Here is a 144,179-nt window from a genome sequence, read left to right as displayed (position 1 = left end):
GCTGGTGCTATACTGAGGTTACTTAGTAATATGGTATTGTTAGAAAGACATGAATTGCAAGAATATAAATGGTAATTTATAGATTACCACTGAAATTAGATTATTAATTTAATTTGTGCAATACATCCAGTTTTAAACAATAAAACATACTATGTGACTATTAAATAAGAAAATAAATAGAACAAAGCCGTTAGAGTCAGAGAAGATGAGAATAAATTTGGGCACCTTCAGACTTTACGACTACTACTGTAGTAGGCAGAATTATGTCCTTCAAATATTTTAATCCCCACAATCTGTGAATATGTTATATTACATGGCAGTGGGTAATTGAAGTTGGGATGGAATTAAAGTTATTAATCAGCTGACCTTCAGGACCTAGTCCTAGATTATATGGGTGTGTCCAATGTGATCACGAAGGACCTTCAATGTGGATGAAGGGGTTAGAAGAGTCAGTGTCAGAATGATCTGTAAAACACACTCAACTAGCCATTGCTTGTTTTGAAGATGGAAGAGAGACTTGAGCCAAGGAAAGTGGGTGGGTTCTAGAAGCTGTAAAAGACAAAAAAGAGAGTATTGTCTAGAGCATCCAGATTACATAGCCCTGTTGACACCTTGCCTTTAGCCCAGGAAGACCTGTTTCAGACTTACGGCCTTCAGAACTGCAGCATGTAATATGTTGTTCTAGGCCACTAATGTGGTAAATTTTTATAGAAGCCATAAAAACTAAGAGAAACACCATGTCTGCCTTTTGCACCATCGCATCCCCAGCATTTAGCACACTATCAGTACTCAGCATTTGTTAGTTGAAAGAAGAGCTGAATAAACTCATTTAATTTTGAAAGTATCACTTTGTCTTTAAGACTCAGTTGATTCACCTCTCAAATTGAATGAACCCACATGAACTTTGAAATGTACCCTCCCCACACACAATAGTTTTATAATCCCTCCTATTTTATTGACATCACTTTGAATTTTAAAGACAAAAATTTGAAAAAAAAATGCAGTGTGGTCTTTGGAAGTTATACCACAGTATTTGTTGTTGTCTTTGAGGAATCGTTATATAGGTACACTTAGGTAAACATATTCACTAAAGAATATTGTGAGCTACATGGAGACATAATCGGGATATACTCTGTAGTTCAACCTGTGTGTGCCAAAGGGCTTCCCAACAGCAGTCCCTCTAAAGCTCCAAAGATAATCATAGTGATACATGGCTACCATACCACCTGTAAGAACATTTCCCACAAAACTCCAGTTTTCATTAGTGATATTATTAAAGGAATTATATCCACAGAACACATTAAGCTGTAGCAAATATGGTAGGTGCCAGCAATCTTCTTACCATGTCCAAGGAGCTGTCTTAATGAATCAACTTGATTCATAACCACATAGTGTGCTTTGGTGTTCAATAGCCTTTATCCTAGGCAGTTCAGAGGTATTAATTTTGTTACCTGATGAACAAAACTGTAAAATAGGCTACACATTATGACCCAAGTGGTAGTTTGGGTCACATAAGGGTCAGTTTTCACCAGAGTACTGTGTTACTTTTCCCCAGATTGTCCAGGTAGGTACTTTAAGGCAAAAACCATTAGTTAGCATGAGTACGGTTTCCCTTAAGTGGAGCAAACATAACTGATGGCTTCTCCCAACATCAGTAATTAGCACCACATGTAGGATATAGCTAAGAATCTTAATCCATCATTTTGGGATGGTCTCTTGGGAATGATTTTACTTCATCCTCTTATGAAATAATAGCCTACTCCCTTCTTATTTAAATTGAATTTCTTCTGTTTCCATTTGTTACCCATATCCTTCGTCCTTAGATGAGACTATCCGGCTTGACCTTATTGTTTACTCTTAAGGCATACAGTGATACCAGTGTGGCCATAGCTTCCCATTTGCTCCATTCCAGTGAAGGTGTGATAGGATTGCTCAAGTGAAGAATTGAGACTGCCCCTGACTCTTGATAATGGAGCTGCTCTCACTTTAATAGCCCTAATCTGGTTACTTATGATGAAGTTCAGCAGCCTCTATTTGTCACATGGTCACATGAGTGTCTAGAGTACGTGATTCATCTTACTTCCTAAGGAGGCAATCATCAGTATATTGTAATAAATTATTTTTGAAGATTATCAAATTGGAATTCTGTAGTGCCAGATTATAGTAGTATGTTGGTAACTTCAAATATACTCAAGGCAAAACTATAAATGTATACTGAATATTATTCCATGAAAGTGCAAATTGTGACTTAGTAGAGTCTGAGATAGAAAATAAAAATAAGACATTTGCCAAGCCTGTTATAGTATATCAACAACATTTAACCTGTTGCACTTTCTTGAACAGTTTTTCCATACAAAGTATGGATGAAGCAATCAAGAGAACCACCTTGTTTTATCTTTGAAATCTGCTATGGATTGAAATGTGCCACTCCCCCCAATCATTCATATGTCAAGGTTCTAACTCCCAATGTGACTATATTTAGATTTAGGACCTATAAGGAGGTAATAAAGGTTAAGTGGGTCATAAGAGTTGGGCCCTTAATCTAATAGGGCTTGTGTCCTTATAAGAAAGGGAAGAGATAAAATAATCTCTCTCTTTTGAGGTGTATACAGAGGATTATTCTCCATAAGGTGGGTAGGCTTCAATCAGTTGAAAGACTTAACAGAACAAAAACTGAACAAGAAGAAATTCTTGCAGAAGAGTTCTATAACTCCCTGGATCTCTAGCCTGCTGGCTTATCCTGTAGATTTTGAACTTACCAAGCATCCAAAATTGCATGAGTCAATTCCTTAAAATAAATCTTTCTTTATCTCTATACACACATCCTATTAGGTCTATTTCTCTGGAGAGCCTGGCTAACACACCCTACAAAATAATACACTATTTGGCAGCATTTACAATTAGTGCTGTGCCCTCCTGATCATCTAGTTTTAGACTCCATGCTAGTAGAGATTTATCAGGCATCTGCTAGTTTCTCTGTAGACCAGAGAAACTAGCTTCTTATCAGAATAAGAAGCTTCTTATCAGAATACACTATGGATTTCAGGATCTCCTGATCATGGCCCCAGCTATTGATACTTGGGATGCTTAAAAGTTGTAGTTGAGTTCCTTTGCAAGTGATTATATTCTCTCCCCATGTGGCCATGGCATGGTCCTAGTTCCCTCTTACAGAAATATAGTTTTCAGCCTGAATACTAATAACAGCCATGGAATAATAGTGTTTGCTACTTTTTCTTCTGCTTGGCATTCTCTGATTATCATCTCTAAGGTAATTCCTCTGGGTCTAAATTCATTTATTCCTTATTCCACTGGTAAGACTTGTGTGCTGTGATATCTTTAAGACTTTAGCCACTTCATACCAAGGATGTATAGGGGGCTATTTATGGCATCAAATTAACATCATGTTGACAAACTCATCTGTTTCCTTGCCAAATAGTGCCTTAGCCATTTTAATTCATGAGCCTGAAAGATAATCCTTCAGCTGCCACTGATTTTTTTTTTTTTTTTTTTTTTTTTTTTTTTTTTTTACAACAAAGGCTCAAATGTCAAAGCAGAGCATGGTGATAGATCTTTTTCAACTCAAAACTTTAGTAATGATTCAAAACGTAAAGGCAAGTACCAGACACAAATTAAACAGTCTTTTCTTAGAGGAGTGTAAAACTATCAGTTACAGTTTCCAAGTTTCTCTCTTCTGCATTAAGTTTCAAATCAAAGGGCATGTTTTGTGCAACACATGTGAAAATACTATTTACAAAGTCATTTCTCTTTTGTAACCTCTTCATTTTATACTGTGCTAATACTGTGCTAATAAAGGAAAAGGATATGTGAACCCTCCATAAACACATACATTCCTATTTAAAGGCAATAAGCAATCTAGAAAGGCTAGATGGATCCTGATAAAAATATTCCAGAATAGGGACCTTGGTATCTTTTTTCTAGCAAACATGATTAACCGGTTTATAAGAAGGTCTGATCATCAGCACCTTTACATGTGGTCTCCTCTAACGACTCATTCCTCAGGGGAATTTGGTGTGGAAAGTACAAGTTACATCCCTGCTGTTAATGTCTTCCTTCCCAACAGGGCACATTCTGATTGACCTTTGTGGCAGCAGAAGGAAATAGACAAGAAAATTCACCAATAATAACAACTTATTTTCTTTAAGATTCACCGACAACTATTTAGAGAACATTATTTACACTTGTAAAGTTTCCATTTAAAAAAGTAAAAAAAACTGGGGCACCTGGGTGGCTCAGTCAGGTAAGCGTCTGACTCTTGGTTTTGCCCAGGTCATGATCTCAGGGGCTGTGAAATCAAGCCCCATTTCAGGCTCTACTCTAACAGCACAGAGTCTGCTTTGGATTCTCTCTCTGTCTTTCTCTCTGACCCTCCTCTGCTCGTGCACACACGCACTCTCTGTCTGTCTCTCAAATGAATAAACATAAAAAATCCAAAAACTGTGTAACTTAATTTTTGAATCTTAATTTATGGAAAGATTTTAGTTCTTCCATGTGGAGGATGTTTAGGGAGAATTGTTGTTTACAGGTATAATTTAGAAAGCTGATAGAAATTGACATGATTTAATCAAGCTAACAATATTGTATAGCCATTTTTTTTAGAACATGGATATCAGAATCGTATGTGAAATTTTTTGCATATTTGTTAAAATATGTGGCAAAATGTAAGATGTTTAAAACTGTTAGTAATTTGGGATGTGGTAATTTGTAGAGAGGGCTAGTTATTCTGAAATATTAAAAATATATGTATAATGATTTAAAAATTAATTGCTCAATCTTAAGTAAAAAAAGTGCAAATAAGTAGTACAAATCTTTTACCCTTTTGCATGGTTATAAAATTCTGAGAGTCATATGCCACAAATAGATCCCCCTACATTTTTAAAAGTATAAAAAATTGAATATCTCAAGTTAACACTAAAAACTACATTATTTTATGATGCTTTAAAAAATTGTAAAGAACTAATGACTCATCATGTTGTATTCTTGTATTTGCTTATTAAATATTTAAGATACTCAGGAGATATTAATTTTTGACACTAATCTCCAAAATGAAAATAAAGTACATTTCAAATACTTACAATTCTGATAAGATTTTCTATTTAAGTTATTTTGCAAAAAAAAAAAAAAAATGTATTTTTGTTTGTTTTGCCATGAGTCAAAGCAAAGTCAGCACTCCTTACAAATTACTGTTATCATTCTCTAGAATAAAAACAGACATTAAAGAATTAATTTAAAAAATCATGAAAAACCCTGGAAACATAATGCTACAAATAGAAGACTTGATTAATTTCAAGTATTGCTTCAGAATGAACTAATAAACCAAAAATATGTTTCAAAGAAAGTGTATACATGTTCTTTGGTGGCAAGCCGAGTAGATGGATATCAAAGGCACAAATACACACATTTATACACATAAGCTCTTCTTTTACTCTCACACACCCACACACAATGAACTGGATTATTGAGTCTAAATCATTCCCCAAAATACTAGCCAGTTGGATAATGACATTTTGTGGGGGAAAAAATTGAGTGCAGACTGCATATGAGACTGGAAGTCAAAAAATATATGCTATGTATATTACGTAGAAAATTTATCTAATTTATATATTTTTTATACATTTTGCATATTTTTTTAACGTTTATTCATTTTTGAGAGACAGAGAGAGACAGAGCATGAGCAGAGAAGGGGCAGAGAGAGAGGGAGACACAGAATCTGAAGCAGGCTCCAGGTTCTGAGCTGTCATCACAGAGCCTGATGCGGGGCTGGAACTCACAAACTGCAAGATCATGACCTGAGCCCAAGTCAGACGCTCAACTGACTGAGCCACCCAGGCGCCCCATCTTTTTACATTTTGAATGCCACAAAAGTTATGAAGCATTTTGCTCCCTCCAGCTCACTTTAGTCAATAAAAAGAACCAACATTTAATGAGAAGTTTTATGTTAAACACTGTGCCAACTTTTTTATAAGTGTATTCTTATTTCTTATGACAAGTCAATGGCATTATTATTGCTTTCCTCCATTATATTTTTCAGAGGAGAAAATTGCTCAAAAGTGATTAAATAGCACACTGTTCATAAATGGAAGACTAGGATTTGAATATAATACTTAAGCTACTACATTGCATTGCCTCTTAAGCAGAAAGGAGGTGCTAATCTGTTTCAATCTGTATGTTGGGTTTTATAAATATTCCTGCAGTGGACATGGGGGTGCAGATATCTTTTTGAGTTATCATTTTCATTTTATTCAGATAAATACCCAGAAGTGGAATTGTGGGATCATATGGTAGTTCTATTTTTAACTTTTTGAGGACCCTCCATATTGTTTTCCATAGTGTTTGCATCAATTTACTTTCCCATCAACAGGGCACAAAGGTTCCCTTTTGTCCACATTTTTGCCAACACTTGTAATTTGTTGTCTTTTTTATAATAGCCATTCTAACATGTGTGATGTAATATCTCATTGTGGTTTTGATTTGTATTTTCCTGATGATTAGTGATATTGAGGACCCATTGTCTATCTGTATGTCTTTTTTGGAAAAATGTCTATTCAGGTCCTCTACCCATTTTTAAATTTGATTGTGGTTTTTTGTTTTGTTTTGTTTTGTTTTTGCTATTGAGTTGTATGAGTTCTTTATACAGTTTGATGTTAACTTCCTATCAGTTATATTATTTGCAAATATTTTCTCCCATTCTGTAGGTGGCCTTTTCATTTTGTTGATGACTTTCTTTTCAGTGCAGTAGTGTTTTAGTTTAATGTACCCACACTTGTTTATTTTCACTTCTATTGTCTTTGCTTTTGTGTCAAATCCAAAAAATCATCTTCAAGACCAGTGTCAAGGAGCTTACTCCCTATATTTTCCTCTAACAGTTAAATAGCATTTTGGTCTTACATTCAAATCGTTAATCCACTTTGAATTAATTTTTTATATGGTGTTTGATAGTGGTCCAGTTGTATTCTTTTGCTCACGGCTTTCTAGTTTTCCTAACCCCATTTATTGAAGAGACTGTCCTTTCCCCATTGTATATTCTTGGCTCTTTTGTCATAAATTAATTTACCATATATGCATTGGTATATGTCTGGACTCTCTATTCTAGTCTATTAATTTGTGTGTCTGGTTTTGTTTTTGTTTTGTTTTCCTTTGTTTTGTTTTACCAACACCGTAACGATTTTGTTACTAGAGCTTTATAATACAATTTAAAATCAGAAAGCATGATACCCCTAGCTTTGTTCTTCTTTTCTAAGATTGCTTTGGGGTCTTTTGTTGTTCAATACAATTTTTTAGGATTGTTTGTTCTTTGAAAGTGCCATTGAGACTTTGTTAGGGATTACATTGAATCTGTAGCTTGCTTTGGGTAGTATGGACATTTTAACAATGTCCATGAACACAGAATATCTTTCCATTTATTTTTTCTTCTTCAATTTCTTTTATTAGTGTCCTTTAGTTTTCTTTGTAGAGGTCTTTTACATCCTTGGTCAAATGGATTCCTATGTATTGTATTCTTTTTGATTCATTTGTAACTGTACTTTCCTTAATTTCTCTGATAGTTTATTAGTATATATAGAAACACAACAGATTTTTGCATACTAATTTTGTATCCTGCAATGTTACTTAATGTTTTTAGTTTTTTTTAAATTTTTTTTAATGTTTGTTTTAATTTATTTTTGAGACAGAGCGTGAGTGGGGGAGGGGCAGGGAGAGAGGGAGACACAGAATCCAAAGCAGGATCTAACACTGAGCTGTCAGCATAGAACCTGACGTAGGACTCCAACTCACGAACTGCAAGATCATGACCTGAGCCTAAGTCGGATGCTCAACTGACTGAGACACCCAGGTGCCCCATAATGTTTTTTGTTCTAATAGTTTTTGGTTTTTGTTTTTTTGGTGGACCCTAGGTTTTTTTGTATATAATATCATCTGTAAGGAGACAATTTTACTTCTTTCTGATTTGAATGCCTTTTATTCTTATTTTTGACTAATTGCTCTAAGTAGGACTTTTAATATTATGTTGAATAAAATTAGCAGTAGTTGGCATCCTTGATTTATTCCTGAATGGAGATGAAAAGCTTTCATCTCTTCGCTGTTGAGTATGATGTTAGCTGTGGGCTTGTCATATATGGCTTTTATTATGTTCCCTCTATCCCCCGTTTCTTGAGAGGTTTATTTTTTATCATAAATGGATGCTGAATTTTGTCAAATGCTTTTTCTTTGTCTATTGAAATCATAATATGATTTTTATCCTTCACCTGGATTGATTTATGGATTGAGTTGCAGGTGTATATTTCCTTAACTTTTGAAGGATAATTTTAATAAATACATAATGCTAGGTTTTTGGGTGTTCTTTTTTTCTTTGAATAATTTGGTATTTCACTTTACTCTTTATTTGCTTAGTTTCTGATAAGAAGTCTGCTGTTGTTCATATCTTTTTTTCTATATAGATTAGCTTTTTAATCTTTTTTTCTTTCAGGAGTTTCTACTTTTCCTAGTTTCGTGCAGTTTGAATCTGCTATTCCTAGATGCGAAGTGTTTGTTTTTGTGCTTGTTTTTGTTTTTTTGGTATTTACACTGCTTGGTGTTCTCTAACCCTCAAGGATTTATGGTTTGGTGTCTGTTAATAATTTCTGAAACTTCTTGACTATTTCACTTAAAATGTTTCTTCTACTCTGTTCTCTTTATTTTCCTTCTGGTGATAATCAAACTTGATTACAATTTTGTTACACTTTTGAAGTTTTTCCACAGTTCTTGGATTTTATGGTGTGTGTGTGTGTGTGTGTGTGTGTGTGTGTGTGTGTGCGTGTGTGCTATTTCTCTTTCATTTTTGCTTAGAACTTTCTACTTACTATATTCAAGAGTACTGATTTTTTCCCTCAGTCATTACTAGTTACTAAGAAACCCATCAAAGGCATTCTTCATTTGTCTTATAGTGTTTTATATCTTTAGAATTTCCTTGACATTCTTTCTTAGAATTTTCATCTCTCTGTTTATATCACCCTTCTGATCTTGTATGTTGTTTACTTTTCCTTTAGATCCCTTAACCTGTTAATTGTTGTTATTTTAAATTCCCTCTCTAAAAATTTTAAAATATGCTTCATATCTGAGTCTGGTTCAGATGATTTAAATGGTCTGTTCATCTGTGTTTTTTCTTGCCATTTGCATGCCTTGTAGTTTTTTGTTGAAAGCAGACATGATGTATTGGGTAACTGGAACTGAATTAAATAGACCTTCATTGTGAGGTTTTGTGTTAGTCTGGCTAGAATTTGGGCTGTTTAATGTTTTCCATAACTATAAGTGCCAGAGGCTTCACATTTCTCCATTGTCTTTGTTTTTGTCTCTCCTGTTGTTTTTAGCTTCTTTAACAACTGCTCCTCAGAGAAACTTGGTGTTTTCAGCTCTTTTAATTATAATTCACTGGCATTTTTCTGGAGAGGTAAGGTGTGGGTGAAAAGTATTGTTCTATAATTTTACCATATATATATATATATATATATATATATATATATATATATATACATATATATATATATATATATATATATATATATATATACACACATATATACGTATGTGGCTATGTTCTGGGCTACAACCATCACCAGGAGTTCTTACACAACCCTGCTACTTCCCACCTTCTCATGCGAATCCCACCCATTTGGGAGACAGAAAGCCCAAAGGGGAATCTTGCACAGTTTTTTAATCTCTCTCCCCCACTCCCAGAGCCATAAGGGGATCTTTCTTGGCTCTTTACCATTAGAACTTGGTGGCACAAAACTCATGAGGGATTCAGGTGTATGGGCATGGAATTAATACTGTAGGTAGCAGGAGTTTCTCATTCTCAGCTGGTCAAGGCTAAACCTCCAACAATTGCACAAAGTTATCATTTGACTCTTCCTATCAGTTTGCAGTTTCAGGCGGCTTCTGTTCCAACTAGGCAGATCTTGGCTGTGACTCTGAATTTACCTGTTTCTCCATTTTAAGGGAATGGTGATTTGTCTTGTGACTTCAATTCTGGGAAAGGTTTAAGAAAAGCCACCGGTATTGACTTTGTTTTGTGCTTTTTTTTTCTTTTCTTTTTGTCATAAATATGATGGTGATGACTTTCAAGTTTTCTATATATCAAAGCTAAAGTCCTTGTATTATTTAATTTTTTTTTTACTGTGGAAGGATTTTAAACAAATATTAAAAAAATAACATTTAAGTTATATAGTGTGAAAATAAAAGTAATGTCCTTGTAGCCACCCGGCATTTTAAGAGATATGGTGATACGAGTGTTGAAGTTTTGGGTATGCACTTCCTTCAAGTTCATAGATGCAGCTACTTTAATCATCAGTAACCACTATACTCAACTTGAATATTCTATCGTTCCCTTGTTTTTTTCATACTTTTACTACATGTATACATATTCCTAGCAATATATTGGTGGGTCTTATCAGGATAACATGTACTTATATCTATAGATAAACTTTTGTTCTTAAGAAATTTTAATATTTTCTGCTTACTGACCTTGAGTGCTACTATTGAACTGTTATGTAAAACCCAGTGTTACAGAACACACTGTAGTAAACATAAAAGTTACATTTAGTAAGTTCTGAAAATGTCAAAAATTGCTTTTAATTAGCACTGTGGAATATTAGATTCACAGCATGGATTCTTGAAAAAATAATTGTGGCCTAATTTAAAAAAAATAGATTAACAGAATCACAAATGAATTGTCATGATTTTTTTCTGTCTTCTAGGATATTGATATATCAAGTTTTCTTAATTTTAAAATTATATGTTTATATCCCAATATGTAACTAATTAGGAGACTGAATGATACTTTCTTTGTCACAAATGCATTTTATTTCATAAATAACTTTCTTTACTTTGTACCATTTTAATAGTTTGATCTTTAATTTTGACCAAACTCCCTCTGATCACAAGTTGTTTATATTTTACTCTCAAATTCTTTTTAAACCCATTTTACTCTTTAAAAAAATTTTTTAATGTTTAGTTACTTTTTGAGAGAGAAAGAGAGAGAGAAACAGAGCGTGAGTGGGGGAGGGGCAGAGAGAGATAGGGAGACACAGAATCTGAAGCAGGCTCCAGGCTCTGAGCTGTCAGCACAGAGCCCGACACGGAGCTCGAACCCATGAACTGTGAGATCATGACCTGAGCCGATGTCGGGGGCTTAACCGACTGAACCACCCAGGTGCCCCAAAACCTATTTTAATCTTTAATAGAAGCACTAATGTCTCATTCCCTCCTGTTTCACTCATCTGCTTTTTTGGACAATTACTTTTGATTCTCTGACCTTCCCTTACTCCATTGTTTGTTTATTTCCAGCACTGAATGCTTAATTCAAGCTCCCAACCTCTCTTGCCTCATTTCTTGATAGCTTCCTAAAGGATCTCCCTGCCTACACTATTAACTCCTAAATCCATTGCTTCCCTAGAGCCAAAGTGGTTGTCCTCCAAACTGAAATTAAAAAAGAAGTCTAATCTATGATTTAAACCTTCTACAACTTTCCCAACACACTTAAAACACATAACCTTATATTACTTTGCCATTACTTACTTCTCTGACTGCATCTCTTTCCAATACTTCTTTACCACTATAATACGGACCCATTAGCAGTACATTTCTGGTCCTTGATGAAGCCAATATAATTCCTACTTTAAAGCCTTTAAAGTACCATTTATATTTGCCTGAAGGAGTTCTTCCTTTTAAATCTCTCAATGCTAAAAAAAGAAAATAAAAATCTCACAGTGCTGACACCAATTCCACAGGGTTCTCCAAGGACTCGATCTAAAGTAGCTACTCAACCACTATTTACATTGCAATCACATTCACTTACTTTAAGTCTGTGGAAAGCACATGCCACTATTTGATATTTTCCTTGATTATTTCAAAAGTTATATACTTATTTATTGTTTATTCTCCCCCTGGAATATAACCTCCAAAAGTATAGAGACATTTTCTATTTTGTTCCATGTTCTATTCCCAGAAGTTTTGACAGTTGTTCAATGAATTTTGTTGACTGAATATTGAATAACGTAATTCTTTAGTAACAGTTGTTTTAAATAAAGTTCTTCCAGAGCAGATGCTGAAACTACAATTTGAGTGGAAGAGGTGTTTTTTAGAGATGATCCCAGGATAAACTATTTAAAAATAGCGAAGTCAGAGGGAAAGAGGAAGAAGCCAATACAGAAAGTAGTGTTAAGGAGGAGAGCCTGGGTGACTCAGTTGGTTGAGAGTTTGACTCTTGATTTCAGCTCAGGTCATCATCTCACAGTTGTGAGACTGAACCCTGAATCGGACTCCACACTGGCCATGGCACCTGCTTGACATTCTCTCTCCCTCTCTCTCTCTCCCTTTGCCCCTCCCCCTGCTCATGCTCTCTCTCTCTCTCTCTCAAAAAAAATGTAGTGTTAAGGGAAATAATAGTCCTCCATTTAGTCCCTCAGTGATGTTCATGTCCTGATCTTGGAAACCTGTGATTATGTCAGTTCACATGGAAAAAAGGAACTTTTCAGATGTGATTAAGGATCTTGAAATGGGAAGATTATCCTGAATCATCTGGGTAGATCCAATATATTACAAGGTGTTAGGAATATTAGAGTATTAAAATCAAAGAAACAATGGGGCACCTGTGTGGCTCAGTTTGTTAAGAGTCCAACTTCGGGTCAAGTCACAATCTCACAGTTCATGAATTCGAGCCCCTTGTTGGGCTGTCTGCTGTCAGTGCTGAGCCCACTTTGGATCCTCTGCCCCCCCCCCCCACGCTTCCCTCTCTTGTGCTGTCTCTCTCTCTCAAAAATAAACATTAATCAAAAATATATCAGAAGATGCAACCCTATTGGCTTTGAAGATTGAAGAAGGAAACACCTGTTAAGAAATGCTGGTGGCCTCTAGAAGCTGGAAAAGACAAGGAAACAGGTTAATCCCTAGAGCCTCAAGAAGAATGCATTCCTGCTGACATCTTTATTTTAGCCCATCGAGAACTATTCTGGACTTTGAATCCCAAGGTTGTAACATAATAAATCTGTGCTGTCTTAAGTCACTATTTTGGCGTAATTTGTCAAAGCATCAATAGGAAACTAAAACAGGTAGCTTAAAGAGAATGTTACCATTTTGGCAAATGAAGCTTAATAATGCTGTGGACTGGAAATTGTGTAGAACTTCTTTTAGAATTGTCTCACTGGAGAGGTGAGAAGGTGGTGAACGTATCCAACAACGATTTTTAATCTCTGGTCATTCTTTAGGCATGACAGTTGGCAGCACCACCCTGCATAGAAAACATGTTCTCACAAACAGAGAAAGCTCTCAGGAGCAATCAGAAGCCTCACTAAGTGGTGCCTTGGTGGCTCAGTCAGTTAAGCATCCCACTCTTGATTTCAGCTCAGATCATGATCTCATAGTTTGTGATATCGAGCCCTGCATGGGGTTCACACTGACAGCAAGGAGCCTGCTTAGGATTCTCTCTCTCCCTCTCTGCCTCTCCCCTCCCAGTCCACCCCCCCCCCCAGCTCACACAGTCTCTCTGTCTCTCAAAATAAATAAATAAACTTAAAAAAAAAAAAAGAGAAAGAAGCTTGGATGGAATGCATGGCAAGAATGAGTGTAAAGGGAATGGGGAACCAAGGTATTTGGTAAAATAATCTTGACTTTTTATACTTGCACTTTCCTGCCATCTTTAGTGTTAATATTTATTATGGTAACTTAAATTTAACTAACACTTTTTGCCAAACACTAGATCAGGATAAGACAGCATGAAGCCATAATCTTATTCCTTAGTCAGTTTCATTTTAGTATGAAACAGGAACAATTTACGGAGTCCACAATGAAGGTTAAAATGCAAATATACCTAAGGTGACCTAGTGGCATATAAGACAATTATTGGATCCAGATAATGTTGTAAGAGGTGATCAAGATGACTAAAGTTAATATGGAAGCAAAGTATATAAGGATGTGGTAGAGGATGTATTCTAAGCGTAGGGTATATTATGTATGAATGTATGCCTCAAAAAGAAAAAGCTTTTTAAAATTTTGTATATACATATATATATTTATATATATCATATATACAAATTTATAATATATATGATTTATATATGTTAAATATTATGTATTTATATACATTAATATATATAAATTTATAATATGTATGTATTATAAATTTATAATATGTATATGTGTGTGTGTGTATATATATACATATATATATACCAGAATCATTGAAGTACTAGGCCCACTCCTCACAATTTTTTCTGTATGTGTATATATATATATATATATACACACACACACACACACACGCACATATACATATGCATATATATATACACATATACATATATGTATATATACACACATATACATATATACATATACATATATATAGATAGATAGATAGATATAGATATATATACAGGAAAAAAAATGGTGAGGAGTGGGCCTAATACTTCAATGATGCTGGTAAGTGGATTCAAGGACCAATTTAAAATGATACTTTAAATTTTTTTTTCATGTTTATTTATTTATTTATTTATTGAGAGAGAGAGAGAGAGAATAAGTGGGGGAGGGGCAGAGAGGCGGTGGGGGGGTAGGGTGGGAATCGCAAGCAAGCTCAATAGCCCACACAGCCCAACGCTCACAGCCCAACGCAGGGATCTATCTCAGGACCAACTTGAGGTTACCTGAGCTGAAATCAAGAGTGGGATGCTTAACCAACTGAGCCACGCAGGTGCCCTTTAAGTACCAATTTAATCTCAAAGTATCTGTTAGAATTTTGGTTTTGGATTTTGCTAGGTAAAGCTCTGTCCTCCATATATATTTGACACATTTATATTTGCACATTTGGGAAAGGGTTAATTGACAAGAAATAGACATATATTTGAACTCCTTCCATAGGAGTTTCCAAAATACAAAACATCATCAATCGCCCGTGTTGTAACCAAACATGAGTTAGCTCCTTAGTGAGTCAGAAACTGCACCAGGATGAATTGTAACACAAAGAAAACTTTTATTTGTAGCAAATGAGATCACAAGGAATGGCTTCCAATTCCCAACTCCCAGAGAGAGAGTGAATGGGTTCTGTTTGTTTAAGGTTAAGATGAATATTTAGATATTTAGATGCCTTATCATCCTATGTAGAGGCAGGCATAAGGTCACACATGTCCCTTAAGGAAACATGCGTATACATACATAGTTGTTGATGTAAATGAGGCTGAGTATCCTCCTTGGGCAGAGATTTCAGTATTATAAGGAAGTAAAGGTAATTGTGGTTCGTTCCAGAGGTTACTCCATGGTCCTTCTGCTCAGGCACAATTCAGGTTTAGCTCAAACTGTCTGGGTGGTCCTGGAAAGTGGCAGATTTTGTCAGGACAGTTGCCATCACCTGGAGCATAATTTTGGCTTTCATTTGTCTGAGTTAAGAGGAAAACTGGAAAGAAGAGCTTAAGGGAAAATATAAGACAAAGGTCAGTGATTACAAGCAGGTGGATAGTTAAGGCCAGGTCTTAGAGTCTAGCTGGTGACAGTATTGGCTCAAGTGAAATAAAATTCTAGAAAAGGATGGATTTTCCTCTTGACGTTCATGTAAAAGAGTTGAAGGAGTAATCCTCAACGGTTCTCATTTCTGATATGCTTACATCTAATCCATCACCAACAGTGATTTCAAAATATTCAAGGATCTGAACTTTCATCATTTCCAAGGTTACCATCCTGGTCAGGTCAACCATGACCTCTCCCCTGGTATATTGTGATCACCTTTTACCTGAGGTCTTACAATCCTGATTATGTGTCATGATTGTTTATGCTCAATCTAGTAACCAGAGTTATCTTTAACAAATGTTAAGTGAGGTCATAGCCATTGCTGTTCCTAATTCTTTGAGTGGTTCCCATTTCATCTGGCATAAAAGTCAAACTCTAAAATGACCTACAAGTCCCTCATTCATTTAGATTCCCTTTATTTCTTTGAATAAAGTTGTAGGAGTACAACGTCTTTTCCTTCGTTCTACTGGAGCCACACATTTCCCCTTCCAGGACTTTGGTATTTCCTGTTCCCTGTACCTGGAGTGCTCTACTTCTTTCATTTCAGTTTTCATTTTAAGATCATCTACTTATAAGCACTTCCATGAACACCCTATATATAATTTTATAACTTCTCAATACTTTTTTAAAAATTTTTTCTCCTTAGAACTTATCATTATCTAATGTATCCTAAATTTTACCAATGGATTATATTCATTCATCATCTGCTATATTCCATAAATTCAGAGATTGTTTCTATTTTTTTTTCTGTATTTCTGGCATCACAATAATTACCTAGTATGTAACAAGTGTTTTTTACAGGGAAGAGATATAATAAGATTTACATTTTTTTGTTTTGTTTTTTTAAAGATCTGGAGTACTTTAGGACAGTGGAATGTAATGATTCTGGAAGCAGGCAATGATGGTTAGAATGGTGGGTTTTTACCTTAGTCATTGTTAGAACTCCACTTCCCCACAGAGATACAACAATAAATTATTGCAAATACTATAGCTAATAACACCTACACATCACTTATAAAGTTACCATAACTGTTCTAAGTATTTTACATGTGGTAACTCATTTTAACCTCAGATGAGTATCATGAGGTAATGATTATTATTATCCTTATTTTATAAATTGGAAACTGAGGTACAAGTATGTTCAGTAAAATGACAGAGTCACAATACAAATGCAAGTAATCTGAGTCCAGAGTCTACATTTAAAAAAAAGTACTACTTAGCCTTTATATGTACACATGGCTAAAACTCCTAGTTCATGATCTTTGAATGTTCAAAGTTTTCACATGACTTCTTCAAAACCTTAAAGGTTTTGATGTTGTATTTTCCCCCTGTATCTTGAATTAGGCAGGTTGCCTTTCTGCCTCTTGTCTCTTTCTCTCTTGTTTTTTGGTTTGTTTGTCTGTTTGTCTTACTTTCATATAACCTGATACTGAAATAGTCTCTGCAGTGGTTTACAAACACACACACACATACACGTATGCACATACACACACACTGTCTCCTTCAAAACAGCACTCAACAATATTGACAAATATTGTGACAAGAGCCACACCTGTGGAATATATACAAAGTACTTAATCATTAACATACATGGATAACTTTATACTATAGCATTGCTCAGTATAATCTTAACAGATCGTACTGCTTACAAGTATCACTTATTGAAGACCATCAATATCTCTATGAAGTTGGCACTGTTATTATCATTCTCTTATAGTTATGAGTAAAGAGGAACATAAAGAGTTAAATAACTTGACTAGAGTAAAATAGAAAATAGGAGTTAGGTTCACAACCAGGCATATTCTAGTCCAGTCACTTTCTCTTAATGACTAAACTGTATTGGCCAGGTACAACTTGTTAGAAATAAACTGTATTTAACAACAAAAAACAAAAAGGAGACATAAATACATATGTATACCTATTTTCAAATATGTATATATGAAATATCTATTATATATACCTAATATATTTATTTTTAATTTAAATTTTAGTTAATATACAGTGCAATATTGGTTTCAGAAATAGAATTCAGTGATTCATCACTTACATAAAATACTCAGTGCTCATCACAAGTGCCCTCCTTAGTACCCATCACCCATCTAGCCCATCTCCCACCCACCTCTCTCCATCAACCCTCAGTTTGTTCTCTATCTTTAAGTCTCTTGTGTTTTGTTTCCCTTTCTCTTTCCCCTTTCCCATATGTTCATCTGTTTTGTTTCTTAAATTCCACATATGAGTGAAATTATATGGTATTTGTTATTCTCAGAATAATCTATTTCACTTAGCATAATACATTATAGCTCCATCCATGTCATTGCAAATGGCAAGATTTCATTCTTTTTGATGGTTGAGTAATATCCCATTGTATATAAATGACACATCTTTATCCATTCATCAGTTGATGGACATTTGGGCCCCCTCCATAGTTTGGCTATTGTTGAGAATGCTTCTATAAACATTGGAGTGCATGTACCCTTTCAAATTTGTATTTTTGTATCCTTTGAGTAAATACCTACTAGTGCAATTGCTGGATCCTGCAGTAGATCTATTTTTAGCTTTTTAAAAAATTAATTTAATTTAATTTATTTATTTGGAGAGAGAGAGCACAAAGCAAAGGAGGGGCAGAGAGAGAGGAAAAGAATCCCAAGTAGGCTCCCATTGTCAGCACAGAGATCATGACCTGAGTCAAAATCAAGAGTCTATCGTTCAACCGACTGAACCACCACCCTGACTATTTTAGTTTTTTGAGGAACCTCTATATTCTCCAGGATGGCTGCACCAATTTTCATTCCTACCAGCAGGGCAAGAGAGTACCCTTTCTGCTCATCCTCTCCTGTTAATTTTAGCCATTCTGACAGGTGTAAGGTGGTATCTCATCATGGTTTTGATTTGTATTTCCCTGATGATGAGAGATGTTGAGCATCTTTTCATGTGTCTATTAGCCATCTTGATGTCTTCTTTGGAAAAGTTTCTATTCATGTCTTCCGCCAATTTCTTAACTGTGTTGTTTGTTTTACATGAAGTGAGGGACTTTAATGTTTTTCCCATTCTTTGACAGATCAGGCAGACAAAAGATAACTCAGTTTGACTAAACACATATTATCTTAAATGTTAAAACCTACAAAGAAAAACTTTATTTGCTGTCATCTAATTACAAATATATATGTATCAAGTCTCCTGGAAAGACTGAATGAAGCTCTACTTTAGGGGGCAAAAAATAATTATTCAATAAAATAATAGTGATGCAATAAAATTGAAATTAACCATAAAAGAATATACCAAAAATGTTAATTGGAAAGAGACAAAATAACATTTCTATGAATGACCCTATATGTGAAGTATATATCAATATTGTAGCAATAACTGTTTTAAAAATAATAATAAAGAAAATCCTATCCAGATAATAATTGAGTTCCCACCATACCCATAGGGAACCTGTATATGCTTAAGTAGTTTTCATTACTGAGGATAAAATTATGGATATTAACAAATGCATTGCTAAGAAGAAAAAAAGCAATATAAAGAAGAATAAAGTAAAGTTAAAAACAATTCTAAGGGGGAACTTGGGTGGCTCAGTTGGTTTAGGGTCTGACTTAGGCTCAGGGAATGATCTCACTGTTCATGAGTTCAAGCCCCACATCCTGTTCTCTTCTATCAGTGCGTAGGCCATTTTGAATCCTCTGTCTCCCTCTCCCTCTGCCACTACCGCATGTGCTCTCTCTCTCTCAAATATTTATCTATCTATCTATTCATCCATTATCTATCTATCTATCTATCATCTATAATGCATTTATTTTCAGTGCATTGACCCCATGGACTTTATTATTTATTTGTTTGTTTGTTTTAGCGAATTAGACCCATGGATAGATGGATGGATGGATGGATAGATGGATGGATTTATTTATTTAGTTAGTTATTTTAAATTTAGTTAACATGCAGTGTAGTCTTGGCTTCAAGAGTAGAACCCAGTGATTTCTCTCTTACATACAACATCCAGTACCCATCCCCAAAAGTCCCCTTCTTAATGCCCATTACCCATTTAACTTATACCCCCCATTGACCTCTGCTCCACACCCACCTCCCCTCCAGCAACCCTCAGTTTGTTCTCTGTATTTAAGAGCCTTTTATGGTTTGCCTCCCTCTCTGTTTTTATCTTACTTTTGCTTCCCTTCCCCTATGTTCATCTGTTGTGTTTCTCAAATTCTACATGAGTGAAATCATATGATATCTGTCCTTCTCTGACTGACATATTTTGCTTAGCATAATACCCTCTAGTTCCATCCACATTGTTGCAATACTATTCAGTGATGACAAAGAATGAAATATTGCCATTTTCAAAAATGAACATTAAAAAACAACAATTCTCAGAGGGAAACAGACTTTGAAGTTTTGGTTTATTTTAAAAATGCAATAAGCAAAAACCACTAGCTGTGAGAGTTAAATTTATATGTCAGCTTGACTAGGCAATGAGATTTTGAGATATTTGGCCAAACATTTTGGGTGTGTCTGTGAATGTGTTTTAGATAAGATTAACATTTCAATTATAGGCAGAGTAAAACAGATTGTCCTTCCTAATGTGGATGTCCCGGATCCAATTAGTTGAAGGCCTGAGTACAACAAAAAGAAAGATCCTTCTACAAATAAGAAGAATTCTTCTCTGCCCAATGGCCTTCCATCCTCTCCCATCCCATCTGTCTGAAGGACACCAATCTTCTCCTGCATTTGAGTCCAAACTAGAATTATACTATGGGTCTCCTGGGTCTTTGCTGTCTTCAGATCTTAGGACTTCCCAAGCCTCATAATTGCATAAGCCAATTTCTTATAATACATCTTAAGAGAGAGAAGGGCGTGTGTGTATTATGTATTTGTATATTTTATAAATACACACATATATTTTCTATAGATTTTATATCTCTGGAGAACATAGGCTAATACAGATTTCTATATCAAGAGTGGTTATAGAGGAATATAATTTTATGGATGAATTTTATGAATTAGTTTTGTAGTTTCTGGAATTGATAGATTAGATTTAAAAACACTAATGATTCTATTTTTTAGTAGAAGAGAGAATACTGATAGTCCATGGTATACATTTGTCAATAGAAGTATGCAAAATATATCCATTGGATACTCTTAATCAACCAGTTATAAGCAGCAAGGAGCTAGGTGACTATAAATATGACACTTTCAAACATTCTTAGAAAACTAACAAATATAATAAGATTGGCTGGTCATTCTTAATGTTACTGGACAAAGTGGAGAGAGAAAAATATGAGCTCAGGGATTTGAATATACTCAGCTTTGGCACCAAAAAAAAAAAAAAAAAAAAAAAGACCTGAAAGTTTCTACAGGTGTCACAAAAGAGACCCAGATCTCCTTGAATTAAGAGGAGGCCAGGTGCCCTTCAAGAAGGACCCCAGCGCACTGCAAAAAAAATCTGTACTGTTTATCTTGACTGCAGTCTTCCTCAAAGAACAGTACTGTCTTTTGCCAGGATAACTATATGTTGGAGGAAAAGATATAATCAGACTTTTCAAGGACTTCTGGACATTGGCTCTGAACTGATAGTAATTCCAGCAGATGTAAAATTTCACTGTGGTCCAGTAGTTGGAGTAGGGGCTTATGGTGGTCAAGTAATCAATGGAGTTTAATCTTGGGTCCATATCACAATAGGCCTGGTGGGGTCCCTGAACCCATCCTGTGGTTATTTACCCAATTCTATAATGTATAATTGGAAGCTGGGAAAATCTTTTCATTAGTTCCCTGACCTGTGGAGTGAGGGCTATTATGGTAAGAATGGTCACACTGAAGCCAATAGAACTGCCTTTGCTGAGGAAAGCAGTAAGTCAAAAGCAATACTACATTCTTGGAAGGATTTCAGAGATTAATGACACTATAAAGGGCTTGAAAGATTTAGGGGTGGTGATTCCCACCACGCTTCTGAAAATAAAAAGGGATTTCTGTCTGCTTGATGGTCTTCCTCCTCTCTCATTATATCTGCCTGATGGACATCAATCCTCTCTTGTCTTCAAACTGGATCTATATCATTGACTCTCCTGGGTCTCCAGCTTGTAGGCTGTACATATTGGGACTTATCAGCCGCTATAACTATATACCAATTCCTCATAATCTCTTCTTCCATATCTATATATCTATATATCTATATCCATATCTATAGTTATCTCTATCTCTCTGTCTCTATCTCTTTCTATTTTACCTTCAGAGAACCCAGAATAATACATCTACTATTCTAATAAAAAAGAGAAAAATACAATAATACAATACAGGAAATTAAGAAAAAAGAGTAATATAGCCATCAATACAGAAGAAATTTGTAGATTGGAAAAAGTTAGTTCATTAAAAGGGTTCTCTCTTTCTCCCTCTACATTCTATGTAGCTACATTCTAGGAAGGAATTATGATAGCTGAAGTTAGATAATGGTTTCCAACCTGGAGATGAGGGTCCAGTGTTGCCAAATCTTCCATAGTTTAATTAGAAACAAAATCCAGCTATTTATGTAAACTTACTCATTTTTTAAAACTGACCCATTTTTTAAATGTTAACTCAAAAAATTAAAATACTGTGTAATCCATATGCAAAAAGGGTCAGTTGATCAAAGTCAACCTACACTCCAAGCTTTTGTCCTCTGATAAAAGGAAAGGATCACCATCTATTTTTCAATAAATTCTATAAACGTTGAAGTTTATATCTGAGTTTTTGTAATCATTGGGCATTATTGAAATCACATTTCTTAGAAAGATATGGCATACAAATGGTCAATGTTTTATTTAAGGGAATAAATATGTACTTTAAAAATAAGCAGAATTAGAGGTAGGCACGATAAGAACTTTTGAAATTTGAAAGTCCTGATAGGCACATATCTCTAAATGGAAGTGTATCCCTTTCCCATGTGGGGTGAGCTGAGCCAATATTGGTAAGCAATTCAAAGCTTTTGTGTTTATTTGACTGTTTTTAGAAATGCTCACAAAGAAAAAAATTGGGGGTGCCTGGGTGGCTCAGTCAATTAAGCATCCAACTTTGGCTCAGGTCATGATCTCATGGTCCGTGGGTTCGATCCCTGCTTTGGGCTCTGTGCTGTGAGCTCAGAGCCTGGAGCATGCTTTGGATTCTCTCTTTCAATCCCGTTTGATTGTCCCTCTCTCTCTCTGCCCATCTGACACTCATGCTCTCTCTCTTTCTCTCTCTCTCTCTCAAAAATGAAGAAGCATTAAAAAAACAAAAAGCTCACAAAGAAGTATGCATTTCACTCATTCAGTATTTATTCATTATCTACATTTTTGCTAAGAATTGGATGTATAGTGACATGTAAAGCAGACATTATTCCATACCTTTGTGGAGCATTTCATCATTTCTGAAGTCTAATAGTGAAGGGGGAGAGAAAAAGTAATAGGCAGGTATGGAGAGTAGATAGGAGAAGGAAGAGCAGCAGAAAATGAACTAGAAACTCCCATAAGGTTTGAACTACATGCCAGTGTCAAGACTCCCGTGGCAAAACAGTGAAAAAACATAATCCTTGATCCATTAATTATTAGGTTTATTGATATATTAATAAAAAGTAAATCAGTTAAATATTAGATGAAATTGATCAAAAATGATAATTGGGGGTAGATTGTTAGTGAGGAGTCATTCTTTGTGATCATAATTAGCTATCTGTGACAGTTTATCAAAGACACCTTAGTTTGTAGAAATAAATCCAAATGAAGTGTATCATCTACATATCTGTAGTTTCTCTCTGTCAAATTTCTACACAATTTCATTTTAAATTTCTACATAATTTTGTATGATTCATGATAAATAAAAGACTTGTGTAACTACATTTTTTTCCTATTATGCTTTGTGTAGTTTGATATTGGACTGAGTCCTCACTCCGTATCTGTTTAACACAATAAAAATGCCATAGACTTTTGAAAAAAACTTAACACTAGAGGAAATTTAAGAGATTTGTCTTTTCTTTTGCCACCGTTTCATAGGTGTAAAGATTGAGACCTAAAGAAGTAAAGTGTTTTGTCAAGAGTTTATAAGAACATGTGGAGGTTGTCTGCATAGGAAGTGTTTGGGTACGTTAGAAGAAAATACAGAAACGTCTCTTTTGAGATATGTTTAAAATTCATCTTATTTTTTAAATGAAGCACATGATGGGGCTCCTGGGTGGCTCAGTCAGTTAAGCATCCTATTCTTGATTTCAGCTTAGGTTGTGATCTCACTCTTAGGAGATCAAAGTGGGCCTGCCTATGATTCCCTCTCCTTCTCTTTCTTCCCCTTCCTCTCACGTGCATGTGCTCTCTCTCTCTCTAAAATAATTTTTAAAAAAATTTAAAAAATGATAAAGCACATGCTGTGTAATCAATTTAGTTCATAGGAAAAGAACATTCTTTCTAATCTTGATGGAAGAAGTTTCCTGTAAGTTTTTCTTGGCAGTATTTTTTTTTAAATATCTCCTTTCATCGTTAATAGATGATGCTCTTTTTTAAGCCTATTTATTTGAGAGAGAGAGAAAGCAGGAGCAGGGGAGGGGCAGAGAGCAAGAGGGAGAAAGAGAATCCCAAGCAGGCTCCACCCTGTGTGCAGAGCCCGATGTGGGGCTTGATATCATGACTGTGAATCATGACCTGAGCCGATATCAAGAGTTGGACATTCAACTGACTGAGCCACCCAGGTGCCCCTACTTGGCAGTATTTTTGACTTTTGATGCTATGAGCTTTGCTATGCCTGTTTGACTGTTAGTTTCGTCAGTAGTCAGTCTGACTGTCTACAGTGAAAGAGAAATGGGTTTATATGGCCTGTGAGTTGGTAACTCCTGGGTAGACTATAAAGCTCAACCAGTAGTCAGTCACAAGGGTCAGCATGTTAGGGAGGAGAAGACATTTAAATTCAATTTCTGGATTAAAGTTATTGCTGGTGAGCATAATACCAGAATTAACTAGCTCAACACAAAGCAAATACCAGTAATTAAAATATTTCTGTAAATGGTTCATACCATCATTCTTCTTGTCCCTGTCCTAACCAATGTTGAACACTTGGCTTCTAATGTATTCAAGTCATGATACTGAAAAAAATGTCTTCAGCCATATATTTTGCATTTACTCTTTGTGCATTGTATGTTTTCTGTAATCTCTAAGCTAAATGATTTTATCTTTAATAAAAAAGTCATTGTTGACCTATATTATTTGTGTTAGAAATGTTAGTTGATGACTTTATGTTGGTGGAAGATTCTTGTTTTAAGACTAATATAGCATGTGTGACAGTAGATAAACAACAGTAAATAAAAGCATTATCTGGATCTTGTGTTGAAGAAATTGATTTTCCATAAGATCCTATTAAGTCTTATTCTAGGAATAAACCAGCAGTGTTTTATAAAGCAAACGCTATCATATTTTAAGAAACCAATCATACAGAGAAAGAAAAAGACACAAAAGAAACATTATTTGATGCAAAGCTGAGTTTTACGATTGCTTTTCAAGTCAGTGGTTTTATACCGTACAAGAGAAAATTCATCACCTCTTGTTGTCCAGTTCAAGAGGGCCATGGCATTGGCATATACAAGAAAAAAAGTCTTGAACATTTTCTGCAATGATAGTTCAAAGCCTATGGAGAAATCATTATCAAAAAGTTTTATTTGTAAATTTATCAATATGCTTAAGTTCCCTAAAAAAAAGTTTTCATAAGTGATTTGATCTCTTTCAATTGTATTTTTAAAGGACATACAATTATATGATCTGCTTTTTCCTCTGTCCCTGAATAATCATTCAGTTTCCATTTACTAGAAAATATTTTATAAGAGTACAATATTTGGGATAGCAAAGAGGAAAGGACATTGATTTTTTTGAGATTATAGATATCAAATACTGTTATTCTGAAGGCAAAGATAACTAATAAATATAAGTAGGAAATTAATATACATAACTAAAAAGAGAATGTTTATTAGGATCTAAATTGAAAGGATATTTCCCTAAGGAAATCAAAGAAACTCTATGCAGGCTTACAAGCAAAAATCTTCAAAAAACATCTGCTTTTAAATAATCTCATTTTCTGTGCTTATATAGAAAGAGCAATTGCATCTACTGTTTGGAAATGTGAAGAAGTTAGATAGGTAAAACCACATATAACTCTTCAAGCACTATGCAAGTTTTAAGATTATGATGACTATAATTTTAATTATATATTAAAATATTAACCCCCATAGTTGTATAGTATTTAATAATTTCTAATTATTTTCACTTTTATTATCTCAATATTTTCACTTAAAATAAGTCTGCATTGCAGGAAGAAGAGTACTAAGAGTCATTTTCAGCTAATAAAAGAGACTTTGAAGCCAGTCTGAGATTGTTCTTACCCCAGACCAATGACCATCTCCATGTTGGGACATTACCAAATACTTAGTTTCATCACAAAGCACCCGTTCTTCTTACAAAAAGCACTCATGTGCATTTGTGTTCTGACAAATGGCCGAACATCTTTGTATTCCCTTCCAAATAGAAGAGCAAATGAAAAGAAATGCATTGTTTTTTGTTTTTAATTTTTTTTTTTTTTTTGCATATAGCTGACATAATATGTTACATTAGTTCCAGGTATAAAGCATTGGGGTTTAATATCTCTATATATTCTATTATTCTTTGCTCACCACAAGTATAGCTACCATCTACCACCATGTAACACCATTGACTATATTCCCTATGCTGTGCCTTTTATTCCTGTGTCTTATTCATTCAATAACTGGAAGCCTACGTATCCCACTCCCCTGCACCCATTTTGCCTATCTCTCCACCCCCTTTCTGTCAATAATCAGTTTGTTTTCTATATTTATAGGTCTGATTATGCTTTTTTGTTTATTTGTTTTGTTTTTAGATTCCATCTATGAATGAAATCATATGGTATTTTTCTTTCTCAGTCTGACTTATTTCACTTAATATGTTGTCAGAAATGGCAAAATCACATCCTTCTTATGGCTAATAATATTCCACTTGTGTATGTGTTCATGCGTGTGTACACGTACATATGTGCATGCATGTGCATCTGTAAGATCATATGGTATTTCTATTCTGAATTTTTTGAGGAACCTCCATAATATTTTTCACAGTGACTGCACCAATTTACAATCTCACCAACAGTGCATGGGGTTTCATTTTTCTCCACATCCTCACCAAAATTTGTTTCTTGTGTTTTTATTTTAACCATTCTGACAGGTGTAAGGTAATAATCATTACAGTCCTAATTTGCATGTCCCTAGAGGTTAATGATGTTCACCATCTCTTCATGTGTCTGTTGGCCATCTGTATGTCTTCTTTGGGGAAAAAATGTCTGTTATTTCCTTTGCCCAGTTTCAGATTTTTTTTAATTTTCTTTTCAATTTATTTTTTTTTAATTCACATACAAATTAGTTAGTATATAGTATAACAATGATTTCAGGAGTAGATTCCTTAGTGCCCCTTACCCATTTAGCCCATCCCCCCCTCCCACAACCCCTCCAGTAACCCTCAGTTTATTCTCCATATGAATGAGTCTCTTCTCTTTTGTCCCTCTCCCTGTTTTTATATTATTGTTTCCCTTCCCTTATGTTCATCTGTTTTGTCTCTTAAAATCCTCATATGAGTGAAGTCATATGATTTTTGTCTTTCCCTGACTAATTTCACGTAGCATAATACCCTCCAGTTCCATCCACATAGTTGCAAATGGCAAGATTCCATTCTTTTTGATTGCCAAGTGATACTCCATTGTGTGTGTATGTATATATATATATATATATATATATATATATATATATATCACATCTTCTTTATCCATTCATCCATCGATGGACATTTGGTTTCTTTCCATACGTTGGCTATTGTTGATAGTGCTGCTATAAACATGGGGGTGCATGTGTCCCTTTGAAACAGCATGTGTCCCTTTGAAACAGTATCCCATGGATAAATGCCTACTAGTGCAATTTCTGGGTCGTAGGTAGTTCTATTTTTAGTTTTTTGAGGAACCTCCATTCTGTTTTCCAGAGTAGCTGAACCAGCTTACATTCCCAACAACAATGCAAAAGAGATCCTCTTTCTCCACATCCTCACCAACACCTGTTGTTGCCTGAGTTGTTAATGTTTGCCACTCTGACAGGTGTGAGGTGGTATCTCATTGTGGTTTTGATTTGTATTTCCCTGATGATGAGTGATGTGGAGCATTTTCTCATGTGTCAGTTGGCCATCTGGATGTCTTCTTTGGAGAAGTGTCTATTCATGTCTTTTACCCATTTCTTCCCTGGATTATTTGTTTTTTGGGTGTTGAGTTTGATAAGTTCTTTATAGATTTTGGATACTAACCCTTTATCTGATATGTCATTTGCAAATATCTTCTCTCGTTCTGTCAGTTGCCTTTTAGTTTTGCTGATTGTTTCCTTTGCTGTGCAGAAGATTTTTATTTTGATGAGGTCCCAGTAGTTCATTTTTGCTTTTGTTTCCCTTGCCTCTGGAGACGTGTTGAGTAAGAAGTTGCTGCGGGCAAGATCAAAGAGGTTTTTGCCTGCTTTCTCCTCTAGGATTTTGATGGATTCCTGTCTTACATTTAGGTCTTTAATCCATTTTGAGTTTACTGTTGTTTATTGTTTAAGAAAGTGGTCCAGGTTCATTCTTCTGCATGTCACTGTCCAGTTTTCCAAGCACCACTTGCTGAAGAGACTGCCTTTATTCCATTGGATATTCTTTCCTGCCTTGTCAAAGATTAGTTGGCCATACGTTTGTGGGTCCATTTCTGGGTTCTCTATTCTGTTCCATTGATCTGAGTGTTCTTGTCCCAGTACCATATTGTCTTGATGATTACAGCTTTTTAGTATAGCTTGAAGTCCAGGATTGTGATGCCTCCTGCTTTGGTTTTCTTCTTCAAGATTGCTTTGGCTGTTCGGGGTCTTTTCTGGTTCCATACAAATTTTAGGATTACTTGTTCCAACTCTGTGAAGAATGCTGGTGTTATTTTGATAGGGATTGCATTGAATATGTAGATTGCTTTGGGTAGTATTGACATTTTAACAATATTTGTTCTTCCTATCCAGGAGCATGGATTCTTTTTCCATTTTGTGTGTGTGTGTGTCTTCTACAATTTCTTTCATAAGCTTTCTATAGTTTTCAGTGTATAGATTTTTCATCTCTTTGATTAGATTTATTCGTAGGTATTTTATGGGTTTTTGTGCAACTGTAAATGGGATCGATTCCTTAATTTTTCTTTCTGTCATTTCATTGTTAGTGTACGGAATGCAACCGATTTCTGTGCATTGATTTTATATCCTGCAACTTTGCTGAATTAATGAATCAATTCTAGCAGGTTTTTGGTGGAATATTTTGGGTTTTCCATATAGAGTATCATGTCATCTGCGAAGAGTGAACGTTTGACCTCTCCCTGGCCGATTTGGATGCCTTTTATTTCTTTGTGCTGTCTCATTGTAGAGGCTAAGACTTCCAATACTATGTTGAATAACAGTGGCAAGAGTGGACATCCCTGTCTTGTTCCTGACCTTAGGGGGAAAGCTCTCAGTTTTCCCCATTGAGGATGATATTAACGTTGGATCGTTAATATATGGCTTTTATGATCTCGAGGTATGCTTATTCTATCCCTACTTTCTTGAGGGTTTTTATCAAGAAAGGATGCTGTATTTTGTCAAATGCTTTCTCTGCATCTATTGAGAGGATCATAAGGTTCTTGTCCTTTCTTTTAGTGATGTGATGAATCATGTTAATTGTTTTGAGATATTGAACAAGCCCTGCATCCCAGGTATAAATCCCACTTGGTCATGGTGAATAATTTTTTAATGTATTGTTGGATCCAGTTGGTTAATATCTTGTTTAGGATTTTTACACCCATGTTCATCAGGGAAATTTGTCTATAGTTCTTTTTAGTGTGGTCTCTGTCTGGTTTTGGAATCAAGGTAATGCTGGCTTCATAGAAAGAGTTTGGAAGTTTTTCTTCCATTTCTATCTTTTGGAACCGCTTCAAGAGAATAGGTGTTAACTGTTCCTTAGATGTTTGGTAGAATTCCCCTGGAAAGCCATCTGGCCCTGGACTCTTGTTTTTTGGCAGATTTTTTATTACTAATTCAATTTCCTTACTGGTTATGGGTCTGTTCAAATTTTCTATTTCTTCCTGTTTCAGTTTTAGTAGTGTATGTTTCTGGGAATTTGTCCATTTCTTCCAGATTGCCCATTTTATTGGCATATAATTGCCTATAATATTCTTATTATTGTTTTTATTTCTGCTGTATTGGTTGTGATCTCACCTCTTTCATTCTTGATTTTATTTATTTGGGTCCTTTCCTTTTTTTTTTTTTTTTATCAAACTGGCTAGTGGTTTATCAATTTTGTTAATTCTTTCAAAGAACCAGCTTCTGGTTTCATTGAGCTGTTCTGGTTTTTTGGTTTTGATAGCATTAATCTCTGCTTAATCTTTATTATTTCCTGTCTTCTGCCGGTTTCGGGTTTTATTTGCTGTTCTTTCTCTAGCTCCTTAAGGCGTAAGTTAGGTTGTATATCAGAGATCTTTCTTCCTTCTTTAGGAAAGCCTGGATTGCTATATACTTTCCTCTTATGACCGCCTTTGCTGCATCCCAGAGGTTTTGGGTTGTGGTGTTATCATTTTCATTGACTTCCATATATTTTTAATTTCATCTTTAACTGCTTGGTTAACCCATTCATTCTTTAGTAGGATGTTCTTCAGTCTCCAAGTATTTGTTACCTCTCAAATTTTTTCTTGTGGTTGATTCTGAGTTTCATAGCATTGTGGTCTGAAAATATGCATGGTATGATCTCAATCTTTTTGTACTTGCTTAGAGCTGATTTGCATCCCAGTATATGGTCTATTCTGGAGAACGTTCCATGTACATTGGAGAAGAATGTATATTCTGCTGCTTAAGGATGAAATGTTCTGAATATATCTGTTAAGTCCATCTGGTGCAGTGGGTCATTCAAAGCCATTGCTTCCTTGTTGATTTTTTTGATTAGATGATCTGTCCATTGCTGAGAGTGGGGTGTTGAAGTCTACTACTATTATGGTATTACTATCAATGAGTTTCTTTATGTTTGTGATTAATTGATTTGTATATTTGGGTGCCCCCACATTTGGCACATAAATATTTACAAGTGTTAGGTCTTCTTGGTGGATAGACACCTTGATTATGATATAATTCCCTTCTGGATCTCTTGATACAGTCTTTATTTTAAAGTCTAGATTGTCTGATATAAGTATGGCTACTCTGGCTTTCTTTTGTTGACCATTAGCATGATAGATGGTTTTCCATCCCCTTATTTTCAATCTGAAGGTGCCTTTAGGTCTAAAGTTGGTCTCTTGTAAACAGCATATAGATGGATCTCATTTTCTTATCCATTCTGTTACCCTATGTCTTTTGATTGGAGCATTGAGTCCATTGACATTTAGAGTGAGTACTGAAAGATATGAATTTATTGTCATTATGTGTCTTGTAGAGTTGAAGTTTCTGGTGGTGTTCTCTGGCACTTGCTAGTGTTTGTTGCTTTTGGTCCTTTTTTTTTTTTTTTTGTTCATCTTTTCTCCCCTCAGAGAGTCCCCCTTAAAATTTCTGGCAGGGCTGGTTTAGTGGTCACAAACTCCTTTAATTTTTGTTTGTCTAGGAAACTTTTTATCTCTCCTCCTATTTTGAATGACAGGCTTGTTGGATAAAGAATTCTTGGCTGCATATTTTTCTGATTCAGCACATTAATATATCCTGCCACTCCTTTCTGGCCTGCCAAGTTTCTGTGGATAGGTCTGCTGCAAACCTGATCTGTCTTCCCTTATAGGTTAGGGACTTTTTTTCCCTTGCTGCTTTTATGATTCTCTCTTTGCCTGAGTATTTTGTGAATTTGACTATGATATGCCTTGTTGATGGTCGGTTTTTGTTGAATCTATTGGGGGTCCTCTGTGCTTCCTGGATTTTGATGTCTGTGTCTTTCCCCAGGTAAGGAAATTTTTCTGCTATGATTTGCTCACATTACTCTTCTACCCCTATTTCTCTCTCTTCCTCTCCTGGGACCCCTATGATTCTGATGTTGTTCCTTTTTAATGAGACACTGATTTCTCTAATTCTTAAATCGTGCTCTTTTGCCTTAATCTCCCTCTTTTTTTCCTGCTTCATTATTCTCTATAATTTTTTCCTCTATATCGTTGATTCTCTGTTCTGCTTCATCCATCCTTGCCACTGCAGCATCTATCTATGATTGCAGCTCAGTGATAACATTTGTTATTTCATTCTGACTAGTTTTTACTTCTTTTATCTCTGCAGAAAGGGATTCTAATCTATTTTTGACTACAGCTAGTATTCTTATTATTCTGATTCTAAATTCTGGTTCAGACATCTTGCTTGTATCAGTGTTGGTTAAATCCCTGGGTGTTGTTTCTTCGTGCTTTTTTTTTTTTTTTTTGCAGTGAATTCCTTTGTTTTGTCATTTTGAACAGTGAAAAGGAATTAATGAAGTAGAAAAATTAAAATCAAAAAAATTAAAATTAAAAAAATATTAAAATGAAACACACACACACACACACACAATCTAATAAATGATGCTATATCCTAGGTGTGTTTTGGTCTGGGTGTTGAAAGTGGTTTGACAGGTTAGAGAAAAAAGGGGGGAAAAAGGAAATCATTTGAGAATTTGAAAAAATGAATACACTGAGGTAGACTAAAATGAGATGATGGGAGTAAAATAGAATTTGAAAAAATTACACAAAAGTAAAGAATATAGTAGAAAAATTAAAGAAAGACATTTTTAATAAAAATTGAAAATAATAATGAATTTTTTTCTCTTTCTGTATTCAAGAAAAGGAAAAGAAACGAAAAATAGATAAAAGAGAAACAAGAAATCGTTTTAAAATTTAATAAAGTGAATACACTGTAGTAGACTAAAATAAAATAATGGAAGTAAAATAGAATTTGAAAAAAAAAATTACATAAAAGTAAAATATATAGAAAAAAATTAAAGAACAATATTTTAATAGAAATTGAAAGTAAAAATGAAGTTTTCTCTTTCTTCAAGAAAAAGAAAAGAAAAAAAAGAGAAAAAAAAGAAAAAAAAGAAATCATTTGAAAATATGGAAGAGTGAATACACTGAAGTAGACTAAAATAAAATGATGTAAGTAAAATAGAATTTGAAAAAATTTATACAAATGTAAAAATATAGTAAAAAATTTTAGCGAAATATTTTTAATAAAAATTGAAAATGATTTTTTTTTTGTTCCGTATTCAAGAAAAAGAAAGGAAGTGAAAATAGGGAAAAAAAAGAAAATTGAATACATGGACCTGCTATCAGATTGAAATAGGACTGAAATTACTTTGTTTTCCCCTAGAAGTCAGACTATGAAGCTCTTTATAGTCCATAAACTAAACAGGTGGTGAGACTTGTGTTCTTGAAAAGCAAGGTTGGCCCAGTTGGGCGGAGCTCAATATAATGGCTCCCTTCTCCACTAAATGGTGCTGCTAGCCTACTGGGGTGGAGTGTTGTGGTGCTCGTAGGTGCGTATGCGCGTGTGCGAGAGCAGTGAAAATGGTGTCACCAAGCTACCCAGTCTCTAGTATCAGAATTCTGTTCTCACAGATGAGCAATCATGCACCCATCCTCTGTCTTCAGCTTTTGTCCACTCCCCGTTTCTTCACTGTCCGTGATCAAGCCTCAGGCAGTACTTCTCCCGAGTTTTGTGTCAGATGTGGCTGTTTTTCTCAGCCCCTTACTTCTGAAGGACTGTGGCTTTGACACATTCTGTCCCTCTGGGGGAGGGTCTCACTGAGCAATGGCCTAATATGGGCTGCAATCAGGAATGCTTGCTGGACCCTGCTGCTGCTGGTACCCCGAGACTATGGCCTGGTGGCAGGCCATCCCAGAAAAGGTTCATGAGATAGTGTAGCAGCAGCTTTTCAGGGATTATGGAAAATCACAACACACATCATGCACCAGGCTTCACCCTTAAGGATCTTGTTCCAGCACCATCGAATGTGGCCATTTTCTGGAGTCTGCTGGGACCAGGTGGCTTCAATAGTCTCTACTAAATGTCCTTCCAACAGTGGAACTGCTTTTCCCCATGTGGCCCAAGAACCTCCAGGACCCCACTCTGCTCTTGGGGATTCTCTCTTCCCATCAGAGCACTGCCAGGTATTGAGTTGCAGAGTTGCAGACTTTGTGCTCCTTTTGTTTACAGTCTTAATGGAATTTAAACCCTCTCCTTTCTCCTTTCTCCTTTCTCCCTTTTTAATTTAGTCCCTGTGACTGTTTCCAATTTTCCATTTTCTCTCCAGCTGCTTTGGGAGAGGTGCTTTTCCTGTATTCTCCCCTCCACCCGCCGACCATCTCCATCCTCTTTCTGCCTGCAAAAGCACCTCCCTGCCTGCCACGGCTTCTTGTTCCCCAAGTTCACCTCTTCACGCTGTGTACCTGCTGAATTCTGTGGTTCATGTTGTGCAGATTGTTGTGTTAATCTTCAGATCAGTTTTCTAGGTGTGCAGGATGGTTTAATGTTGGTCTGGCTGTATTTCATGAACACGAAACACACAAAAACTTCCATGCTGTTCTGCCATCTTGGCTCCTGTCTGGTTTGGTTTTTTAGTCAAGTTGTATAAATTATTTATATATTTTGGATAATAGCCCCTTACTGGATATATCATTTTCAGATATCTTTTCCATTCAGTAGTTTGCCTTTGTGTTTTATTTATGGTTTCCTTCGTTGTGGAAAATCTTTTTATTTTGATGTCATCCCAATACTTTATTTTTCTTTTGTTTCCCTCACCTTAGGAGAAATACATAGAAAAATGTTACTGCACCCAATGTCAGGGAAATTACTGCCTGGGTTCTCTTCTAGGATTTTTATGGTTTCAGGTCTCACAGTTAGGTCTTTAATCTGCTTTAGGTTTATTTTTGTGTATGGTGTAAGAAAGTGGTCCTGTTTATTCTTTTGCCTGTAGCTGTCCAGTTTTCCCAGCACCATTTATTGAAGAGACTGTCTTTTCCTTATTGTATAATTTTTCCTTATTTCTAATAGATTATTTAGCCATGTAAATGTAAGTTTATTTCTGGGCTCTCTATTCTGTTTTATTGATCTATGTGCCTTTTTTTTTTTTTTTTTTTTTTTTTTTTTTTGCAGTACCATACTGTTTTAATTACTACAGCAGTGTAGTATATCTTGAAATCTGGAATTCTTCTTTCTCAAGATTGTTTTGGTTATTCTGGCTCTTTTGTGGTTTCATGCATATTTTAGTATTATTTGTTTTAGTTCTGTGAAAAATTCTGTTAGCAATTTGATAGGGATTGCATTGAATCTATAGATTGCTTTGGTAGTGTGGACATTTTAACAATATTAATTCTTCCAATCCATGAACATGGGATATCTCTCCATTTGTTAGAAACACATTTTTTTTAATTGTAGAGTACAATAGGTTACATTCTCTGAGCATTTCCACTATTTAGCAAGTGTGATAGTCTTAATGATTATTCTCAATAGTTCATCTGTCTCCTTCCAGTGTCAAGGCTGTATTAAACTTCTCCAAAACTTGGGACTTAGATACGGACATACAGCTTTTTTTTCCCTTAAGAACATATGTAGCAGAAATGACATGTCTAACATTCAGGATGAAGCATTAAGTAATAGTGCTTCCTCATTTTTAAAAAATCTCTTCCTCCTGGCATGGAGACTAGCAATGTTAGAGATGGGATGGTGGCTGTTCTTTCAATATGGACTAACAGAGTGATATGATGAGCAGAGCACTTTGCTACCCCACATATTTGTGGAACATACAATAGCATTAACTTTGTTTTGGTGTGCAGTTTTATGATTTTATATGAATGTGTATAAATACCAGCGTAATCAGTATACTGCAAACTCCCATCATCTCTAAAATTTCCCTCTTACTTTCATTTTGTAGTTAAACACTCTCCACTACCCTAACCCCAGGAAATCAATATTTTTTATCTTCCTATAGTTTTGTCTTTTCAAGAATTCCATAGAAAATGAAACCATATGGTACATAACATTTGGAGACTGGCTTTATTCATTCAGCATGTCTTTTGGATTCACCCAGGTGTTACATGTTATTGGAAACTCATTACTTCTCATTGTGGAGTAAGTCTTCCAATGTATGAACATACCAGTTTTCTTTATCCATGAACCTAATGAAGGACGTTTTGATGGCTGCCAGTTTTGGGTGATTGTGAATAAAGATGGCATCAACCTTGTTTAAATGCTCTTGTTGAAGAGAAATTTTCATTTCACGCTCTGTATACAGGAGTGAGATTGCTGGGTCATATGGTAAGTGCATGTGTAATTTTATAATAATTCTCAGTGTTTCCTACAGCAGTTGTACCATTTTTCATTCCCACTAACAACAGTATGGGAGTTGCAGTTGTTCTGTATCCTCAACAGCACTTACAATTGTCATATTTAATGAATTAAGCTATTTTAATTGATGTGTAGTGGTATCTCATTATAGTTTTAATTTGTATTTCCCTAATGACTAATAAGGTTGAGCATCTTTTCATGTACATATTTTCCATTTATACACTTTTTTCATCATATAACTCCTCAAGTCTTTTGCCCATTTTTAAATCGAGTCATTTACTTTCTTACCATTAAGTTTTGAGAATTTTTTTACATATTCTGGATATGTATTTTATTAGATTTGTGATTACAATACTTTCTAAAAGTCTGTAGATTGTGTTTTCATTATTTTTATATTGTCTTTCATTGAGCAGAAATTTTAATTTAGATGAAGCCCAATTTATTAATATTTTTCTTTTAAAGAACTAACTTTTGTTGTCATACTTAAGAATTATTTGCCTAACCCAAGGCTATAAAGATTTATCCTAGGTTGTCTTCTAAATTTTCATAATTTTATGTTTTAAATTAGTGTCTATGAACTTTTTATTTTTTTATTTTTTGGTACAGTGTGAAGTATAGGTATGGGCTTTTTTTTTTTTTTTTTTTTCATTTGAATGTACAATTGTTCCAGTACTATCTGATGAAAGAAAATATGCTTTCTCTAATGCCTTTGAACCACTGTCAACTGACCATATCTACCTCTGGACTATCTATTCTGTAATATTGCATTCATGATTTTTCCAAGAACAAAATATTTTGAATATTATTAGTTTATGGAAAATCATAAAATTGGTTATTGTATGTCCTCCCACTTTGTTCTTCTTCCTTCAAACGGCTTCCATTTCTCTGGTTTCTTTAATTTGCAATATAAATTTTAGTATCAACATTGGTACCTCCAATAAAGATTTCTGGAATTTTATATGAACTGCACTAAATATATATGTCAATTTGGGAAGAATGGTTGTTGAAACTGTCATCTTCCAAAATATGATCATGGTATTTCTCTCTATTTATTTAGGTATATTTTCATAGCTTTCATTAACATCTTGTAGTTTTACAAATATTGTGAGTAATTTTATATCTTCCTTTTCTGTTAGCTAAACTTTTATTTTTTTACAAGAAATTCCATGATAATATTGAATGGGATATTTGAGAGTAGGCATCCTTACCTTTTCCTCAATTGCAGGGATAAAGCATATAGTCTTTCATCATTAAGTACAATGTTTGCTATAGTGTTTCTTTATTTGGTGTAGACGCCCTTTATTAGATTTTCTGGAGTGAGTGTTGTACCTTATGAAAACATTTTTTCAGTATCCATTGATATGGAAATATAGTATTTTTTCTTTAGTTTGCTAATACAATGGAATATGGAATAATATGATGTACTGGATTTTTAAAATTTTTTTACGTTTATTTATTTTTGAAAGAGAGACAGAGAGACCAAGCAAGGGAGGGGAGTGCAAGCAGGGAAGGGGCCAAGAGAGGGGGAGACACAGAATCCGAAGCAGGCTCCAGGCTGTGAGATGTCAGCACAGAGCCTGTCATGGGGTTTAAGCACACAAAGCATGAGATCATGACCTGAGTCGAGGTTGGACACTTAACTGACTGAGCCACCCAGGCACCCCTGGACTGGATTTTGAATGAACCAGCTTTGGATTTCTTTCTTTCTTTTTTTTTTTTTAACTGTGATAAGAACACTTAACATGAAATCTATCCCCCTAGCAAATTATTTTATTTAAATTTCAGTTAGTTAATATATACTGTGAATTACCTCCTGACAACATTTTAAGTGTACAATATTGTTAATTATAGACATTATTTTCAACAGATCTCCAGAATTTACTCATTTTGCATAACTGAAACTTTATAGCTTTGAAATACAATTCTTCATTTATTCCTTCTCTCATCTGAGTCCGTGGAAACTACCATTCTATTTTCTGCTTCTTGAGTTTGACTATTGCAGGTGTCTTAGATAAATGGAATCCTGCAGTGTTTGTCCTCTGTAACTGACTTAGCATAATGCCTCCAGGTTCATCCATGTTGTTGCATATAGCAGGATATCTGTTTTTATTAAAGTCGAATAATATTTCTTTGTCTGCCTGTACCACATTTTCTTTATCCATTCATCTGCTGAGGGACATATCTTAGCAATAGTGAATATTACTGCATATCAATGCAGAATGTCTCTTTGAGATCCTGATTTCAGTTCTTTTGGATTTGTACCCAGAAGCGGGGTTGCTAGCTCATATGGTAGTTTTATTTTTTAATTTTCTGAGGAATCTCCATATTCTTTTTCATAGAAACAGTGTCATTTTACATTCCCTGGCATAAAGACAGACATATAGACAAACAGAATAGAATAAAGAACGTAGAAATAAAGCACACATACACAGTCAACTAATCTTCAACAAAATATCCAAGAATACTTAATGGGGAAAGAATAGGGTGTTCAACAAATGGTTCTGGGAAAACTGGATATCCACATGCAATAAAATGAAATTAGACCTTTCTCTTACACCATACACAAAAATTAACTGGAAAATGGTTTAAAAAATAAATGTTAGAAGTTAAACTGTAAAACTCCTAAAGAAAATGTAGGGAAAAAATGTTCTTGATATTGGTCATGACAAGGATTTCTTGGATATGACAACAAAAGAAAAAGTAACAAAAGCAAGAATAGACAAGTAGGACTATATCAAACTAAAAATCTTCTGCACAGCAAAGGAAGTAATAATCAATGCAAAAAAGGCAACTTATGGAATGGGAGAAAATATTTGTAAACACTATATCTGGTAAGGAGTTAATATACAAAGTGTATAGGAATTCCTACAACTCATTCGTTAAACAAACAAACAAGTAAACCAATCAAAAAATGGGTCAAAGAGTGAATAGATATTTCTCCAAAGAAATACCTATGGCCAACTTGTATGTGAAAGACTATCACTAATGATCAGGGAAATGAGAATCAAAAAACCACTCACTTTTGACTTATTATTCTTTTTATGTATTGCTGAATTTTATTTGAAACTATTCTGTTGAGTATATTTGAACCTATGTTCAAAAAGGATATTTGTCGGGGCGCCTGGGTGGCTTGGACGGTTAAGCATCCAACTTCGGCTCAGGTCATGATCTCATGGTTCGTGAGTTCGAGCCCCGCGTCGGGCTCTGTGCTGACAGCTCAGAGCCTGGAGCCTGTTTCGGATTCTGTGTCTCCCTCTCTCTCTGCCCCTCCCCTGTTCATGCTCTGTCTCTCTCTGTCTCAAAAATAAATAAACGTTAAAAAAATTAAAAAAAAAAGGATATTTGTCACTTCTTGTTCTGTCTGCATCAGGTTTTAGAACAAAGTTAATATTCCCTTGTGGGAAATCACATATCTATGTCTTGGGTTAGGCGATTATAGGGAATGCACTGGAAAGCAGAAAACTGCTTTCTGGCGCTGCTGGAGACAGGGGCCATGCTTCACTTATCTAGTTAATGTATATCTAGGAGGCACTCACTTTGCTTATTTAGTTAATATATATCTAAGAATTAGGTCCTGCCCACAGTCATAAATTCCTTAGACTATGTTATTGCAAGGAATATTTTACCCTGTCTTAACTTGATTATCTGCACATTTTCTACACATTCTTACTGGCACTAGCCCACTAGCCCACAGGAGCTTGAGAGCAGCTGGGGAGACTTCCCTTAGCCTCCCTTTCACCTCTCTTGCATGGAGTCTTGAGTAATCGGCTTTGCTAGACAAAGCCGAAAGCTGAACCCACATTCCCTCTTTTTCTATTATCTAGAAATAATTATTGACATATTTCTTCTTTTAATGATGGATAGCATTTGCCAGTCAAAATATCTAGACCTTAGATCTTGTGTTGGGAAGGTTTTTAAATATGCATTCAAGTTTTAAAATGTCTGTAGGAATATTCAGGTTTTTTATCACTTTTTGGTTGAGCCTTGTTATACAAAAATATCTTGCTGCTAAGAAAATTACATTTTATTAGAGAAATAGCTAGAGGATATAGGCCTTTACACAACTCTGTTGTATAGGCAAAGAGAAACAGTGTCTTGTGAGCAGTGGCATCATGATCCTAGATATGCTCCATTATATGGCCAAAATCCAAAGACACTCTAACTTCTTTTTTTTTTTTTTTTCCTTCCCCTCCCCCATGGGTTTCTGTTATGTTTCTCAGGATCCACATAAGAGTGAAACCATATGGTATCTGTCTTTCTCTGTATGGCTTATTTCACTTAGCATCACACTCTCCAGTTCCATCCATGTTGCTACAAAAGGCCATATTTCATTTTTTCTCATTGCCACGTAGTATTCCATTGTGTATATAAACCACAATTTCTTTATCCATTCATCAGTTGATGGACATTTAGGCTCTTTCCATAATTTGGCTATTGTTGAGAGTGCCGCTATAAACATTGGGGTACAGGTGCCCCTATGCATCAGTACTCCTGTATCCCTTGGATAAATTCCTAGCAGTGCTATTGCTGGGTCATAGGGTAGGTCTATTTTTAATTTTCTGAGGAACCTCCACGCTGCTTTCCAGAGCGGCTGCACCAATTTGCATTCCCACCAACAGTGCAAGAGGGTTCCCGTTTCTCCACATCCTCTCCAGCATCTATAGTCTCCTGATTTCTTCATTTTGGCCACTCTGACTGGCGTGAGGTGGTATCTGAGTGTGGTTTTGATTTGTATTTCCCTGATAAGGAGCGACGTTGAACATCTTTTCATGTGCCTGTTGGCCATCCGGATGTCTTCTTTAGAGAAGTGTCTATTCATGTTTTCTGCCCATTTCTTCACTGGGTTATTTGTTTTTCGGGTGTGGAGTTTGATGAGCTCTTTATAGATTTTGGATACTAGCCCTTTGTCCGATGTGTCATTTGCAAATATCTTTTCCCATTCCGTTGGTTGCCTTTTAGTTTTGTTGGTTGTTTCCTTTGCTGTGCAGAAGCTTTTTATCTTCATAAGGTCCCAGTAATTCACTTTTGCTTTTAATTCCCTTGCCTTTGGGGATGTGCCGAGTAAGAGATTGCTACGGCTGAGGTCAGAGAGGTCTTTTCCTGCTTTCTCCTCTAAGGTTTTGATGGTTTCCTGTCTCACATTCAGGTCCTTTATCCATTTTGAGTTTATTTTTGTGAATGGTGTGAGAAAGTGGTCTAGTTTCAACCTTCTGCATGTTGCTGTCCAGTTCTCCCAGCACCATTTGTTAAAGAGACTGTCTTTTTTCCATTGGATGTTCTTTCCTGCTTTGTCAAAGATGAGTTGGCCATACGTTTGTGGGTCTAGTTCTGGGGTTTCTATTCTATTCCATTGGTCTATGTGTCTGTTTTTATGCCAATACCATGCTGTCTTGATGATGACAGCTTTGTAGTAGAGGCTAAAGTCTGGGATTGTGATGCCTCCTGCTTTGGTCTTCTTCTTCAAAATTACTTTGGCTATTCGGGGTCTTTTGTGGTTCCATCTGAATTTTAGGATTGCTTGTTCTAGTTTCGAGAAGAATGCTGGTGCAATTTTGATTGGGATTGCATTGAATGTGTAGATAGCTTTGGGTAGTATTGACATTTTGACAATATTTATTCTTCCAATCCATGAGCAGGGAATGTCTTTCCATTTCTTTATATCTTCTTCAATTACCTGCATAAGCTTTCTATAGTTTTCAGCATACAGATCTTTTACATTTTTGGTTAGATTTATTCCTAGGTATTTTATGCTTCTTGGTGCAATTGTGAATGGGATCAGTTTCTTCATTTGTCTTTCTGTTGCTTCATTGTTAGTGTATAAGAATGCAACTGATTTCTGCACATTGATTTTGTATCCTGCAACTTTGCTGAATTCATGTATCAGTTCTAGCAGACTTTTGGTGGAGTCTATCGGATTTTCCATGTATAATATCATGTCATCTGCAAAAAGCGAAAGCTTGACTTCATCTTTGCCAATTTTGATGCCTTTGATTTCCTTTTGTTGTCTGATTGCTGATGCTAGAACTTCCAGCACTATATTAAACAGCAGCGGTGACAGTGGGCATCCCTGTCGTGTTCCTGATCTCAGAGAAAAAGCTCTCAGTTTTTCCCCGTTGAGGATGATGTTAGCTGTGGGCTTTTCATAAATGGCCTTTATGATCTTTAAGTATGTTCCTTCTATCCCGACTTTCTCAAGGGTTTTTATTAAGAAAGGGTGCTGGATTTTGTCAAAGGCCTTTTCTGCATCGATTGACAGGATCATATGGTTCTTCTCTTTTTTTTTGTTAATGTGATGTATCACGTTGATCGATTTGCGAATGTTGAACCAGCCCTGCATCCCAGGAATGAATCCCACTTGATCATGGTGAATAATTCTTTTTATATGCTGTTGAATTCGATTTGCTAGTATCTTATTAAGAATTTTTGCATCCATATTCATCAGGGATATTGGCCTGTAGTTCTCTTTTTTTACTGGGTCTCTGTCTGGTTTAGGAATCAAAGTAATACTGGCTTCATAGAATGAGTCTGGAAGTTTTCCTTCCCTTTCTATTTCTTGGAATAGCTTGAGAAGGATAGGTATTATCTCTGCTTTAAATGTCTGGTAGAACTCCCCTGGGAAGCCATCTGGTCCTGGACTCTTATTTGTTGGGAGATTTTTGATAACCAATTCAATTTCTTCGCTGGTTATGGGTCTGTTCAAGCTTTCTATTTCCTCCTGATTGAGTTTTGGAAGAGTGTGGGTGTTTAGAAATTTGTCCATTTCTTCCAGGTTGTCCAATTTGCTGGCATATAATTTTTCATAGTATTCCCTGATAATTGTTTGTATCTCTGAGGGATTGGTTGTAATCATTCCATTTTCATTCATGATTTTATCTATTTGGGTCATCTCCCTTTTCTTTTTGAGAAGCCTAGCTAGAGGTTTGTCAATTTTGTTTATTTTTTCAAAAAACCAACTCTTGGTTTCGTTGATCTGCTCTACAGTTTTTTTAGATTCTATATTGTTTATTTCTGCTCTGATCTTTATGATTTCTCTTCTTCTGCTGGGTTTAGGCTGCCTTTGCTGTTCTGCTTCTATTTCCTTTAGGTGTGCTGTTAGATTTTGTATTTGGGATTTTTCTTGTTTCTTGAGATAGGCCTGGATTGCAATGTATTTTCCTCTCAGGACTGCCTTCGCTGCATCCCAAAGCGTTTGGATTGTTGTATTTTCATTTTCGTTTGTTTCCATATATGTTTTAATTTCTTCTCTAATTGCCTGGTTGACCCACTCATTCGTTAGTAGGGTGTTCTTTAACCTCCATGCTTTTGGAGGTTTTCCAGACTTTTTCCTGTGGTTGATTTCAAGCTTCATAGCATTGTGGTCTGAAAGTATGCATGGTATAATTTCAATTCTTGTAAACTTATGAAGGGCTGTTTTGTGACCCAGTATATGATCTATCTTGGAGAATGTTCCATGTGCACTCGAGAAGAAAGTATATTCTGTTGCTTTGGGATGCAGAGTTCTAAATATATCTGTCAAGTCCATCTGATCCAATGTATCATTCAGGGCCCTTGTTTCTTTATTGACCGTGTGTCTAGATGATCTATCCATTTCTGTAAGTGGGGTGTTAAAGTCCCCTGCAATGACCACATTCTTATCAATGAGGTTGCTTATGTTTATGAGTAATTGTTTTATATATCTGGGGGCTCGGGTATTTGGCGCATAGACATTTATAATAGTTAGCTCTTCCTGGTGGATAGACCCTGTGATTATTATATAATGCCCTTCTTCATCTCTTGTTACAGCCTTTAATTTAAAGTCTAGTTTGTCTGATATAAGTATGGCTACTCCAGCTTTCTTTTGGCTTCCAGGAGCATGATAAATAGTTCTCCATCCCCTCACTCTCAATCTAAAGGTGTCCTCAGATCTAAAATGAGTCTCTTGTAGACAGCAAATAGATGGGTCTTGTTTTTTTATCCATTCTGATACCCTATGTCTTTTGGTTGGCGCATTTAATCCATTTACATTCAGTGTTATTATAGAAAGATATGGGTTTAGAGTCATTGTGATGTCTGTATGTTTTATGCTTGTAGTGATGTCTCTGGTACTTTGTCTCACAGGATCCCCCTTAGGATCTCTTGTAGGGCTGGTTTCGTGGTGACAAATTCCTTCAGTTTTTGTTTGTTTGGGAAGACCTTTATCTCTCCTTCTATTCTAAATGACAGACTTGCTGGATAAAGGATTCTCGGCTGCATATTTTTTCTGTTTAGCACACTGTAGATATCGTGCCAAGCCTTTCTGGCCTGCCAAGTTTCAAAGGAGAGATCAGTCACGAGTCTTATAGGTCTCCCTTTATATGTGAGGGCACGTTTATCCCTTGCTGCTTTCAGAATTTTCTCTTTATCCTTGTATTTTGCCAGTTTCACTATGATATGTCGTGCAGAAGATCGATTCAAGTTACGTCTGAAGGGAGTTCTCTGTGCCTCTTGGATTTCAATGCCTTTTTCCTTCCCCAGTTCAGGGAAGTTCTCAGCTATAATTTGTTCAAGTACCCCTTCAGCACCCTTCCCTCTCTCTTCCTCCTCTGGGATACCAATTATGCGTATATTATTTTTTTTTAGTGTATCACTTAGTTCTCTAATTTTCCCCTCATACTCCTGGATTTTTTTATCTCTCTTTCTTTCAGCTTCCTCTTTCTCCATAACTTTATCTTCTAGTTCACCTATTCTCTCCTCTGCCTCTTCAAGCCGAGCCATCGTGGATTCCATTTTGTTTTGCAATTCGTTTAAAGCGTTTTTCAACTCCTTGTGACTGTTCCTTAGTCCCTCAATCTTTGTGGCAAGAGATTCTCTGCTGTCCTGTATACTGTTTTCAAGCCCAGCGATTAATTTTATGACTATTATTCTAAATTCACTTTCTGTTATATATTATTTAAATCCTTTTTGATCAGTTCATTAGCTGTTGTTATTTCCTGGAGACTCTTCTGAGGGGAATTCTTCCGTTTGGTCATTTTGGAGAGTCCCTGGCGTGGTGAGGACCTGCAGTGCACTTCCCCTGTGCTGTGGTGTATAACTGGAGTTAGTGGGCGGGGCCGCAGTCCGACCCGATGTCTGCCCCCAGCCCACTGCTGGGGCCACAGTCAGACTGGTGTGTGCCTTCTCTTCCCCTCTCCTAGGGGCGGGATTCACTGTGGGGTGGGGTGGCGTGTCCTGTCTGGGCTACTTGCACACTGCCAGGCTTGTGTTGCTGGGGATCTGGCGTATTAGCTGGGGTGGGTAGGCAAGGTGCACGGGGGCTGGAGGGGCAGGCTTAGCTCGCTTCTCCTTAGGTGATCCACTTCAGGAGGAGCCCTGTGGCAGCGGGAGGGAGTCAGATCCGCTGCCGGAGGTTTGGCTCTGCAGAAGCACAGAGTTGGGTGTTTGCGCGGAGCGAGCAAGTTCTCTGGCAGGAACTGGTTCCCTTTGGGATTTTGGCTGGGGGATGGGCGGGGGAGATGGCGCTGGCGCCTTTGTTCCCCGCCAAGCTGAGCTCTGCCGTCCGGGGGCTCAGCAGCTCTCCCTCCCTTTTTCCTCCAGCCTTCCCGCTTTCCGAGCAGAGCTGTTAACTTCTGACCTCCCAGACGCTAAGTCGCGCTTGCTGTCGGAACACAGTCCGTCCGGCCCCTCCGCTTTTGCCAGCCAGACTCGGGGGCTCTGCTTGGCCGGCGAGCCGCCCCTCCGCCCCGGCTCCCTCCCGCCAGTCCGTGGAGCGCGCACCGCCTCACCGCCCTTCCTACCCTCTTCCGTGGGCCTCTAGTCTGCGCTTGACTCCGGAGACTCCCTTCTGCTAATCCTCTGGCGGTTTTCTGGGTTCTTTAGGCAGGTGTAGGTGGAATCTAAGTGATCGGCAGGACGCGCTGTGAGCCCCGCGTCCTCCTACGCCGCCATCTTCCGGAACCTCCCGGTGGCTACATTTCAGATCAAGATGAATGTGCCTAGTTCTCTAAATGTGAGCCATAATTCCAATTCCTCTAGTGTCGCTAGGGGGAGGCAGAATAATGTCCTCTCCTCCAAGATGTCCAGATCCTAATCCTTGGGACCTATAAATATGTTACCTTACAGGGCAAAAAGGACATTGAAGATGTAATGAAGTTTACTGACCTTGAGATGGGGAGACTATCCTGGGCTATCTGTGTGGACCCAGGTTAATCACATGAGTTGTTAAAAGTACAGGACCTTTCCAGGCTGTGGTCAGAAAAAGATGTTGAGAAGGAAGATCAAAGAAATACAACACTGCTGGCTTTCAAGGTGGAGGAAGGACGCATGAGCCAAGTAATGTGGAAGGCCTTTAGAATTTGGAAGAGGAAAGAAAATGGAGTCTTGGTGCCTTCAGAAGGGAATGTAGCCCTCTGACTGACTTCTGCCCGGTGAGCCCCCTGTCAGACTTCTGACTTACAGAATTGTAAGTAATAGTTACTTAAATTAAAAACCACTAAATTTGTGATAATATACCCCTTAAAGGTAAAACATTCCTAAGGGTAAGGGTTACCTCTTTAATCCTGGCATTTTTTACAATGAAAACAAATGTCTTGTATTAGAAAGAAATACCACATATAAATAGTCTATGTTGATAAATTAAAAAGTTCTTATTTACATTTCAAAATATTCTTTTCTTCAAGATATCTTTAAAGAAGAATTTCCCCTGAAACATTTCAAATATAATGTTATTTGGAATACAATGTAGCTATATGGACTGTTTTTGTATATCTTTGGTTATATACATAAATATGCACAAGTGAGTTTCTTAATATGAATGCCTACTTATGCTTGGATATAGTTCTCATGCACTAGCTTGGTATTCAATTCATCTGTTGAATGAATGAAATGTTAAATAATGGAGGAGGAATAAAAGAAGTGGATGAATGAATGAACAGATTCTTAATTATACACTGTAACTATCATTTAAAAAATATCTCCCTACCTTCTGACTCATCTCACAAAGACCCAGCAGGCTGTGTCTCACCATCAGATCTCTTTTCCAAAATCTAGTATCAAACACCGAAATAAGCAATAAATAAGTTTTGTGTTAGTCACATCCCATTTATGTCTCCTTTGATCAAATTTGTACTATATTATTACTGAAGCATATCAATCAATTTTCTGTGTTTTTTTTTACTGTGAAAGTATGTAAATTATATAGCATAAAGGTTGTGAGCATAAGGACACATCCATTAGCCCATTAATATCTGGGTTAATGTTTAGTATTACTGAAATTTAAATTGCAAGGCATTATATTGAGTATAAAAGAAACACCATTTAGTAAAATCATATTTTAGAATATAAAATCCCTGCTTAATTATATCTGTAATCTCTCTCTAGTAGGTCCCCTCTTAGGCAGCATAACATACCAAAGGAATGTAAACATTCAATGAAAAGCTTATATGTGAACAATACTTCTACAGCTTAACTTTATTTTCTTAAATTCCTTTTTGTTCTTGTCTACATGTACTACAGAGATGTTTGAAGCCATAGTTGATCATAATATTTTATTATTAAACTTATACTTAATAGTATTTAGCTGATATCTGTCATCATACATATATATAAATTATTCTCATAGTTTCTGACAAGTTCATATTAGTTATTGATAAAGCATAATTTATTGTTAACTGCTTCTGGTAATTTAAGTTGGTCAAGTATGAAAGTCAATATAAAACTCTATTATTTATTTATTTATTTATTTTTATTTTTATTTTATTTTATTATTTTTTTAAATATGAAATTTATTGTCAAATTGGTTTCCATACAACACCCAGTGCTCATCCCAACAGGTGCCCTCCTCAATACCCATCACCCACCTTCCCCTCCCTCCCACCCCCCCATCAACCCTCAGTTTGTTCTCAGTTTTTAAGAGTCTCTTATGTAAAACTCTATTTTTTAAATTTCATAATCTAAAAAACACTTAATGTGATCAATATGTTTGCAACTGGCACATGAATAGAATGTGTGCTCATATTAGTGGTTAAAGAGAATGGTCTGTTTTCTGCTTTAAAAATCAATATATAGGATACTCCAAATATCAACAACTGGTTTCCTCCTGCATCCCAGGAGGCTTCATGGCTACCACAGATGATGTGTGTGTTTTCAGTGAATGTCAAATCATTTGAAAATCATCTAAGATAAATAAAATTAAGAAATTTTCAGCTTAGGGCTGGAAAAAAATCATACTAAAGCTAAGTATAAAAAAGCTTATATTTCTTGAATTTGCTGTGTCTATGCAAATTCTCCCCTCCATTGGTCTGTATAATAAAAAAAAAAATTGACTACACCTAGAAATTCAGAATGAGAATGAAGTGATAGAAATAAAGTCTGACAAAACCAAATCTATCATATGTCTCTCTAGACACCTCACTATCTACTTATAGAAGATAGAATCAGCATAAAACTTAAAACAATTTTGTGCAGATGGACTTCAAAGCCCTCTCTGTGTGCCCTGAATCTCTCAAGAACAGCAATTCCCACTAATTCCCCTCCTGCAGCATATATTAGACCCATGATAGTTTCTTCCTGGTCACCTACCTGTCTACTGCTACCCTCTACTGTTGAAGCTTTTGTTGGTTTTACTACATCAGCAGGGATATGAAAAGCAGTGCTGAAGTGTACTTTCTATCTACGTTATTGAGCTTCTTCAGAAATTCTCGGGCATATATGTGGTACTTATAGGTTCTTTTATTCATTAAATAGGAAATGAATAGCTTTCATCTTTAAGATTTACATATACATGCACATATTTCCAAGGTAGATACAGTAACCTGACAATATATGGGTTTAACTCTACTTTTGCTCTGTGAGAAAAGAATTCGATTTTATTCATCTTTGAGTTCCCATTGTTTAAAAGGGTGCTTTGCACAATATTAAATGCTATTACTTTGTCAGGTAAATGTGTATGTACCCACTTAGCATGAGACCATTGTTTCAATAATCTTAATCACATTTAAATTTTTTTTTTTTCAACATTTTTTTATTTATTTTTGGGACAGAGAGAGACAGAGCATGAACGGGGGAGGGGCAGAGAGAGAGGGAGACACACAGAATTGGAAACAGGCTCCAGGCTCCGAGCCATCAGCCCAGAGCCCGACGCGGGGCTCGAACTCACAGACCGCGAGATCGTGACCTGGCTGAAGTCGGACGCTTAACCGACTGCGCCACCCAGGCGCCCCCTTAATCACATTTATAGAGAAGCTCTTTGAGATGAAAGAGTTAAATTTTCTGTGTCTCAATTTATTTTACTTTCTAAGTAGATTCAACAATATTATTTTTACAGATTTTTTTTTCTAGTGAAAAAATTTGGATCTTACATTTACCATACCACTACTAATTTTCTGGGCACTTCCTTCTTTAATGTGTATCAGATGAAACTTTTCACTTATGAAATTAAAAATTGTTATATTCTTTGACTACAACTGTATAAATATCCCAATGAATCCAGCACATCTTGGATTTCTACCAAAGTTGTATTCCTTTATTAATAAAAACTATATAAAGATTCTGCTTATGTTATAATTGCTTTCTCCATTAATTGTCTTGAAATATTTGTGCATAATATTCTATTTGGTAGCCCAATTGCCTGATGAAATTCTGCTAGAGTATGGTTTACAGAAACCTTATCCCCCATCATTCCTGAATTGCTGATTTATAAGTAAAAGATAACTCCAAGATGCTATGACAATGAATGTAGTCAAGTTTACCTGACTTTGCTTTTCAATCCCTCAACAGTTCATATGCTAAGGAATTGTTCATGTAGATATATGAACAATTTTTTTTCTTCTTATTTGACTATATTATCATGTCTGGGAATGTAACTACTCTTCAGAATGCTGACTCTGATTTTTACTTGCTCAAATGTTCATCAATCACTTATTTGACTGTAATGGCTAATAAAGTTATAAAGATGATTGAATATTAAACCCAAAATGTAAAGGAATCACTTCATATTTTTATGACTTATTTTTGTCTGTGTAAAAGGTACTAGAAAAATACATAAATACATAAATAAATACATAAATACATTGATCAGAATGCCCCAAAATATTGGTGACAAAGAATATTTTGTGCCGATCTTTTCCTTTCCTTTTTCTGTTATTTCATATTTTGACTACCCTTCAATAGGTCCTGCAAGCAATTCTCCAGCTGATTGCTCTTATTGCTTGAGTACTTACTTTATTATATAATTCCACATTATAAATGACACATATCTCCATTTGGGAATAATTTTATTTGGTAGCTAATGGGCCATTACATCTGGCACATGTGACTAGCAAAGCAGAGTATTAGGCACTATTATTCCTCTGTTTTTCACCAATTTCTTAACATTACAGTCTTTGGTCCAGTGAAGATGTCTCCGCACTGTCTGTTCTCTCATCTTACCCAGGAAAAGCCAGGGAAAGGAAAGTGGAATTTGGCAGATTAACAGCAACTGCTTTGACTTCTTCAAGGTTTTCAACAGAACAGATGACAGCCAGTATTTTTTAAGGGTTGGATTCTTCATGGTGCATTCATTTTTAAGCATTCAGTGTGCAAACCTATTTCTTCCTTGCTACCTTCTCAGATGTTTGTGATGCCCTACTGATAATAATTATTACAAACCTTGAAAGTAAATCACTGAAACAGTACTTCTTCAACAATCAAAATTCATTTTCTATTAAAGTTATATGTTCAGAGAGGAACTCAATTGTTAGTTCCTGCACTAAAAAATATAGCTGTTGGTGGTGGTTTTTAGTTTCTTTTTTTTTCCTCCAAAATTTTATTTAAATTTCAATTTGTTAACATGTGTTGTAATATTGGTTTCTGGTATAGAATTTAGTGATGAGCACTGGGTTTTGTGTGCAAGTGATGAATTACTAAATTCTATACAGAATCCAATAAAAAGTAGTTTTTTAGCAAGAAAATATTCTTTGTTTACATTTCATGGTTCTGGATATTAAATTCCTTTGTATGAATTTAAATTCTTGCATTATGATTTATTGGGAAGGCACGTCTACTTTTAAAATGTCAAAGAACCAGATTCATAGGTAAAATCCCATTTTAGGTTTTCTTTTAGTGAAATAAACATAGGAGGTTATGCTGTCTCTGAATGACTGCCATCTAGTGATATTACTCACTAGGGAAATAATTTTAACATAGGAAGTTATATTGTCTGTGAACGACTGTCATCCACTCATATTATTTCACTAGGGAAATAACTTCACTAGGGAGTTATTTCTGTTCAAACAATTAATTAATGACTTAGTGTAATTTAAGCCTGTGTTCAGGACCAAAAAAGGGGAGGTGGATTTCTTCCAGAAAGTCATTGTGCATAATTTTGAGATAGATGTAGACACAGATCATTTTCAAGAATATATTCAAGAATATATTCAAGAATATATTAAAAATATGTCCCAAGCATTGTAGTATCACAGAGGAAAGACTAAGAATATAAGTCATGAAATTTAAGGGTCAGTCTTTTCAGAATAAAGAATTTTGAGCTAGCTATTGAGAACTTATAGTTGGAAATATGTAACTGACTCTCACTAGTGAGTCTAGAGCAAAGAAATAACATCAATAAGAAAGGTGGCTAGAAAGTTACGGAAGTAGAATAGTTGCCAAGTTTGGGTATTTTAGGTTGGGCATTTTATGTTGAACTCTTGTGGAAAATCAATTTAAAAATTTTTGGATGATTTCTGTTGAATTTTTTTGAAACAATCAACAAAACTAAAAAACATCCTTCAGAATGGGAGAAGATATTTGCAAGTGACATATGTGGTAAAGAGCTAATATCCAAAGCCTATAAAGAACTTAAAAAATTCAACACCCAAAAAACAAATAACCCAGTTAAGAAACGGGCAGAAGACATGAATAGACATTTTTCCAGAGAAGACATACAGATAGCTAACAGACACATGAAAAGATGTTCAACATTACTGGCTATTGGGGAAACACAAATCAAAACTATAATGATATATCACCTCACACCGTCAAATGGCTAAAATCAACAGGACAGGAAACATGTGTTGGGGAGGATGCAGAGAAAGGGCATCCCTCTTACACTGTTAGTGGGAATGCAAAATGGTGCAGCCAGTCTATAAAATAGTATGAAGTTTCCTCAAAAGTTAAAAATATAACTACCCTACAACTCAGCAATTGCACTACTAGGTATTTATCCAAAGGATAAAAATATACTTATCCAAAGGGACACACGCACCCTGATGTTGATAGCAACATCATTGACAATGGCCAAGTTATGAAATGTCCATCAACTGATGAGTGGGTAAAGAGGTGGTGTGTGTGTACGTATGTGTGTATATCATTTCACTCATATGTGGAATTTAAGAAATGAAACAGATAAACATGGTGGGGGAGGAAGAGAGGCAAACCATAAAACAGACTCTTAACTATAGAGAACAAACTGAGGGTTACTGGAAGGAGGTGGGCATGCAGATGGCTTAAATGGATGATGGGTATTAAGGAAAGCACTTACTGCGATGAATCACTACATTCTACTCCTGAAACTAATATTACACTATATGTTAATTAATTGGAATTTAAATAAAACTTGAAACATACATACATACATACATATAAAAAGTTTGAATGAAAAATAGGAACAAAGAAGACTAAGATGTGACAAAAGAAAAAGGACAAATTATTTATTAGAAAAGTGTCAAAGATGCAGAGTGTTGGGAAGATAGAGGGGCATATCATGAGGTAGGATGTTCTCACCACGTCAACTGTTGTGGGAAATTAAAGTTTGAAAAGATCCTAGTGAATGTATCAATGAAAAGTTTATTAAAACCTTACTAATCTTTAGTACAATTTAGAGTTCTATGAAATATGTAGCCATTCAAATTTTGAGTTTTGTAGTTGTTATTGTTTGTCATTTAAATTGAACTTGTTTAGTAATTTTAGTAGTATATCACCTTTTATGTAGAACACATACCTGTATTTTTGTTTATGTTTTCTACTTCTTGTGTCCCTCTTCTCACTAATATTATATGTATATATAGTGATATATATATATATATATATATAGACTACCTGTTTCATATTGTAGAACATATGTAGAACATATTAATATAAAAATATTTTTTTATATTAATAATTTAAATCCAGCAGTATTTAGTACTTCCTAAAATGAGGCAAGGATATATTTTTAATATTAATATGATGTAGATATTATTAAAAAATGCCTCACTTGTTATATTTCTACATGCATTTGGTCTTGACTCTAGACTTTATGTTAATTTACTAATCTGATAATATATCTTGATAGTAAAATGACTGTATTTTGTTTATCATCATATAGAATATGTTTTAATATTTGAGAAAGCACTTCATCATTTTCACAGACTTTGAGGTTTATCTCACAAATGTATTCCACCATACTAATTTTGGAAAACATAAATAAAAATATCTTTGTTATTGAGATTGCAATAAATTTACAGAATTATACTCAATGTATTTACTACATCACTTATGACATTCTGCCATTTTTCAAAAAAATTTTTTTCTGTTCCTCATAAACTTTTAAAGCTTTCATCATATTGACAACTTATTATTTTTTAGTAGATATTTTATATACTGTTAACATTATATGTTAGATTTTATTTCTCTTTATTTTAATTTCTTTAATTTTTTAAAACGTTTGTTTTTGAGAGGGGCAAGGGCAGAGAGAGAGGGAGACAGAGGATTTGAAGCCGACTCTGTGATGAGAGCAGTTGGCCTGATGAGGAGCTCGAACTCACAAACTCACAAACCATGAGATCATGACCTGAGCTAACGTCAGAGGCTTAACCGACTGGGCCACCCAGGCTCCCCTCTACTGTATTTTAAACAACTTACTGCTGACAGGAAAGTTATTTTAGCTACACTACTATGGCATAGAGAAGGGAAACTTTTTCTGTTTTATTCCCTTTTTACTTACATCTCTCTGTTAGTACTTACCTCTCAGCTGTGCCCAAAATTAGGCCACAATCCCGTTGAAGAGCTCAAACTGTGGCTAGAAATTCTGTCCCTTCTTTTGAAATAGAAAACAGATACCCCAGAAAGTGAGTAAAACTAGACTGTGAAGTCAGATGTATGACACAGTAATGAGGAGTTTTTTTTAATAGTAAAGTAACACAGAAAGTGCAAGGTATCAATATGCATATGTGTGTGGATTTTTCTGTCTGTTTCTATGTATGTTTCTATGTGTGTTTGTATGTGCAGTGATAGGTAGATCAAAATAAATAAATCCTCCTGCCTGTAAACTTTTCACATATTCCCCCAGATGTTTTCTCAAGGTTTCTATAAATATTTTCACATAAAGGCTTGTAATAAGCCCTTGGTTAATACTTGTTAAATAAAAATACCCACAAGAAACAAAGTTCTAATCTTTTTGAGTTCCACCTCATAGACAACATATATTTTCTGGTGGATTGAGAAAGACTGTGGTTTATTTGAAGTGAGTCTGAAGGGTTGGCTGAATATATCCCCTGAAAAATGATAATTACAAAGATGAATGAACTTTATTAATATTTTCTCTTTCTCTCCTATATGACATGGTACCTACTGTGGATTTTGTTTAAAACAGTGCCAAAAAATGATGACAGAAGACAGTTGTGGAAATTGGGTATTAATATTCTGAGGGTTTAACTATTGCGAGAAACTCCCAGGTTACTAATCTTACAGTGATCGTTGGTTCTGCTGAGGTGCAAATTCAACTTGTAAATGGCAGGAGGTGGTGTGACAGCTGTCGCCACTTAGCTCATCAATGAATATATAGTAAAGTTTTCTGAATGCAAGACTTATTTTGTGTGAAGGATTTCTCCTCAGGGATTTCGTAAATTGATGTAATCAGGTAACTACTTTTATTGCTGTCCTCTAGGAAAATCCAGACACACACACACACACACACACACACACACACACACACACACACAGCAAAGTCTGTTCAGTTGTTACTAAGGTCCTCAGTGAAGACTGCATTTGTCTTGAATTTGTGAAATGAATTTTTCACCTCTTCCCACTGCTATCTTCAATGATCCTCGTCCATTAAAATGTAGATATACTTATTCATACTGTGATTGTTAGTATATGCCTAATTTTAGTCATTAATACTGCTAGTCATGTATTTGGCATTATTTCCTGTAGCACACCATGCTGTGAAGTACAGTCATAGAGAGCTAATTTCTTCTAGTTGCATTAACATTGAAGAAAAGCACAGAAGCATGTAATTTTATATAACTATGAGAATCAGATGCTGTAGAAACTTGCTTTCACTTACATAATTTACTTAAGTGATTTCCTACTACTTATTAAGTCAAATATCCCAAACACTGCCTCAGAGAAACAGAATTCCATGATCTTTTATTCAATTTAATTGTTTCTTTCTCATTGACTTTTGCCCATGGCATATTTCTAGCTGTAAATGTAAAATATTTTAATACATATATCCAAGAATTAAAAATGTTACAGATGTACCAATGTACATAGGAATTACCCAGTGAGAGCAATGTATGAACTAATATTAATATTAAATCATATTGTATTTAGACTCCTAAAATACAACAGGGGCATTATAGTATTTCAATAATTATTATTTCTAGGCACAAATATAAAGCTTCAAATCTAAGAGAGTATTTACGAAAAATGTTTTTTTTTTTCCTTCTCTTTCCCCCTCTGTAGCTCTAGCAGAATAGCAAATCCAACACGTAATTAACTGTATATCAAGCTCTACCTTATTTTTATTCCTTCTTTTTTGGGAAAGTCAGTTAAATATGCAAATAAATCTGGAGATCTCCTTTTTAAAATGAAGAGAACACTACAAAATATTATAAGCTTAATTAGAGTAAATCATTTTTGAGGCTGTATTTCTTTTGTAAAACACCTGAGACTAATATAACAGAATTGACTTAAATCTAGGCTTTCATTCATTCTGCAAAGTCCATCCTAGATAAAAATCCATCTGTATGTTTTTCTTTAAGAAAATGCATGGGATAGAAAAAAAAATCCAACTTTTACATAAAATGATTTTTTTTCTTATCTACTTGCTCTAATGATTTCATGTTTCCAAAGAAGTCATCAGAAGAAAAGCGGCAATGACGTATTAGAAACAACTTGATATTCTTGACTGTGGAATGAAAATCACCTTTAAAAAAATCATCTTTTCATAGAATCATAAATCTTTTTTTTACCTTTTTAAATAAACAACAATACTTTAAATATCACAAGTGAATAAATCAAATCTCTCAAGGAATCTTACTCACAAACAGGACTGTAGTTAGGGTGAGATGATGAGGCATTCACTTCAGGTGCAGAATTCACAGTTTAACAAATAATTAGTATTTAAGACAAATGTTTTAATGCAATGTTTTTAAAAATCAAATTAAATGCAAAATAATCAATGATGGGCAAAATATCAAACTTTTAAATAAAGGATTTTATCCAGCTCTCGTGTGACTCCGTTACACCTTATTCCCTGCCCTCCTAATACATGTTTACTGAGTAATTTTTAAAAGCATTCAAATAAAAATTGGAAATTTTGATTTCTAATCATTAAATAACAACCTCTTGCTACTAAAAGTCATGTTCATTTGTGGTAACAGAAGAGAAAGAGAGGTTGCTGATAATTTCATGTCTATCGATACTGACCTTGGAGAAAATGGAAGTTCTAAAGAGAAATAAACTTAAAAAAATTAAATGTATTAAAGTCCATTGATTATTATCCTTTGCTTTTTCTTCATTGATCATTCAAAGAAAAGCAGTTGGCATCCATGATTGTTTGTCTATATTTTTAAATTATAACTCATTTCCATCATTGAATATTTTCATTGGACATAATTTATTATTCACTATTTTTGCTTGGATAACTCCTACTTTGTACTTCCCATGAAGCATCTTTACATTTTCTCTCTGAGAAACCGTCTGGAAATTTCAGCCACTAGTCAATCAATAAGTAACCAATAAATCCAGTCATATAACATAGAGAAGCAGCCAATGTTACTCTAAAATTAGGGCAGGAGATAGTAGTAAATACTTAATGAAGTCAGGTATGACATAGTTTGAGCATGTTCATTTCCAATATTACACTGACTCTATCTTTTTTGTTTTTGTTTTATAATCCAAGTATCATATATTTCTGTGTCATTGAACAGTACTTTCGGCCTTTTGGAAAATGCTACTGATTGTTTAAAATCTTCTTGAGTTACTTGGGTAAAACTGGATTTAGAATTGCTTAAAAACAGAAAGTAGGAGGTTAAAGAAATGAGGACTCAGGTTGGGGATATGCTAAATATGGCAGGCTTAATTTAGCAAAGAATTAATAAAATAGAATCTCTAATGAAAATCAGAGATAGTAGAAATAACTTAACTGAAAGCAGATGGTTGCCGTAGTAACGAGATACATTCACTCTGGTATTGAAAGGAACAGATCTCAGAATTAATACAGGCCACAGAGGATGGTATCTTTGGGAATCTTTCTGCTTGCCAAATTTTCTGCCCTAGTAAAAGATGGAGAGATTGAAGGTCAGGATGGATATGAAGATACTACAAATGAGAAAATTCTTTTGGAAACCGGCTAATATTAGCAGAAGGTGACTCTGAATCTATGTAGTTCAAGCAACAGGACAAATACTTAATGTTTCAAAGTTGAGCTGAGGTGGCAAAAGGATTTCATCTTGAGTGCTGTCCTTAATTGATTTGGTTGTGGATGTCTGAAATGGTAATGCAGCCAGCTCTTACAGATTCAGTCTAAAAGAATGCAGTTAAGAGACAGGTCACTGATTCCGGGGGACAAAGGTGCAAGTATTCCTATTGTCTGCTTTTGGAACATGAGTCAGGGAAAACACATAAGAATCAAAAGGCTTTTCAGCAGTGAGAACTAGCAAAAGTGAACTAATGGTGTATGCAACATTCTAAAGCCCAACCAATTTAGTATAATCAATAGCCAGTACTTCTAGCCTGAAGCTATTCACACCCACAATACCAGCATATAAACATCCAAACAAAAAAGAAGGCATTTCTGATTTTGTAAAAGGAAAAAAGTATAAAAAATGAGCTCACTTGGACTACCTGTAGGGGTTTAGCTACAAAATCAATTGCTCCTATTTTGAGTGTATGTTTGCACAAAAAAATTAATCTTTTCCTCTTCATGTTATCCATTACACATTTAGTAAGTTATTTTATTTTTTAATTGTTTAATTTGATTGAGAAGTTGACTTGTGTCTGTGTCTGCTAGACCTAACTCATCAGAAGACAGAGAAAAAGCCCAACACAGACAAATGAGTAAACTACATTCTACTGAGAGCAAAAATTATTTCCAGAGGAATATTGGACTCTGGGGGATGGACATGTTTTTAGGGATTTATTTATCAGGATACTCTATAGTAAAAATATTTGTATTGAGTTTGCAATAAAGAAACATCTTTATTTGGAAAATTTTTATAATAATTACTCTCAAACACTGTTTCATCTTTCTTTCTATAAAATTTAAACTGTGCTATAAGAAGCAGATAAATCCAGAACCATCCTGAATGATCAGGAAGGAAGGACTGGGTACGTCACAGGCTCAGACTCTTTTGCTATCACCTCATCCCACCTTGCAACAGCTTTGTGGTATCTCTTATGCTGAGACTCACTGGAAAGCAGTTCAGGCAAAACTTTTGACCAAATCTTTTTCTATACAAATGTCAGAGTAGTTTTTAAAATCTAATAGTGACTTCCTTTTAACTTCAAAACAAACAGCAATTAAAAAAATAAAAAAACACCAAACATAGACCACTGCATAGAGAATATGTGGACATCGACACCACTCAGAAAAGGGAGGGTCATTAGTAAGTTAAAGCATTAGTCCAAGGAAGACGTGGTTGTGATCTAAATCATTACAGTTGCCAAGAGGACCCTGGGAAGATGGCTGCGTAGGAGGACACTGGCCTCACTGCGTCCTGCTGATCACTCAGATTCCACCTACACCTGCCTAAATAACTCAGAAAACCGCCAGAAGACTAGCAGAACGGAGTCTCCAGAGCCAAGCGCAGACGAGAGGCCCACGGAAGAGGGTAGGAAGGGCAGAGAGGCAACCAACGGAATGGTTGCCTAAAAGGCAACCAACGGAATGGGAAAAGATATTTGGAAATGACATATCGGACAAAGGGCTAGTATCCAAAATCTATAAAGAGCTCACCAAACTCCACACCCGAAAAACAAATAATCCAGTGAAGAAATGGGCAAACATGAATAGACACTTCTCTAAAGAAGACATCCGGATGGCCAACAGGCACATGAAAAGATACTCAACGTTGCTCCTCATCAGGGAAATACAAATCAAAACCACACTCAGATACCACCTCACGCCAGTCAGAGTGGCCAAAATGAACAAATCAGGAGACTATAGATGCTGGAGAGGATCTGGAGAAGCAGGAACCCTCTTGCACTGTTGGTGGGAATGCAAACTGGTGCAGCCACTCTGGAAAACAGTGTGGAGGTTCCTCAAAAAATTAAAAATGGACCTACCCTATGACCCAGCAATAGCACTGCTAGGAATTTACCCGAGGGATACAGGAGTACTGATGTATAGGGGCACTTGTACCCCAATGTTTATAGCAGCACTTTCAACAATAGCCAAATTATGGAAAGAGCCTAAATGTCCATCAACTGATGAATGGATAAAGAAATTGTGGTTTATATACACAATGGAGTACTACGTGGCAATGAGAAAGAATGCAGTATGGCCCTTTGTAGCAACGTGGATGGAACTGGAGAGTGTTATGCTAAGTGAAGTATGTCATACAGAGAAAGACAGATACCATATGTTTTCACTCTTATGTGGGTCCTGAGAAACTTAACAGAAACCCCTGGGGGAGGGGAAGGAAAAAAAAAGAGGTTAGAGTGGGAGAGAGCCAAAGCATAAGAGACTCTTAAAAACTGAGAACAAACTGAGGGTTGATGGGGGGTGGGAGGGAGGGGAGGGTGGGTGATGGGTATTGAGGAGGGCACCTTTTGGGATGAGCACTGGGTGTTGTATGGAAATCAATTTGACAGTAAATTTCATATATTGAAAAATAAATAAATAAAAATAAAATAAATCATTACAGTTGCCATGTTAGGTGAGATGGGAGACAGATAAGAGAGGGGACAGGTTGAAAAAGATATTTGGATGGGAGGATTGGATGAGTGGAGTGCTTTAGAGGCTATGGGAAAAATGAGAGGGACACATCAAGAAAGAAGACTGGAATTTTGCTTGACAGTAAAGTGAAAGTGCCTCTATTCACAATATAATAAATTCAGGTATAGTAAGTTCAGTTTTACATGTGCTGAATTTTTGAGGTTCCTAAGGACCATCAAGTGGAGATACTGGTTAGGCCGACTGATAGGTCTATGAATCAGGAAAGAGATGGCTACACACACACACACACACACACACACAATATATATATATATATATATATATATATATATATATATATATCTGACCATCAAATGGATACACATCTGTGTGTATCTGACTATTGGATGGAGACATCTGTGTGTGTGTATGTGTGTGTGTGTGTGTGTGCATGATAACTGGGGCCATGACAATTGATGAGATCAGTCTGAATGTGAAAAGTAAAAGTGGACAGAAAAAAAGATAGAGGAAAGGAAAGATAAGAGAGTCTACAGAAGAGAATTGAGTGAGGAGCATAGGAAGAATAGTCCACCTAGAATAAAATACTGGTCACATAATATATTTCTCCAGCACTATTCTTAGATAAATATTTTTTTTTCAATTTATTTGTAGGTTAACATACCATGTAAATTGGTTTCAGGAGTAGAACTCAGTGATTCTTTGCTTACATATAACACCCAGTGCTTATCCTAACAAGTGCCCTACTTAATGCCCATCACTCATTTAGCCCATCCCCCACCCACCTCCCCTCCAGCAATGGTTTGTTGCCACCCACCTCCCCAAACCATTATGGCATTATGGTTTGTTTCCCTTTCTGTTTTCATCTTATTTTTCCTTCCCTTCCCCTATGTACATTTTGTTCATTACCCCATGTTCATTTTGTTCATCCTTTTTTTTTTTTAATATTTTTTACGTTTATTTTTGAGACAGCGAGAAACAGCATGAGTGGGGGAGGGGCAGAGAGAGAGAGAGAGAGACAGAGAATCAGAAGCAGGCTCCAGGCTCCGAGCTGTCAGCACGAGCCTGATGCAGGACCCAAACCCACCAACTGTAAGATCATGACCTTAGCTGAAGTCGGACACTTAACTAAGCACCCAGGCACCCCATTTTGTTCATTCTTAAATTCCACATATGAGTGATATCATATGATATTTGTCTTTCTCTGAACGCCTTATTTCACTTAGCATAATACACTTAGTTCCATCTATGTTGTTGAAAATGGCAAGATTCTTTTTTGATCACCAAGTAATATTCCATTATGTATATACACCTCATCTTCTTTATCCATTCATCAGTTGATGGACATTGTGGCTCTTTCCATAATTTGGCTATTGTTAAGTGCTGCTAGAAACAATGGGATGCATGTGCCCCTTTGAATCAGTATTTTTGTATTCTTTGGATCAATACCTATAGTGCAATTGCTGGATTGTAGGGTAGTTCTGTTTTTAACTTTTGAGGGACCTCCCTACTGTTTTCCACAGTGGCTGCAGTAGTTTGCATTCCCACTAATAGTGCAAACGTGTTCCCCTTTCTCTGCATCTTTGCTAACAAATCTGTTGTTTCCTGAATTGTTAATTTTAGCCATTTTGACAGGTGTGTGGTGATATTTCATTGTGGTTTTGATATATGTATTTTTAAAATTTTTATTTGAGTATAGTTGGCACAATGTTACATTAGTTTCAGATGTTCAACATGATGACTCAATGTGTTATGCTCATCACAAGTGTAGCTATGATTTGTCACCATATCACGCTATTACAATATCATTGACTATATTCCTTATGCTGTGCCTTTTATTCCCATGTTTTCTTCACTCCATAATTGGAAGGCTACACCTCCCACTCCCCTCTAGCCATTTTGCCCAAACTCCCAGCCCCCTTCCCTCTGGTAATGACTAGTCTCTGTATTTGTAGGTCTGATTTTGCTTTTTGTTTGTCTATTCATTTGTTTTATTTATTTATATTTTTTTGGTTCCACATTAAGTGAAATTACATAGTATTTGTCTTTCTCTATCTGACTTACTTCACTTAGCATAATACCCTTTAGGCCCATCAATGTTGTTGCAACAGGTGAGTATCTTTTTAAAACTTCCACTTTAGGGGTGCCTGGGTGGCTCAGTTGGGTAAGCGTCCAACTTTGGCTTAGGTTATGATGTCATGGTCCGTGAGTTCGAGCCCTGTATCAGGCTCTGTGCTGACAGCTCAGATCCTGGAGCCTGCTTCAAATTCTGTGTCTCCCTCTCTCTCTGCCCCTCCCCACCTCACACTCTGTCTCTGTCACTGAAAAAATGAAGAAGCCTTAAAAAAACTTCCACTTTACTACTATATTTTTAGTATCCAGATGTCATTGCAATATTATTTACCTTTATAAACATCAAGAACAAAAAAATAATTGGATGAGTTAAATGAGTTTATGAGTTAAATGAGCTAAAATTTGAATTGTATATTTCGAAGAAACTCTATATGGTCCAAGTTACATTTAGAGGAAAGTTGTTGACTGTTCATGTAGTATTAAAAGTCAACAAGAAAACAAATAAATACCTAATGCAAGATTATTCAAATAAATTTGCAAGGGAAAAATGGGGAAGAAATGAAAAGATAAATGACATAAACTCATACAATTTAATTTCTTTAAAATTATTTTAAGTAAAATGGGCCCTAGGAGTTTCAGGAATAGGGCTTCTTACAGTGCACCAAAATATGCTTTCAATCTATTAGTATTACATTCTTAAATCGTATTCAAGTGATCTCTATACAACGTTATGTAAATGTGAGACTATCAACTTTTTCTTACAGATTAGAAAACTGAGGCTGATAGATGTGGAAGCCGCCCAGGAAGTAATTAATGTTGCACTCTGGTGTGTTCAATCCAAAAGCTGTGGTCTTTCCACTTTATGATGATGGTCTCCAGCCAACATTTTCCTAAAGTAAAAATCTAACTATGTCATTTCCCTGCTTAACATCCTCTTATTTATTACTTACCTTGTTAAGCTGTTTTGGTAGTATTTGTTTCTAGGAATACATATATTAAAATAATTTAGCACATATTGGATACTATCAATGATTGCACTAGAGCAAATAGCTGCTCCCATTTTGCATGCATATGCTCAAAATATTGTAGCTCAACAGACGTTGAGGGCTGAAGTCAAGGAGAGGAACCACTACCAACCCACAACATGGGTAAACAACATGTTCTGACCTCACTGTCTCCCGTCCTCTGAAAACCTGCCAAACCCTATTCCTAAACCCAACTGGAAACGGGCAGGAGAGCTCTAATTACTTAGGCCATGGAGATCGGTGTTCCCAGAGCACAGAACCGAGAGGAGAAAGGTGGAAAATGGATCAGGAATGGCAAATGAAAAACACTCAACACAATTGCTAATTACAGGGATGTGATACTCTGAATATTTTATGCACTTATGATGTCATTTCATATAATCTACCAAAGACCACCTCTTACATTTTTTTGAAAACAAACTAGCTTTAGAAACTTCTTGTATTCATTATCCTTTAATTTACATAATATAATGAGTTCACTGATCATACTCTTATCAGCATTCTGAATTGCCATAACAACTGTTCATTTTCAAACATATCTTGCACGTTTCTTTTAAGTTTCAGCTGCATAATTCTACTTAACCTCTGTACCATGTTGTTCTTTCAATTTCCATAACTAACTTTCTGTATTCTCTCTTGGGTAATGTTCTGCCTATAATCTGACTAGTTATATTGACTTTTACTTATAAATTGTAATCTGTCCTGTATTTTTCCTTTTGTCACACACACACAAAATTGTGAATCTAAACAAAACAAATTTTTTAAGAGACAACTTTTCCACAATTCCTTTTTTTTATATAACTGAGATATTTTGATAGAAAATATGCTCTCAAAGACACACCATTTATTTTTTTTACTTTTATTTATTTATTTTTTTAAGTAGGCTCCATGCCCAATGTGGGGCTTGAACTCAGGACCCTGAGGTCAAGAGTCACATGCTTTCCTGACTGAGCCAGCCTAGGGCTCCTAAAAGACACCATTTAGATGTTATATCTATCACCTCATAGTTGGTTGTACTTCTTTAGTGTCCTCAGGAATACAGTGAATGTCAGAAAAATAATGCACATAACTTCTCTTTGTAGTAATTTTAATATATATATATGTATATTGTATCTTGAGATATGTGTTATCTCAATATTTTACAGATGAATACTCAGAAATCCTAAATATGTTGTCCAAGATCAGACGCTAAAAAATGACAAAATAGCAGTCCAGCCAGATTTACTCCAGTTTGCATGCACACCAGTGTATAAATATTTAAGGTGCATGTACACAGATTTTTACTCACTTTTAGAGGTAACATATTAGTAAGACTTCCATTTTGGTATGATAAGAAAGTCCTGAGTTCCTAAATATTTGTTAAGAGGACCAACTGCTCTTGGAAAGAAAAATAGCAGGCATATATTTACCTTATCAGTCCTTTACAAGAAAATAATTGAACAGCAGAGAGAGAGATAATAGGTCACCTAAGAAAAGGACAGCATTTACAAGAAACCATGACATGATAAGAACAGGGATATTATGAGCTTGCAACTGTTGTCATCCATCACATTGGGAATACAAATAAGGATGAGATTTACAAGAAGGATATACGCAGGCAAAGCAGGTTTAAATTATAAGGGCTTGCTAAAGCTTTTCAGTGGGCTTTCCTTGGGAAGTGTTTTCTTTTCCCATCAAAAGCAATTAAACAAATAACCCAGCATCACAGGTAGGACAAATGCAAATGACTCAGGTCTAGCAACAGAGGGCAGACATCATTTCTGTAATAAAATGGAAATCTCGGGAGCATTATGAAAGTAACCAGAGCAGCTGCCTTTGAATTCTGCCAAAGAGACAGATGCTCTTGGAACAGCCCCTTCCACTGCTGGTGCCCGAATCCCAAAAGGGCACTATTGTCATGCCATTCCACTTATATTTTATTATTTTATTCATAGCCACATTTTACTCAGACTCCTGAAAGTTTCATGGAAATTAAATGCCATGTGTTCACATTAGGCTTTCACCAGCAGTCCCATTCTATATGAAATATTTTAGTCTAAGAAGAATCCAACCCAGATTTCACTGAAAATATTCCCTCCTTAGCCATCTAAATATGGTTTCTTTTTAATTTGGCATTAATATTTTAAAAGATGAAGTTCTCTGCTTTACAAACTTAAATGAAAAGTCTTCAAACTTAACAGTCATTAGGCATAAGAACTGTTTGCATCAAGCAACGTTTTTTAAAAAAGTATTTATTTCTTTTGACAGAGAGAGAGGGAGAGAGAGACAGAGAGAGAACAAGCAGAGGAGGGGCAGAGAGAGAGAGAGAGAGAGAGAGAGAGAGAGAGAGAGAGAATCTCAAGCAGGTTCTACACTGTCAGCACAGAGCCGATACACTAAGTAACATTTTAAAGGGGTGCTAGGGTGGCTCAGCCAGTTAAGTGAGTTAAGCGTCTGACTCTTGATTTCTGGTCAGGTCATTCATGGTTGGTTAGAGTGATCCCACATCTAGGATCCCTGTCAGCACAGAGCCTGCTTGGGATTCTCTCTCTTTCCCTCTCTCTCTCTGCCCCTCCCCACGCTCATGTTCTTGCTCTTTCTCTCAAAATAAATAAACATTAAAAAATAGAAAATAAAATAAAGAAAAATAAAAATATGTTATACATGCTGAGTAGGAAGTTGTATTTATCAAGAAGAAATATAAAATCCCATGTTTCCCATGTACATTCACTGTAGCTGCTTCAAATTAGGACTGTTTCCTAACAGGGAAAACTCCCAAATCATATTGTTTTAATCAAGCACCCAGAAAGATTAAAACAGAGGGTAATTTTAGACTAATTTTCCAAACTGTGTTTATAAAATATATTCATAGTGTTTTTCTTGTTCAATTTCAAGATGCCTTAAATTTGAATAAAAGCACAATAATCATAAAAAGTACAGAATTTTAAGCCTATAATTCAGCAAATTTAGAGCAATTCTCAGTTGTTGGGTTATAACACATAACACATATTATGTTGGCACATAAGCAAACGTAGTAAAAGAAAATAAACAAATGACAACATTGACATCTTTGACCCTTAAGTTATTCAGGCTGTCATATGAGTTGCCCTAAAATTAGTATGCTCAAGAAAGAGAAATACAGTATGAGGATCAAAGTCATGGTTTTGGAGCCAGATTCCAGGCTCAAAGTATATGTCTGCCGTATAATAACTGATAAACACTGGCAAGTTATATAAATTATCTGTCATCTGCAAACTGTGCACAACATTTGTTATGTATTTCAGAGGATTGTTGTGAGGATTACATAGTTAACCATGCAAAGTGCTTAGGACATGCTCTGGCATATAGTTAATGTCCCGTAATTCCTTTTCAAAGGTAATTTCAAGCTGTATGAGTACATACCTTTTCATGTAAGTATGTTGAGAAACACTTGGCAAGCGTTACTTTCCTCAGTCCCTTATATGATTTTCTATTAAACATGTGACTGGGTTCTTAATTACCGAGACTTACTGGAGCAGATATATAATAAGAGGTACAATGAAAGCCATGCATAGGATGCACTGAATTGGGAGCAGGTGAAATGAGTTCAATTCCTATCTTTAGCAACGCATCAGCCCTGGTCCTTTAGGTTTACATTCTCATCTGTGGAACTAAAAAGGGAATTCTGGAAAAGATGATACATTTATTGTACATCTAAAAGTATAAATTTAACTGATACTGATGAAATTCATAACACTAAGTGTATTTTTTGAAATATAAAGATATTTTAAAAACTTACAATGGAGATATATGCTAGAGACTTAATGATCTTATATTGGTGTTCTGATGATATTTATACAATTTACATCCATTTTTTCACACCACATTATGAGCTATTTGGTTATTTAACCATATGGAAGTAAGAAGTGATGAAATCATTAAAAACATGAAAGTAGGTAACAGCCATTTGAACTCATTACGTAAACCAAAGCTGTAAGTTAGGAAGAGAAGATTTGTTCCAGACACAGAAAGTCACAAAATAAATATATGGCACACACAAGACACTTAGAACTTAAATATGAAAATTTAAATGTGGATAAACTCACAGAAGGAAGAACTACAGGTCATGAAATGTATCTGCTTTGATTATGGGGTTAAGGCGTACCTTAAAGAAGAAACGGATTCCTCAGTTTCTACAAAGTAGTTTGTATTTATATCACATTGCAGTCATAATGATTAGTTGATTTTTGATAAACCAAGTCACAAGGGAAAATGGCACTGAACACACTAGTTGTTATTATCCTGTAATAATGTATTCTGAAAAGCACATCTGATTCCCTCCTCTCTCCTTTGTGTGTGTTTAATAAACCATACAATCCTAAAATACACTAGGAAAAGAAAACAAAATTTCTAGTTACAGAGACACTTGTTAAATCCACTCCAAACACAATGCAATTTCATCCCTAGCCAATTTTTGCTTACTAGTATCCTGTTCCTTTAAAAACTTCATACTAGCCCACTCTCATAATTAATGCCAGTACTTAAATATATATGCTGACTCAGCACTTTAAACATCATACGTGAACATTACATTTCAGAACAATTGTTGCCTAACAGAAGGTAAAATTTAGTCCCTCTTTATCTCAAGTCTAAATAACATCCGCTTTTTGGCTTTAGTGAGTATCAGTAGTGTCTACTGATCATGAACTATGTGCCTTGGAACAAATACAAGTGAGTTATAGTAAGACTACACCATCCAGAATGTCACAAAGGTACTTATCTTGAATTAATGAATTAACCACAGATATGGAACTATTATTTCTGTTGGGATTTATACTAGTTATCTATTGTTATGTAACAAATCACCCTCCCCCAAATTAGTGGCTTAAACCAAACATTTATGATCCGTTTCTCACAGTTTCTCCGGGTCAGTAATCTAGGCACGTTGAGCTTTGTCTCAAGGTCTGTTCCAAGACTGCAATCATCGGGTTTGAGGTCTTACATGGAATCTCATTTCCAAGCAGAACTGTTGGCAGAACCATGCTCACTGGGTCCTAACAGCATCAGTTCCCTTCCGTGCCAGCCTGTCCACAGCTCAGCTAGAAAGTCGGTTGGCTTTTTTTTTTTTTTTTTTCTTTTTCATCAGGGTGAGAACGTGTGAGAAGGGAGAGAGAGAGACAGGAAGTCAGATTACTTTGTAGCCTCATCCCAGAAATAATATCCCATTACTTACTCTACTCATTAGATGCGAATAGAGTGAATCAGTAGGACCAGCTCACAAGCAAGGGGGAGAACATTTACAAGGACATGAAAACCAGGAGTTGGGGATTATTTGGAACCATTTTAGAGATTGTGCACCACAAAACTGCAGCAAAAAGGCTGGGAGTGGATATTTAAAGTTTTCAATTTGATTTCATAAACATCTTTCAATTAAAGAATTATAAAATTTTGTTAAATTATTACATTAGTGTTAAAGATTTTGGAAAATTAGAATTCTAGCCAGTTTTATATTTTGCCGCAAATTTCACATATATGAAATGATGCCTCCTTAATACTTTTACTTTTAACTTTTTTTTACGTTTATTCATCTTTGAGAGAAACAAAGAGACAGAGCATGAGCGTGGAAGGGGCAGAGAGAGGGAGACACAGAATTCAAAGCAGGCCTCAGGCTCTGAGCTGTCAGCACAGAGCCTGACGCAGGGCTTGAACTCACAAACTGCGAGATCATGACCTGAGCCAAAGTCGGACTCTGAACCGACTGAGCCACCCAGGCACCCCAATACTTCTACTTTTAATACTTAACACTTTTCATCTCCATTAGAAACATAATAACCTGGGGAAAAAAAGAAACAATTATTTGGGATCCAGTGATTTCCCATATCTGCCTGTTTCATGTAATCATTTTAAATTACATAGACATAGCCAGAATTACAGGTTATAAATAATACAGAAATCAGTATTTTATAGGTACTTTATAGATTCCATTAGATCCTTTTAATATTGTTGACTTGTTGGCTTTGCTTATGATAATTTTAAAGGAAAAAGTATGCTATAATAAGTTCTACTAAATTGTCAAGTTATAGTTGTTTTCCTGAGCTCAGACAGTATAAAGCATTTTAGATAGTACTTATTGATATTAGTATATAGGCTATCTCTGTTTACACATGGAAGACAAGCTTGCATTTACAGTTATCTGAAAATAGTCCAAATCCTGCTGTGTTTGGGAAAACATAATTCCTGCAGCATTGCCAACGGAAAAGTCCCTCATGTCATCCTGCGAACCTAGAAAGTCCCAGAACTTTTCAATGTATAAAACATACATATTGTAATACAGGATATTATTTTTTAGGTTAAATATTTTGCTAAGTTTGTACTATAGAAAGTTATTTTTTTCCAAACTACAAGAAGCAATTTGCCTTTAAAAGACATTTTTTAAATGTTTTTATTTATTTTTGAGAGAGAGCGTGAGCAGGAGAGAAACAGAGAGAGGGGGGGAGACACAGAATCTGAAGCAGGCTCCAGGCACGGAGCTGTCAGCCCAGAGCCCGATGCGAGGCTCAAACCCACAAAACGTGAGATCATGACCTGAGCTGAAGTCAGACACTTAACCGACTGAAACAGACTGAGCCACTCAGGCGCCCCAGTTAATCTGCATTTTGAAACCTAGTGGAACTAATTTGATAAGCTATTTTTTCTATATTCAAGCCCTTAGATTTGGATAACGTGAATGATGTTTTTACTTGTTTTTTGTTTTGTTGTTTTTTGGTTTTGTTTTGTTTTGTCCTGAGCATCTGGATGAAGCATGGAAAAGTGCACTGAGATTACAAAGCCTTTACAGAAAACAAGTTGGGACAAGGGCTAGAGAAGATCAGCTTGATTTAAGATGTGTTGAATAGAAGATTGTTGGATAATCAAGTGAAAATACTGAATAGGCAATCCTGATTTTAAGGAGAAAGATACAGGCAATCACCACACAGATGACATGTACAGCCATGAGACCCAATAGGATCATTTTAAGTATCCCTTAGATAGAAGGGAATACACACACACACACACACACACACACACACACACACATATATATAAAATATATTAAAAAAAATATATATATATATAAAATCCCTTATAGAACAGATGGGGAAACAAGCAAGCTAAGAGGGTGGGGTAGTATTGGTAGAGGACTCAGAGTGGCATCTGAGAAGCCAAGTTAAGAATGCACCTCAATAATGTTAGATGTAAAATAATGATAATAATAATAATAATAATAAAGTTTATTTTTAATAGAAATGTATTTTAAAAACTTATAATGGAAATATGTTCAAGGGAATTAATTATCATATATTGATCTTCTGGTGATATTTATACAATTTACTTCCATTTTTTTTCATACCACATTATGAACTATTTGGTTATTTAACCATATAAAATAAAGAAGTGATCAATTCAGGGGCGCCTGGGTGGCTCAGTCGGTTAAGCGGCCGACTTCGGCCCAGGTCATGCTCTCGCGGTCCGTGAGTTCGAGCCCCGCGTCGGGCACTGAGCTGACGGCTCAGAGCCTGGAGCCTGTTTCAAATTCTGTGTCTCCCTCTCTCTGACCTCCCCCGTTCATGCTTTGTCTCTCTCTGTCTCAAAAATAAATAAACATTAAAAAAAATAAAAAATAAATAAAATAAAAATAAAATAAAATAAAAAGGCTCACATTTAAAAAAAAAAGAAGTGATCAATTCATTAAAAACATGAAAGTATATTACAGCCATTTGAACTCATTACATAAATCAAAGCTGTAAGTTAGGAAGATTATAATTATTATTAGTTATCATTAAATATTAATTATTATATGTCAAATATGTCTCAATTAAAAAAACTAAAAACATTTTTTAATGAGAAATTGCATCATTTTCTATCTATAGGCAAATAAATTGCAAACTGAAACTTGACCTTGAATATAGTAATAAAAATATCATTATTGACACTGGCAAAGTATATCTCATTGTACTAATGGGGCCAAAATTCTTACTGGAGTGGGCCTCAGACAACATGGGAGAAGACAAAATGGTGATTATAGCACAGATAAATGTGTTTAAGAGTTTTAGTTTGAAGGGATTTAAAAAAATAACGGTATTTATAGTGGGTGATGTGGTTAAGAGGACATTTATTACTGAGTCAGGATTTTTCCCTCCTGTGGTAGTGAGGAATGCATAAATGGAACAAATTCTTCTGAAATAGTAGGATTGGAAGAACGTTAGAAAGCCTAAAAAACTTTTGAGGAATATTTGTGTGAGTAAATCAATGATATATAAAAGGGAATAGAAGACAGCAAAAATATAAAAAAGAAGAATGGTTCTTTGAAATGCTTAAGATGATGCATAAATCTTGGGAATCATTAATAAAGGAAAAAAGAAAATGTAAATGAACAAAGTTCAGAATAAATTCAGCTGCAGACATAGCAGAGATTTTATGATAAATGAATAATATAAAAAATTTAATCCTTGTCAATTTATGAGTATATTTGAAGGGAATAAATTTATGCAAAAAATTAAAATGTAAAAATTTATAGAAAAATAAACAAGCTAATAACTTTTCAGTAACTAAGAAGTTAATTAAAATGTTACACTTCCTCACCCTAAAATGCCTTAGTCCTATGTGTTTTGTTTGTTTGTTTTCCCTGGTGAACTGCACCTAATATTCAAGGGTATGTAATCCCCTTCTAATACATATTATTATATTTTTAAGAAGTTTATATAGTATTTATTTCAGAACTATAATGAAAGTATAAGATGCTGTGACAAACAGGATGTATTCTGCAAAAATTGATGTGGAAGAGGAAATGAGAGTGGCAGTGTCCAACTTGAATCCAAGATTAAGAAGATGTTCAAAATCCAACAGGCACACACATCTCATTGGGGAAAATCCAAAAATAGGCATGCAGTTTTGGCTGTTTACAAGCATGATGAAGAGGCAGAGATAAATGAAGAATCAGAAGAGTGGCTAGGCTGTATCTTCTTCCAATATCTCAGGATGAGCACTCTTAAGTCCTTGCCATGGGCTGAAAAAATAAAAGTCAACAGATGCACAAAGATCCAAATACAAATAGCCAAGCGTAACTGAATACTTGTATTCTTTCTGTGTCATTCGGTATCTATCAAAGAAACTTACAGATAGGGAAAGAGAACTATTGTGTCTAGTTTCCTAAGAAATTGATAAAAATAATTGAACATAATAACAGAATGTCTATATACATGTCAGATATTACTTATTGCTGACTTTAAAATCACCAGAATACTTTATGATCATAAAAAATCATAAAGCTCAATACTGAGCATTGGGTGAGGAGAACATTGATCAAAGGATTTATCACTATCATCACTATTTTTTAAAATTTTACATCTACATCTATAGTACTAAGGTTAAAGTTAAAAACCAGGTATTAGAACAAATTTAAGGTAATCATCCTTTTTTTTTTTTTTTTTACTTTTTCTTATACCACATGCTCAAAAATATGTACACACATATTTAATGGGAATGAAAACATAGGTTGTATCATTTGGAAGATAATTCTTTTGAAAAGAAAAGAGCCAGATGTGATTTCAGACTAGAAAAAGTAAAAACTGAGTGCTTGAAAGCCATATATAAGAGCGCTTTCCCCAAATTTCTCTATTCTCTTCAGAATGCTCTTCCATTGTTCTTATACAATATTGCATATACATTTTAGTACCAGCAGAAGGAAGGATATAGGACATAACACAGAACACTAAAGGAGAAAGTCTCTAGTTCAAAACACTTAATTCAAAAATGACATCTATAAGGTCAAATATAGATCTTTAATGTTTCTGGGACACCTGGTTGGCTCAGTCAATTAAGCATCCAACTCTTGATTTTGGCTCAAGATCTAAGGGTTATGAGATCAAGCGCCGCATGGGCCCTTGAACCTGCTTGATTCTCTCTCCCTCTAACAACCTGTGGTTTCTCTCTCTCTTTCTCAAAAAAAAAAAAAAAATCAGAGTTTATTTTTCACTGGTACTGATATTATAAATTTTTTTAATGTTTGTTTATTTTTGAGAGAGAGTGAGACAGAGTGTGAATGGGGGAGGGGCCAAGACAGAGGAGGACACAGAATCTGAAGCAGGCTAGAGACTCTGAGCTGTCAGAGCCCTGATATGGGGCTTGAACTCACGAAGCATGAGATCATGACCTGAGCCGAAGTCAGATGCTTAACCGACTGAGCCACCCGGGCGCCCCTCATTGGTACTGATATTATAGAATGACATTGTCTAATATGGTAGCCACTAAAAACATTTGACTTCTACAAATTAGACTAAATAGTTAAATTTAAATATGATTAAATTTATTTCTTAGTCACAGTAAGCTATATATCACTGTTCAATGACCACATGTGGTTACTGGCTCCTGTATCAAACAATGCAGAAGGGGTGCCCGGGTGGCTCAGTTGGTAAATAAAGCGTCTGACTTCAGCTCAGGTCATGATCTCACGGTTCATGAGATCAAGTCCCACATCAGGTTCTGTGCTGACAGTGTGGAGCCGGCTTGGGATTCTCTCTCTCCCTCTCTCTCTGCCCCTGCCTTGCTCTCTTTCTGTCTCTCTTTCAATCTCTCTCTCTCAAAAATGCATAAACATTTTTGGGAAAAAAATGCAGATGTAGATATTACCAATAGTATTACCAGAAAGGTCTACTGGATAGTGCTGTCCAAGAGTGAATGGAATATTGGAGAGCAAGGATTCCCATTCTAAATATATCCCATAAGACCATAGCAATCCTTTTCTATATAATTTTATTTTTGCAGTACACTTTAAAAACATACAAATAAACAAATAAAATACAAAGGATAATTTTTTTTCCATTTAAATTATCCTTTATTTCATTATTAGTCAGGTTCAATACTCTGTAAGTTTGACACTTGTATGTTTTTGAATTGTCTTTTTATGTTCTTTGGCCACATCATTAAAAAAAATCATTTGAGTATAGTTAACATACAATGCTGCATTAGTTTCAAATGTACAACATCTCTATACATTGTGTTCTGCTCACCACAAGTGTAATTACCATTTGGTACTATACAATGCTGTTAAAATATTGACTATATTCCCTATGTTGTGCCTTTTATTTCCATGACTTATTCATTCCATGGCTGGAAATCTGTATCTTCCACTCCTCTTCACCCATTTTGCCCTTTTCCCACCTCCCTTCCCTCTGGCAACCAGAAGGAATTTATAGGTCTGGTTGATTCTGCTTTTTGTTTATTCATTTATTTGTTTATTTGTTTTAGATTTCACATATAAGTGAAATCATATGGTATTTTTCTTTCTCAGTATGACTTATTGCACTTAGCATAATAATCTCTAGGTCCAAACATGTTGTCTCAAATGGCAAGATCTCATCACTATTTGCATATGACATTATATTTAGAAAACAAAATCTCCACCAAAAAAAAACAAACCAGAAGTAATAAATGGATTCAGTAAAGTGGTAGAACACAACATAAATACCCAGAAATCAGTAGTGTTTCTATACACTAATAATGAAGTAGAAGAAAGAGAAATTATGAAACTAGTCCCACTTCCAATTGTACCAAAAAGAATAAAATGCCTAGGAATAAGCTTAACCAAGGAAGTGAAAAATCTGTACTCTGAAAACTATAAAACACCAATGAAAGAAATTGAAGAAGACATGAACAATGGAAATATATTCCATGCTTATGGATTAGGAGAACTAATATTGTTAAAATTTCCATACCACTCAAAGCAATCTACACATTTAATGAAATTCCTATCAAAATACCAGCAGCATTTTTCACAGCACTAGAACAAATAATCCTAAAATTTGCATGGAACCACAAAAGACCCCTAATAGCCAAAGCGATCTTGCAAAAGAAGAACAATTCCAGATTTTGAGATATATGACAAAACTGTACTAATCAAAATAGTATGGTGGTGGCACAAAAATAAGACATAGGTCAATGCACCAGAATAGAGAGCTCAGGAATCAACCCACATTATACAGTCAATATGTCAATTAATCTATGACAAAGGAGACAAGAATATGCAAAAGGGAAAAGACAGTCTCTTTAATCAATGGTGCTGGGAAAACTGGACAGCTATGTATAAAATAATGAAACTGGACCACCTTCTAACACCATCCATAAAAATAAACTCAAAAGGGATTAAAGGCCTAAATATGAGACATTGAAACCATAAAAGAATTGAAGAGAACATAGGCAATAATTTTTTGACATTTTTCTATATATGTCTCTTAATAGGCAAGGGAAAAAAAATAAACTACTGGGACTGCATCAGAATAAAAAGTTTTTGCACAGCAAAGGAAACCACCAATAAGACAAAAATGTAACTGAATAAGAAAATATATTTTCATATAATAGAAAATTGTGAAAAACCCATGTACATAATGGGAATTGATACATGATGCATGAAGCTCCATAATTAAGTGGTGACATAATAGGGATTTTAGTATATGTTATTAAGCAGTGTGCACAATGCATAAAGTAAAATAAAGTTAAAAATAGAACTACCGTATGATTCAGCAATCCCACCTCTGGGTACACATCCAAAGGAAATGAAAACAGGATCTCAAATACATCTTAAAAATTGACAGACCAAAAGAAAAATTGACAAAGTCCTAAAAGACTTTGTATAAAAAAGACAATTTATAAAAATATATATATATATAAAATTTGTCTTCAAACATATGAAAAAATGTTCATGCTCACAAATGTAAGCTACAAGTATCTGGGATGACACCTGTGAACCAAATGGGGGGAAGGTTTGTATGGCAAAATAGGATGCTCCCATCTATCAATTTAATGCCCCCATGGCTTTTAATAGGATGTATGAAATGCAAGGTGTTTAAACTAGTGGTTTAACTTGGAGTGGATTTTAAAATATGCTGCAGAGAGATACAAAGATATATCTATATATTTGTTTTATTTTGTTTAGGAAAACTTACTCTTGGCAGCAAGTTTGACTAATTCCCTGATACCTGCTTGCACACATTAATAGTCACAGCTCATTAAAAGTGAAAAGCATGACAGCACATTCTGTTTCTGATGCTGGAAGAAACAGATACTCTTATACATCATACACATTAGAGCTGGTGCCTGCTGTTAGGGTGGGTTCTCCAGAACCCGTGATGGAAATTTGACAGGCTGGCATCCAGAGCCGTGAAAAAGGGAGAAAGCATATTTGGGTGGAGGAAGAAGAAATTTAACTGTGAGGCGAATGAACAAAATCTCAGCCATCCCACAGGAAGATCTGGAGCATATACAACCCGAAGAATCGTTTTTTTAAGGGTGCTGAAATGGACAAGTCTTTTATACCCCTGCTTTGATTGGTTATTCAATATGGGAGGCTCCCCAAAGGTTTTCTGCAGCTGAATCAGATTGTAACAATGTTAACCATTGGAGTCTGTGGGCTGACAGCTGGAGCCACAAGGTCTCCTTTGATGTGGGATCTGAGAAATTGTTTCCATCATAGTGCTTACCATGGAAATAGGAATAAGAATGGGGATTAGGAATAAATAATATAAGAGAAAACTAATAGTCTTGTGCCTTGGCCTGAGGAGTGTCCTAAAGACAACCGTTCACAACTAGGGTTATTTATGTGACAAAGATTTCGTCCCAAGTCAGCCTTCTGCCTTTTGGGGATTCACATCATTTCCCTGAGCCTCCATGGTCTTAATTGATCTGTGAAACAGCAATGATAAAACTTTTCCCATAAATCATAAAGTACTTTGGAAGCAAATGGTACTTCTGTTGCTTTTGAGGCTTGAAACTTTGTTTTAAACATTTGTATGCAATCAAATATTAAATGTTGAACATGAACAGTTCCTGGATATACTTTTAATTAAATGTAGTAAACATTTTAGAAGTCTGATTATCCTACTAAAAGCTGACAATACCAAATCTCAGTTAAAAAGAGAATTTAGATTTTGGAAGAGAAGGCCTGAAAGCTCAATGGAAAGTATTATCAGGAAGATTTACTTGACTTTTAGAGAAGTGAAAGAAAGTAGAGAGATTAATGTCTAAGAAATCAAGGTTCAGAAAGACAAAGGAAAATGTATCATTTATTCTATATGCTAGGCACTGAACTGGAGATTTTAAAATATTTTTCTCATTTATATACACATTAACTTCATGAATTATAAATTATTACTGTAAGCTTACAGAAGTGGTAACAGAAGTAGAGAGTGGCAAATTAAGTTATCCAGGATCAAATAGCTAGTAAGTGGTAAATTCTGTATTCCATTCCAGTCAATCTGGCCCCAAAGACCTTGTTCTTTTCAGTAAACAATTTAACTGTTGAACACTTATTTTAGGCCAAAATCTGCCTGTACTTTGTTCAGTCTACCAAATAATGGACGCATTAAATCCTTTATTCTTGGATTTGCAGCTTTGTTATTTTCCTCAAATATCGTTATGGCAGTTAACTGATATTCTGTTGATTGGACCATTGGTCAGGTAGGCAGTGCTTACTGGGTCATAGGGTAGTTCGTATCTTCCACACACTATTAAAGCTATGAACCTAAAACTGCTATAAAAAAAAAGAGAAAGTGTATTTTATAAAATAAAAATGAGCATTAAGTAAATTTGGATGAGATTCTGTAGTGTTAGTGTTATTGCAGGGACATGTTCTGGGATACTCTAAAACTTGTCTTTAAGTGGAATGAAACTAGTAAAGACTCCAAACTGACCTGTTCATTTCACTGCTATAAAGTCCCTTGTAAGTCATCTAATGCAATATTCTTAATGTGGGAGTAAAGAACAGTCTCAGGGAGGTTAAGTGGCTTACCCCAAATGGCACAGCTATTTTATGACAAACTTTGCCATACGAAACTTTAATGTTTCATATGAGAAATGTCAGTATCAGCAATGGCGGCTTTAATAGGAAATCAGTTGTGGGTTGTGAACGTATCACTGAATAAGCAAATTTCATTTTTCATAGTTTGGTGAGGGAACCTCATTTAGAAAATTAAGTGGCATCGGGGCCCCTGGGTGGCTCAGTTGGTTAAGCGTCCGACTTTGGCTCAGGTCATGATCTTGCGGTTTGTGAGTTCAAGCCCCCCATCGGGCTCTGTGCTGACAGCTCAGAGCCTGGAGCCTGCTTTAGATTCTGTGTCTCGCCATCTCTTGGCCCCTCCCCGGCTCATGATCTGTGTCTCTCTGCCTCTCAATAATAAATAAACGTTAAAATTTTTTTTCTTAAAGAAAATTAAGTGACATCTAAGGCCACTGCACTAACATATTAGAAGTCCAAAATCAAAATGTGATATCTGTAAATTCAGTATTGTTTCATTCTTTATATATTTGATTTCCCCTAATAGAGAACAACATTTCTTCATTAATAGAGGTCTTAAGTCAAATATACTTGAAAAATAAAATATTTTATTTAGGATTCTTGGAGATTTGGAATATATGTCAACATAGTAAAGCTTCTGAGAAATCTGCAGTTGAAATATTTAAATTTGCATAGCTCAGTGTTTCCCAAATTTATTTGAGCATGGAACATTTTCTTCACAACATATTTTGTATTATTTTATTAAATATAAGTATGGGAAAAGCCAAATAATCCTATGTTTTTAAATATTTATGTAATTCTTTGTTACTTGTATCAGAGTTTCCTTCTGAATGACAGAGGTCTAAAATCCAGACTTATTTTTTCTAATTTTTTAAACCTTTCTTAGAACATTGGACAGCCTTAGCTTTGAGCTATGATTTTCTGTAAACTATGTCTGACTACTCTTATAATTTTTTTTTGCCAATTTTTCTTTCACACATTATATATTTCTCCGCCAAGCATATAATATTTCTACAATAATATTGAATTATTGAGTTAAATAAAATATATTAAAAAAGTTAACTTTACCTGTATATTTTTACTTTTTAAAAATGTAGCCAACAAAAAATGTGAAATTAAATAGGTAGCTGTAATTATATTTCTATCGGACAGAGATTCCAGAGATGGGGGTTAGAAAATAATGATATAGGGGTGCCTGAGTGGCTCAGTCGGTTAAGCGTCTGACTTTGGCTCAGGTCATGATCTCACAGTTCATGGGTACGAGCCCTGTCGAGCTTTGTGCTGACAGCTTAAGAGCCTGGAGCCTGCTATCAACTCTGTGTTTCTCTCTCTCTGCCCATCCCCGTTTCTGTTCTCTCTCTCTCAAAAATAAATAAATAAACATTAAAGAGAGAGAGAGGGAGGGAGAAAATAATCATATAGTTTCTTGGGACATGGTTTCATGTATGCTTTAAAAAAGTTAAAAAATTGGGTCACCTAGGTGAATTAGTTGGTTAAGTGTCCTACTCTTGATTTTGGCTCACATCATGATCTCATGGTTCCTGAGTTCAAGCCCCACTTTGGGCTCTGCACTGACAGTACAGAACCTGCTTGGGCTTCTCTCTCTCTTCCTCTCTCTTGTCCCTCCCCCCTCCCTCTCAAAATAAATTAATAAACTTAAAAAAAAATTTAAAATTGATTTCTTTTCATGACACCAAATTCAGGCCTTGACCATATCAATCAAGAAACTAACAAAGGCATACCAGTAATATTTTGGAGATGAATACATTATTTATTTACATTCTATTCCTGTGTTATTTATGTATGTTATAGTAAGTTGAACAACTTAACTTTAAATTTTAGCACTACCTCTTCCTGCATTTCTGAGATCTTTAAAGTCTCTAAGCCTATGTTTTCCATCACCTATTTAAAAAAGAAAAAAAAAGACTCTCTTGATATTATATGATTGTTGGTTGAAGGTTTTAGTATTTGAGTAATAATCAATTTACATTGCATTTAGTTCATATTAGGAATCATTATTACTGTAGCTGTTTTTGTTGTTATTAATATTAGTAAAAACCTTATTGTTGTTTTTTTTTTTTTTCTGAGCTTATGAATACGTTGAATGGCTAGCACACTCTATTCATACCCTTCCTTTTTTTTTTCCTATCAGTGTTATGAAGGGCACAGCAGGGAAATCACCAGCTAGAGCATGAAGGTAAAGCAATTTTACATTCATCTTCCCTTTCGAAGGAAATATTGAAATGTCGGTTGCTGCGCTGCCTGATACACTATGAAATCATTTACCGTCCATTGGGATTATGAGACCTGGTGATGCGTTGCCTTTTCTGAATATAACTTCCCTGAGAAAGTTGCTGCAACATGGCCATCTGTTGGGGTGCCTTGGCTGAGACATATTTTAGAAGGCTATCTTCCTTTTCCCCTGTTTCTCAACACATGCATTTTTACATCCATAAACCAATGTCTTAAAGGGTTTTTCTCAGAGCACCCAAATTGAGAGCAATGGATTTAGAGTCAGGAGACCTAGTTTCTATTCCAGGCTCGGCCACTAATGAGTTCTGTGACTTTGGGAGAGATGTTTAATTTCTCCTGCCCTTAATTTCTTGCTTTATACAACAAGGAGTTTGAATGAAATTTTTTACATATTCCCTTTAGATGTTATTGCCTAAACTTCTTTGTCACATTTGAAATGAAAATATTGTGTTATCTTATGATTTTTTGCTGGTACTTTCTTGATGTTACCTATTTTATGTCTCTATCGTTTATTGATTCATTCAACAACTTTATGAGGACTTGCTTCAGATAATGTTCTAGGTGTTAGGAAAACAATAGTAAACAAAAAATATGTCCTTGTGAATCTTACAGTTTGGTGGGAGAAACAAACAATCAAAGATTTGCATCCATATCTCCATACAAACACATGGGATATGATTGTGACAAGCACTCTGCAGGAATAAAATTTGGTGCCATGAGAATAAAATAGAAGTATGTGTCTTTACTGGGTGCCTGGGTGGCTCGGTTGTTAAGCATCTGACTCTTGATTTTGGCTCAGGTCATGATCTCATATTTTCATGAGTTTGAGCCCTGCACCCCCCCGTCAGGGTCCACACTGACATTGTGAAGCCTGGTGGGGATGCTCCCTCTCTCTCTGCCCCTGCTCTGCTTGCACGCTCTCTGTCTCTCAAAATAAATGAATAAACTTAAAAAAAAGAAGAAGTGTTGCTTTTGGAGGGAAGTAAGAGAGGGGATTTGTGTGTATAACCAAATATTATTTATTTTCCTTTTAGAATATGTATTCTCTAGTTAATGTACTAATTACTCAAATTTTGAATCTAAGTCTTATTATATTCTGGGCTCTGTTACATACCTCAATTTATAGTAATGAATGAAACCTTTATGAAACTTACAGTGTAATTAAGAAAAGAGAACAGTAAATAATCCAGAGAGTTCTGCTTCCTCTTAAGTTATAGGAAGCAAGAGAATATGACTCCCATCCTAACAACTCAAAAAAGGCAAAAAAAAATTAAAAAGCGTAACTTCTCAGTATAGAAGACTTGTCAAAAGACCACCAAAGGAACTGAATTTCAAGAGTGAAAAACATCTCCCAGGAGAAAAGGGACAAACGAACTGTGTCATTTTTGTCCGAGCAGAGAAGCCACGGGTGGAAACAAAAGACGCATGTGAGAAGTCAACTAAAATGTTGATGAAATAGTAAAGATCTAGTTGGCCTTGCCTATGGGTTTAAAGTAACTGGAGCCACAGACATGTGGAGGACTCTTCCCACAAGCTTCCTCCACATGCTCAGGAGAAAGGCTGGGCAGGGCTAGAGACAAGGAATGAGCCCTCTCAGTGGTACAGGTATGCATGAAATGATTTTCGTCCATGCTAACTGCTTTTCTGGACCCTCTTACAGGAAGCAAGTTTTTAGCTGCTGAGGTGGAGGTGAGGGCAGCAAACCCTCTCAACCTTACGGTCTTCATGGGAGTGGTGGGAGCAAAATCTGTGCAAAGATAGGAGATTCTCTTTGTCAATACCATAAAGCAGGCAAATGTGTACAGCTTCTAGAGGAAGTGTAAAAGTTCTTTGCATCGAAGGAAGGTCTACAAAGTCTCTTAGACCATGGACCTTGCACTGATAGACAACAGAAGTTTTGCTACTACTTACCAAGGAGCAACGAATTCCCTTCTTCCTAAACCCTACCACAGATAGAAATCAATTTGCTGCCACAAAGAAGAATGGCAAAAACACTGAGAACGTGCTATCTATCCCCTTGGCCTGGGTACACACACCCTTACTAAGACTGAGGCTGCATCAGGAGAATTGCCACCATTAAAATCCCAGCACGGAGTAACAATCAAGAGCAGTCTACTGCTGCAGGACAAGAGCATAAGAAAAGGCCCAATCTCTGTGGCAGAGCTATGCTATTATGAAAACAAACAAAAACAACAAGTGCTGACATGAATATGGAGAAATTGGAACTCTCCTGCTCTGCTGCACTGCTGGTAAGAATGTAAAATGGTGTAGCCACCATGGAAATCAGTAACCTCAAAATCGGTATCCTTTTGAGGAATCAGTTCCTCAAAAAAAATTAGACATACAATTCCGTGTGATCCAGCTACTGTATTGCTAGGTTTATACCTAGAAGAACGGAGGTGGGGAGTTCAACAGATATTTATATGTCCCTGTTCACAGTAACATTATTCACAATTGCCTAAAGAAGGAAACAACCCGAATGTATGTTGACTAATGAATGGATAAACAAGATGAGAGATACACATACTGCAGAATATTATTTAGCCTCAAAAAGAGTTTGGATGTATGCTACACAGGGATGATCTTTACAGATGTTGTGGTAAACGAAACAAGTCAGTCACAAAAGAACAAATACTGTATGATTCCACTTACATGAGGTGCCTGGAGAAGTCAAATTCATAGAGAAGAAAGTAGAATGGCTGTGATCAGGGGCTGGAGGGAGGGGGTAATAAAGAGCCTTTGGGAATGAAGTTTATGTTTGGGAAAATGAACAAAGTCTGGAGATGGATTATAGTGACTTTTTAAAAACAGTGAATGTATTCTTTCTTTTGTGACTAGCTTGTTTCACTCATTGCAGCATCTATAAAGATCATTCTGTGTAGCATACATCAGAACTTCCATTTTAAGTTTATTTATTTATTTTGATAAAGAGAGAGTGGGGGGAGAGGGGGAGAGAGAGGGGGAGAGAATCTTAAGCAGCCTTTGTGCTATCAGCACTGAGCCCAACGTGGGGCTTGATCTCACGAACTGGAAGATCATGACCTGCGCTGAACGCAAGAGTTGGATGGATGCTTAACCATCTGAGCCACTCAGGCACCCCAAGAACTTTCTTCTTTTTGAGGCTGAATAATATTCTATAGAATGTATTTGCCTCATCTTGTTTATCCATTCATTTAGCAATGTACATTTGGGTTGCTTCCTTCTTTAGGCTATTGTGAATAACGCTGCTATGAACACAGGTATATAAATATCTGTTGAAAAAAAGATGAGGGAAACAAACCACAGAGACTTTTAACAATAGAGAACAAACTGAGGGCTTATGGAGGAAGGTGGGTGGAAGATCGGCTCAATGGGTGATGGGTATTAAGGAGGGCACTTGTGGGGATGAGCACTGGGTGTTGTATGTGAGTGATGAACCACTGAATTCTACTCCTGAAACCAATATTGCACTATATGTTAACTAACTAAAATTTAAATTAAAAAAATAAAATAGATATCTGTTGAATTCCCCGCTTTAGTTCTTCTATGTATAAACTTGGAAATGGAGTTGATAGATCACATAGAATTGTAAGTCTAATTTGGGAGGGAACCACCATATCGATTTCCATTTTGACTACACCATTTTACATTTCTACCAGTAGTGCAGAAGAATTCCAATTTTTCTTTACCTTTGTCAACATTTGTAATTTTGTTTGTTTCTTTGTTTCCATAATAGCTGTCCTAATGGTGATGAGGTGGTATGTCATTGTGGTTTTGGTTTGCATTTCCCTAATGACTAGTGTTTTTGATAATCTTTTCATATGCTTATTGATCATTTATATATCTGGAGAAATGTCTATTGAGGTCCTTTGCCAGTACTGTAAGTGAGTGGTTTGGTGTTTTTTGTTGTATAGTTGTAGGAGTTCCTTATATATTCTTGATATTAACCCCTTTTTCAGAGGTATAATTTGCAAATATTTTCTTCTATTTCATGGGTTGACTATTCACTCTGTTGATAGTGTCTTTGATGCACAAAAGTTTTTAACTTTACTGAGGTCAAATTTATCTATTTTTGTTTTTGTTTTTGTTTCTCGTTGTTGTTGTTGCCTATGTTTTTGGTGTCATATAATGCCAAATCCAATATTGTAAAGATTTTCCCCTATGTCTTCTCCTAAGAGTTTTATAGTCCAGCTTTTAAATTTAGGTCTTTGATCCATTTTGGGTTAGTTTTTGTATGGTTTTTGAGGTAAAAGCCCACTTTCGTTCTTTTGTAAGTGGATATCCAGTTTTCCCAACACAGTTTATTGAAGATTGCCCTTTCCCAATTTAATAGTAATGGTGCCCTTGCCAAAAATCACTTGACCACATATTCAAGGACTCATTTCTAGTTTCTCTATTCTATCCCATTGATCTAGATGTCTTTATTTATGCCATACCATACTGTTTTGATTCTCGTCATTTTGTGTTAAGTTTTGAAATCACAAAGAATGAGGCTTCCTACTTTGTTTTTCTTTTTCTAGATTGTTGCTATGTGGAGTTCATTGAGATACTACATAAATTTTAGGATGAATTTTTCTACTTCTGCAAAAAAACATCATTTAGATTTTGATGGAAATTGCATCCGATCTGTAAATTGCTTTGAGTAGCATTGACATATTGATAATATTAAGTGTTCCAAGCCATAAATCTGTGATATCTTTCCATTTGTTCACTCCTTTCTTTGTTACAGTGTACAAACTTTTAACCCCTGGCATAGTTCATTCCTGAATATTTTATTATTTTGATGCTATTGTCGGTAAAATAATTCTTAATTTCCTTTCTGATTGTTTATTGATAATGTATAAAGTTGCAGCTGATTTTTGGGTGTTGATTTTGTACACTGCAACTTTGCTTAGTTTGTTTATTATACGTTTGTGTTTGTATGAAATTATAGAAATATTCTACACATAAAATCATGTTGCTTTTGAAAAGATAAAATTTTATTTCTTCGTTTCCAATTTAGAAGGCTTTCTTTCTTTCTTTCTTTCTTTCTTTCTTTCTTTCTCTCTTTCTTTCTTTCTTTCTTTCTTTCATTTTCTCTCTCACTCACTCACTCACTCATTCATTCTTTCAAGCTTATTTATTTTAATTGAGCTGCTCTGGTTAGGACTTCTAATTTATGTTGAATAGAAGTGGTGATACCAGGCATTCTTGTCTTTTTCCTGATCTCTGAGGAAAATCTTTCAGTCTTTCACCATAATATATAAAATTAGTTTGGGTTTTTCATGCATGACCTTTATTGTGTTGAGGTAGTTTTCTGCTTTTTTTCATTTGCTGAATGTTTTTCCCCTAAAGGGTGTTGAATTTTAACAAATGTTTTTTTTTTTTTTTTTTTTTTCCCACATCCATTGAGCTGATTTTATGTTTGTTTTTTTTTTTAATTTGTTCTGTTGGCATGGTGTATTTCATGATTGATTTTAACATGTTGAACCTTTCTTGCATTCTAGAAGTAAATCCTACTTGGTTATGTTGCATAATCCTTGTAACATGCTGTTGAATTATGTTTGCTTGTATTCTGTTGAGAATTTTTATGTTAACACACAGAAATATTGGCCTGTAGTTTTCCTTTCTTGTAATGTCTTTATCTGCCTTTGGCATCAGAGTAATGCTGGCCTCACAAAATGAGTTTGGAAGTGTTACTTCCTCTTCAATTTTTTTGGAAGAGTTTCAGAATAATTGGTGTTAATTGTTTAAGTGTATAGTAGAATTTGCCAGTGAAGCCATATGGTCCTGGGATTTATTTTGTTGGGAAATTTTTGATGACTAGGTCAATAGAATTACTAGCTACAAATGTATACAGATTTTTTACATCTTCATGATTTAGTCTTGGTAGGTTGTTTTAGGAATTTATCTGTTTCACCAAAGTTATACAATTTGTTGACACACAATAATTCATAGTAATCTTGCGTAGTCCTTTTGATTTCTATAAAACTGGTAGTAATGCCATCTCATTTCTGAAGTGAGTTATTTGACTCCTCTCTTCTTAATCAGTCTCGCTTAAAGTTTGTCAATTCTGTTGAACTTTTTGTAGAATCAAATCTTGGTTTCATTGATTTTCTTTATTATTTTTTGTTCTCTATTTTATTGATCTCTTTTTCAATTTTTTTTTTTTATTATTTCCTTCCCTTTGGTAGCTTTTAGTGTAGCATACTCTTGTGGTTAATTCAGATATAAACTTATGTTGTTGATTTGAGATCCATTTTTTAATGTAGACATTTATATCTATAAATTACTGCATCATATGTTTTTGTGAGTTTTGTTTTCATTTTCATTTGCCTCAAGATACTTTTAAGTTTCTCTTGTGATTTCTTCTTTCTTCTGATGGCAGCTGTTTAAGAGTAAGTTTTAAAATTTCTACATATTTGGGGGCACCTGGGTGGCTCAGTTGGTTAGGCATCCTACTTCGGCTCAGGTCCTGATCTCGAGGTTCACAAGTTCATGCCCCACATCAGGCTCCATGCCAGGCTCTGTGTTGACAGCTCGGAGCATGGAGCCTGCTTCAGATTCTGTGTCTCCCTCTCTCTCTGCCCCTCCCCCACTCCCACTCTGTCTCTCTCCTCTCTCAAAAATAAACATTAAAAACAAAATTCTACATTTTTGTGGATTTGCCAGTTTTCCCACCTGCTGTTTACGTCCAGTTTCCTTTCACTGTGATCAGAAAAGATACTTTGCTTGATTTCAATCTTTTATAAGCTATTAAAACTTGTTTAGTGACCTAACATGTGGTTTATCCTAGACAATGTTCCATGTGCACCTGAGAAGAATATGTTGTTTCCTTTTGTTGTGGAGTATTCTGTAAATATCTGTTTATATATGTTTATAGTGTTGTTTAACTCCTCCATTTCCTTGTTTATATTTTGTCTAGCTGTTCCATCTACTATTGAAACTGGGGTATTGAAGTCTTCTATTACTGTAGAACTTTATATATTTCCCTTCAGTTCTGTCAGTGTTTTCTTCACTTATTTAGGAGCTCTGATATTTGCGGCATACATGTTTATAATTTTCAAATCTCCTTGATGAATCGATCTTTTTATATAATTAATCTTTTCGTATATTATGTCTTTTTCTTCTCTCTTGAAAAAGTTTTTCATTTAAAATTTATTTTTTCCTAATAATAATCTTATCCTAATCTCATTTGGTTACTATTTGCACAGAATATCTTTTTCTATCCTTTCGTTTTCAATCTATGCATGGACTTAGATCTAAAGTGAGTCTCTTGTAGCATCCCATAATTGTATCCTGTTTTTTTTTTTCATTATGCCAATCAGTCAATCATCTTTACTTTGAGGCATTTAATCTATTTACATTTAAAGTAATTTAGGAAATGGGGAGATTTATTATAATTTTTTCTCTATTTCTTATAGATTTTTTCTTTTCATTCTTTCTTTTCTTTTTTTTTTCTATTCCCCCTTTCCATTTATATTTTCTGTTGGTTACCATGGGAATTATATATAACATTAAAGTTATAACAGTCTATTTTAAAATGATACCATTTAACTTTAATCAATCTTTATCTCACATTGCATTTTTATATTAGATATATTTATAATTTATAATTATAGTTATATTAGAATAAATGTATATTTTCCTGCATTTATCTTTTAAATCCTGTAGAAAAATAAAAAGTGGAATTAAAAACAAAAATTATAATACTGGCTTTTATATTTGTGAATATATTTACCTTTATTAGAGAAATTTATCTTTTCATGTGACTTTGAGTTACTATCTAGAATTTTTCATTTCTTTTAGTTTTAGCATAATATTTTATTTTTATTTAGACAACAAAAGTGCTGCCTTTGCCTACATCTTTTAAATTTGATGGTATAACAGTTCAAGGTGCAAATCCTGAAATAAATCCTCATTTATTATCTACTAATATTGTACACATAATATAGAAATGACTTCAGTCTTTAATTTTATTTTGTGAACTTGCAATAGGTACTTTGAACTATTTTGTTTTTTTTTCTTTTTTCATTTCAACTTGAAGAACTCCTTTTAACATCTTTTGCAGATCAGATCTAGTGGTAATACATTTCCTCAGTTTTTGTTTATCTGAAAATGTCTCAATTTCTCATTTTTGAAGTATAGTTTTACTACATGTTGACTTCTCAGTAGACAATTTTGTTTGCATGTTTACTTTCAACATTATAAATATGCCATCTCACTGCCTTCTGGCCTCCAAGTTTTCTCTGGAGAAATCCACTTATAATCTTACTGAAGACCCATTACATATGATGGACCACTTTTCTCTTGCTCCTTTCAAGATTCTCTGTCTTTGTCTTTTGATAATTTGATTACGTTTTATCTTGACATGAGTTGCTTAGTGTTTAGCATACTTGGAGTTCACTGAACTTCTCATATTTATTATCAACATATTTCCTCAAATTTGGTAAGTTTTCGGCCATTATTTCTTTTTTTTAATGTTTTTTTTTTTTTGGTTTATTTTTGACAGAGAGACAGAGAATGAGCAGGGGAGGGCCAGAGAGAGACATAAACACAATCTGAAGCAGTCTCCAGTCTCTGAGCTGTCAGCACAGAGCCCAATGTGGGGCTCAAACTCATGAACCGTGAGATCATGACCGAAGTTGGCTGCCCAACCAACTGAGCCACTCAGGCACCCCGGCCATTATTTCTTAAAGCAAGTTCTATAACCTCTTCTCTCTTTCCCTCCTGGGACTCCCATATGCAAATATTGTCCACCTGATTTGTCCAATATGTGCATTAAGCTCTATTCACTGATTTTTTTCTTCTTGTTAGACTCAGTAATTTCAAATGACTTGTCTTCAAGTGTGTTGATTATTTTGCCTGTTCAAGGATGCTGTCCGATCTGCCTAGTGAAATTTTCAGTTCATTTTTTACTTTTCATCTGCAAATTTCTGTTTGATTCTTTTTTTTATATATTTTTTATCACTTTACTTATATTTTCACTTTACTCATATATCATATTCCAGATTTCCTTTAATTATTTTTCTGTTTTCCTTTAGCTCTTTGAACATATTTAAGGCAATTATTTTAAAATATTTGTCTAATAAATCTAATACTTGTATTTCTTTAGGAACAGTTTCTGAAGATTTATATTGTGCTTTGAGTAGGCTTCCGCCCACCCCTGTTGTGTTGTATTCCGGGTGGTATTTTGTTGAAAACTGGGGACTTAAAACCACAGCTTCTTTCTAGTTGTGAAAGACCTAGATGTCATCTTCTTCCAATACAAGGTTGTTTCACATACATTGAAAATCTGTTGTCTAGTGTAGCTACCTTTGAATTATGTTAGCGAGGCCCTCTGGATAACTTGCTGCAGCTTCTGCATTAGCATTTGCACCTGCTTCACCTTTTAAGTTTACATTATGGAAGCAGCTTCTTTCCTTAAACCTCATGAATCAAGCTCTGTGTATCTCATACTTCTCTTCAGCCTCGTCCCCTCCCTCAGCCTTTAGAGAATTGAAGACAGTTGGGGCCTTGCTCTGGATTAGGCTTTTGCTTAAGGTAACGTTGTGGCTGATTTGGTCTTCTATCCAGACCACTCGAACATTCTCCATATCAACAATAAAGCTGTTTCACTTCCTTATTGTTCATGTGTACACTGGAGTAGCACTTTTAATTCCTTCAAGTACTTTCCCTTTGCATTCACAATTGGGCGGTTTGGTACAAGCTATCTTGGCTTTTAAAACGCCTTCCTCACTAAGCTTAATCATTTCCGGTTTGTTTTTTTTTTTACCTTTAAATGTCTTTTTTTTTTAATTTTTTAACGTTTATTTAGTTTTGAGAGTGAGAGAGAAAGCACAAGCAGAGGAGGGGCAGAGAGATAGGGAGACAGAAGATCCGAAGCAGGTTCCGCGCTAACAACCATGAGCCCAGTGTGGGGCTCGAACTCACAAACTGTGAGATCATGACCTGAGCCAAAGTTGGACTCTCAACAGACTAAGCCAAGTGCTCCAATCATTTCTATCTTTTGATTTACAGTGAAAGACATGTGACTCTTCCTTTCACATGAACACTTAGAGGCCATTGTAGGATTATTTACTAATTGGCTTAATTTCAATATTGCTGTATTTCAGAGAATGAAAGGCCGAGGAGAGGGAGACAGACAGAATGGCCATTTGGTGGAACAGTCAGAACACACACAACATTTAATGATTAAGTTCACTGTTTTATGTGAGCATGGTTTGTGGCACCCTGAAACAAATACAAAAAACAAGGTTACTGATCACAGACCACCAATATAGATATGATAATGAAAAAGTTTGAAATATTGTGAGGATTATGAAAATGTCACATAGAGGCATAAAGTGCTGGTGGAAAACAGTGCTAATATACTTGTTCAGTGCATTTTGCCCCAAAACTTCAATGTGTAAAAAAATGTAGTATCTACAAAATGCGATAAAGTAAATTGTAATAAAAAGATATATACCTGTCCTTATGATAGGTCTTTAGTCCCTATATTCTAAATCTATGGCTTTCTCTCCTCTGTTTTTATCTCTTATTTTTTTCATTGTAGTTCTCTTTGTTTTTACCCCTCAGATTCCTTCATTTCAATTAAATAATTCTCTTTTGAAAATTTTTAAAAAGTAGTCTTTGATTTTGGATGCTTTTGTCTTTTCCTTGGATTTCTTTCCTCAGTTCAGGCAATTTGATTTCAAATTTCCACGTGTGTATGTATGTGGGTACACATCTGTTTCTTTGTTTTACAGTTTTATTAAGAAATGATCAGGGGCGCCTGGGTGGCTCAGTTGGTTAAGCATGGGACTCGGCTTCAGATCAGGTTAGGATCTTGCCGTTCGTGAGTTCAAACCCCACACTGGTCTTTGCACTGACAGCATGGAACCTGCTTGGGATTCTCTTTCTCCCTCTATCTCTCTCAAAAGAAAAAGAAAAAAAGAGAGAGAGAGAAAGAGAGAGAATCCATATACCACACAATGCACCAATTTAAAGTATGTGGCTCAATAGTTTTTAGGATATTCACAGAATTTGCAACCATCATCATAATGTAAATTATGAGCATTTTCATCACCCCCCAAACAAAACATGTTTTGATTATTTTGTCACACAGAGTCAGACTTTCTCCTTTAAGAATGATTCTATATGTGTTCTCCTACTTTAAGGACTCTATCACTCTATCTATTTCATCAATAACCTTCCTGTTTCTCTTAGAAAAGGTATGTAGAGTAGGCTACAGTAATTTTGGATGTTTTTCCCCTTATACATGTAAACTGCAGTTTTTAGCAAACTGTATTTCCTAATTGTGCTCCAGGCACAGGTTACAGTTAGTTTTATTTCTTCTAAGGTTGTATGGGAAAACCTCCCATTTAGGCGCTAGTCATTATTCTATCCAGTGTTTTCTTAAAAATGGGTGACTTCCCCTCATTTGTTTGGTTCTGCAAAACTGTTAGATTCATTGTGGTAAATAAACTAAATGATCTTACAGACAGTAGTTTTATATAATTATTTATGTCATTGCTATAACATTTGACTGATTTTACTATTTTACACAAAAACATTATAGTTTGGGCTAAGTTTCCGACATAGAGATTACTAGTACTCATCATCATATCTGCTTTCCCTTTTCTTGCACAAAACAGGCTGCACGTTCAATATTTCTTTTAATTATGTGGGATCATGTGGGTATTTCTGGTCATGAAAATGAGGAGTGGAAGAAATGTGTTATTTCTAGACTAAGGTAGAAAGTGAGTAACTAGAGAGTTCTATTCTCTCTTCCCCTGCCAGAACAATAATAAAGCTTCACTTTGTGAGAGAAGAGCCACAAGATGGAAGTAGCTTGAATCACAGAGTTTCCACATGGGAGACAGCTTTTGTTGAGAAATACCTGAAATCACATTGAACTTGGAATGAGTAAAAAAATGAACTTTTGCTTTGTGTAGTCGGTGAGATTTTGGGGGTGATTTATTCCTACAGCATAAGTCTAGCCTACCCTGACATAGATAGAAAGTTTAGAGGTTGAAACAACCTCCTCAGAGCAAAAATAGGTTCCCAAGTTTCCATGTTTCACAGGAAAAAAAATTAGCCTTTCCACATAACTCGAAGAATCATTAAATTGGCAAAGTTCTTTAGTGGAAAAAGTTAAAGAAAAGTCCTCATACATAATGCAATTAGGAAAGTGAAAACTTCTTACATCCTTCTGAAAGTCATATTTTTCTATATATAAGCTGTCAAATAAAATGACATACTAAAGTAGAAATTTGCTAGTTTACTTAATACCTTAAAAGAATGAACAACCAGCATATTTGCATATCAGGTTTGCTGAAAGGAGACATATTGAAAATTGGACACTTGTAAGCAGTGCTTTACGAGACCTTTGCAGACCTCCAAGTTTGTGAAAATCACTAAAATATATAAATCCCGCCATGAAATACTATCTCATTTTAATGATTAAGTTTCAAAACAGCAAAGTATGAAATACTATTTATTTGATTTCAATTAATTTAACTTGGCAGAAATTTATTTTTTTCTAGTAAAATAGCCTATATTTTATAATTTTACATATCATTAATGTAGTGATATTTATTACGAATTTAAACTGAATTGGCAAAGCTAAAATAGGAATGGTAACAGACTGATTGCTGCTGTATTTTATGTGCGTGTGTTCACTACAAACAGCATGAATGTATATTTAGAAACAGATTTTCTTTCATTATTGAACGGTGCAATTCTAACTGAAATTTATTCTGCCTATGGATCATCAGTTTGTGTTTTCTGCCTTGGTAGGGAATACTTTCTCGGTTATGTATTCAACTGATGCCTCCTTTCCTATTAACTTCGCATTATGCAAATTAATATGCTTCCGAAAATTCTTGAACCTATCTTTGCTCACAAGATTGGTTGCTTCAAATGCTGTGCTGGGACCTTCAGCACCTGTGGTTACATGGAAACATTTTTTTTAAAGGCTTCTGACTTCTTCCCAAATTATATTTGCATCTAGAATTACATGTTTCCTGTGCACATCTTCATATTACACATTAATTACCTTTTTAACTGTCATAAATTATTATCTTTTAAGCTGTGGACTCCGTATAGCCTGGCACATTGTATAAAATAATTTATTTTTATTTCTAGATAGAGTTATGTGAGATAACTATGTAGAGTTATCTGAGTCACAACCACATTTATCAAAACCCATATGCTATATTTTATATATCTATGTATCTATGTTCCAGTTAAGGTCCTTTGCTTTCACAGTTTGATTTTCATATCTTGCAAGAAACATTATCTTGCTATTCTAGGTGATTTTCAAAAATGCATGTTATTATTTACTACTTTTTAGCTTTTAACACAGTGTACTAGATATGGAACACATAGCTGAAATGAGTAAAGCTCTACTTAAACATAGATGTTGTTCAGATTTACTCATTAGCTAAGTGAAAAGATCCTATAATGGAGACTCCAAAACAGTTACAAATAAATATCACATAAACACACATAAGTGCATAAACCCACACATATCATAGAATTCTTTAGTCTCTGCTCAATACTTGCTTTTAATTTCCCTGAATACCAAGAATGTAGTTAGCATATCTTTTTTTAATACTAGATGGCTAGATTTCAAACTATTCTCATATCTCCAGAAGCAGGAGATAAGCAGGAAGGCACTTGTTTCTGTTCCCTAACTCCAGGTAACGCCAACGAAAGCTGGTCTCTTTTACATATTTTGTATATTTGTTTTACATAAAGAAAGGCATACAAAATAATAACTTAAAAATGAAATGCAGCGGGGCACCTGAGTGGCTCAGTTGGTTGAGTGTCCAACTTCGGTTCAGGTCATGATCTCATGGTTCGTGGGTTCGAGTCCCGCATGGGGCTCTGTGCTGACAGCTCAGAGCCTGGAGCCGGCTTCGGATTCTGTGTCTCCGTCTCTCTCTGCCCCTCCCCCACTTGCTCTGTGTGTGTGTGTGTCTCTCTCTCAAAAATAAATAAACATTAAAAAAATTTTTTTAAAAATGAAATGCATTTTCATGAATGAAAATGAAACAGCAAAGGTGCTACCAATTTGTAATTCATTTGGATTCTATATTAGCGCATATTGATTTAAGTATACTTAATATAGTATAGTAGACTGTCCAGCCCAAAAATTTGATCACCAAATGATCAAATGATAAAAAGCTAATATAGAATATATTAGAAACTGTTCTTTCTCAGTCAAATGTTTTCAAAAACATTTCGTTAGGCTACTTTTCTCTATCTTGTATCAGTAAATAACATCCAAGGAGTCAAATCAAACCTTCCTGATGAGGCTTCTAAATTTTTCTTCTTGTGTAGGGTAGTTAGTGAACTAAGCACCCTACAATCGGAAATTCTTCTTCAGAATTTAATGTGCAAACAATCCCATTCCCTATGTAACATAATCAAAACATTTGTAAAAATGTGTAAGTCTATAAATGAATGGGTTTTGTCATTCACATGAAGACTTGCCCTAAAATTTGGGTGTCACATTTTTAGCAATATATTATTCAGTCAGTATAGGTTACACATTTGTTTCTTGCCAAAACCACTAAACTTGTATCAGAATTATCTCAGAACCGTCATAAATATTTATATGTTTGCCTGATTTCTTATGTTTTTTATCCAGCAGTTTGGGAGTTGTTTTGCAATATTTTATAAGCTTGCTCAAATGATTAGTTTGAGTACCAACATTTGTAAAACTCTGCTCCAATCAAAATTCTAACCATTTGAATACCATCCCAGGAATCAGAAGAAACAGAATCAGTATAACTAGGCATTTAGAGTTTTGTTTTCACGTGTATATCTTAGACCCTCTTTTTCTTTTCTTTTTCGTTTTCTTTTCTTTTTTCCCCCCCATGAACCACCTGCTTTAGAGTTTGAGAGTTTGGTTATTGATTCTCTCATACTCAGTTAAGAGGTTTCGGTAGGACCCAGAATTTTCATATAAAACAGGTTCCCTAAGTGAATCCTTATGACTCAAGTCTTTCAATTATTACCCTCTACCCATTTATTTATTAAATAAATATTTTGATTTTTTATTATTCCTGGTGTTTCCCTTGATTTCTCAAGGCACATGATTTTCATTATCCTGTATCATACCTTACACTTGACTACATTTCCCCACCCAATAATAAGATGGGAGACATGCCACAAAAATAATTCTGGAGAGTGTGTTAAGGGCTACATAATTTTTTAAATTTTTTGTAATGTTTATTTATTTTCTAAAGAAAGAGAGAGAGACAGAGACAGAGTGCAATGGGAGAGAGCAGAGAGAGAGGGAGACACATAATTCCAAGCAGACTCCAAGTTCTCAGCTGTCAACACAGCTGACAAGACGGAGCTTGAACTCATGAACCACGAGATCATGACCTGAGCTGAAGTCAGATGCTTAACTGACTGAGCCACCCAGGTGCCCCCAGGGCTGCATAAATTTAAAGGGTATATCCTTTCTCAGATTTACTAGTGCTCTTTCTCCCAGTAAATAAGGAAAAGAGAAGGGAAATAAACACATATACATACCATCTCTTTGACATATTTAATCTTCTTCATAACACAGTCTTTATTAACCATGATTTGCATTTGAAAATACAGATTTCCCAAGAGTATAAGTAACTTGAACAAGTTCATGAAGCCCATAAATGGCAGAAGTAGGATAATAATTGATATCTTTCTGATGCCAAGTCCTATGAACTATTTTACACTATGCTACAAAAGAGAATGGTAATAATAGCGGAAGAACAGAAATGTATTGTGTAATGCTAGACTGGATTCATTATTTGATCATTCTCTTAGTAATACTTGTGCTGCAAATGTCTGGAATTTTGTTTAATACCAACATTAAAACCTGCAGCTGTTTTATTTTAAAAATATATCTCCATTTTTGTATGCCATATCCTAAAAATTGTTTTATTATTGAATTATGTTCTCAATTACTTGGAATATTGAAAGAAGAATTTTAATATTTTAGGAAAAGACAAAGTTAATGATATTTCAGGACAGTTTTGAAAGATGAATTCGAAAGGAAAGAGTGAAACAAAACATGTGAAGGATGTTCCCTGAACATTTGTGGAATAATAAGAAAACCTACTAACTTTAATCATAAGCATGTAAGATCCCTCTCATGCTCATCCACCATCAGATAAGCATATAAAATGTAACATAATTCAAATTTTCCAAATTATATAATGACTATGATATAAACAACTTGATATAAAACTTGGATTTCCCTGATAAAGTATCTCTTGATATTATGTTTAATACTAAATTTCAACTAGAACTTAGTATTGAGCACTCTGTTTGAGGACATTATTTAAACCACCCATAAAGACATATTCAAAAATATTTAAATTTTATTTTTGTATTCTTTAAGGTAATGCTTCTATATGAGAAATGTTGATATTGTGTAAGTCTGTTCAGAGCAATACCTTCCGTTTATTTGCAATCCACATTAGATGAATGTAACCTATGTGGTCTTATGGAAGCAATCAGACTTTGAAGCCCATAAATCATTTGCCTTATTTTATCCTGTACTGAACCATCTGAAGCTTTCTTAGTCTCATTTATTTTCCTTTTCATCCTTTATTCTATTCTCCTTATCTCATTTTGCTTTTCATATTACTGTCTATTTTCTTGAAGAATTATGCTTAAGCAGAAGGGTATGCTACATTGACAACAAATAGGAATTTCTATCAGCAGATACAAAACGTACACTAGCCCTTATCAGTTCTCATCGCATTGACACTATCAAGTACAGGGCAGTTACAATAGTGTAGTTTAGATCACCTCACTTAGTCTAAATCCTGACCATGGTGTGAACATTGGTTTATGGAAGAAGTCTGTAAGTAGAAATCTCTTAGCATACGAAGGGGAAATGTTTAAAAATTAAGTTAATGATAACCTTAATGAAAGAAATTCCTTGATGTGCACACTTTAACCATATAAATTCAATTTCAATTAAATGTGAAGGCTTAATAAATTTTCATTTTAGATTAAGTGCTCTGGATTCTTTGTGTATACTGCTGTATCTATGCCTTGTTTCTAAACTAGCTAGCTGCATTAAATCTAGTTATTGTAATCGTCTTTATAGTATATTCTGTCACTAGAGTCAAATACATGCTCAGTAAGCACTCAAAAGAGAATCATTTCGGATGTTGAGAAAATGATGGCTATTATTTTGCACTTGATGGATTATTTTAAAAAGATTATTTTGTGTTAATGTTTAGCTCTTTATATACAATTTAAAGTAATATTGTTTTAAATTAATCATTGAATATATATATATATATATATATATATATATACACACACACACACAATTCATTTTAACAAAACATAATGTATGGAAATACATTTTTTTAAACTGGAGACAGTCATTTATTTTTAGAGAAATAAGGGGCCTTAGGCTCTATTTCAGATTCTATTACTCTCCAGTTGGGATTTTGGGTAAGCCACCATACCTTACTTTCTTGTAAATTCTACAGCAATAAACTGAGGTTTGTAAACTTTTTTTTTAGAGTCTATGATTTAAGTTATGAGCAGTTAAAAAAAAAAAACAAACACTTGTACAGCGTGAAAAATCTCCCTGGATAGGTAATTTTGTTCAGTTATCTTTTCTTTTCTGTTTCATATTAACCTTTTGTTCACATAGTCTGGCACTGTCTCTGATCTAAAGCATGTCCATTATTGGCATATATTCAGTATAAATAGTGTGAGAAAAAGTGTTATGGAAGGAAATGCACATAAGAGCCAAAATCTGCTATGCCTATTATGTTTTCCCTCTTGTACCTGGAATATGAGCATTGGTTTTTCCGTGAAATGAAAATGGGTAAAATATTTAAGACTACAGTAAATATATTGTGTAACTTTTGATTACTATCTCATATTACAGATGTCTAAAATAAATGTTCCCTCTGCTTTTTCTTATAATACCCAATAGAGCTGTGCTCCTTTCTGGAGGCTCTAGGGATGACTGTCATGTCAAGCTCATTCAGTTGGCAAGATTCATTTTCTTTCACTTGTAGGATTAAGGAAACTATTCCCTTGCTAATGATCATGGAAGGGCTGGCCTTTGCTGCTAGAGGCTACCCCATTTCTTCGCATGTTTCCATTATCTCCCTCTTTTTTCAACAATGGCAGGTGGTATCTTTCTCATGCTTCGTATCTCTCCCCTTAAATTTCATCCTTCTGATGGATTCCCAAAGTAAAAACAAAGCCATTGCCTTATTAAATTTTTCTCAATATTTAGTAAATTTCAGTGTGCAGTACTTGCATCAATCTTGTTATTTTTTTGAATTTCTTAAGATAACCATTTCCCCACAACAAATTTATAAACTCGACACACTCTGTTGTTTTAAACCACCAGGTTTGTGGCGATTTTTTATAGATGTCCCAGGAAATTAATTAATTAACTAATTAATTAATACATTATGTATAAGAAATTCTAGAGTGGGCAAAACTAATCTATAGTCACAGTAGCAAATATTGCCTGAATCAGGGACTACAGAATATATATGTAAATATATATAGAGAGAGGCTGTGTTTATGATAACATGAATGAATACATGTTATATATAAGTGTAATATATATACATATACATATATGTATAATATGTCATAACTCATGGAACGACACAATTAAAATAACATTGATTATACTTCAGTAAGTTGGAAATATGTTTTCTGAGTTCATTGCTTGCTTAATCTTATAGACAAATCATCACATCACATTGTGGGTAGGACCAAATGGTCAAGTCCTATGACTTGAGTCCTATGGTCTCACTCTATTTATGCCTGGATTTATTCTATATCTTAAAGAGGTTCACAACCTGGGAAACAGTGCAATAGCCATCATAGGTCTCAGATGTGTTCTTTGTTCTCTAGTGGGTCACTACCTTTATTTTGCCATGTCACTATTGAAATGTATGTGATTACAAATTATGCCAGTTTCTGCACATGTGAAAAGTCACAAACAATAATGAAACAATTTCCTTTCTTTTGAGTAACAGAAGATGGTCAGTCAATGCAAGACAGTGAAGCAGTAACCATGAGCAGCTTGTGCTGTTTTTATTTAATAATAATCTCTGAGCATAGCTGAGAAATCAACTTACTACTCTAATAATTCTGCAAGAGAGAGTGAACAATTGATTGTATTAGTAATTTGAGGAATATTTATTACTTTCTGAGCAGCCAAAATGTCAGTATATTTCCTTGTCTCTAAATCAGGGTTGACATATGGGAAGGAACTCTTACACTGGATTGCAGAGGATATAAAAACAGCACAAAGACATAGATAGAAATTGTAAAAAGTTGTCAGCATAAGAGGAGTCTAGAGCAGGCAACAAGGAAAATATTAATTCGCAAACAGGCTTCCTACTTTACTTTAAGCTTCTCTCCCTACTACCTCTTCCTTTACCTATCTTGATTCTGTTACTTTTATGTAAATCCAAAATTATGTTTTGGCATGGCCAGAAAAATATTCACGAATACACATGATTTTATAAGGCAAAACAACTATGTCATTGACTAGAACAATAAGAGATAGGGAAGCCTTATAGTTCGCCTTATAGAATTTCAAAACTGCCTTCATAGTATAACTTTTGCAAACGATAACATGAAGAACTTTGTCCTAACCCTTAGATCTAGAGCTTAGACTTGGGCATTTGGTTGTTTTCACAGGCATTTTAACTTGTTGGCCCTAATATGTGTTTTCTTCTTATTTTACAATGCACATATATAATATTGCCAATATGGGTACAAGATCAGATGTAGAGTATGATGGAGAAGCTGACCAATTGGCTGCCAGATTTATTTTAGTGAATGATATATGGTATCATATATCATTTCCCAAAGTAAATGATACATGATAAAAATATACAAGTGACTAGATGCTAGCTTAGTGAAGAGGCTGAGGCAAGTGGATCTTAACAGAGGGAACTGCATATTCATATATCTAGTGAAAGCATCTAATAAAGGAGTATGGTATTTTGAAAGAACAAAAAATATTACTGAAGAGAGCGTAGGAAGAAGACTTCTTGAAAGATGTAGTTAGGTACAAGAAGAGCAAGCAAAGAGAAAGGATTATGATTTGACTTTTCCTAAGAGCAAAGAAGCGGTTTTAGGTTTTCATGAAGGGAGTGAAATGCCCGAAAGGTCATCCTGTGCTGGAGGATTTTCCAAATTTGGGGCCCAGGGTAGTATCTTCCTCACCAACCTAGCATTACTGAGTACAGGAAGTAGCAGTGGTAGTTTGAGGGAGATCAAAGCTCCCCTGACCCTCAGAGGTTATGTGTACATGTTCGAGGCCAAATTCCTGAAGCAGTAGGCTGTAGTCTGTAAGGCCAGAGGCTTTTAACACTATAAACATTGGCAACAAAATGTCCATTACTCTTTTTTTTAAATAATAAAAATCTTTTTTTTTTTTCTTTCAGAGACAGACACTCACTCACTTGATATGGAACTTAACTCTCATGCCTACATTGATGAACCTGCAACCTAAACTAGTCAGAGTATCCATAATAATTAGCTCACAGGTAGACACGAATTAAGCAGAAGCACAGCTATTTGAGGCAATTAAGATGGATATTGAGGGAGGAGGTTAGCTTTTATTATTTCTTAATTGTCAGCTAAAGTAGCATTGTAAGTCTACAAGTTTTATTAGTGATTTCTGTCATAATACAGAGAGAAATTAACTGATTTTATTTAAGCTAGTTGGAGATTTTACGCTTTCCTTTGCAACTGCAAATATCCTGATATATGCATTAATGAAAAGAGAAAGTTACTTGGTATTAGAATATAATAACATTTTAATAGATTATACATAAACCTATAATTTCATATGAATATATGTATGTATAGTGTTACATGATAACTTCTAATTTACAACAGAAAATCATAATCAGAGAATATTAGAGGCAAAATAATTAAAACCACAAAGCCAATATATATTGAGTATGTGTCAAGTGCTGAATGTAGAAATGAGATGAACTAACACATTTTAACAATTTCAGGTCATGTCCTGATGGTATATACAAATATTTGAAGCATGTACAAAATCTATGAACTGTATTGTTGTGTGTTTAACAGCCTTCGCTCCATCCTTCGTATTGATGTTCTATTTTAACATTAGATCAAAAATACTTTGTCCTAAAGCAGAACAACCTTTCAAATGTGATATTTGCATTCTTTATAAGATTAGTGCAGGAGCCTCAGGATTTTCTGAGCCTTTTGTAAAGATTGGTTTGAAGGCCAAAGTACACATCACTGTATTCCAGGTGACATATCTTGTTCTCATTCATGAATTAAATATCATATGCCAACTTTATAAGTTTATATGCAGTGAATATACCTGAACAGTTCCTTAATTGTTTGGTCAGAAGAAACACATTGGAAAGTGTGTGTTACAGTATCAACATTATCTAATGTTTTCCATTTCCCAAAATAGTAAAATAAGAAATATCATCCTCAATACAATAACATCTAACATGGTATTCTACCTGCATAATTCATTGAAAGTAATAAACACTATCTGGATGCTAACAGATATATTGAATCAATGATGATGGCAGTCCATAAAAATGTTTACCACTTTCACTCAAGTCTATATAGAGCCACTGACAATTATATAGATAGGAAACACAAAAGAAATATTAAATATATTTTTAAATTTAAGATAATGTAATTATACTTATAGGTAATGACTAATAAGACTATTGCACAGAAAGACAACATTGTTTGAAATTCAATACTTTTGTTTTGAAGCCTCCGTGGAATTAATTTCAGTGGTTGTGAGTATATTATACACCTATGATTCAGATAAATGGGGTTCAATTAACCACAAATCAATAGGGAAACCCCAAATGTCTTTTTTGTTTCTTTAGAACATTTAGAATGTTAACATTACCGGGACCCAGACCATATCAAGCATATAAATTTGCTAACTACCCAGGCATTGGGTAATAGGCATACAGACCTTGGTCTCCACTGTGGACCCTGCAGTGGCCCATGAACTGGCTCCTGTACTTCTCCACCTCTGGGAGCCCCCAGAGAACACAGGATTAGACAATCAGCCATGGATGAGAGAGTCTCTGTGGAAGTCCAGTAATCCAGTAGAATAGTTCCATACACTATTGGAAGAAGAAAAATTTGAGTATGGATGCATTAGAGAGGGTAAGAGGAGTAGTTTGACTTTATCTGTATGACACCTTCCCCAAGATGGCACAGGTTGGTGCTAAAAGAGACCGTTTTGGCCCATGATTTCTCATTGGATGTGATTGGGCATCCAGATTCCTAACTGTGAAGGCTGCTACCAAAGAGACCAATATCTCTCAAAAAACAGAGAGTACTGAGTCATGAGCTGCATGACTGTGGGGAGGGAAGATACTGGGAGTGTAGCTGATAGGAATCTCAGAGGGCATTAGATTCCATCAGGAGGGCTGTCCATCAGCTGCTGGGTATGCCTCACCTGTGGATCCCCCAAACCGGCCTATGGGCACCAGTAGTGCTCTGTGCATCTCACCCACACACAGCCCCAACAATTCACTGTGCACACTCCATTAACTGTGTAAGAACGAACTTTGGTATTGACTAGTGAGCTTGTGCAGAAGAGCAGTCTGAATCTGCAGGCCAATAAGAGACCACAAATCTCAGCTTTAGCATGACCACTGGGAAAGCAAATGGGAGGCTGTGAGCAACCTGCTTGGCATTGAGAGAAGGTACCTGAGCTTACAAATTCTTCCACAAGAGGAAATGTAGAACAGGTATATCCGTGGAAGATTTGAAAAAGCCTCAGAATCCCCAGCAGGGCAGGCATAAGGTATTTCTCTACTGAAGAAATTAAAGGCTGGAGGGACTGACTGCTACTTCAGATATGAAGATAAACACGGGGAAGACTTCAAGGAACATGAAAATCAAGGAAAATTGACAGCAACAAAGAATCACACAAATCTTCCAGTAACCAATCCCCCAAACACGGAGAGCTGTGATTTACCTAATAATGAATTGAAAATAGCTCTTTCTTTTCTGGTGATGAGGAATTTTAAGAGCCACTCTCCCACCAATTTTCAATATACAATACAGTACTATTAACAGTAGTCACCATGCTGTACATTTATTGTATCCTTAAGACTTATTTATTTTATATCTGGAATCTTGTTCTGTTTCTTTTGCGTCCTTGCCCAGCCAGGTTCCTACCTGCGCCTGGAGGGGCTAGATACCACATCAAGGGCATAGCCCCTGCTGTGGCCACCACACTGCCCCAGATGGAGTAAGTGCTCCCAAGGAAGACAGTGCCTCATCTCGGTGGTGACCTCAACCAGCAAGTGCAGGGGTGGTGGAGGACAGAGAGGGCGCCTGGCTGGAAGGCGGGGACTCCCTGCCACCAGCTCCCCACCTGCGACCTACTCCACCAGCCCACCAACCCGTGGTGGGCTTCAACCAGTGGTGAAGGTGCAGAGTTAGTGCCCCTCAAGGAGTGAGCCTCAGCTCCAGCAGAGGGGCGGGAGTCCCATTGGGAGCTGGCCCAGTGAGGGGCATCAAGCTGGCGTCAAAGGGCCAGCGGGGCCAGAGTGGCGGGGACCTGGAGTTACCCACCCCCCCCCCCCCCAACCCGCAGAGAAAGCACAAGTGCCACTACACGTATGGCATATGGCGAGGAGTTGACCAAAATCCTTGCATCTCAAGGCATACCTGAAAACTCACACAAGTGAGGCCCTGCGCCGGCAGCTGGCAGGACTACAAGTTCTCCGCCAAGTGCACCACCTTCAAGAAGCGCTGCAGAACAGAGCACCTGAAGAATCTCACCCTGCCTCCCGCCAACTGCCACCTCGGCCCACTGCGACAGCTCCGCGGGGGTCCGTGTACTGTGGCCCAGCCTCTGGCAGCCTCTCGCGAGCCCTAAGGTGTTCGCCACGCGTCCTGTGGACCCCGAGTCTGAGGACCCTCCTCCCTTACTATGTCCTTAAGCAGATGCTCTCACCCCCTTTCGTGATCCCCTGTCTTTTACTTTCGTAAAAAGAGGGAGAACTTTACGAAGTCAACAACAACAGGAAAATTCCCTTCATCTCAGGTAGCAAAGTAAATTTTGGGAGAAAAATCATAAAAACACAATCCACAAATTTTACAACAGACATACCCACGGGAAGTGAGTTTCAGCGGTGATGATTGATCCCCTTTTTCTCAGATAAGGACATGTTCCAAGAGGTCAGTGAGGACATCCCCTTCCTATAGCCTCACTCTACATATTTGCACTCCAGAATTTTCTGTGTAGTTGGAGAACACACTGGGGACAAAACAGGCAAACCATCACAAGTGGAGCTCAGGGTCTGGCCTGTGGGTTAGTCCATGGGCCAGCTTGGAGCTGACATGGTCACTGGCATTTGTGTTTCCTGGGCAGATGTTAATCAGCGGGCCCTGCATCTCCCTCTTCTTGCCCCCAGTGCAGCCTGCAGCCTCTGCGCCAGCGGGCCTGGATGGTCTCAGAATGCACAGGTTCCGAGTTGAAAGTGTTAATCCGTAACATGCTAAGGAGGCCAACACCAGGGAGACCACAGATGTATCTGCCCTCCTTGGGGGCCTTGCTTGTCTCTCTCTCTCCCTGCCTCAAGGAAGGAGACTCCACAGGAAGCTTACCTGCAATCCGCACCCCCCCCCCCCACACCCGCTCGGCAGACCATTGGGTCATTTGATGTCCAACGTGACAGGCCGAGGCCACACCCACTTGGTACTCTGCCTGTCAGTGGTAAGTGCTCCTCACAGAGATGCCCTTTATTCGTGTCCCTGAAGAAGGCATATGGAGCCCTTTCACTATTATGCCAGTGGTGTAATACCTAGTGGGTTTTCTTTCAAGGACACCACACACCCTCACCTCTGCATCAAGTCTGAACCTACATCCGCAAGCCAAGAATACAGCCCTGCATGCATTCCCTCCATCTATATTTCTCTACCACCTCCATCTCCAAATTTACTTATCACTTAAGATATCTGGAGACATTTTGTGATGTCACAAAGAAAGGGGAGGAGTACTTTCCCTAGGGATCAATTTGCACAATGCCGAAGAAAGGGCCAGTTTTCAATAAAATAGTGCCCCAAAAATGTGATTTGAAAACGTGATAGAGCAAAGATTGCAGATTGTGTCTAGATCTCTGTCTCCTGTGCTAAATGGTGGTGGGAGGGTGGTGGCAATGGATTTCAATGCCTGTGTTCATCCAGGGGTACAATGACATCCCTCCCTCCCACTATGAACTGAGATCCAGGCAGCTGCAGGGAAAATGATCAAGGCAGGAAGGAGCAGCATCAGAAAATGGGGAGTTGTGTTGATCACTTATTGACCAAAGTTACTTCTGAGAGGGAACAGAAACAAAGGGACTGGAAGGAGGGACTTCCTTTGACACTTACCATGCTGTCTCAATGACTGTTAACATTTCCTACAGGTCTTCAGGAGGCAGTCATTGGTTGGGAAGGTGGGCAGGAAACAGTTTGGGAAACCATAAGTTCTTGCCAAAGCTGAAGAACTTGAGTTGTGTGGGTGAGGTCATTTAAGTCCTTAAAAAGAAGCCCAAGAAGCTGAAAGAGGTTGTCTGAGGCCCACAAAGTGGAGAAAAGGCTCTATTCACTGGGAGCACAGTCCCAACACTGTCAGGATATCTCTTGTCCTCAGTGGACACTTTAGCATTTTTCTAGTTCCAGAAAGTTATTAGGAGCTGCTCACTGTCAGCATGGGAGATGGAGATTATAGACTGAGACAGGTAGAAAAAGTACTGTCTTTCCAGGCTTTGACACCATCCCTTCTGGGGGCGGCTGACAAGGAGGACTTGAGGTCTGACTTGGGGGATGGGGTTAAAGTCAGGAGAAAAGGAGGCTATGCAGTGACCTTGTCAGGGAAAATAGCTCAGATGAGAGCCTCTCTCTCATGCCAACCAATCTCCACAAGTAAATAATCTCCACAAATTAAATAAAGGAGACTATAAAGAGCAGACAGAGGCATAGTCTCCAGATCAGATTCTCACCTTCTCACAGATATGCACAGGCACACCATCACCCCCCCCAGGGGTGAGAAGACAATCAGGGTTGGCTGCACCATCCCAGAAGTCTGTGGGCTGGGAGGTCTGACTGAAGATTGTTATCCACAGTCTAGCACTATGGTGCGGCACAAAGTAGTGGAGGCCAGCAAGGCATGTGTGATGGAGGGTGGTGGTTGACGAGGACTTTGAGACTGCTAGTGGTGGTGATGAAGACTCTGGAACCAGGATATGGATTTTCAGATTTTAGATATAGAATGCTTTTCCAGAAAGCTGTCCAAATGCACGAGCCTCTTCATGTGTATGCATGGAAGTCTAATTCTTTGTCATGGGAGAATTTCATGAGATAAAGGAAGAGGAAAATAGGATGCGGTAGGCAGAAAAACTGCCTTCTCCTCTTCCTCCTCTTAGGATCCATGGCAGGGACTGCTGGTCCTGGACATCTGGGGGTCCCAGCTCTCTTGGGGGCAGAGGCTCACCCGGAATACTGTCCCCAGCCGGGATATCATTTATTGCAGCCAGTATGGCTGCTATGCCCCACCATTGTCACTGAAGAATGAGAGAAAAAATAGAAGAGGATGGGGCAGAAAGCAGCATGATAATTAAAGATCCCTAAGATCTTTTAAGGAAGTTTAGTACACTTTAAGAAAACACAGAAAAACAATACAACAAAATCAAGAAAAACACAAATAAAAGAAAAGTTCAGCAGAGACAGAAATTGTGAAAGAACCACACAGAATTCTAGAGCTGAAGAATACAAGGAATGAACTGAAAAAAATACAATAGAAAGCATCAGCAGTAGAATGGATCAACCAGATGAAACAATATGTGAATTGGAAGACAGGTCTTTAAATTAACCAGTCAGAAGAGAATTAAAAAAAAAAGTGAAGAAACATGATCTATGGAATACCATCAAAAAAAAAAAAAAAAAAAAAAAAAAACAATCTGTGAATTACTAAGAGAGAGAATTACAGAAGAGAGAGAATGGGGAAGAAAGCTCATTTAAAGAAACAATGGCTAAGAACTTCCCAAATCTCAGGAGAGATTTGGACATCCAATTTCATGAAACTTATAGGTTCCCAAACAAACTTGACTTAAGGAAAAGTTTTCCAATACACACTATAATACAACTGTCAAAAACAAAGACAAAGAAAGAATCTTAAAAGCAGCAAGAGAAAAGAGGCATGTAACTTACAGAGTAATCTACATAAGGCTATCAGCGATTTCTCAGAAAAAAACTTTATAGACCAGGAGAAAGTGGAAGGATATATTCAAAGTGTAAAGGCACCTGGATGGCTTAGTTGGTTAAGCATCTGACTTCAGCTCAGGTCATGATCACGCAGTTTGTGAGTTTGAGCCCTGCGCCTGGCTCTGCACAGACAGCTCAGACCCTGGAGCCTTCTTTGGATTCTGTTTTTCCCTTTCTCCTTCCCCCTCATCTGCTTGTTCTCTCTCTCTTTCTCTCCAAAATAAATAAATAAATATTTAAAAACAAGCAAACAAAGTTTAAAAGAAAAAAAAAATTCCACCAAGAATACTATGTCTGGCAAAGTTGAGCTTTAGAAAGGAAGGAGAGATAGTCTTTTCTGGACAAACAAAAACTGAAGAATTTCATCATTGCTAGAGACTTACCTTATAAAAAGTGCTGAAAGAAATTCTTCGTTCTGAAATTAGAGGATGAAAATGAGCACACAAAAACATCTGAAAGTACACAGCACACCAGTAAAAGTATAGAGTCAAATTCTGCATGCTCTAATACAGTAATATAGTGACAAGTTAACCACTTAAGTCTAATATAAAGGTTAAAGACAAAATTATTTTTTATTTTTTAAAATGTTCATTTATTTTGAGAGAGAGAGAGAGAGAGAGAGAGAGAACACACGCATACGCATGTGTGTGTGAGCAGGTGAGGGGCAGAGGGAGAGAGAGAGAATTCTAAGCAGTTTCCAAGCTGTCAGCAAGAACCTGATGCAAGGCTTGATCCTACGAACTGTGAGATCATGACCTGAGCCAAAATCAAGAGTCAGACGCTTAACTGACTGAGCCACCCATGTACCCCTAAAGGACAAAATTACTAAAAACAAGTATAGCTACTAGAATTTGTTAATGAATACACAACATAAAAAGAGGTAAATTGGGAAAATCAAAAACATAAAGGGGAAAGAGTAAAAGGGGAAAGATTTTGTATGCAATCAAAGTTGAATTGTTAGCAAAGAATAGTTAATATCTATAAGATGTGTTATATAAGCCTCATGGTAACCACAGCATTAAAACCTACAGTCAATAAATACAAGATAGAGAAAAAAAAATCAAAGCATACCATGACAGAAATTCATCAATTCACAAAGGAGGTCAGCAAGAGGGAAAACAGCAATGAGAAAATTATAAACAGCTAGAAAACAATTAGCAAATCCTTACCTATCAATAATCCCTCTAAGTATATATGGATTGACTTCTCCAATCAAAAAGCATAGATTGGCTGGATGGATAAAAAGCAAGACCCAGCTAGATATTCCTTTAAGAGACTTACTTCAGCTTCAGGGAAACAAAGGCTGAAAGTGAAGGAATGGAAGAAGATATTCTTTTCAAGTGGAGACCAAAAGAAAGTGGTGGTAACTATACTTACATAAGACAAAATTGACTTTAACTCAAAGCTGCCATAAAGAACAGAGAAGGCTATTTTATAATGATAAAGGGGTCAATTAATCTAGAAGGTATAACAATCATACATAATTATGCACCCAACATAAAGTAAATACTCACAGATCTGAAGGGATAAATAGACAACTATAAAACAACAGAAGACTTCCATACCCCACTTGTAACTGACAAAAATGTATTCATCTTACATGCCTAAGTATGGAACCAATGAAGAGCCAGACACAGAAGTCAAGTATGTGGAATTAGTTCTTCAAACAAGTGGATCTGCTCACATCCTATGCATTCTTGAAAAGGGAAGAGAGGACGGTGCTGAGAGGTGCTTGTATGATTGGTTGTCTCAAGAAAGGGTTTTTAATTATTATCTCTTATCCTCAGACTTGACCATACGTTTATTAGTCAAGGGCTTTTACAAAAGCCAATGATATATATTTGGCCTTTACACAGGAAGTAAGAAAAATAGAAAATAGGCACTAAGAGGAGAAGCGTTGAATACAAGAAATCAGAACTTACCCACTGCAATAAACAGTTAAGATATTTGAATGAAGCAGTTAAGAAATGGAACCAAGAAAAATCTGCTCCAAAAGTGCTAGACTCACATGTTTGCATAACTGATTCTATTAAAACCTCATGAAACATATCATTCTATTTATATTCAAATTCTTCAAGATATAGAAAGAAGGAAAACTTTGAATAATTTTAATGTAAATCCATTAATTAATAATAAAATCTTACAAATATACAAAAATATATTCCTAATATATTACCAGGGCCAAAGTACTAAAATAAAACATTAGCAACTACAATCCATCGATACATTAAAAGAATAATACATCACAACCAAGATGGGCTCATTAAAGAACTGAACGCATGTGCCAATATTAGAAAATCTATTAGTTTAACTCCCTTTTGTAATACAAAGGAAAAAAGCCATAATATGTATTCATAATTGTTAACAATGACATCTGCTATAATAAAATCCACTCCAAATAATAATTCTAAAGAATGCTTCTTTCACATGATGAATTTGATAAAAGTTTAAAATTTCCACATACTAAAATTATTTTTAAATGTAAAATTTTAAATGTAATGGTAAGAGGGCAAATTTTCTTGTATCTTAATCTACACTACCTGGAAAGTATAATCCAAGACAAAAATATAACGCAGTAACACTTTATTAAGAGAAGGGATATAGTTTCAGGGAATTAGAAGTGAAGGCCAAAGGAGAGTGAGGAAGAAGGAAAGGAAGGAGAGCAAACAGAAGTGGATATAATATTAAACCAATTGCAGTTTATTAACAATGCATCGTACTTGTAAGTCTTGTGTGATGTCTTCAGAGAGGTCATATGAACTGTGCTTCAGCTATTTTCTTTTTTTAAAAAAATAATTATTCTACTATTTTGAGACGTTGCCTTAACCATATCCTAAATTTTTGTATACATTGTCATTCATCTCTATATTTTTTATTGTGTTCCATTGATTTGTTTACTTGTGTGATAATTTCACACTTTTAGTTTCTGGTTTAATTACACTTGGTTGTATTATGTGCTAGTCTACCCATTTTGGTTTTTTTTGGGAAAACTCTCCAAGATAGTTGCCTCCTCATTTTTTTTTTTTTTTTTTTTTTTTTACCCCATGTGAATGTTAGCATGGGCACATTTAAACTCCTTTTCTAAAAGTTTTGTTTTGGTTTGATTTTGGTTTTGGTTTTGGTTTTTTGGATTACACTCATTTTAGAAAATTAATTAAGGAGGACCTGAATCTTTATGACATTCTATCTCTGTCTGGCAGGAACACTGCCATGGAAATGCTATATGTCAATTCTCCTCTACTCTCCGTTGCTTAAAACAAATACTATGCATGCTCATGAATCTGAAAGACTTTTGTTCAGTGATTCTAGATGGGGCTTTTCTTGTGTGGCACTACACTTCTCATGGGTCAGTTGGGGAGATTCATCTAGTTCTCCTTAGAAAACAGTATTAGCTGGGTGTTATGGTCTTAGTGTTTCTGTCCCCACAATATTCACATGTTGAAATCCAAAACCACAAGGTGACAGTAGTAAGCATGCTCATGGATTGAAATAACAAATATTGTTGAAATGTCTGTACTACTCAAAGCAATCTACACATTTAATGCAATTCTTATCAAAATACCACCATTTTTCATAGAGCTAGAAGAAACAATCCTAAAAATTGTATGGAACTACAAAACACTCCAAATAGCCAAAACAACCTTGAAAAAGAAAAGCAAAGTTGGAGGCATCACAATTCCATACTTCAAGGTATATTACAAAGCTGTAGTGATCAAAACAGAATGGTACTGGCACAAAAACAGACACAAAGATCAATGGAACAGAATAGAAAACCCAGAAATAAACCTACAACTGTATGGTCAATTAATCTCTGGCAAAGCTGGAAAGATTATCCAATAGGAAAAAATAGTCTCTTTAACAAATGGTGTTGGGAAAACTGGACAGCAACATGCAAAAGAATCAAACTGAAGCACTTCTTACACCAGTCAGAAAAATATATTCAAGGGGTGCCTGGGTGGCTCAGTAGGTTAAGCGTCTGACTTTGGCTCAGGTCATAATATCATGGTTCATGGGTTCTAGCCCTGTGTCCGGCTGTGTGCTGACAGCTCAGAGCCTGGAGCCTGCTCCAGATTGTGTCTCCTCTCTCTGTGCCCCTACCCTGCTCACACTCCATCTCTCTCTCTCAAAAATAAATAAACATTTTAAAAAATAAAAAAGAAAAAGAAAAAGAAATGGATTAAAGACCTGAATGTGAAACCTGAAACTGAAAATCTTAGAGGAGAACACAGGCAGTAACCTCTTTGACATTGGCCATAGCAACTTCTTGCTAGATATGTCTCCTGAGGCAAGGGAGTGTAAAGCAAAAATAAATTATTGGGACTTTATCAAAAAAACAAAACAAAACAAAACAACAACAACAAAAAACAAAAAATCTTCTGCCCAATAGACAAACCATCAACAAACTAAATGGCAACCTATGAAATGGGAAAAGATATATGCAAATAACATATCTGATAAAGGGTTAATATCCAAAATTTGTAAAGAACTTATCAAATTCAACACCCAAAAAATGAATAATCCAATTTAAAAATGGGCAGAAGAAATGAATAGACATTTTTTCCAAATAATACATACAGATGACCAACAAACACATGAAAGAAACTCAAAATCCCTGATCATCAGGGAAATACAAACTAAAACTATAATGAGATATCACCTCACACCTGTTAGAATGGCAAAAATCAACAACACAAGAAACAACAGGTGTTGGTGAGGATGTGGACAAAGGGGAACCCTCTCACACTGTTGGTGGGAATGTAAACAGGTGTAGCCACTTTGGGAACCAGTATGGAAGTTCCTCAAAAAGTTGAAAAAATAGAACTACCCTATGATCCAGCAATTGGACTACTAAGAATTTACCCAAATAAATAAAAATAAAAATACTAATTAAAAGGTATACATGCACCCTGATTTTTACAGCACCTTTATGTACAATAGCCAAATTATGGAAATAGCCCAAGTGTCCATTGACTGATGAATGGATAAAGGAGATGTGGAATGAATATATATATACATATTTTATATGTGTAATGGAATACTACTCAGCCATTAAAAAGAATGAAATATTGCCATTTGCAATGACGTGTATGGAGCTAGAGAGTATTGTGCTAAGTGAAATAAGTCAGAGAAAGACAAATACCATGCAATTTCACTCATATGTGGAATTTAAGAAACAAAACAAATAAGCAAAAGGAAAAAAGAGAGAGAGAGGCAAACCAAGAACAGATTCTTATTATAGAGAACAAACTGATGGTTACCAGAAGAAAGGTGGATTAGGAGGCATGTACTTGTTGTGATGAGCACTTGGTGTTATGTGCAAGTGTTAAATCACTATATTGTATACCTGAAACTATTATTACATTGTATGTTAACTAACTGGAATTTAATAAAATCTTTAAAAAATTTAAAAATTAAAAAAATGATATATCTTTTCCATCCCTAAAAAAATAAAGCAGAACTTTGGGATTCGATTAAGCCACAAGCAGGGAGCCTTCATGAATGAGATTAGTACCCTTATAAAAGAGGTCCAAAGAGCTCCCTTACCCCTTATACCATTTGAGGTTACAGAGAGAAGATGTCCATCTATGAAATAGTAAAAGAGTCTTCACCAGACACTGAATCTTCTAGTGGCTTAATCTTGGATTTCCAGCCTCCAAAACTGCAAGAAATTAATTTCTGTTGTTTGTTTATAAGCCACTTGATCTGTTACAGCAACTTGAATGAACAAAGGCACAGTGTGATATGTTCCATTAATGGGCAGTGGCATGAATTACAGTAAAGCAAGTGGAAACATGAAATCACTTACTTTCTAGCCTTGAAACTAGAACACTCACTTCCACATATATGACAATAGCCAATGGAACTCATATTCAAGGTAAAAGCAAAAGATGGGGAAGTACATTATTACGACCACTTTGAGGCCATGGCAATGGTGTGAGTGCAGGGATAATTGAATATCGAATCAAACATTCAATAGCCTCCATTGTTCATTCTAAGAGAGGGATCATACCTCTAGAACAAATGGAATAGTATTAAAAGTTACCATTCTGATGAGTGCTCTATGTTCACTGATCATTGATGGTTCTAGAGTAACTATTTCAGGCACTGTGTCCTGAACAATGATGTATTGAAATCTCACAGATGCTAAATATTAATAAGTATTCAAAATGTATTTTTGTCTTAACTAACTATATCTGATGTTATGTAGATGTCTGCCAAGGATTTTTCTAGATAGGAATTACCTTACTAATAGTAAGAGGCAAGAGTTTAAAAATGAATTTAAAAATTTACACCATGGGATCTCATATAAAGGGATCAGGACTAAAACCTAAAACCTAAGTGACAGTGTTGAAGGATTGCCAAATAAACAGGGAAGCATTGTCACTGTTTGTAGAAACTGTGAAATATACTGGAAAATAATGATTTCAATGCAATTATTACTGACTTGTTTAGTGTGTTGTTTGTTTGTTTTATTTAAGCCCTTCCATTTTATTCACAAAGATGTTATCATTTGGAATTTTGTCCTTGGACAAAATCCATTGAGAATATCTATTCTAGAAATTTGACTCAATTAAATTTTCAATGGTGAATACCCTATGACTAAAGATAATAACATTTAATTTTGAATTAGAATTGGATGGAGATACATGGAGCCCATTCACTGTTATTCAAAAATTTTAAATAACCTTCAAATTATGCAGCATAGACTTCAAGCTATAAAAATTCTCGCTGACTACTTTAGAGAGATTTCCTTCACATTATTCAAGAAGTACGAAAGTAAAAATTGTACATAGAGCAGATGCTAAGTTAATTCATAAGCAACATTGTCTTTCTGGGACTATCCATAAAACTTTTTGTTTTATTCCAATTGTCAAATTAGATTACAACCAAAGTAAGATTTAAGTTAAAACTTAAAAAAAAATTTTCTTGTGTATTATAGAATATATTTACATTATTTATAGAGATCTCATCTCTTTAAAATAGATTGAATAAACTGAGATTGATCTACTTATTTTTTTTAACTTAAGGGAGAATGAAGAATTTAGATTACGCATTACATTTTTGTGCATTTTTGTGTTTTATTAATTTTCTGGATAAAGATTTATACCAGCCAAGAAAAAGTTGTAAAGTCAGGAATTAATAGTAGTTAGATGGGTTTAATAAGATATTGACTCATGTCAAACGAAGAAAAGAAATAATTTCCCTTCGTTTGCTTTCTGTTTATAATATCCATTCATTTATTAATGTCACATATATTTATTACAAACCAATTAATACACTTTGTTTTCCTCCCAAGATAAGATCCTTGATTAGGGAATGAGAATGACTTATCTTAGCTAATCATGTCTTTTGTATGGATTGGTAGGATGCACGGATATTTTTTGAGTTATACAAACATTTTATATAATTTTGAATATAATTTTTAAGGCTGATCTATGAAAATTTATTTCTCCCATCTCTAACTCAAATCACTTGGTGTTACTTTGACTATACATCATAAAATAGTATATGAGATTTACAGACGACTCCGTTGTAAGTTATTAATCTTACGTAGATTTATCTTCCAGATAAGTATATATTTAAGATTTATCTTCCAGATAAAATATCTATAATACTGACTTTATTTTAACCATATAGTTTAATTCAATAAACATTAATTTTAATTATTAAAAGTGATGTTGGTCATTATGTAAATTTTATAGATACTATACCTTAAATAAATAAGGATAATCAGAATTGCGGAAAAGATTTTGCCAACCTGTGAACATCAACGCATTAGAGCTCGCATTGATTTATTTGGCATCATATTTGCTTGCTAGATTGTTATGTGTGTTCCAAGCCACAAGCTACTTGTCAACAATCACATCTGATATGTAACTGACAGAGCCAATGAGCAGGCCTATTTGGCATAATGTCACAATATCTTAAAATATATGTGGACATTTATTATATAGACCATAAATGTTTTTGTAGGAATGGGTAAGTTGTGCTTTCCTTTTTGACACTTTTTTAAAAGGAAGATGTAAGAGCTCATACTTCGGGAATTTTCCACTAAACTTGAGCTATCTACCTGCTGTAATTATGCAGACTAGGACTTTACGTATGTTTAGCTATGATGTGATACTTTGAACACCTTCTGACACTGTACACATGCAGGGCATCGTTACTCCCTTTGTTGTGGGGTAATCTCAGGAGGGTGAAAATTCTGGATAAGTATTTTAGAATAACAATATGGGCTTCCTGATAGGTTTTTAAATAGCCAGTATAATTATTAGAACCAGAAAAAAAATTGTATTACTAAGCCTATTTTTAAGGAAGATTCAGACGTGCTTTCTCTAAATGGCTAGAGTTCAAGGCTATTTGGATTAATATTCATTATACATATTCTTGGGATTAAGCTAAATAGCCTGGGAAATGGATGGCCAATGAACCACTTTATCTGTGCTCTGCAGGTACCTTGAGTAGTTTCCCACCTGCAACATAATTATAATTCTATTTTGATGTAGGCATTGCTACAGTAGCTAAAATCATTTTCACTTTTTTCCAGAATATCCCACAGAGAAATTAAAGATAATACAGCTTATTTTAAAACAATATTGTTTCCCTGAATTTAAGCAATAAAATGTAAACATAATTCAAAAACAGCTCATGTATCCTTCAATGGGAAAAGGGACAATTACTGTCCATGTTGAAGAACAGGAAGAAAATTAAGTGTAGACATCATGAGAGTCCCTCAATATTTGGTTAATGAGATTGCTTTAATAATTTTCTAAATCAAAATCACTTATTCAAAGATGTTTGGATTCTTAAAATATGTCTTGATTCAATTTTTTTTTCTACACATGTAAATGGAATATAAGACCAAAGCATTTTGGAAGCAGATGGAAAAATGTATCTTGGCATTAATAATTTAAATTTGAAGGAAATGAAGGTTCACATACATTTATATTCATATGTATATATGTATATGCAAGTATTTTATTTTTATTCAAACTTGATTTGAGTAAGTTGTTTTTCTTAAATTTTTTAATGTTTATTTATTTTTGAGAGAAAGAGAAGTCATGAGTGGCAGAGGGGTAGAGAGAGAAGGAGACACAGAATCCAAAGCTCAGAGCTGTCAGCAGAGAGCTTGATGCTGGGCTTGAACTCACAAACCATGAGATCATGACCTGAGCTGAAGTAGGACGCTTAACCAGCTAACCACCCAGACACCCCTTGACTTGAGTAATTTGTAATTTTATTTTATTTTTAAAAGTACAATGTATTGTTAAAAGTATATATAGGACCTTCACTGTATGTCATCAGAATGGACCCACAAAGACATCCAGACCAAAATCCCTAGAATTGATAAATTTTTTTTATGGCAAAGGATTTTACAGTTGTCATTAAGACTATGGACCTTAAAACAGAGAGATTATTTCAGATTATCTCACTGGGTCCAATCTAATCACACACTCCCTAAGGGCAGAGAACTTTCTAAAGTAAAGTCAGAGAGATGAGATAGCAGAAGTCAGACATTTAAAGCCACAGGAGGGGCTACTGTGCCATTGTTGGAGGGGCAACATAGAAAGCATGACAAAAAGTGCATCTAGGAGCAAAGGCAGTGAGACTGACAGCCAGTGAGAAAATAGGGGCCTCAGTTCTAAAATTCCAAGGAAATGGAGTCAGCCAACAACTTGAAAGACTTTGGAAGCAGATATTTTCCAGAGCCTCTATAAGGCAGGCAACCCTGTCAACACTGTGATTTCAACTCTATGAAATCCTGGCTGATCCTAACTTCTGACCTAGATAATATGTAAGATAATAAATTGTGTTGTTTCATGACACTAAGTTTGTGATAATGTGTACTGCACCAATAGAGATCTAATACATTATATTTTAACCTGACAGTTGGACAGAACTATAATTTAACTATTTTATTTAGGTAAGTTTTACTTGAGTTACTCATCACTACGGTAGTATATTTCATGTGATATTACTTGACAGTAAGAATATGGCCCAAATGGAAAACCTACATAGTCACTACTGTTTCTCCTTTTGTTCATTCCCCCATGGTAGCTCCTGTACTGGACCATTACAGATGGCAGCATCTATGCCCCCTAGACTAACATTCTTGATCACATTCTAGAAAATCTATCTATACATCCATATCTATCTATCTATCTATATACATACATATATTTATATATACATATATAGATAGATATAGATGTATAGATAGATTTTCTAGAATCAATATATCTATACATCTATATATACATCTATATATGTATATATATACACCCATATATTTATATATACATATATAGACATATATAGATGTATAGATATAGATATAGATATAGATTGAGAATGAGTTGAAAACTAACCCTACTGTTCTCTCCCCTCCCCAACAATAACAACAAAACAGAAATAAACATAAACAAAAATAAATACATGCATTCTTAGGGAAAAAATTCATTTTAAATATTGCCTCAGTAATGGTTCAATTACAGAACTGAATGATTCTATTAATAGAGCTTCCAGGCTCAGTATTTTAATATTTTAAACTTTGAGAATGTGTGTATTGGGCAAAGCCCAACTTTGATTTGGTACATATGAGTTACACATACGACAGGATTTCTAGGTCTCAGAATTTGTTTCTCATTTCTTTCTTCAGATACAGTCATTTGATATACATCTGTTAGGATAGTAGTGTGACCATGCCAGAATTATTATGTTACCTCACCCTAGAAGAAGAAAATTATTGCTCATCTTCAATCGAAAGATGTAGCCCCTCAACTAAAGTTCATATTTTGTGGCAGCCTTAGAAGTAGGCCTTTCAGGTAACTGGTAAAAAGAGAACCAGCTGTGGGTTGTGAAACTGGCTCACAGTCTCCACTGTGGTTGCCTTTAGGCTGTACCTCAGCTTGCCAGCCTTGGCCTTGTGCGTTCTAGAAAGTCGTCATCAATGACTAAGCACCACGGAGGTACAAGAACTTACTGTTGTGGTCAGTTCAGGACTCCATTATGGAATTGTACTATACTTTGAAGCTCTTTCTACCCACTATCCCTTTCCCGACCCCTCTTCTTTCAGAGATGTTGGACTTGCATTATAGTCTGAAGGGTTTTCCTGCCTATTTTGTCTCCCTCTCCCTTTTAACTTTCATAGGTATTATCCCTCAATAAACTTGTGTTCCTTTTTTTTTTAAGTTTGTTTATTTATTTATTTATTTATTTATTTATTTTGAGAGAGACAGAAGCAGCACAGTGGGGGAGGGTCAGAGAGAGAGGGAGACAGAGAATCTCCAATGCAGGGTTTAAACCCAGGAAACCAGGAGATAATGACCTTATCTGAAATCAAGGGCTGGACACTTAACTGATTGAGTCACGCAGGCACCCCAATAACCTGTATTTCTAATTCTACCTTAAATATCAGCTGCCTTGGAAATATATCTAACACAGGATTATTTTATTAATTTTCATAAAAACATTCCCCCCCCCCCCCCCGGGTGGTTTTCTGTGACCTTGAAGGTATGTGCTTTTCTTGAACTAATTTTTTCTCTTGTTTATGTGGCTTAATCTGATCATTTGTAACACACTGCTATGGTCTATTTGTGTCATCCCCAGAATTTATTTACTAAAATCTAAACCCCAAATTGATGGTATTAGGAGGTAGAAGATGATTAGTGCTCTTATTAAAAAGGCCCAGGGGTGCCTGGGTGGCTCAGTTGGTTAAGCGCGTCCCACTCTTGATTTCGGCTCAGGTCGTGATCTCACGGTTTGTAAGATCAAGCCCGAATCAGCTCTGTGCTGACAGTGCAGAGCCTGCTTGGGATTCTCCCTGTCTTCCTCTCTCTCTGCCCCTCCCATGTGCTCTCTAAGTAAGTAAATAAACTTAAAAAAATAAAAGGCCCAGAAGTCTCCCGTATCCCTTATTACCATATGACAACACAAGTAGAAGACACTGTGAAACAGAAAGTGAGCTGTCACCAGAAACAGATTGTGCTAGTTTTTATCTTGTACTTCCCAGCCTCCGAATCTGTTGTATGTAAGCCACCCAGTGTATGGTATTTTGCTGTACCAGCCTGAACTAAGAGGCATATTTCGGGATTTATTTGGGTGGGGGGGAGGAATAAATTAAAAATACGCATGTAACAATCAGCATTAATTTGTAAATATATTTATTTCTTCGGGAGGTATATATTCACTTAACCCATGTTTACTGAAAGCCTATTATAGGTTATATCCTGTTCTAGGTGCTGGGATATAGCAATGGGCAATACAGGCTTTGCTTTTATTGATTTTATTATATTCTACTGAGTGGAAACAGTAGATAAATTTAAAAATAAATAAAATACATTCTATTTAGATATTTTAAGTAATATGGAGAAAAATAAAGATGGAGATTTGAGTGGGTCCAGAGTGTTTTCTTATTCTCCATAAAGTAATAGAAAGTGAATTCCGAAGCTGAGGGATAACTTGAGGGTTGTGCGTTTATGTTTTAGAATTGATGCAAAGATAAAAGCCATAATGAGATTAGCGATGATGATCACAAATAAAATAGTGGCCATAGTGCTGCTGGTCTTGTAAGGGGGAAGGGAATGATAGTCTAGGCAGCAGTACACAGATTCAGTAATCCCGTATGAGTCTAAACTTTCCATATATTCACATATTAAAGAGTCTCAAAATCACTTTTGTTTTTGAATGACGTTATAAAGGTGCAGAACTTTTTAAACCCAATGGTTAAATTTGATGTATGATGAAGAACACAGATGTGCTGTATTTCTTGTTTAGCTATTATCTGTAGATCTCTTCAATTAAACTGAATTTTTCCAAACGTCTACATTTGTAAAGCTCTAATTATAAGATGCTTGGCGATTTTTACTGTTTTTTTTTTTTAATTGCATTACCATGTGTCAAAATGTTAATATCTTAAATGCTTGGCAATTTTATTTCAATTGTGCTTCAGAGTTTAAAACTTTAGAAGACATGTTAGGCCTCATTAAACTTTCATATTTAATTAAAAAGCAAATATGTGATAACATCAAAACAAAGAAATCAGATAGACAGATAGATTAGTATATAAATTCTATGAATTAATAAATTAGCAATCACAGAAAATTCCCATCTAACACGTCTGCCTGGAACATTTCTTTTGGTACCAAATGTAAGATATGTTTGTATTTCATCACTATTAAAATATGTAAAATGCATGTTTATATTGCCTCTATATAAGGTTAAAATCATTGCTTCAGTTCACATTTCAGCCTAATCATGCTAGTAGCACATTTTTTAAAAAATGCCATTTTCCTTTTAAGCATGAATTTATCCCATGAGTTGCTTTCTAATGATTAATTACAGAGTCCATATGTACATGTTTGCAATAGGTTGGATCCACCTTAGAATACTTCCTTCATTCCTCTTTGTGTCTGAGAAGAACAATGTTGGAGGACTGACATTATCTGAACTCAACATTTTTTATGAAGCTACAGTAATCAAGACAGCATGGTATTGGTAAAAGACTAGACAGATCACTGGAATAGAACAGAGAGCTCCAAAATAGGTCCACACAAATATAGTCAACTGATATGTGACAAAGGAGCAGAGGCACACAATGGAGGAAAGATTGTCTCTGCAACAAGTAGTGCTGGGAAAATAGGACATCTAAGGGTGCTGGGGTGGCTCAATCGGTTAAGCCTCCAAGTCTTTTTTCTTTTTTAATGATTATTTATTTTTGATAGAGAAAGCACAGAGGGTGAGCGGGGGAGGAGCAGAGAGAGAGGGAGACACAAAATCTGAAACAGGCTCCAGTCTCTGGACTTGTCAGCACAGAGCCTGACACGGGCTTGAACTCAGGAACTGCAAGATTATGACCTGTGCTGAAGTCAGTTGCTTAACCAACTGAGCCACCAATGTACCCCATAAGTGACTGAGTCTTGATTTCAGTGCAAATCATGATCTCATGGTTTGTGAGTTTGAGCCCCTTGTCAGGTTCTTTGCTGACAGTTTAAAGTCTGCCTGGGATTATCTTTCACTCCCTCTCTCTCTGCCTCTGCCCCTGCTCTCATTCTCTCTCTCTATCAAAATAAATAAACTTAAAAAAAAGAAAAAAATAAGACATCTACATACAAAAGAATGAATCTGAACACAAACCTTACACCCTTCACAAAAATTAACTCAATGAATCATAGACCTAAAAATGATACAGAGCTATAAGACTTATAGAAGACAACAGGAAAAATCTAGATGACTTTGGGTTTGGAAATGACTTTTTATTTATTTTTGAAATAATTTTTCAAATATTTGAGTATAGTTGACAAACAGTATGACATTAGTGATTCAACTTCTCTGTGTGTGAAGCTCTGCTCACCACAGGTGTAGCTGCCTTGTCATCATATAACGCTACTATGATATCATTAACTATATTCCCAATGCTGTGCCTTTTATTCGCATGACATATTCATTCCACAACTGGAAACGTGAATCTCCCACTCCCCTTCACCTGTTTTTCCTATCCCCAATCCACCTCCCCTTTGGCAGCCATCAGTTCTCTGATTCCACTTTTTGTTTGCTTGTTTTTTCTTTTTTCTTTTTTTTTTTTTTTAGATTCCACATATGAGTGAAATCATATGGTATTTTTCTTTCTCGGTCTGACTTATTTCAACTAGCATAATACCTTCTGGGTTTATTCATGTTGTCACAATGACATGGCAGCCTTTAAAAAGGCTGTATATATTCCATTGTATATATGAACCACATCTTATCTATTCATCTATCGATGCACATTTAGGTTGTTTTCATATCTTAGCTATTGTAAATAAGGCTGCAATAAACATAGGGGTGTATATAGATTTTTGAATTAGTATTTTCATTTTTTTGAGTAAACACCCAATAGTTGAATTACTGGATCATATAGTACCTTTATTTTTAATTTTTTGAGGAAACTCCATACTGTCTTCCACAATGGCTTCACCAATTTTCATTCCCACCAACAGTTCATGAAGGTTCTTTTTTTTTCACACCCTCACCAACATATGGTGTTTCTGTCTTCTTGATTTTAGCCATTCTAACAGGCATGAGGTGATAGCTCATGGTTTATGGTTTTAATGTGCATTTCCCTGATTACTAGTGGTGTTGAGTATCTTTTCATGTGTCTGTTGGCCACCCATATGTCTTCTTTGGAAAAATTTCTTTTCAGGTCCTCTGCCCATATTTTAATCAGGTTAGTTGTGGGTTATTTGGTGTTGAATTGTATAAAGTTATTTTTATATTTTGAATATTAACCAATTATTGGATATATCATTTGCAAACTTCTTCTCCCACTCATTAGGTTGACTTTTTCTGTTGTTGATTGTTTCCTTTGCTGTACAAATGCTTTTTATTTTGGTGTAGTCCCGATAGTTTATTTTCACTTTTGTTTCCCTTGCCTTAGGAGATATACATAGAAAAATGTTGTCATAACCAATATCAGAGTTTCATCCCTGTGATTTCATTTAGGATTTTTATAGTTTCAGGCATCACATTTAAGTCTTCAGTCCATTTTGAGTTTATTTTTGTGTAATGGTGTTAGAGAGTGGTCTAGGTTCTTTTTTTCTTTTCTTTTCTTTTCTTTTCTTTCTTTCTTTCTTTTTTTTTTTTTTTTTTTGTATTTGGGTATCCAATTTTTCTGGCACCATTTATTGAAGAGACTGCCTTTTTCCTACTGCATATTTTTTCCTTCTTTTTCATAGAATAATTGGCCATATAAGTGCAGGTCTATTTCTGGGCTCTCTATTCTGTTTCATTGATCTATGTGCTTGCTTTTTTTGTTTTGTTTTGTTTCGTTTTGCCAGTACCTTCCTGTTTTGATTAGTATGGCTTTGTACTATATCTTGAAATCTGGAATTGTGATAACTACAGCTTTATTATTCTTTTTCACGATTATTTTGGCTATTCTGGGTCTTTTGTGGCTCTATGAAACACTTAGGATTATTTGTTCTAGGTATGGGAATGGTGATGAATTTTTAGGTGAAACACCAAAGGTATGCTCCATGAAAGGAATAATTGATAAACTGGATTTTATTAAAAGTTAAAAATGTCTGTTCTGCAAAAGACACTGTCAAGAGAATGAAAACACAAGCCACAGATTAGGAGAAAACATTTACAAAAGACATATCTGACAAAAGACTGTTACCACAATATACAAAGATTCTCTATAATAAGAGAATATACAACCCGATTTAAAAAATAGGCTAAGACCTTAAACACTTCAGCAAAGACTGTATGCAGATGGCAAAAAAAGCATATGGAAAGATGTTCCACATCATGTTTCATCAGAGAGACGCAAATTAAAACAATTACATGCCACTACACTTCACTTTGAGAAATGGCCTAAATCTGGACCTCTGACAACACCAAATACAAGCAAGATTGTGGAGCCATAGGAACTCTCAATCATTGCTGGTGGTAATACACAACATAGCCATTTTAGAAGACAGTTTGGTGGTTTGTTACAAAATTAAACATACTCTTACCATGAAACCCAGCAATTGTGCTCTTTTGTATCTACTCAGAGGAATTGAAAACTTATGTCCAAACATAAACCTGTAAGTGGATGATGACAGTAGTATTCATAATTGCCCAAACTGAAAGCATTCAAAATATCCTTCAGTGGGTGAATGACTAAATAAACTGTGGTACATCCAGACAATGGAATATTGTTTAGCACTAAAAAGAAATGAGCTATTACATCATGGAAAGACATGGAGGAACGTAAATGCATATCACCAAGTGAATGACACCAAGAAGGTTGCATTCTGGTTGATTCTAAACCTTTGCCATTATGGAAAAGGAATAACTATGGAGATGGTAAAAAGTTGTTTCTAAAGGTTTGGAAGTAGGGAGGGATGAATGGTGAGTATAATGACAATTAAACATTTGTCAAAACCTATTGAATGTACAATATCAAGGGTGAACCCTAAAGTAAACTATGAATTTGAGTGATAATGATGTGTCAATGTAGGTTTAATCAGTTGTAATAAAGGTACCACTGTGGTGGGAGATGTTGAAAAGAGTGTGACTATGCACTTGTGGGGATAGGAGTTATATGGGAAATCTCTTTCCTGCTTGATTTTCTACAAACCTAAAACTGCTCTAAAAATAAAGCCCATGTAAAAAGTACTGAATGAGCTAAATTAATAGAAATTATCCAATTTTCAGAACAGAGATTAAAAAAATTGAATAAAAGTGAACACTGTATCAGTGCACTGTGGAACAATATAAAGTGGTCTAGCAAATCAATAATGACAGACTCCGGGCTAGAGGAGAGAGAAAATATTGAAAACAAATGGGAAGAAATAATGGCTGACATTTTCTCAAAATTGGTGGAAAACATAATTTCACAGTTTCAAGTTCAATGAACCCCAAGAAAGATAAATACAAATAAAATCACACTTATAACATAATTGAATTCCTGAAAATCAAAGATAAAGCACAAATGAGTACTTAAAGATCCAGAGGAATAAGCATAATTGAATACAGAGAATGGTAAAACTAACTATACCAAGCCTCAACAAATTTCAGCTTTCAATTCATAAGGAGAATATTATCTCACTACATTGTAATCATATTGGAAGCCAATAATTAAAAGATTATTCAAATTCCTTTTACATTGTAAATTAAGAAATGCCCTTCTATATAACATGAGTCAATGAAGAAATCACAATGAATATTCAACATCAAATCACCCTCCATGATTACTGAATATTTTGAAACTTTTCCTTTATTTTATTTCAGCAGAACACTGAGAAAGTTTATGTTGAGATCTTTTTTATTTAATGATGTCTAATTTCACTAATTTCTTCCTGTATTAAAATGAATCCTGCAATTGACATCAGCAACGGCAGTTAGAATTAAATAGTATGTAACGTCATCCTTGCACACATCAGGCAAGTTTGCCACAGTTTATGTCTTTTGTGATTATGCTTCTATAACTGCATTACCATAATGAATGTGTAGTCCCCTAGAAAGTGTTTTAATGTATTGAACCGGGTTATCATTAATAGAAAGTGTCAGGATAATAAAGCAGCTGATTCCAGAATTTTGTAGAAACCTTGAAGACAAGGCTCCTTATCTCATGGTATAATTCATCTTGTTCATCTTTTCAACAGCATATGCATTACCAATGAATTTGATTTCTTAGCATATGGTATTGAATTACCAGTGGTTTGTTTGTTATGCTCAAGACACATATTGGTGGTTGAAGCAGAGACACAAGACATGAAATAGCTCAGAAACATGGTTACAAGTAACTGTCTATGAATTAAATTTGTCTACAGATGTATTAATAACAAAGAATATGATAATATATTAATAAACAAGATTTATTATATTATAAATATATATATTATAATATTTATTATATTATTAAATATAATAAATCAGAGTTCCTTATTAATACCAAAAATTCAATTTAAAATTTCTTCATTTTGTAAGGACAATTAGAGGCTTTGTTTATTTTTTCTGTGCTTAAAAGTCAGATAACTTAGCTTTTAGGAAACTTGCAATAAAAATAGAAATAGTAGAAAATAATGAAGGTGTTATCATAATATTGACTGTTCACTAAATGCATGCTTTATCTCTTTTAATCACATCAAGTGACAAATTATTATTTCCATTTTAGGGATAAGAACATTGGGGTTCATAAGGAATTAAAACTTGCTAATGGATACAGCGCTAATAAAAACAGACCTGGGGTTCAACCCTTGTTTGGGTGCATTAAATTATGCTATGCCACTTTGAGAATATTACCTTGCCTATAAATTAAATTGATATGTTATTGGGGAGCCTGGGTGTCTCTGTGCATTGGGCGCCTGATTTCAGCTCAGGTCAGGATCTCACAGTCCTGGGCTCCAGCCTTGCACCAGGCTCTGTGCTGACAGCTCAGAGCCTGGAGCCTGCTTCAGATTTGTGTCTCTGGCCCTCCCCCGCTTGTGCTCTTTCTCTCTCAGTCTCTCAAATACAAATGAATGTTAAAAATATTATTCTATTTATCCATTTAATACTTAGCACAGTTTTAACCTTTGACAAATAGAGTTTAGATTCCCTCATTGCTCTGTGAGAAATATACATATAAGAGGATTAATCAATGAAGAACTTAGTAGCTGGTAAAAAATGATAGATAGGTGACAAAAGACAGATGGTCACAGTTTGAGTACCTTATAAGTACAGTACAGCATTGCTTTGCGAGCCTAATTCATTCTGGAAACATGCTTGTAATACAAAGCACTTATATATCAAAGTGAATTGTCCCATAAGAAATCATGGAAACTCGGATAATTCTTTCCACAACCCAAAAATATTCATATAAAAATGATTACAAAACTGTAATATAATACAAAATAATAAAGAAAATACAAAATCTTAAAAGTAATAAATTAACCTGCACTTATCTTTGAAAACCTTTGTGGCTGATGTGAGGGAGACAGGAGAGAGGAGGGTTATTATGTAGGACAACTTTCACTATCACTAATGGGATCACTGCTATCTACTGGTTCAAAGGAATCTTTTTCTGCATGGGGGCCATTGTATACACTCGCACGGATGTTGACTACAGAACAGTATTAAGAAACTCTTGTCATATACTGTACTTAGTGGAACTGGCAATAAGGTAGCAGAGGAAAGGGTCTATATCTGCAGGCAGCCTGACCTAGAATGAAGCAAAGCATTCCTAGGCTTCCTCTTGTATGGAAAAGCAAAGGACTGTCCACAGGTGCTTTGAAGTGACAAAAAATACACTAGTGCCAGTGTGGGCACCTTCCAATGTTCTGAAAAATCACTGATTGTTGCCAAACCCCACAGCCTGAGACCAAGCATCTAAGCATGGGAGACGATCACCCACCATCTCACAGCAAGACAGAGAGAGAGACAGAGACAGAGAGAGAAGAACCATTGTCTCAGTTGTGATCATGTGACGTTCAGTGTCACGTCCTACTTGTATTGCGAGACATCACTTGTTTATCAGGTTAAAATTTATTGGAAATGTTTGCTCACCTTGAGGAATACTTACCAAACAATTTACTTGCATTCTGAAATTTTACTATACTTCGAAAGCAACTAATTGAATTATATAAAATAGGAATTACATAAAATAGATTTCTGATTTTCAGAAATCAAACATATCAAAAATAAGCAAAATCAATTATAAAAACTTTTTTAAACATTAAAAAAATCTATTATTAAAGATGAAGACTTTGGCTAACGGCCCTAATGGTCTAACAAGGACCAGATTTAACCTCCTGCGATAAAACTAGCATAGAAAACGAAATGTATGGGATTACTCTTTTCAGACATCAGACAATAGGCAACAAATGACTGTGATCCCTGAGAAAAGGGAGACACATGGACTAAGACTTAAAATCATCCTGGCTTTCCTGTTTAAGACATTTTCCAGTACACAGTCCAAAGAAGGGAATCCCAAACTGAACAAGGGAGCCTCCCTGAGTTAAGGAATTAGTAATAACAGTTAGGGTTGCTGAGGTGCTTGGAAATTTCAGCATAGTTTTCTGGGCATGAGGGATCTGTGTAGAAAAAGACCTCCGGAGATTTGCAGTGGTGGCCTCTAGAGTGTTTGCTGACTACTAGACGGCCATGAGAAATGTGAAACTCCCAAGGACCAGGCAAACAACAACCAGAGTTATAAACTGAAAATTTCCAGAGCTCAGTACACAATGAGATGTACTATCCCTAGCCAGAATGGAGCACCCTCAGAGATCACTCGGAGTGATCCTAGAGAGCCCAGATGAGTCGTGACTTTGTAGTGACACTGAACTCTCTGAAGTGCAGGCTCTTTTAGAGCCACCTGGGCAAATTATAAAAACAAATTTCAAAATAATCAAAGTACTCAGCATGTAACTCAATTCTGTGGCAAAACAAAGCATTGCATTCTTTCCCAGAATACATAAATCCAGATACTCAAAATACCACATTTGCAATGTTAACATCCAATCAAAAATTCTCATGCAGGCCAAGAACAAGAAAATGTGACTCAACACCAGGAAAAAAATCAGTAGGGAAATAAATCTGTAAATGACAGAGATAGTAGAACTAGCAGAAAAAGATGATTAAAAAACCAAACTTACGACTATGCACCAGTGTTTAAGGAATTCTAGACTTCTTCACCATGCTTCCTCCTCAGAGAAACTATCTTTCTGACTTCTTCCACATTAATGTACTTAAGCCAAATTTTATTATGTAAAGGCAATAAAATTGTGTGTACTTTCTTGATCATTTTACCTAATGCTACGTCAAAACAATTCATTTCCATTGCATGTTGTCTCTCCTCTATTGAAGCATTATATTATATGCTAGCCCACAATATATTTATTACTCTGTTGCTAATGTCCAAGTGAAATATTTTCAGTTCTGACAACTGTAAATAACAATGGTAGGAAAATTCTTGTGCATGTCTTTTGATACAAAATTTTCATGTTACTTTTGGGCAGTAGTAGGATGGGTAGAGGTGGTAATGGCTGGAATATCGGATATGCATATATTTACATTTGGCGGACACCGACACATAGTTTTTTCAAAAAGATTTAACAATTAAAATTTTCAACTGCAGGGGCACCTGGGTGCCTCAGGGGGCTAAGCATCGGACTTCAGTTCAGGTCATGATCTCAAGGCTCCTGAGTTCGAGGCAGAGCCCGCGTTGTGGTCTGTGCTGACAGCTCAGAGCCTGGAGCCTGCTTGGGATTCTGTCTCCATCTCTTTGCCACTCCCCCCCACCCCGACCTCTCACACTATGTCTGTCCCTCTCAAATATAAATAAACATTATTTTTTTTCTTTGAAAATGCAACTGCAGTTCTTGGGAATTGCAGTTGTACACACATCCCACCATCACTTGGTTTTGCCACTATTTTTTTTTTCCTTTTGTAGCCATTCAAAATGGATAGAATTCTTGTTTTAGAATTATCTTTGTCCTCATGAAGATTATCTTATTCTTGTGGTTGTAGGATTATTCCATTGTCCTTTTAAATTATAGTTCCCTTTTATGCAAACTGGTACAGCCACTCTGGAAAACAGTGTGGAGGTTCCTCAGAAAATTAAAAATAGACCTACCCTATGACCCAGCAATAGCACTGCTAGGAATTTACCCAAGGGATACAGGAGTACTGATGCGTAGGGGCACTTGTACCCCAATGTTTATAGCAGCACTCTCAACAATAGCCAAATTATGGAAAGAGCCTAAATGTCCATCAACTGATGAATGGATAAAGAAATTGTGGTTTATATACACAATGGAGTACTACATGGCGATGAGAAAGAACGAAATATGGCCCTTTGTAGCAACGTGGATGGAACTGGAGAGTGTGATGCTAAGTGAAATAAGCCATACAGAGAAAGACAGATACCATATGTTTTCACTCTTATGTGGATCCTGAGAAACTTAACAGAAACCCATGGGGGAGGGGAAGGAAAAAAAAAAAAGAGGTTAGAGTGGGAGAGAGCCAAAGCATAAGAGACTCTTAAAAACTGAGAACAAACTGAGGGTTGATGGGGGGTGGGAGGGAGGGGAGGGTGGGTGATGGGTATTGAGGAGGGCACCTTTTGGGATGAGCACTGGGTGTTGTATGGAAACCAATTTGACAATAAACTTCATATATTGAAAAAAATAAAAAAAAAAGAAGAAATTTTTAAAATAAAAAAAAAAGTAGAGTTCCCTTTTGATTAAAGAGATTAAGCATCTTTAGATATGCTTATAGGACATTTGAATGTCCTCTTTTATAAAGTGCCTGTTCCACAGATCATGATCTCGCAGTCTGTGAGTTTGAATCCCGCGTTGGGCTCTGTGCTGACAGCTCGGAGCCTGGAGCCTGTTTCAGATTCTGTGTCTCCCTCTCTCTCTGCCCCTCCCCCGCTCATGCTCGGTCTCTCTCTGTCTCAAAAATAAACATTAAAAAAAATTTAAAAGTATAAAGTGCCTGTTCCAATATTTTGCTCATTTTCTCTTGGAAAGATGGGAGAGTTTATCCTTTCTTTTCTAATTTATAGAGAAACTCTATGTATTCTAGATATGAGTTCTTTTTGATACATGTATTAGCAATATCTTCTCACAGTCTGTGAATGTTTTCACTAATTAAAGGAATCTTTCAATGCACAAAGTCTTTAAGCTTTAACAGTGTTCAATTTATCAGTTTTCATATTAATCTGTTTTTTTTTGTTTGTTTGTTTTTTATGTATGGGTTAGGAAATCTTTGCCTACTCCCAAGTTCATGAAGACATTTTCCTCTTATTATCTTTAGGAGTTTAATTATTTTATTTTATTATTGTCTATAATAGAGCTGGGGTTTTCATATTTGCATATGATGTGAGAGTAGGAGTCAAGGTTTACCTTTTTGCCAATTTGACACTCCACTAGATCCAGAACATTTTGCTGAAAAGAACATTGTTGCTTTGTTGGATTTGAGTGGTCCTTTTATTATAAATCTATTGCATATGTATAGATCTCTTTCTGGACTCTACAGTCTGTTCCAATTGTCTGTTTGTTGCTCTGTACTCTATCTGTCCCCAAATTATTTGTTCCCCTTGCCTTAATTATTGATATTTTGTAATAAAAATTCTCCAACTTTCCTCATCAAGCTTATCTAATTTTTTGGCCTTTTGCATTTCCATATGAACTTTATGATAAATTTCTCTACGGAATTTATACTCAATTTTTTTACTATTTATTTATTTTTTGAGAGAGACAGAGAAAGAGAGACAGAGTGTGAGCAAGGGAGGGGCAGAGAGAGAGAGAGAGAGGGAGAGAGAGGGAGAGAGACAGAATCTGAAGCATGGTCCAGGCTCCGCACTGTCAGCATAGAGTCTATGTGGGGCTCTGACCCACGAGCCCTGAGATCGTGACCTGAGCCAAAGTCGGACACTTAACTGACTGAGGCACCCAGGTGCCCCTACACTCAGTTCTAATAATGAAACTTACAGGAATATTAATTTTCATTGAATCTAACAAGTTATAGAGAATTAACAGTTTAACCTTGAGTTCATCTGTGTGTGGTATATGTCTGATTTAGACTGCATACATTTCTCTGTGTAATGTTAAATAATTTAGGATATATGTCATTCACAATATTTGATAAATTTTGTAGTTATTTGTTGCTTATTGATCCTGTTATAAGTGATACATTAAATTGAGTTTTCCAATTTTTGTTGCTATTCTATAGAAATAAAATTGAACTGAACAGTTTTATTTCTGAAAATAAACTGTGATTTGAGACTTAATGTCTAATTTGATTATTGTTTTAAATATAAACACATTGATTCTGCCAGAGTTTCCTTTCCAATCAGTAGAAAACCCAGCATCACTGAAATGCGTTTAATTGGAGAGTAAGAGATGACATTTCATGATTATCTGATTCCATGAGTTCTGCTTATTCGGTGTACAACTTCTGGATGCATAGTAAATCATTTGACACAAATCAGAGTGATACTCACTTGGGTACATGTGTATATTTAGAGACTGTGTTATTATTATTATCACATTTATGTACATGTCTCAATGAGTTTATATGATATAGGTTAACTTTAAAAAGTTTTATTTGAAAAACAGATGCTCACTATTTAGATATAGACATTTCAATAATAGTTTAGCTATAGAATTATTCATTTTTATATTATATTCATTATTCTATTTGTTAACTTTGAGTCACTTTCTGTTATTAAGATTGTAACAGCAGGTATACATGTGAATACTACTTTCATGATTTTTATGTTTCCTAAAAAGAAAATATTAAAGTAGAGCTAATCATTGCCAACTGCTGAGTTAGATAATGTAAACTTTCATTTCACTGGAATACAAAATAATAGACAAGTTCCCACACCTTCTCATACTACCTTACAATAGATACTTGCAATTATTTAGCACTGTTATTTAAGTTTCTTCTTCAACTTCTGATTTAATTTTACAAACAACACGTTTAAAAAATTTTTTTTGTATTAATGTTTATTTTTGAGAGACAGAGTGTGAGCAGGGGAGGGGCAGAGAGAAAGGGGGACACAGAATCCAAGCTCCAGGCTCTGCGCTGTCAGCACAGAGCCCAATGTGGGGCTCGAACCCACAAATCATGAGATCATGACCTTAGCTGAGGTCAGACGCTTTACCGACTGAGCCACCCAGGCACCCCCACAAATATCACATTGTCCCTAGACGTAAGAAGCCCTGCCAATCTAATTTTTCTTTTCTTGTGCTATAGAGAAAAGTAATTGTGCCTCCCCCCAAATCACAGAGAAAAACTACACTATTTACAATTTTCGTCTTTCTCTCTTTTGCTGTTTGCTTATTTTATTTCGTTTCTTTTTTTAATTGAATAAATTTGACATTTATCGTCATATAAGTTTAAGGTATACAGCGGGCTACTTTGCTACATTTATGTATTGTAATATGACTGCCCATGTAGCAATATTTATCACATTCCATATTTTTCTGTGGATGTACTAGCCCTGATATTTCAGAGTTGAGGGAGCTCTTAAAAGATTTAATATAAAGTAGTCCTTGGAGAAATATTTTCAACCCAGGGCAAAATTTCAATCCCACCTGCAAGTCCTGCCCTTAATGAGACAGTTGTACAAAATAAGTAAACATATGTGTGAGAGTCAGGAAGAGTTTGCAGCTGAACCTCCTGTATTTCACTGTACTACACACCATTACCTAGGACCATTCTCTCCATTGACATAGTCTCTTCCAACCTAGGGACATTAGTAGAACAATAATGTTCACAGAATCCATGGCTACAGCTTTTAAAACAATAGATTTTAAAATGTGTTTTCTATTTGCAATTATTTTTGATAACAGCACCAAGTGGTCCTGTGGGTGCAATTCCAAAGATTGTGTGAAAGCTTAGTATGTCTCCATTTAACAGCCCTATTACAGCAAATAAACCCTGAAGACCTAAATTGCTTCTCAAGCCTGAAGCTAAAATGCACTAAATTTGAAGAGTTCCCTCCATGACTTGCAACATTTCCTCTATTGGATATTCTAACAAAATGTTTTTTTTTTTTTTTTTTTTAATTTAACAGAAACTTCTATGGAAGAGCTGTGGCTATACAGACAAAGTGTTATATCTTAGAAATCACTGTAATTGACAAATTGGATGATAAAGCTAGAGGGCTTCTTTAAAGACATACATTAAAGAAATATGATTCACTTACCCATCTCTACTTTTTAATTTATCTTGTTTTAATATTTGCAGATTTGACAGGCAAAGATGGGTGATGTATGCCTCGTTTATACCTTCTCCCCTCTGGCTTGGAAGTAAGAGCCAGCTGGTTGGAACGGCTTGTTAAAGAATTTGATTTTCTATACGAGTTCTTCATATGACAAAATTAGATTATTTAAATTATTTAAAATTTTCTATTCTTCCACACAATATGTGTTTAGAGAAAGCAGTTTGTATGCCATGTTGTTGCTACTAGCAACAGATATTTAGTCAGTAAACATTCTAGAGTGGGAAAGTAAACCAAAGGGATAATGAGAGGTTTTGTGTTTCTACATCTTAGTAAGCTACACATGGCCTGGTGTAAATGATTTAACCTACCTGAATTTCAGTTTCTGCATTTATAGAATGAAAATAACATTAGTACCAATCCCATAAGCTAAATTTGAGGCATAAATTAGAATATATTTGTAAAATGTTTACCACTCTTCCTAGCTGGCATCTATTATATGCTATATAAATTATAGATATTGTTACTAATCTAGAATTCTCATTTTAAGTATTCAAAATTTTAAACTTTTTATTCTCTAAAGAGACTGCATTATTTAAAACTTTTATTTGGATTTGAAAGTAAGAACAATTGTGTTAAACTAATAGTTGAACTGATTCCTTTTTTTTTTAACTGATATCTTGGAGTAATTAACTAAGGCAGTAAATTTTAACATAGATATTCATAAAAATATATATTTCTATATGTAGTATGTGCATTATGATCAATAAATAATATTTATTGAATTAATAAACTGGCAAGTAAAGTATGAGACATTAAAGCAAAAATAAAAGTTATGTTTTCAAAATTAAATGTTGTGGAAATAAACTGATGGAAATAGAATACTCAAAATTCAGACTTTTACCTACAATCTATCAATATTCATTTTGGAAAATAAAGTATAAAAGTCCATCTCAATGCTAAGACACAATAAAATATGGAAAAATACTACCAGATTAGAGTCAATAACTCAGATTTTATTCCTCATCCCTCCCTCTACCCCAAACTTTTCAATGAACTATCCAGCTCTGCGTTTTCTGAAAGTGCTTTGTTTTTCTAGGCTTAGTCTCCTCACCTGAAGAAACAGAAAGAAAATATTAGTTCTAGTGATGTCTAGGGTCACTTTTATTCTAAAATATCTAGGGGCGCCTGGGTGGCTCAGTCGGTTGAGTGTCCGACTTCAGCTCAGGTCATGATCTCACACTTCGTGAGTTTGAGCCCCACGTCGGACTCTGTGCTGACAGCTCAGAGCCTGGAGCCTGATTTGGATTGTGTCTCCCTCTCTCTCTGACCCTCCCGTGCTCATGCTCTGTCTCTCTCTGTCTCAAAAAATAAATAAATAAATAAATAAATAAATAAATAAATAAATAAATAAAATATCTATGGTTAGTTTTCTTATGAATGATACTCAGGTCTAGCATGTGGTATCAATACCCGGGGTTTGGTAAAAATTGAAAAGAGATACTAGAACCAGAGAAAGACTTGCTGGAGAATACACATGTAATCAGATGGGAATTGGGTACAGTCAGCTGATAGTTTTCATTGAGAAAAAAATAATTCTCATGATTTCCTAATATAAAAATACAGGAAATAGCATCCACAGCTCAGATTATAATTTTCTATTTAACTATCTTTAGCCTATGAGAAATATATAAGCTAAAAAAAATGGAATGGCTTATTGACTTGAGTCATTCAGTTAAATTATTTGTACTTCAATTTCTTACTCAGTAAAATGGGAAGAAAAATATATATCGTTGAGTGAGCATGAAATAAGGTTATTATATATATGATGCCAGTTGGTAACGTATAAGAATTCAACAGATGCTAGATATTATTCTCCCTATCTAGACTGTGAAATTATTTTTCTTCCTTCCTTCCTTCCTTCCTTCCTTCCTTCCTTTCTTTCCTTTCTTTCTTCTTTCTTTCTTTCTTTCTTTCTTTCTTTCTTTCTTTCTTTCTTCTTTCTTTCTTTTCAGAGAAGGAAGGAGATTTGGTTTCATTGACCACTGTCATGGGGTTTCAACATCTGTCCATAGCAGGCACACGATAAATGTTGCAGACTCATAGGTTTGGCTGTCAGCATTGGGAGATTTTACCTCCGGTTGTGCAGCCTTTGAAATTTTCATGATTCTACTTTAGTCTGTATGGAATTGTGATTGAGACTGTCAGCCAAGACTAATGAGAATACGGAGAAGAATTTTTATTAACTTTTAAATAGGCTCCCAGTCTTTCTGGAGAGCCCTGGTGGTTAGTCATCATGCTATTTCTGTATGACTATCAAGTCTGGGTTTTAGAATAGAATCTTTGGTTGTGACAAGCCTCATTTATATAACATTTTATATAATGCTAAAATATATTTCAATTCATATTGTATTCCAGAAAAAAATAGTTCTGAAGAAAAGAGCAAAAGAAGCTTAGGGGGAAAAATGCTGCTACTGGAAAATAACTACACATCTCCTGAAATAAACGTAGTTTTCAGCAATATGTTGTCAAGGAAAGCTAACAATTAAGGGCTAGCACACTCACATTTTGGTCCTGATTAATTAATAACTATTTATCTTGCACAAATTTTTATCCTATTGGAAGCTTAATTTTCTTAAGAGGAAGATTTTTAAACCAGACTACCTCAGTATCCCTTACAATATTATGAGTATGAACACTGAAAAGAATTCTCATTGCATTCTGTTTCTCTCTTTGATACTTATGACAACCTATTTGGTTCAGAGAAATTTTCAGGCTTACAGCACAACCACATATTCTCAGCTTATACCTTCTAATTTTTTGTTTCTATTTACCAACAGTGAAAAAGATTTCAACTTGCATATTGAGAGACTCTGTTTCAGGGCTTCTAAAACTTTCAACCATCACAGTAAATGGACTCTTTTAGGAATATATTAGGTAAAAATAATTTATTCATTTGTTTCATGGTTAGTGATATCTTGTAGCAGTCATATGAACATAGATTATATTTAAACTTGTGGATCTACTTACATTAAAGCAATATAAATGTTCCTTCCCTTTTTGTAGGAGTCCAAGGGCTATTACTATATATATATATTTTGTATAACCCGATTAACTCTGGAATAACAGACTCCAAAAAATATGAGTTTTATTTCAGAATTTAAACCAAAACCAATATTTAAACAATCAACAAAACACTGGTATACGTGATACAAAAAATATTAAAAAGCCAAATTTAAAGTGTCTCTCTGGTACCGTCTATACGCACTGGAGGATTATAAAAAAATCATAATTAGAATGATTTGAGAATAGTGCTTGGTGAAACATCTCTGCTCACTAACCAGTTCACCTGGCTCTTGACCAAACTATAGGCTCAAAATAATTTCAGTTCCCAACTCAGTTGAGTACTGTGTTTTATTGTGTAAGACACTCTCAATTATAAATTGAGCTTAAGATAGTTACATTTAGATAATTAGTACACATATAAACTTCTCATTGTAAAAGAAACTGTCTTCTCTTTAAAAATGATGTCTACACAATGGACAGTTTTATAATAAGTAGAGCACATACTTTATGTTATCTGTACCTTAAAAACAAACTTTCCATGGGTGCCTGGGCAGCTCAGTCAGTTAAGTGTCCAACTCTTGATTTCTTTTCAGGTTATGGTCTCATGGTTCCGTGGGCTGCACATCAGGCGCTGTGCTGAAAGTGTGGAACCTGTTTGGGATTCTGTCTTGCTCTCTTTCTGCCCCTCCCCCATTCACACTCACACATGCTTTTTCTCTCTCAAAGTAAACATTAAAAGAAGTTTCTAGGCTGGGCAGAATAAAGGATTCATGGAAAGACCATTACTGTCAAAGGGAAACAAATTATTAGTCTGAAACATCTCCCTAAAGGCAGCTATTACTATATTCACTACATATACAAATTACCAAAGTAATTAAATTAGAAATGATGTTCCCTCCCATCCTTATCTGAACCCCAGTGATCACATGTCACATATAGCTAATTTCTGGCTGGCCTTTCTTACCTCTGCCATTCAGGAAAGCATTTTGGTGTAAGTTTATATCTTGTTATTGTAAACAAAACCTCACATTTGTTCCAATTAATTTTACCCATGTATTTATTTTTGTTTGTGCATTTTTAATTGTGAGATATATGTATAGAATAGTGAATAAAATCTAAACGAGCAGATTAAAGCTTAATATAAAAACACAACCGTGTATCTACCATGCAGTTCACAAATGAGAATCTTCCCAATAACGCTGATGCTGCTTTTTATAATCACATCTCTCTACCACTCCTTAAAGTAAACGCTATGTAGACATTTGGACTGCATTTTATTTTTATGCTTTATATGTTTATATATATATATAAACATATATATATTTATATATTTTTTAATTTTTTTAACGTTTATTTATTATTGTGAGAGAGAGACAGAGCATGAGCAAGGGAGAGGCAGAGAGAGAGAAAGTGACAAAGAATCGGAAGCAGGCTCCAGGCTCCAAGCTGTCAACACAGAGCCCGAGTGGGGCTCGAACTTACAAACCGTGAGATCATGACCTGAACCAAAGTCGGACACTTAACCGAGCCACCCAGGCACCCCTATTTATTTATTTTTCATTTTTAAATGTTTATTTATTTTGAGAGAGAGAGAGAGAACATAAACACGGGAGGAAGAGAGAGAGAGAGAGAGAGAGAGAGAGAGAAAGAATCCCAAGCAGGATCTGCACTACCAGCACAGAGCCCGATGTGGGGCTCAAACTCATGAACAGTGAGATCATGACCTGAGCCAAAATCAGGACTTGTATGCTTAACCAACTGAGTCAAACAGCCATCCCTATATTGTATATTTATATATATTATATAACCATTTTTATATAATATTATATATCTATATATAATATTAATATAATATGTTACTGTATATATCCCCAATAATATATATTTTTCTGTCTCTAAGGCTTATACAAATGAAATTATGCCATATACAATATTTGTCTTTTTCTTTGCTCTATGTTATCTTTATTAGAGCTATTTACACTGTTATGTAACTGTCACTTATTCAATTTTATTGTTTAAACCATGATGATATCATCCTCACTTAACTGTAGAAGTTATTATTAAATACAATACCAATCTGAGTTCATTATTGATGAAACTCAGATATGAATCTATGTAATCTGGCTCCAAGTACTGTATTCTTAATCATTTTGATATGTGCCATCTCACTAGAATATTTCATAGTATAAAATAGCGTGTTTGCCCATTCTGCTCTTGATGGAGATAAATTGTCTCCTGCTTCTCCTATAAATAATAATGTTCTCTATATATTTTTGTATGAATATCCTAGCACAAATGTACAAGAATTTGCCTAAGGTATATATTTATGACTGAAACTGATGGGTTATAGGGTATGCGGGAATGCAAATTTATTAGATGACTTCAATTTTTTCCCAAAGTGGCAATAACTTTTATACTCTCAATAGCATATGAATGTTCTCCTTTGCGAAATTAGAATTACATTTTTTTCCCATTTGATGTGTGCATAATAGATTTACTATGTGATTTTAATTTGAATTTTTGCTAACTAGTTGACGTCTTTTCATTTGTTTATTGTCTAATTGAGTTTCCTCTTGTGAAGTGGTCATTTACAGCTTCTATTTTTAAGTGGGTTCTCTCTCCTTCTCCTAATTAAATGTAGGAGTTTTCAATATATTTTAACTGTCAATTATTTTGTTGGTTATGTGTGTTGCAAACATTTGTTCACACTCAGTGTTTTCTACATTGTCTTTGTAGAAGAATGATTTGTAATACTATTGAATACTTTAATATTTTCTATTATAATTAATAACTGATTGTGTTTTAATAAATCATTTATTACCCTGAAATTATAAAGATATTTTTATTATCCTCTAAAATATTCATAATTTTTCCCTTTGCATGTAGAACTCTGATACACAAGGAACTGATTTTTATGTATGGTGTAATGTAGGGACACAATCTGATTCTTTCCTACATGGATACCCAGTATTCTAAGAAGCTTTTTATTTAGAAGTCCACTTTTTATCAATGATTTCTAGTGCCACTTCTGTCAACTAACAAGGTCCCACATGCATGCATGGAATAATTTCTATTCATATGTCATTGTCTTTGTCAGCACCTTTTCTTCTTTCAGGAAGGGTGCCTCGGCTATTGTCAGCCATTTTAACTTCTAAATAAGTTTTCAACTCTATTTTTCTACTTTTTCTAACTTATATTTTAAAATAAACATTTTATAACATAAGTGCCATTAACTATTATTAGTAACTAGCTCATAACAGATAATCATGGAAAAAACATATCTCAACATCTGTCTTAAGCCACTTGGGCTGCTATAACAGAATATCTGAGTGGCTTATGGCAAGAGAAGTTTATTTCTCATAGTTCTGGAGCCTGGGAAGTCCAAGATCAATTATTCAGCAGATTTGGTGTCTGGTGAGAATTTGCTTCCTGGTTCATAGATGGCCATCTTTTCACTGTATTTTCCTATGGCAGAAGGGAAAAAGAAGCTCTCTCTGAACTTTCTTTTATAAGGGCACAATTGTATTTATGAGGGCCCCACCCTCATGACCTAATCACTTCCCAAACACTCCACACCTGAAAATATTATATCACATGGGGTATTAGGATTTCAACATATAAATTTTTCAGTGACACAAACATTTAACTATAGAATTCCACACCCAGTCCCCCAAGTTAATGTCCTTCCTGCACGTAAAATACATTTATTCCATTAAAATAGGAAAGTCTTAACTCATTCCAGTATCAACTTGAAAGTCTAAGTCCAAAATCTGATCTAAATATCATCTAAAGTAGATATAGGTGGGATTCAAGGAGTAATTCATCCTTAAGCAAATTGCTTTCCATGTGAACCTGTGAACTCAAAAAGTAATGTGCTTCCAAAATACAATGGTGTGATAGACACAGGGAGACGTTCACATTCCAAAAGAGAGAAATAAGAAAGAAAAAGGGATCACAGTTCCCTCTAAGTCTAAAACCTAATTGGACAAACAGCATTTAACATTAAGGCTCAGGAATTATTCTTTGTCTTGATGCTCTGCTTTCCAGACCCACTGAGACAGATGTTCCACCTTCTGGACATACTGTGGTGGCAGTCCAGATTCCACAACATTCAGTGCAGCCCTGCCCCCACAGCTTTGGGTGGCTCTGCTCCCACAGTGGCTGTATTCCTTTGTCTTGTCCCCATGATGTTTCTTGGAAGTGGTTCCATTTGTCAGAGTTCTGTGACTGGGTTGCACATTTATGGTTCCAGGGAGCTCTATCCTTGAAAGCAATGTGCAGGCAGCCATGCCCATCGGATCCTCACCTGGAGTGGCTAAGAGCATAGAACCAGAGTGTAGGGAGGACATGATGTGAGGCATGTCAGGCCAAGCTCACTGACGTCCCAGACTGACAGCCCCTCCTTTGAAATCACTCTGCTTCCTGGGTGCTTGCACTCTGGGCCTGTGAGGAGAGTTGCACCTTTGGCGATCTCTGAATTTTTTTCAGGCCCATTTTTCTGTCATTTTATAAAATAGCTCCTGGCTTCTGTTGAAACAGGGGATCCATACAAATCTTATCAAAGGATCACTTGGCTATACCCTCAGTGCCCTTAGTTATTTAATTAATTAATTAATTTATTTATTTATTTGCAATATAGAAGAGCTGAGAATTTTCTAAATCTTTAAGTTCTGCTTCCTTTTTGATTGACAATTCCATCTTTAAATCATTGCTGGCTTTTTTTTTTTTTGCATTTTATTATAAGCAGTCAGGCAAAGCCAATTCATACCTTCAGCACTTTGCTTATAGATGGCTTTAGCTAAGTATCCAATATCATTGCTTACAATTTCTGTCTCCCACAGAACAATAGAACACAAACACAATTGAGCCAAGTTCTTTACCATTTTATATCCAGATACATAAATATGTATATCTAGATATAAAATAACATGTTCGCTATCTCTGAGACCTCATCAGAATGATCTTTACCATCCAAATTCTTACATTGTTGGAAATTACTTAAATATCCTCTAAGAAGATCAAGGCTTCTTCTCTATCTCTTGTCTTTTCTTTCTGACTTCTCATCAGAATCTCCTTTAAAGGTCCACTCACAGCAATGTAAGCTTTTTCTAACATGTACCTCAGAACTTCTCCAATCTCTACCCACTGCCCGTTTCTGAAGCAACTTTTATTTTTTAGGTATTTGTGTTACAACAACACTCCATTTCTCAGAACCAATTTCTGTCTTAGTTCATTCAAGCTGATGTAATAAAATACCACAGACCAGGTGCCTTATAAACAACAGAAATTTATTTCTCATACTTCTGTAGGCTGGGAAGATCAAGGTGCTGGCCAATTTAGTGCCTGGTGAGAACCTGCTTCCTTGTTTGTAAACAACCATCTTTTTGCTGTCTTTGCATGGTGGAAAAATCCAGGAATCTATCTGAATTCTCTTTTATAAGGACACTGACCCTGTTTATTAGGGCTCTGCCCTCATTATCTGATCACCTCTTAAGGCCCCACTTATAAATACAATTACATTGGATATAAGGATTTCAAGATAGAAATATTGCAGGGACACAAATATTCATTCTACAGAAACATCAAAACCAAGGACTGCTTTGTTTAGAGATGTGACATTTAATTCTAGTGTTTTCTAGTACTGCAATACTTACTTTTCTTCCTATTGAACCAACCTCCAAACTTGATCTTACACATGAGAATGACAAATGAATATGGAGAAAATATGGCTTATGGAAAATAATTAAATGCAATTTATATGACTATTGACTGACACCAAACTCATTGGTTACATCATATTAAAGTACTAGGAATGACCATCAAGGTTTTAAAAAGTGCCTTTAGCTTGACTAACCTTTACACAGTTAGTTTTCTTGACTTTAGGCCCCTGACCTCCCTTTTCTTCGAGCATTTACTTTAGAAAACTTGTATTTGTAAATTCTTTCTCTGACCCTTTGAGATGTAAACATTCTCCCAATCTCTTGGCAGTTTTATAACCAAGGGATATCTTTCTCACGGACTTGGGAGTCATCTTTTCTGTGGTAATCATCATAGAAGCACCTCTTTCCATCTGTTTCTTTGGGATAGTTGGGTCCTAACTTGTTAAGTGCCAGCTGGCAAGCACAGGTGGCCTAATTGCATTGACCAACCACCGTCTTCCCACTCAACATCCTCCAGTACTTTTTCACTGGTTTACATCAACACTAAAAAAAACCCATCAGCATTTTGTTTCTGTGGAATTGAATTCCTTTTCTCTCCCCTATTGTGGTAGTCTTAAATAAAATTTTTCATGCCTGTTTAACTTGTCTGGCCTAAATTTTCTGTGATTATAGGATATTTAATTGATGAAAATAAAATATCAGAAACAATTTTTATATATACATTTGTTTTAACCTAACAAAGTATATTTCTGGAGAAAACAACTTTAGGTAGTTGAATATAGGTAAAATTTAAGAAAATAGAATAATGGATTTCTCTAATTGTGACTTAACATGTTTTAATGCAATCTGTAAGATGTTGCAGGTAATATTAGCTCAGCTCTGAAAATATGTTCTCTCCAGCATTGAAAGACTTTCGCTAGTATATAGAGCTCTAGTCTGCAATATCATGGAACTTAAAAATGCACAATTTCATCAAGGTATCAATAACTTACTTTATTTGTAAGGAAGCTGAAACTGGCTATTTTTAATTAAGGAGATCAGGGACATCTACTTTCCTGAGGATTCTAGCTCATGAAATAACTTAGGACTAATTCATTTTTCAATTAGATTATTTTTTCTACTCATAAGCACTTTCTACAAATGTAGGGGACAGGATAAAGATATGTTTGAAATTATCATGATATGAGCATAAAATATTTGCTTTGCTTTCAGTAGCTTTTTTTTTTTTTTTTTTTTTTTGGTCTTCATAACATTACACTCAATGATGTGCTACAAATGTTTAACTATTGGTTATCAGGGGTAGAAAAAAGACCCCATTTGTAGTTTTGGTTGTTATCTATGGTGTAATCATCCAAACTTCCAAGGTGGTATCACCAGATAAGGAGTTGAGAAGATATAAACAAAACCAACTCTTGTAAAATTCAATGAACCAGTCTCAGCATCCCTGTGGTTACAGATGTAATTTAACATTAATGACTTACCATTTACCCACCCCTAATTCTGGTTATATCCTTTCCAGACAGTAGACTGACTTGGGTTTTCTTGCCCTTTTGTGGTTGAATGAGTCCCTGTGATTACATCTGGTCGATGAGTGATCTCAGACATCATTATATCACTTTCATTCAGGAGTATTTAATTGCCTTTGCAAGATCCCCCAGAACTTTTTTTCCTTCTTCCACAGTCACAATAATCTTCCAGGTAATGTTTTATCATCACCTTCAGTCCTAGAGTAAAGATGAAAACTGGAGGAGTAAAATTGAACTATGATAGGTATGTAATATGAAAGAAAATTAAATCTTAGTTATATTGAACCACAGAGATGTCAGTATTGTTTTGATATTGCAGCATAATCTAATCTATCCCACCTGATAAACTTATTTACAGAGATGTTAAAAATGTCTCTCCATTCATACATTTTAAAACACTAAATGAGCTTATGTCAAACATTAT

General features: G+C 35.4%; 1 long non-coding RNA gene across 2 annotated transcripts; it reads right to left on the bottom strand.

The window, feature by feature from the left end:
• Window positions 1–71,768: 71,768 nt before the first annotated feature.
• LOC122217171 lies at window positions 71,769–133,727 on the bottom strand. Of its 2 annotated transcripts, none has more exons than XR_006201331.1 (3): window positions 133,489–133,727; window positions 102,028–102,181; window positions 71,769–72,056 (listed from the first exon to the last, which is right to left on the bottom strand). It is a non-coding gene; the product is annotated as an uncharacterized LOC122217171 (long non-coding RNA). The 2 variants fall into 2 exon arrangements; XR_006201330.1 differs by lacking the exon at window positions 133,489–133,727 and adding an exon at window positions 103,743–103,870.
• Window positions 133,728–144,179: the final 10,452 nt, after the last annotated feature.

The sequence above is a fragment of the Panthera leo genome, chromosome B1, assembly GCF_018350215.1.
Source record: "Panthera leo isolate Ple1 chromosome B1, P.leo_Ple1_pat1.1, whole genome shotgun sequence".
NCBI classification, from domain to species: Eukaryota; Metazoa; Chordata; class Mammalia; order Carnivora; family Felidae; genus Panthera; species Panthera leo.
Note: the sequence above shows the minus strand (reverse complement) of the source record. Positions and strands in the feature narration are given on the sequence as shown.